Here is a 144,179-nt window from a genome sequence, read left to right on the forward strand (position 1 = left end):
TGTTAAACTTCGTTTAAAATTTTTGTGCTTTAGTTTATATTATAATTAAGCTAATGGGAAAAAAAAAACATTGTTAGTTTATTTTTAAGTTTAAAAAAAAACAGTTTTGACTTTTATTTTATGCTATAAAACAATTTTTAATGTCAAAACAATCTATTACGTATAAAAGTAGCATGAAAATGTTTATTATTACACGAAAAAACAAAATTTTTAAATAAAGCTTCCAATAACATTTCTCTTTCTTTAGTTTTATTTTGAGTAAAAACCAGTTTTCGATATAAAAAACTCAAGGGTAATAGAAAAAATCCTTAGATAGCATTTGCACTTTAAAGAAATGCTTCTAAATATTTAACGAAGCGACAACCATAAGGCAATTAAAAATTACCTTGCTAATAATTGGAAATTTTGCTTTCTTAATGTCCTATGTGTACTTTTTAAATAAATGATTTTAATTATATGCTTACTGTTTTATTTTTCTAAGTTTTTTGCAACTTTTCTTAAATTCTTTAACTTGTTAACACTTTAAAACAGTCTTTTATAAGACTCAAAATTATTTAAAGAATTTACAAAATTAAACTTTCAGTACAGTTCTTTCTTAAATCAAAAAATAAAATTTAGATGAATTTTTACTAACAATCTAAACAAACTATAAGCAATACTATTTTTTAATCAGATATTTTAAGTTTAGTTAATTTGTTATTAAACTATATTGTGGTGTGTTAATAATATTCTAACGAAATTATATCTACAGTATATTATAAAATGAATCTATTTTCTTTTAATTCCGAGCTACAAGAAATAGTATTTACACTATTGATGAAAAATCTAAATAAAATACATACAATACTATAATTTTTTATATATCATTGCTATTTTGAAAACTTCTTTGCTATCTTTAACTTTTAAATAACATTTTTTGATATCAAAATTAATTTCATAGACTTTAGAGAAAAAAATTAGATGCAAGTAATAGCTTTAATAAAGTCTAAAACAAAATATATTACGTTTCTGCCACAATTTTCTATCTAGAATTATGTTTGGTCGAAAACAATAATAACTAGGTAGATAATTTTTTATTTAATGTTAAATTTACCACAAAAGTTCTAACTATGTACAATCTACATATTTAAACTTTCTTGTTAGATGTTTTTTGTTCCAAAATTAAAGTTTAATTAATTTTAGATACCTAATACTAATATAACAGCAAACCTTGTTTTCCATATCTAAAGAATTGGAAATTATAGTTACAAATAAAAACTTTAGAACTTTGAGTTATAATTTGAGTAAATTAAATAAATTAACAGTCATAGACTGGTTTTATACAACAACCATATTATTTATGATACTTATCTGATTTGTATATCGTAAAAGAAAAATTAGGAAGTTGTTTAGGGAAAGATTCTTTTTGATAACTTATGATAATTTATTAGCTTATATTGAAGCAACATATTTCCATATAAAATGTAAAAATTTTACTAAAATAATTTTTCATTCCATTAAATCATAAATTTTCTTTACGAGAGAACAAAATAAATTTTCAATACTTCTTTTATACACTCTAATCTGATAACAGGTTTTGTAATAAATCAAAGGTCACGAGTAGTCTCATACTACTGAGTATTGTTCTAGTTGTAAACAAGTTAATTTCCATGTTTTGCTTTCAGCAACATGCAAATGTGCATATAAGTTCACAAAAAACTAAGAAAGCACATGAAAAACAACAACAATGAAAGTTTGTGTAACCAAACAAAAGATTATAGGTATAAAGCCGTGTTTGTTTACGACAAATGAATTCACAGTAGTCCATAAACCGATTACCAAATCTTTTAATACTAATCTTAGTGGAAGAAAAAATCGAAAACTCTTTAAATTTGCATCGTAAATTTTTGATTCTTGTAAAAAGCAATGCGTTAAAGATATATTTGTTAAGTGCTTTTATATAAGCTCCTAATACTTATGAGATAGAGTTTTAGCAATTAATTATGATGAATATTGACAGTTGCCGTTCAACAGCATCGTTCAATTCATTTCTAACTTGACTGACTTAAATTAAAAACGAGAGAAATGAAAACGAGAGTGAACAAAAAAGATAAAACTCGCTTCTTTCACAACTTGAATAATACCTATCTATTAGGTTTTTTCCGATATAGAATTTTTTTCAGATGCAGCAGTTAATTTTAATGAGCTTTGTTTATTTAGATACTACTAATGTTTTTTTTTATTTTTCATGATAGTATTTCTATAATCTTTAACAAATCTTTTTGAAGTATACATAATTTAAAGAATAATATAATTATAAAATGGTAATATAAGTAGCTCAGTTACCAAATTATACGCAAGAGTTGTTATGACTGTACAAGCTTATATATTTGGTAAGGCTTTATTCTTTATATCGTTTTCAAATGATTTTTAGATGAAAAATAATATTATTTTCATTAAAGTAGTGATAAATTTAAACTTATAAATTTTGTAACTGTGTTTTAAAAATAAATTTAAATCTTTTATTTTGTAAAGTCCTTTAAATTTATTTTTAATCATAAAAATAGAAAAGTATTATATAAAACATTGAACTAAGAAACATAGCTCTTTATTGTTTAAAAACAAAATTTTATTGCACCAATCAAAACTTTGAAAACATTAGTTATAGTTCGTGTTTGTGTTGATTGAAAAAAAAGTTTAAAGTTCTTAAAAGTTGAAAGATTGAAAATGTGTAAACATTAAACGTAAAGCTGTTTAGAAATTTCAAAACGCTTTTCTTTTTTCCTCTCTCAATTTTAATTTAAAACAATTTAACACAAACGACGCTTAATAATTCATTGCAGATCTAAGCTTCAACGTAAAACCGAGTCAAGATTTTTTTTCTCAAATAAAAAACACCTCGCAAACTAGAATTTTTTATTGACAAAGTGCAGATATAATGCTTCGGGTTATTTTTTGTGGCAGCGGCGTGGTTAAATGTCAGATATTTTAATTAGTGTCTAATCTAATTAAACTGCTCGTTTGTCAGCCGACCGCTGGTTCGAATAACAGAGTTTCAGCTGAAAAATAGGTGATCGTCAAACTGGTATTACCTTTGTATACAGATTTTAGAATTGTTTTTTAATTTTCGGCTCGTGCTGCGTATTCTAATCAATTTTATTGTGATGAGTTTTACATGAAAAAAAATGACTAAAAGAACACCTTTTTTAGGTCAGTGCATTAAAACAACGCGGCTTGACGAGCGTGTAATCTCTGAACAAATTGGTGATTTCCGTAATTTTTAACGTATAAAAACATAGAAGACAAGCTTCAGATCTTAAATGGTCGTATGAGATGCGCGCAATTACTTGAACGTGACCGCGTTGCGAGGCGCTTCGAGGAATTTTTTCATGTCATCGCAGCCCGATAACATCATCGTACGATGCGGTGCGCACGTGAAACGGCCACGACGTCCCAACAACAATTCCAACGTTGAAAATTCGATCAGCTCCTCGAAACTTCCCTCCAACGGATGGCTCCGGGCGCTGTTTTGTCTCCACACGATCTTAATGAGTTGCCAGTTAGGAATGAGGCTGTTTGCGCTTACGAACCTAGTTAATTGAATTTTTCGAATGCTCTGTTACCTAACTTCACATGATTTATAAGTAAAACTGTTAAACAGACATTTGCTGTTTTATTTTTCTCTAAAATACTATGAATAAGTGTTTTATTGATCAACTGTGGGTGGAATATAAGAGTAAGTGTTTGTAGTATTTTAGTTTAAAAAATCGATTCTAATCGTAAAAACGATTTTAGAAAATTTTATTCTTAATTTAATTATATGAAAGGAGAGAATTTTTTACATTAGTCTGAAAAAAGTTATAAACTTTTTGAAACGTGGAAAACTAGCTTGACTTAAAGATTACTTATTAAAGTAAAAAAAAAAATTAAGTCATATTTTAAACTAAAAGCTGTTTAAGTCATCGATCACTGAGCTAAAAGTAAACAAAACTATTTGCTTAATTTATTTATTTCTAAATTTAAATAAATTTGTTTTAATTCAAAATAGTAAATTTTGTTAAAGCTGTGTATAAACATGATATTTTTGAACCGAGTTTTATGTATGGATTAAACACAAGCGTGTAACCGAGCCTTCCATTAAGTTTGCATGCAGCCAAAAAATCAATCTTTGTGCAAAGGTTTCTATCAGATCTGCATTAAAAATTCATAAACTTTTCTGTTGTAATCTTTATTTGCTAACCTTTCATGTCTTAACAAGCGTTGAAAGTCGGAAAAAATAACAGCTTATATATAAACTTGACATTTTATTATTCTAATACTAGGAAGTAAAGTATGTTTTAACTGTTTACTGCTGTACAATTAAGAAAGTAATATAACAGTTTTATATATACATATACCTTATACTTAATATAATATAATTAAACAGAGTAAATTTAACAAAAATATCACAAAAATCTTTGTAATCTACAACTGACGTAGTTTCAAAGCTGCTAGCCGATCAAAAAATCCAAAGATCTAAAAAGCCTCGACATGTCTGAGACTTGTCAAGAAAACCAGGTCAAAGCTACAATGAAAGAAAAAGTTGCTGGTCCAAAAGAAAAGCAAGAGTGTTCGTCCTGCGCTGTGACGTCACAAATGGACGACAACATGAAACGCATGATGAGTTTCGTTGAGCCTCTCGGGCACTCGCAGGTCGTCGACCGCCAGTCACTCGCCAGTCTGCCTGTTGGATTTGTAAAGGTCAGTTTTACATGATGACCGTTTGTTTTAATACTTGTTTAAATATTTAAAGCGTTTTGTGTAGATATAAAAAGTTTGATTTCCGTCTCAAAAAACTAAAAAAATCTTTAAAACTTAACAGACCTTATATTTAACCGGTTTTAGTTGAATAAATTTCCATAATGTTTATAGTTCAACAATACTACTTTAAAAGTAGTAACAATTATTTTTCTCAACTTTGTTGTAAGTTATAACTTTTTAAAGTCTCCATTACTTTTTATTGTAAAAGTAAACTTTAGTTTTAACTGTGCTCAAGGGCTATAAAATTTTACAACGTTAACTCCCTTTCTGTATACTTGATGCAATATAGAAAATTTAAAAGTTTAAACAACTTTTCCCACCAGCTAAAACAAAAATAAGTTCAAAACTAAAGTTCTTAGTTTTATTATCAAAAGTTAAACGCTTAATTTGACAACTGTTTTATTTTTGATAGTAATTTATTTTGTGTTTATGTTGTTACGTTTAATATCTTAAAAAAGGCTGGGAGTGTTATAAATAGATGTATATTTATATATTTATTTATAGATATATTAATGGTTAGAAATGAAAATTGTTGCTATGTTTACAATGTATGCGCGTTTGTTTTCAAAATGATTAACAAGTTACAATTGATATTTTAGGGTTAATTAAATTCTAAAGGAGTTGGTTTGCTAAGTATCATAGCTAAACAAACATAAAGAGCTTTCGTAATGCAAATACGTTACTAATTGTTAAGGATAAAGTAATTAGTTACCAAAAAACTTTTTTTAGTACAGTTTGAACTGTTCCTTTTTATACAAAAATAACTGAAAAAGTGTAAAAAATTACTTATGTTAGTTTGCGAAGTACAAATAAAACGATTTTTTATAGTTTATGTGTAAAAAATTAGCAGCAGTATAGTGTTTTGTAATATAAAAACATGAAGATACGTACACAGTTAATTAAATTTTTATGTAAAACTTCATAACTCTTGTGCCATACACTTACTTTTGAGCAGCTTAACAACATGAAGCTTTATATTAAATAAGCAAAACAGTGGTTATTTTTGACTTCGGCAAGCGTGTTAAATGTTGCTTCTCTGACTATTAATCTATGGTAGCCTGTTTCTCTTTCTCTATGTTCATTGTGCCGTGTTCGCATGTATTGATTTGTTCTTTTTGTGAGAAGCATCAGAGCTTTTTTGAGACGTGCTTCACTTTTTTTTTAGTTATAATTTCAAATAAATGATGACGTGCAGTGTTTTAAGTTGAACTAGCAGCGTGTGAAAAAGCTTAATGTGTTGCAAATGCTATTTCTGTTATGTTTAATAAAGCTAAAGAAGATAAGGTTAAGTTTTGACATTTTTTACATCGTTTATTAGTATTTTTATACTAGTATTATTATTTTAATAAGATTTATTTAAGCACTGACGAGGTCTTTGACCGAAACATAGTTTTTAAATAAATTCTTTAAAGAATAAATTCAATATTTATCCTCCAGTAGTTGAGGTATCTTTATTTGTTTTCTTAAAACCAAAACATATAATAGTATTTTCATATAATAAATTAAACTAAGTTAAAACTAATTGAGAAAGTGTTACTAATTAAGTTTTGTTAAACGTGTTTATGCTTTTTTTATTGTACTTTATGCAATTACTGTATCATAAGGGTTTATAATTTAGCATACGTTCAAAAGCTGAAGTAAATTTTTGTTTTATTAAACAAAAATTTAGAACATTTAAAGTTGTAGGTTTTGTTTTTTATTATACTTTTTTATAATGAATATTATTTAGACATATAAACGACAACTTCAAACATGATAAGTAAGTTGTTTAGTAAGTTACATACCTTACAAAGTATAAATAAAAAATTACAAACAGCTTGCAATTACCGACGATTCAAAAATGTTGAAAGTTCGTCTAGTCGACTTCATGAAGACACTAACTTCAAAACCTAGTAACAATTCCACTGGCAAGATTTCAAGCAGCTCCAAGACACGTTAGTTATTAAATTGTGTCGACCTTTTCTTAACGCCTTTATGTTTAATTTTAGCACATCGCAATTTTTTTGTTTATCTTTTTAGGAGATTGAGAGTTTTTAATTGAAATAAATTTAAATAGATATTTAAACTTTCAGTAGATAACATATTTAAATAGTCCTAAATTGTGTCAGGGGTACTTATTTTTACTGTAAAGATACTTGTTTTAAACGCTTAAAACGATAAAATATTTCGACAGAGGTGTCAATAAAAGGTTACCTGGCTATGAGTAACCTGGTAACCGAAAGTAAGGTAGTAGCTACCAGTACTAGCAACCAAGATTCTACGGGCAAGAGCAATGTACTTCTGTTTGACAAGCGAGAAATAGCTGCAAAGATAGCTAAAGGCTTAGACCAAGGATGCTCAAACGCGAAGCAACTTTTCAACGCCGAGCAAATACTTCAAGTTAGTTGGGTAACTCTGAAAGTTTTGATTGGTTAAATTACTATTAACGCTGCCCCGCCTATATTGCATTTCATAAGATTCAAACACGTAACAAAATAGAAATACTTTTGGTTGCAATAAAAGCTTCATGTGTATTATTTTTAGACGGTGTCTTCACGTTACTGCTTCGAGCTATTTTGTACAATTAAACTTGCTTGTATTATGTATTCTTAATTCTTGGAAGTTTAATTAATTTCGAAAATTTTCAATGCTTAAATTTTATCTTACGTAAATAGGTTTTCGCTCAGTATGTTACTTTTAAAACCCAGACAGTGCCAAATAAAACGAACTTTTTTTTAATTTTATGACATACTAAAAAAACAAAAGAAGGTTTTTAAAAGTAACAAAGTTTTTAAGAAAAAAATATGTAGAAAGTGTCTACATCTAGTTAAAAATTGTTCAAAAAAATGCAACTAGATTATAATTAAACAATATTAGCTATTAAATTTCATTTTCAAGAAAAAACTAAAAAAACAAACAAATAAATCTTAAACCGCATCCGTCTGATGAGCAAAGGTTATCAGTGATTTCGATAGAAACTTGACCTTCAAACCGCGAAATTTTAGTGTCGTGCTTGTTTTTTTCAAAAAGTCACCAAGAATCGAATTCTAAAATCCAGTTGAAAAAAAAAACTCAGCTAGTTTTGCTTTTAATTCTCACTTTACTTTTCTCTTAAATTTAACTCGACGATGGTTTCGCACAACCCTCTCCTTTTGTATTTTGCAGCTAATTCTAAATCAATTTTAGTCTCGTGTAATGTGACGTCATAGCACGCGAGAACCTTCTGCTCAGCAAGTTTGCTTGTTTTCTGCATTTCAATTGGCCTTCGCGTTTCGCCCCCCGCCAACTTTTGATTGTTTTTTTCTGCGACTTTGTTTGATGAATTGTTCTAGCTGCTAAAAATCTTGCTCAAAACGCATCTCTCGACCCTTAAGGCTGATGTATTTACATCAGCTGCATAGTTTGTACGTAAACTGTCGCTAGTTTTATGTTTGAACTGCATCAAGATCATTAGCGTGCTGTTGAGTTCGACATAGTTACCACATTTTTTTATCACAGGTTTGCGTGTTCGTCTACCCAGCTCCCTACCGGCTAAAGACGTTTCTCGGAACGGTTCATCTGGCCATTGCCGAGATGCGAAGATCGTGCAACAGCAGCAGCGTGTCGCTGTCATCCTATTACAAGGTAAATTTGACCTTAAAATTTATATTGCGCTCATTTTAAACGCTGCTGAAATCGCTAAATGCCAACGCTTTGTTTGTTTTCGATGTTTTTCGTAGCATCATGCAGTGTTTACGTGGTGCTACGATGGTAGTGTTTTTTTTTACTTTTATATTTGTGTTTTGAGAAAATTGTTTTCGAAAATAGAGTCGAAACTTTGCAAATGTTTCAAGGTAAGTCGAGTTTGCAATTTTTAAGGCTATGATGGTTTTACCATTGTAGCAATGAACCGCGAAATGTCTTCCGTGACGCACTTTAGCTTCTGTTTGAAACAAAAACAAGTTTGTTTAGAACTGAAAATCATTTATAATTCATAGAAACAAAAACAAACTTCCAATTCTTAACCTGTTTATATCTAAAACTGATATTTTTCCAGATATTTCCTACGTCGTCGTTCGTGGCCGGATGCCCAGTGATCGGAGCGACGCACCACTGCGTCAACAGGTGTCGTCACGGCAACAGCAGGAACCCCCTCGACGAGATGTGCGAGCGGGCGAGAGCCAACCAGGTGGTCGCGTTTAAAGTCAACAACAGCGGCGGGCAGAAGAAGCTGAAAATATCAAAACTGGCCGGTGCTTCAGCTTCCATACCGGAGGAAGCGCGACCCAGGTGCAACACGAGCAGCGAGAAGCCGACCAACTTCCGCCCCAACCCGAAGCAAATCACCAAGTCGCATTCGCTTCGGGCACTCGTGTCTGCACTGACCCACCGCAAGCGTCACGCCTTGGCAAAGTCTAAAGCGTACCAAACTCCCGCGAGCTCTCCGCCCCGAACGCAGACGACCAAGCTGGAGTCGGAAGTGTCGCTGGATAACGGGTACGGCAGCAGCAGCGGCGACAGCTGTAGCAGGACGTCGGAATCGAAGTTCAGCGACCGGCAGCAGCATTCCTTCAACGAGTCGATCCGAGGGCCGCTGTGTTACCGCCAAAGCGAACCTTCCTTCACGGCTTCCGTGACGACGACCAACTCCAGTTGCTTGGTGGCGCAGACTTCGATCGACAGCACGAGGTCATACGCCGACTCCACGACTACGAACTCAGGGGAAACGAGCGAAAGGACCTCTTCGGCGAGCCAGTGCATATGCGGAACGGAGTACTGTTCCACGATCGACCGCAGCACCATGTCGGCTTCGACCGGAGCGATCAGCGCCAACGAAACCACTCCAAGGCCGCGACGAAAAGTCAACACGGAAATCACGGCAAGCGCGAAGGTGAAGTCGATGCAGAACATCGTGAGCTCGATGAAAAACATCGTGTACAGCGTGCGAGTGCGCGCCAAGATAAACAGCAGGACGAGAGAAGCGCGCATGGCGAAGAGAAAGAACATTTTTCCCACCAGACCGACCACTTCCGTGCCTCCCAACTTGCGCAGCTTCTCGCTCGGCCCTCTCATAGACGGCAGCGAGGACGGGTTCGACGTCAAAGACAACGTCTTCGAGATTCTCAACTCGGCGAGTAAAATTCGTTCCGGTGGAGTCGTCAAGAAAAATTCAGAGAGCGGAAGCAGCTTTTCTTCTCCGCTCACCTCCACGGAGAGGGACGTGTCTGAGGCGCCCGCTTCCTCCAAGACCTCTCCTCCGCAGAGCTTCGACGAGGGAAAAGGTTCCTCTGAAGACGGAATCACGTTTTCTCTTACAGAACAAAGCGACTCGAAGAAAACAGCAAGTTGGAATTGCGAGGACTGTATGCTCGCCAGCTTGGCTGATAAATCTGAGCTAAAAGCGACAACGAGTCTAAAAAAAAATGAGCAGAACTTGAGTCAGCGAAGCAAACTCGTGAGACAAAACTGCTTCCGAAGTTCGGACGACATAAGAAAAGAAAAAAGCAAAGCTGCGAGCAAAGACGCGAAAGTTTTAAAACTCCGCCAGAAGCACAAACTGACCAAGCTGAAACCGGTGGTCGACGATGACATTGCTCCGTACATCGAAGACGGAATTCCGCCGCGAAAATCGCTGGAAGTTCAAACGACGACGGAGGACGAGTCAGAGGACTTCCACAGCTGCGCCGGCGGAGACTTGTACGTTTCAGACATGATTTCTCTCTCATCTTCGTTTCACAGCCTGAACTGCTTTGTCAGCGGCGAGGATGTTTGCGTGCGATAACGCTTTGCATGAAACTTTCTGCAGTTGAAATATACTCTTTGCTGGTGATTGAAATACACTTTTTTCGCTTGTTAGCCAACTAAGCTTGTTAAACTTTTCGTTAGCTCTAATTTTTACTTAGTTTTCGCCACTATTAAAAATTTATAGGTTAAGTAAACATTTTAAATCAGCTGTCTCCGAGTGCTTAAACTCACTTAACATTAACCTAATTTTTTACACTACATTTAAGCACATCGAAACAGGATATTTTACTAGAAATTGTTTTTTGCTACAAATCATAACGCTTTGACGCTCTTTTTAGAATTATTTGTTCAGTAGGGGTATATTTTTATGTTTTTATTTTTTGCCTCAATTATTTTTTAGGTTTATGTAATTATAAAAAAAAATATGTGCTTTGACAATAAAGCTTTAAAACCTTTTTTTAATAAACTAAAAGTCACAGTTGTTTTTATAACTTTTTAAACTTTTTATTAGATTTATTTTTTCTTAAGATTTGATTTTTTAGCTTCATTCGAGTTTTCAAAATATATTTTAGATATTTTTTGTCACCTTTTAACAAGTATTGTGTAATAAAATAATTATTTAGTTGATTGTTAGTAGTTTTGAATAGTACGTAAGCTTTATTGTGAACATTCAAAAATCGCTTTAAGTTTTTAATAAACCGTGTTAACAATTTATACACTTTCTCATTGTAATACTTAAGATTAAAGAAATATTTTTCTAAGCTAAGATTAGAAAACTAAGAGTTGCATTAAGAGCGAAATTTCGGAAAGTACACGCAATTGAGAAAATATGAAAACTTTCCGATCAGCCGATGTGCAATCAATACCACCTATGATACGCTTTTAGCTTGTTTGATCATTAATAAAAAAGACTCGTGCATGTTTTCAGATCAGCTTTGACTGCCTCGTACTTGTTTAACTTCTCAATTACGAGTCTTCGTATTTGTTGTTACAAGAGCAATTTTCAATTCTTTCAGCGGTGTACTTCACATCAGCGAAAAACCAATAATATTGAGCAGTTATGCAACTTTTTTCTCGAAAAATATTCTCTATGAGCTTTTTTTACAGCAACAAAATTGTTCGCTTAATGGTGTAAGCTTATGAAAGTATGTTTTTTAAACGTACCTAAATTATCTTTATTTTTGTTTCAAGCATGAATCATTTCTAAAACTAAACCGAAAGTTTATTTGACGTTGGATCATATTTTAAAATATTTATACAAAAAACTAGTTTTAACTACAATGGAATACTAATGTTTTTTAAGACTAATAGCTATATTTAGAGGTATAACTATTATTCAACTGTTAAGTTGATTATCACTTGTTCTACTAAAGCTTTAATCAAAAATTTTTAGATTTTATTAAAGCACCAGAATTTTTTTTTATAGAAGTACGTATTATTCGTTTTAAAAATGATTTTTTTCATACTTTTGCAAACAAAAAATGTTTAAAAACTACAACATAAACCTTGAAAATAAGTTAAACTATAAGTTACTGTTTTTTATATTGTTTACATCAACTCCAGTTTTTTACTTTAAAAAAATCTTAACATTATTCAAACTCTAATTCGTGTTAAATTTGTTTTTTTAAATCAAAACAGACTTAAATTTGGTAACAGTAGTTTTTTTTCTTGTGTTGAAAGACTATATACTTCTAAAAACTTAATTATATAAACATTATTTTAGTCCTTTATTTTAGTCGGTTAATAAATTATGTAAATACTATTCAACTTTTGCTTAACTTTTGCCTAAGCTATATCAAATTATTGAAAAAACACAATAACTAAAAAACAAACATACGTTTCAAACATCGTTAAAAAGAATCTCAGCGCAACACCCGTATTAAGCATTTACTGCATGCAGCCGAATCTGCATGACATGCTAATTAATTATTTAGGAGGCATCCAAAGCGGAAAGGCCAACATAAGCAGCATAAAAGCATCAAAACACGCCACGTTCACAGGTACAAGCTGCATGTAGGGGGAAAGAAGCAGGCAGTTAAAAATTCGGTTGGCGCGCCAAGCTCGGATTGCATTTCGCCTTACCTCAGTTTGAAAATGCAAGCGATTTCGGACATCCACGCATATAATGTGCGCGTTATACAAACGATGAACAATTATTTCAATTTGCCACCGACTGGCTCTTGGCCTTTCGACTTTCCTATGTGCGGCGCTGCACTTTGTTTGGCAAAGAAACTTTTTGCCGACTTGATATTCTACCGGCGCTTTAACGTATGAAAGAGTTTGATTCAAATTGGAGAAAATGAAAGTTGTCAGATTTTTTTTATCGATGATTTATAGCTGCCTAAAGTTTAACGTCTAACTAACCAATATTTGCTAGAGTAGTGCAATTTTTTATGAAAAAAAAACAATGAAGGACTAAAGTTCAAGATTTTAAAATTAATAATGTAAACAAATTACTTTTATGAAAAACAATTAAACTACTTATAATAACAAATTTTTACTTGGTTGATAGTTTAATAATTTACCGTTTATATAATGACAAATGTTAAAAATAATCAGTTTTTAAACTACTTGTTTGTGTAAAATAATTAAGTCATGATTTTTGATATTGCCACCTAATGAAAAACTTGAAATATGTTCTTCTACTATACTCGACATTTAGTAATTATTTTTTCAATTTACTTAAACAATTGTAGAAAAATATTTCATAGTCAACATGTAGAACTAACTCATAGATTAGATCATGTTGTAACATGCGCATTACCATTATTTTATTCAAAACTTAATCATTGCTGAGGGTAAACTTATCCAGCTTAGACAAATATTATTGGTGTGTCATACACGTTCATTATTTTAAAACAGTCTGTACACATGCTGTAAAAAGTAAGCAAAGATGACCTATTTAATTTTAATTAGTAAGGAGTGGTGAATTATATAATGAAACTTCCTTTGATTTTTATGTGGTTATAGTTCTAAGCATTTATAAAAAAATTGAACACTGATTTTACGACATTAAAAAAATATTTTTTTCAATTAGTTAAATTTTAAGTCTTAAACCTCTTTTTATTTACTTTTCACTAATGTAGCAGCTTAAATAAACATTTATAAACACCTTTAAAGAAAGAAACTTTGAAGAAAAAAGTTTTTAACTTAAAAATTTTAATTAATTTATTCATGTTTTAAGGCATTTATTTGTTTTTATATATAAACAATGTGGTAAAAATAACCTAACTTATAGGAACGAAGAAAAACTGTGTGAACTGCTCTAGAACTTTGAATAGAATAAAGCAGAGGTACAAAGTCTAGCTTAAAACGAGTTAATTACAATGTTATTGAACAAAGTTAATTATGGAGAAGTATGTGTAGTGTGTGCTTATTCTTATTAAATGTGTGTTTCAATATGGTGAGATTTAGAATTTCGGAAAAGACTTAAAACCAATCAAGTCAGTAAAATCGAAACCATTGACGAAGTCAATTAAAGAAGCAAACTATCTTCTTGTGAATTACCAAATTATTTAGATTTTTAATAACTTTAAAATACGTATAAGAAAAAAAATATATAACTTACGTACTTATAATGCAGAATTTAATAATAAATTAGATTACATGGTGCCAATGCAGCATAAAGGCGTTTTATTTAGGTGCCCAAATTTTTTTAAATATGTTGCGGCTAGCTTCTAGTAAAAAATGTGCCTTGAGGGTTTTACCTTCTCTATATTTTACTGTGCTGTATCTTTTATAAATTATTTGTTTTGCTTATGTTTTTAATAAAACAAAGTTTAAATTTAATAATCTTTTTTTTTAATGTATTATAAGTATACATTATTTGTACTATGAAAATTGCTTCGTTTTTAACTAACTTAAATTAAAAATTATTAATTTTTTTGTGATCATGCAATACTTTTTTTTTTTTTGATTTCATTATTAAACTAAGTATTTAAACAAAAAAAATTAAAGAGTTTTTTTTTCTACGTGATTCTGAGCGACTAGTATTTATTTTTATGTTTGTGGACCAAATTAAGAAATTCATCAAAACGTTTTAAGTTTTTTGTTTAACTAACATAAACAAAAACTTTTTAGTGGTCAGCTGCAAGAAAATTTTTCAAAAATTTAAAATATACAATAGTTGTACCACTTTTTTTTATTGTAAAAATCTATTTAAAACATAAAGTTTAATTGTTTGTCATTTATTTCTTTTTTTTACTTATATGTGTCGCTTTTATTTTTATGTAATTAAATAATTCATTTAACCTAAACAACTAATTTAATTTATAAAAAGACTTCAACCTGTTTATTTTTTAAACTGGTAGCAACATAAGTTTTTTTTTTTATCTGATAGGATAAATTAACCTTAATTAAAAAATTAATAAAGGTTTGCATATTTAGTAAAGCTACAAAATAAAAATAAATAAGATTTTAATTTTTTTTTTTTTACGTAACTAATATTTAAGAAATCAGATCTGGTTGTTGCTTCACTTCCGATATTTTATTTATTGCAAAAATAAAAGAAATTGAGGTTCGTGTTTAAAGTAAATAAAAGGATGTTAAAAAACCTAGTGAAAGTTACATAAAATAAAATGCAGTTCAAATGTAAGATAAAAGCCTTTTAAATTTCGATTCTCAAGCTAACTTGATTTAGAATTCTTTAAGAAAGAGCAAGTAGGTGCTCGAGAAAAGAAACTTTAACACCACTAATAAAAAGCCAGCTTTACACGATTGAGCCCGTTGATCGATTTTCAGTGCTACAAAGATCTTCAAATTCTTTATTTTTATTTTTTTTTGATAAGCAGTTAAAAGTTTCTTTTAAACTTCCTACCAATTTTAATTAAAAAGCTGTCTTTCAAGTTTACAATATCTGGCCGTTACGCAATAAAAACAAGGAAGGAACACGGAAACTGTTCCTTTTTTGTTAACTAAGCTCTTGTTTTTGTGATTTGTATGTGAAATCATCTGAGAAAGTTTTTTTTTAGTTTTTATAAAGGCCAAAAATAATAGTCATATTTTGTTTTAGATGATGCTAAAAAACAATAACAGTTGTGTTGTAAAAAAGCAACGTTTCAATAATGTTTTTTTTATTTACATTTACAGTTAAATATCTTCAAAACAAACTAGATATTTTTAATACTATTTATACTACAAAAACGAATATTAATCAAATTAGGATCAAGTTAAACAGCAAATTTGAAAAAAACTAAACAAGTTACTTTTCGTCAAACTTCAATTGCTATGAGTGTTAGAAATGAAATCATCAAAAAATTTTACAAAACTGTACTTTTATTATTTTAAAACAGATGATTTTGATTTCTAACTTATAAGCTGTAACGAAACAAAACCTTTTTTTTTGACTAGCCAAATTTTTCTACGATTAATCAAGTTATATTGTTTATAAATTTATTATGTAAAATGTGTCTGGTTTTGATTAAATTTAAAAAAGTTTATACTTGAAAAGAATCAAATTACAAACTAAATTTGTGTTTTTATTTTCTTTTACATACAAGCATTCAAAGTTTATTTTCTCTTTTAACACTCGGTGGGCTTAAACTTGTCAACGGCTTTTACTTAACTTTTTATGCAGATAAGACCTATTTTTGGCATGCTATATAAAAGTGTATCTTTTTGTTCCTAAAGAACTTTTTAAACATTGTTTGCTTTAGCAAGTTAACCTAGTTTGAAGGTTTTCCTTAATTAAAAAAATCACCTGTTGTAAATATAAGACTTGTACTTTTTTATATTACTTATTTTTAATAATTAAATTTACTGCATTAAATAAGTGAGAGTTAATCTTTAATCTTTGTACTACAATCTAAAATAAAACTAGTTTACGGCATAACACTTTTTTTCTTTTAAAACTTTAGTGAATTTTTAGAATATAAAAACAATTAACTGAAGTAAACAGATTTAAAAACTTCATCTGAGTTGTACTATAAAGTTAAATGAAGTTTCATCAATGCATTTACTCCTTACAAGTACCATAGTGCAGTTTAAATCATCTGTTCCAGATTCTTGTTTTTCTAGTAATCAGTCAAAACTTGATTAAGCTGCTGTGGAAAGTTGATGCATTTTATTAGTTTCGTCGCAAAAAGAAGAAGCAAAAAGTAGTTTACAAGAGGCAAAGCAGGGCTAAATGCCTTATATTGATTTGCAGTTGTCTAATGGATTTACAAATTCGCTTGTAATCGATTAGTTTCGTCTTGTTTTGCTGTACAGCTACATTTTCAGCTCTTTTTTCCGCCTGTCAAAGAATTTTTTTAATTTAGATAGAATTTTTAAAATCAAAATGCATATCTGCTACGAGTAATACTTTTATTAATTTCAAATGTTTTCAAAATTATAAGCTTTTTAATTGTTTAGGTTGTTTGTTAAACCGTTTTAAACAAATTTATCTCCAATCTTAGCATAGCAAAATATTGAAAATGTTTCATAAGTTGAAAAACGTACCGTCCAAAATAAATTTTATTTTTTTATTTTTCTTTGTTATTGCATTATATTGTAACCGATAATAACACAATGCTTGTAAAAATAGAATTAAAAGGCATTTTGTTTATGTTTAAAAATTTGTTTAGTGTTTTTTTTTTTTGTTCTTCGAATAGTTTGTATAAAAAGTTTATCTATTTAAATATGATTTTATGTTTATTGTTTTTAAAAACACACTTACTAAATATTTCAAACTTTTTAAGCTTTATTTATTTATTTTATTTTATTTTATAATCGTAACAAATAGTGTGTATCAAAATGTTTCATTTTGATAATATAGCTTAAAGTTTTTTCGTTAATTTTATTTTAAAGTAATCTTAAGTACTCAAACTTTCATAGCATTCTTATTTGTTTATTACCTTATCAATTTACAAATTTTGAGTGATTAGTTTAAAGCATTTTATCAGAACATTAAGGTTCAAAATCATTTATTTTTATCAAAATCTGCAAAAAATAGTTTTATAGTTTTTTTAAACTGACACATAAAAATAGATTCTTTTTTAGTAAGTAATAATTTATTGTTTAAAATAGATTTAGTGATGAGAAAACTAAGTAAAGTTTTTACAATTAGAAAAACTGCAACGAGTACAAAGCAAGGGGTTTTCCACAGACACATCAATTTTTCCTGATTTTAAATAGCTGTATTTAATTAAGACGTTGGCAGTACTTCATCTTAAAATTTAAGCAGTGCAATTTCAACTTTCTATTTTAGTTTTTGCCTCCCAGTTTACTATCTTGAATTGTCTTGTAAAATTTTTTTTACACTCTACTTTACTTATCAGTTTTTGATTAACTCGGTATCACTTTAAATACAAAAACTAAAGCGTCAAAAAAAAAATCAAAAAGAACATGTTTACGTAAAAGAATTTCTAAAATTGGTACATAATTTGTGTAAGTGTCAAGTTGAGCCGCGTAATTACTTAATTAGTTCACAACTCTCTTTAAAATCCTATTGTTTTCGATTGTACAACAAGTAAATTGTATATGCAATTTTTATTGTATAATATTTAGCTGATAAACACCATTTTAGTTTAAAATTTAGATAAATTGCTTTGTTAAAGTTAAGGTTTTTTATTAATTTGTTTTATATTTTCAAAGAATCCTAATTTTGTTTATCGTATAAATTTTAGTATAAATTGCTATTGAATTAAATTTAAAAGTTTAAAAAATTCTGAGTACCTTATAGTACAAAATAGTCTATAATTTGTATTTTTTTTTGTACAAGTGTATACAAAACAAATTAAAGTTGTATTTGAGAATTTTTTTTTTGTTTATTTTGTATATGTTAAATCTAAAATAAAACAATTATGTCATTTTATAATTGTAATTTTCTATGTAATTAGTCTGAAATTTTTTTATGCAAGTTTTTAACTGTTAACATACTTGGGCAAGACTTTTACTCTGCATGAGAGCGACATGTAAATTTTTCTATTTAAATAAACAAAAGACTCAAATTTAAACAACTATAAGCTGTTTTTTCTTAATTATAACTAATACATAACAAATGCTAATTTCAAAATAATCTCTTAAAGAAGATCTTTGATTCAAACTAACTATTTTTCTCCATGCAAGTATAGGAAGTGGAAAAATAAACTTCAAAGTCATAAGGCGCGTGTAGTAAATAAATCAGGCGTTTTATTTAATTGAAATACTGACATTGAAGTCGTTGTTTATCAGTTCTCAACTGAGACTTCAACGACAGGTCACATGCACCAGTGTATCAATCAATTTTTAAGTTTTTGTAGTAAAACAGTAAAACTTGGCGAAAATCGATGCATGCTGTTGTTTTTGAAGCTTTCTTACCCGACCCAGCGATATTTTCAACAGTCAAGAAAATCAAAACAACTGATTGGAGCAAGCTCATGCAACTTTAATGAGATAATTAAATTTCAAATGTTGTTATCTTAATCTATATTTTATCTAAAACAGCTTCTTTAAAACTTTTTATACATTTTGATTGTTTTGTCTACAATATTTATCATGCTTATAAACACTAAACATGACCTGAAGAATAAAAACAACTATTTGTTTAAGCTATAGTTTTAGCTAACAACAAAAAACTAAAACAATCTAAAAAAAAACTTTTAGTTGTAATCAAAGCCTTTTCAATTTTTCTTATATAATATCAGTCGGTAAACTAAATTAGAGTGTTTACTTGATCAAAATATCAAGTGTAAAGACTATCAAAACTTTTAATCGCCTTTTATAACACTACAGTAAGAAAATATTTAATTAAGTAAACATTTTAGAAACTAGTTCAGCTTTATTTTCCTTTTAGTATCAAATTGTTTTTAAGCTTAACTAATTAAAACATGGCATTAATAACAACTTAAAAGTTTTAGACATGTTTGGATTATAACTTAGCTGTATTTTATACACGTCAGTGCTATGCTAGCAACCAAAAAAAAAACTCAAAAATCATAATAAAACATAATAAATTAAAAAAATGAAACTTAGTTCAAACATCCATAAGACTTAAAGTATTTTATTAAATAAATATTATCAAATTCTTACTTAGATGAACGCTCAAGTCGAAATGATGATAATAAAACGTACTTAGTAGTCTCAAAATTGTTAAAAAAAAATTATTATATGTTTTAAAATTTTAAAAAAGTTCAAATAGTTTTTTAGCAGATTATGATATAAATATTTAGAACTTTATGTAGTTTTAGTTGTGGTAAATAAAATGAAATTCCATAAAACTTCAAAAAAGAATAATTAAAAATTAGGAATGTAAAGTTATATTAAAGAAACTTATAAACCATGTTTTCCGTCTTCATGGTATTCGTTCTTAAGCACATTTAACTATCAAGTAGAAACATAAAACTAACCATGTTAATAGAGTTTTTTTCTTATACTTAAATCTCTTTGAGTCAGGTTTATGGGTAAGTTTGTAAAATTAAAAATTTCTTACACAAACAACACTTAGGAAAGTATTTCTTTAATAGCCATATTTATATGCTAAAACTTTTTAAATTTTAAACAATCTGTTTTTTTTGTACAAAAACTTTGTTAACCCTCAAAAACTTATAGCTGTTGGTTTTGTATACTTAAATTGTTTTCAAAAATAATCATAAACTGCAAACAAATAATTTAGCTTAAAGTGTACTAAAACGAAACCTCCTAAATACTTTCAATCTATTCTTAAAATATACTGAAAACAACTACGGGTTGGTTAAAGTGTGTTTTTTTTTTCAAATACATTTTGTTTAATTTGTTTTTTAATTTGTTATGTTTTAAGTTAGACTCGTTTGAAACGATAAATTTTTGTTAAAAAATCTTACCATTTTTGTATTAAAAAATCTTTAATATAAAATATTTGAAATATAAATTATTTTTATCAAAAAAAATAGCTGATAGTCACATTAAACTGACGTCATTAAACTCTAAATTTTAACACGAGATTCTGAAGTTTTCAATAAAATCAAAACGCGAATGTGAGAATGGAAAACAAAAAGTACATCAGCTCCAAGCAGCTCTACCTGGGCGACATCGTGGACAGCGTCAGGATGATGCACCTGCAGCAGCAGAAGCCGCACGTTCCAAACAGACCGCGCCTCGCCCTTACCTACAATCCCGGCTACGAGGGCTTCGTCGGCAAATCGGGCGAGGCGAAGAACTACCTGCGGCCCAACAGAAAGGTGTGGGACAAGAGCGGGCTGCCCGCTGCTGGCAGAGTTGAAATTAGAGCGAACGGCAGCGTGAAAAAGTGCTTCGCCAAGGACAACAAGGAAATCAATGAAAAGTTGCAGCCCGGCTACATGGTAGACCGCAGCTCGTGCCCAGAGTCAAGGAGAGGCGTCAGGCATGGGAAACTGCGCGACTGCTACCGAAACAACTGCGACGTGATTGTTCCTAATGTTAAAACTAGGTGGCAAACCGAAAGGGAAAACTTCCTTTCAAAAGTGAACGGCTGTCCCTTCAACAAGCGACCTGTTGGAAAGTCTGTAATGAAGGACGAAATAAAGGGGTGGGAAAAACCTCGCGCTGGCAAAGCGTTTGAGAGCCCGGGAGACGGGTACGGAATCGTGCAGCCGAACATCCCGGCGTTGCAAGTCGAAGAAAACGGAAGGATCAATCACGACCAGTACGTCTTCACCCACAACAGCTACGAGCCGGGTGAGAAGAAGAACCGCAACTACGAGTGGAACGGCGAGAACAAGTTCACCAAGACGATGGGCCGGGAAACTAACGCCGGGATGGACAGCCACCACGTGAAGAAAATCCTGGAGTGGGAGCACGACGCGCCCGCCAACCCCACCAACAAGGTCGTGTCGCTCGCCTACCAAAACCGTCAGGACTTGTTCAAGCACAAGCTGGGAAAAGTTCGCGACCCGAACGTCCAGTTGCGACTGCAAACGCTCAACCCGGACCACAGGTTTGGCCTGAAGGAAGCGCCGCAGGGCCACGGCGCATTCGAGTGCATGTACGGTCGCAACCCCAGCGACACTTTGCACGGGGAAGAAAAGCTGCAGGGGCTGGCCGCGAAGGCGAGGTGGCACATCAAGCGGGCCAACCATTACAACTTTGAGCGAGTTGAAGACGCGTTTGATAACTTCGATCGTGACCGAAAAGGCTACCTAACCGCCGACGACGTCCAGAAAGCGTGCTGGAGATTCGACATACCGTTGGACGGAAAAGTCTTGCGAGAATTAATGAAGATCTGCTGGCTCGAGTATGGTCAGGATCCTTCGGAATTCGACATCAACACTGCGACCTTGGACGTTGAAAAGTTCATGAGAAAGTTGACCATTCACGACTTCCACCAGGACCACTGCAATTGGGAGACTTTCGGCGCGGTCGCCAACGACTACCTGGTGAAGATGGGCGACTACAACAGGCTGATGCTCTGCCAGAAGGAGCTGGTGCGCTGCCCGAACCCGACCCAGCACCTGACGACCAGCTCCGAAGTCGGCGCCGGCTACCCGCAGTGGAAGGAAAGCTTTATGTGGCACAGCCACGGGGTGCCGTCGAAGCGCACGGACTTGGCCGAGCCGAGGTACGTGTCGGTGTCGGACGGCCTCGACTACGGCGACAGGAACATCTACGAGATAATGCGACCGTCGGTGTTCCATCGGTGCGGTGTGTACGAGCGCGACCTGATGGAGCTGAGGGGGAAGGCGGTGTGCAAGCGCCTCATGTGCCGCTTCGGCCCCAAAATCGCCGAGGCGACCTTTGAAAAGATGTGGCCGCTGGCGGTGAAAATGAGCAACCCGGAAAGGGGCGGAGCTGGGGAGAAAGCTTCCGTTCAGGCGTGTCAGATGATTCTGAGAAATTTGGCCAGAAAAGTGCCGCTTGACAACCCTGCTGATCTGAGAGTGACGAAAAATGTTGCTGAAAAACGCAGCGAGCTTGTAATATAATAAGGTGATATATAAATTTGCGGTGAAATTAAAATAAAGTTTCTATTTTATATTTTTATTTGTCTACAAAATGTGTATCACTATGTTTTTTAAGCTTTTGAATAAAGTATGCCAGTTTAGTCTTTATTAGAATAAGCCAACTGTTTTAGTCCATAAAATCAATGCGTCCTAACAGATATTCTCTATTCATTAAACTGCTCCAAAAAAAGTTCGATTTTAGAAGTAAAGAACACCAATATTGAAATAAACTTTATACATACTAAAATATTTTTGAAAATGCACAACATTTTAACTCTCAGATTAAACAAGATTAATCTACTTCATTTTATGTTGTTTGAATATCAGTATGTAACGTAAGTGAATACAAATGTCAAAACAAATTAAAACATAAATGTAATGTCCTAGAGGTGGCTTTGAAAACTCTTGGAGTTGAACGTTGCAAAATCAAAACTCAATGGTCGACACATAAACAAGAAAAATAGTAATTCAACTATTTAAAAGCAAGCTGTGAAATCGGAAAGTAGCATTTTTGACATAAAAGGAACAGTTGATCAGGGTTTGTACGCAAAATTTTGCAGTTTTAAATTTATATTCCTCGAATTAAATTCGAATCCTTGTCCTGGGCAGTCATTAATTAAACTGAAATTTTCCTTATCTATGTTGGTCGGTGACCAGTTTAGCTTAAAACATATGAAACAACGTAAATTTTTAGATTAGTAATAACTGCGTAGCATACTAACAATAGAGCTTTTAATACATTTAATATCTTTCTATTTCTAATCATTTATGTAGATATAGCCCCTGGAAAGTTTCAAAAACATATTTTTAGAACGTGAGTTAATATGTAACTGCTAAAGACAAATTTAAATGTTTCTTTAAAAATTTGTAACTCACTTTTTCTTATTTTTTTAAATAACTTAATTTACATCAACACTGATCCCCCACTTTATGCTACTTCCAAATATAAAAATCAAATGTTTATTTAGAAAGAAATTTGTAATTTGTTAATGCACTAACAAAATATTTTCGAATGTTTTTAGAAGTTTTCAAATAATTTATCCAACAAAAACTTACGTTTAGAAATTTTAAAGCACTTGAAGCGACAAGAACTGACATTTTGTCAAATTTTCAAAAAAAAAACTTAACTGATTTAACCTGATTTAACCTCACACGTATGATCCCTGGTTGTTGTAAAAATTAATTGTTGCCTTTTTTCAAATAAAATGTTGGTCAATACTTAATTTTTTTGAAAAGCAGACAATTTAAGAGCCTTTTTTGTGTTATTTAATATTTTTTACTTTTGAAATTTTTCAATTGCCTATGTTGCTCGACAAAAGGCTTTTATTCAATTTTTTTACTTTATTATATTATCAATAATTATAATAAATTTTAAGTAATACTAAAAGGTCTATTTTAAAAATTCTAATTTAAAACTTTTTTTCACCTTTATTAAAACTTCAATAACTACAAACATCAAGAATTTTTTACACTGTAATACTCTTATAAACAAATACAAAAAATACTATTCAACCTGGGAATGGGTCAAATATGCACGAGGACATTTTTGCACGAAAGAAAATTTTAACACGAATACATTTTTACACGAAGGGACATTTTTACACGGAGAAATTTTTGCACGAAGATACTTTTGTACGAGGGGTCACTTTTGCACGAAGACACTTTTGCATGGAAGGTCGCTTTTACACGAAAGGTCTTTTTTCACAAGAGTAAAAAATAACTAATAAAAGAAAAAAAGAAAAACTCTATTAATTAACAATAAATAAATAAAAGTTACCAACCGCGGGTAAAGGGTAAAGTGATAATAATATAAAAAATAAAAAGAAACAACAAAAACAAAATATTTAAAAAAAGTTGAAAAATATTCAAAATAACTAATAAAAAACAAACAAAAAAGTTACTGACCGAGGGTAAGGGTTAGGGGTAACAGTTATAGAAAAAAAATAATCAAAAAAAATAATAAATAAATAAACTAATAAAAAATAAACTATAAAAAACAATAAAGAAGAAAAAAATACCGACCGAGGGTAAAGGGTAATAGTGATAGTAAAAAAAAGTTAAAAATTAATTAAAATAAATTTTAAAAAAGTTAAAAAACATTCAATCCGTGCAAAAGTGTCCCTTCAATTTTAGACTCCTACTTATTCAACCTATACTCCCATTCTTCAAATTTGGTTTAAAATATGTTTTTCTCATTAAGTTATCTCAGTATGATAATGTTATTTACAAATTGTATCAAGACCTCAGGGTTTAACAAACATCTTCCTTTTACTTTATTTTCTGATGAATTTTCTTTTTAAAACTTAAAGGTAAACAGATAGGTGTATTCGCTGATCAATTAAAAATAACTGTTTGTTAGTTGCAGTGGTAATTGATGATTGTTCAAGCTTTTGTTGTTGACGAACGTACTAAATCAAGTTAATAAAACACATACTATATTATTTTAAGTAAATTTAAATTAACGCTTTCTTTGAAAACATAATTAAGATTTACAACTTCATTCAATAGATCAAACATTTTATTTGTGTTTATTAACGAAAATCACTTTAATATAATTTTTTAATAAATTTCTTCAATAGTCTTATTCATAGCAGCCTAAAATTTTTTTTACAAGATTTCTTATCAGTTTTCATTAGTTTTTTATTAAGAGTGGTTTGCTATGTGTTTAAATATATTTTGTAAATTTAAACTAAGACTTAATGTCTCTTTTAATGCTTGTTTTGATTTTCAGATATTTATTATAGCTGAAAATCTCAATTAACTTATTATTTAACTTAAACATTGTTTATAAAAAAATTGTTATCTGCAACACATATTACATAGCAAAAACATTAGCACTAATTTTTACGAATATATTCTACAAGTAATGTATATAAACTCTTGTCATACTCACTTTAGATATATTTTGAATGTTTTTTGTTAAATAAAAAAATTGATACAACCTAAAAAATCAAATTTTTGATCTAAGTGTGACATTTTTAAGTGTGCAAAGTTACAACTTAAAAAAAGTACTAACCCTCAAAGAAATGCTAAATCACTAATAATTAATTTTATAAAAATAGTTCAGTTGTAGTCGTTAGACACAGAACTAACTACTCCAAATAATCAAAAACTTTGATACGAATTATGATAAAAAAAACTTATTATTATTTGTCTATATCAGAGTAGATTATCAATTGTAGATGTAAATTTTAAAACTTTAGCTAATTTAATTTCTGTAACTTACATGATTTCTATTTGAAGTTAAAAGATTTTTTTTTCAACTAATATTAAAGTTTGCCCTCTTAAAGCTTGTTAGACTGACTACAATTGTTATTGATCTCATTGATATTTAGTTTATAACTGTCTTTTGGTTACATACGAAGTAGAAAGGTAAAGTTTTTTTTTGTAGAATTAAATTTAAGTTAATGGAAATTCGAATTGATATCTAAAAAATTAACCAGATTTCCGAAATGTTTTTTGGTTTTTTTTCAGGTTTTCTAAATTTATTTCATGTTTTTGAAAGTATAAGTTTTTTGTCCATTTTTGGTAAAAACTAAATTTAAAGTAAGAAAATGCCTTATTTGTATTAAAATACTGAAAAGATACTGTAAAGTTACAATTGATGTGTTATAAATATAGTAATGAAAATTCTAAATGATACAAAAAATAAAGTATATGATAGATTTTTCGTATTTTACCAAAATTTCAGGACTTTACATATAAAATTTGCTTTAAATTACAGCATTTTTAGTGATTTTTGATGAAAATTTCAGGTTTTTTTTTTAATTTCTCAAATTCAAGGTCTTTTGGTACCCCTGATTTACAAGATTTTTAGTGATTTTTGTTGAAAAATTCAGATTTTTCAAGATTTTTTTTTCTAAATCTAGGTCTTTTGGTAAAATAAATTAAGCAATAAAATTTAAGCCAAATAAATCTCACATTTACATTATTTATCACTTTATAAAGTTTATTTTGCTTTTTAACAGTTTAATTTTAATTTAAAAACAATTTTTAGAACAATATTTATTAGCGAAAGCTTTTATCTATTTACTATAGTAGCTTAAACTTTGGTCGTTAATAAGGCAAACTGGGTTACTTATTAATCTAACTTAATAGCAGCAAAAATTTTAAATAACTAAACACTTTGCACAAAACTTTAAAAGACATTAGTGGCATTATGAAATTAATCTATATTTCTCAAGTTTTATTTTTCTAACTAGAAACTTTTACGCTGGCAAATATTCTATGTGCCATTTTTATTAAAAGCAATTTCATCTTAAAAAACACCCAATTAAAAAAACTTTACTGCTTTAAACAACATTATATTAAATTAAACAACGCAACCAAAATGATCTTAATGAAAAAACGAAGAAGAAAAAACACTTATCACTCATTTATTTTTTTATCTAATTTATCGCACTTCTCCGTCCTCTTTCTCTCTGCTTTGTTCTTCATTCAGCTTTTTTCTCGCATAAGCTCTGGATAAGTTTTATTTTTAAGTTTAAATACTTTATGGTTTCAAATACATTAGTACAATAGGCTATTTAATAAATAGAATTTAAACTATTTTAGTTTAAATTTAAATACATTTTTTACTACTATATTAGTTGATTTTAAAAAAATTTTTATTTGATTTATCAAAAAAAATTTAGATGAGAAACAGATAGAAAACTTATATATAAAGTTTTATCTAAGTAAAAACACATAACATTAGTCAATAAAAAAATAATAAAACAAATTTCATTTAGTTAAAAAGGGTAGGAAACCTACTGCCCTTGAGATTGACAAGCACGAATATCTGGGAACGGGTCTAAATTGCATGAAGACAAAATTGCACGAGGTTACTAAATTGCACTAGGGGACTAAAAAGCACGAGAACAAAATTGCACGAGTGAACAAAGCCAAACTTGCACGAGGGAAAAAAATTGCATGAAGACGATTTTGCACCAAGGGTCAATTTAGCACGCGAGTAAAAAAATACAGGAAAAAAATGTATATAAAATAAAAACAGAAAAAACTAAAGACAAATCAAAAAAAAATTACTGACCGAGGGTAAGGGTAACAGTAATAGTAAAAATAAATATAAAAAATAAATAATAAAAATTATTATCAAAAAAAAAATTAATTAAAAAAAAAGCTACCGACCGAGGGTAAGGGGTAACAGTGATAGTAAAAAAATTGAGAAAAAAATATAAAAATAAAAAATAAAAATAAAAAGTAACAACTTACCGACCGATGGTAAGGGTTAGGGGTAACAGTATAAAAAAAAATTAATTAAAAAGAAAAAAAAATTAATACAGAAATTAAAAAATAAATAAATAAAAATTTAACCCGTTCAAAAATGTCTTTGTGCAATTTTGTCCCCTCGTGAAATTTTGTACGCTCGTGCAAATTAGATAGCTACCCCAAATATCTGGCCCGCGACTTACTTTGTAGGTGTATAAAAACAGGTGAACAACAAATAAAACTGTGATTTTTATTTTTTTAATTTGGTCTTTATTCAATTTTCAGTCAACAGTAGTGCTTATTATATGATCACTTCTTAACAGTTTCGTTTAAGAAATTTATTTAACTAAAATAAAATAGTTTTCAAAACTTGCGGCCTGCAAAGACTGATGTTTAGAAAGTTCTTCCAGCGAAAAAGTTTCTACTAAATTTAGGCCGCTGATTATAAAAGTTGCCTACCCTAAATTACTTTAAACATTTGTTTTTTTTTTCTTGGAAATTTAAAATAGAAATATTATTTATGCACTGCCTTAACTTTTTAAGTATTTATAAATTTAGGTTTTTAATAAAATTTGACACACTTTGTGTTTAAGTACGAAGAAAGTAATAAAGAATAAAAAAACATTTTCGAACAATTAATTAAACAACCATAGGATTTGGTTTACTTTAACAATTTTTCCAGAAATAAACCTGTAGAAGCCAGTGACAAATCCATGTCTGTACCATCTTCTCATCATCTTACTCAAAGTTTCCTTGTTGAAGGTATTGGGACATGTGAGACTTTCAGAACCGGGAAATTCAGGCGCTTGTATTTCTGATGGTTGAAATTTTAAAAATGTTAACACAAACGAGGTTTCATAAATGTTCTTCTTATACTAAATAACATCCTGATATGAAACAACAACTTATTATTAAACAAATAAAACTTAATCTAAATATAAGTAATTTCGAATTTTGTACTTTTAAGATAAAAAACATATTATAGTACTAAGATAAAAGTTAATATGACGAATAACTAAACATTAGCGTATTAAAATTTCGAATGAAAATTGTTAAACATTAATATAGGGTTGCCATTTCGGAAGCAAAGAAAAACATCAGAAATAATCTAACATAGCCAGATTGTACAAGCAAAACTTTAAATAACTAGAAACCAAAAGTTTTTTTTTTGAGCCTTCACAATAAAATATAACTGTATATAAACTAAAATAATAACGTAACTTTCTATGAGATGATTAAAATTAATTTATTTGTTAAAAATAATTTAGCCTGAGTTTTTTTTTTTAATTACAGTAACTCTACCCGATAGTTAAAAGGTGTAATTGGTTTAAAAATGTGAAAAAATAGTTAAATTAAAAGAGTAACATGCTAATCGATTTGTTTATTAAATTTAAAGCTTGATTTCACTTAAGCTTTATATATAAGTATTTTTTAAATTCATACTTCACGCTGATTTGTTTTTTTACTTAAAATGTAGGGCACAGGCTATAATAAACTTTTATTTTTAATTAAATATATAAAGTTTATAATTTTTGAACTAAAATCCAAAAAGAGTTTTAAATATTTCGTTTGAAAATAATTAAGGTAGAATTTACATTAACAATGAAAAACTTATTCGTAAACTATGAACTTTTTCTTCTTAACCTTTACTACAGATTTATCTATTCTAAAAATTAACCTAAAGTTTGATAAACTAAAACGTTCACAAATGATATAAAACTTGGTTCTAAAAACATCTACGTATAAATAATCCTTTTGTATGTTTATACGAAGAGACCATTTGTTTTGTATTTTATCATCAGCATATGGGAGTGAACGATAAATTTTTTATGCAAATTACTTTTCAATAGATTTAGTACAACGCTAAACAACTTAATCTGATGACAACAAAACCAAATACAAACTGACCAGGAAGAATATCAGGCTTTTCTGTCAATAACGTATTAACATCCCTATCAAGTTCAGGAGCTTTCGGCGTTTTATGGGAGAATTGGTTCATCATCTCCCGCTTGTTCATGGCGCATATTGCCAATGCTGACTCAACAGCACGCTTCAACTTCTCAGTTGTTTCCTGGTTTTTATAGTTATTTTCAAGCTTAATTGCTGTTTGAGAATTAAAATTCTCAAGTTAATTTTTTTTAATTATTTTCTTTAATTATTAACATAGTTACATTTTTTTAAATATACTAAACATGAAAAAGTATTTTGCTGTTTTCTTGATTATAAAATTTTCAACTATTTTCATTAAAAAACTTTTACCATTAAGAAACTAAGAAAGTAATATTAAAGTAAATTGTTGATATCAAAATTTACTTCGACCTTTGATAAATTATATTCATTTTTTTTATTGTATATAATAATTGCGAAACATAGATTAGTACAATCTTGGTAGTGAATTTATAAAAACTACATTATACTTTTAAATAAATTTTCAGCAGCTTCAATATACAACTAAATATCGCTTCAAAACAAGTTCAAAACTTTAAAAATGAGTTTTTGTCAGCTAATTTCTAAACACTTTCAAGTTTAGAACAAATTTTGAAATGTTTTTTAATAACTTATCTTTCAAACTACATTAACCCCGAAGGCCCATGTTTCAATCAATAAACGTTTTTAAATAAAATATTCAAAATGCGCAGTCTTCGTTTTTCTAAATTTACCAAGTAAAAAATTTTTTTTTCAATATAAAGTAGTTGTCAAAATTATAAAAATGACTATAAAAAATGTTGTGCAAAACTAAAAGTTAAATAATGAAACATATACGGACTCTAAAGTTACAATGGTAAGATCATGAATGGTTAATAGAATCATAAACCAATAGATTTATCTAACTACAGCATTGAATTAGTTTTTTTGATAAATCAAATATGATAACCATAGCTAAAATATTATGTTTAAAAATAAAAACAGATTTTGGATTAACAGATCATAAGAGATTTAAGGCCATGGGCGGGTAAATAACTTTATTTATTTAGTATTAATTTTACATTAGAAACTAAGCTACCAGTTGTATTTACAGTTTTTACTTTAACTCAAAGGAATTTTTGAGATATAAGCAATAAAAGTTAGAGAGTTCAATAGGATATATACAGAACGCACAAACTAAAATGCCAAAATAAAGCATTTAAAATAATCTATCTTCTCCTAGAGTTTTTGAGCAACTGATTTTAAACTGTCTCAAACTAATTTTTTATAAATTATAATAGCATTTGTAGTAAACTTTTTTTCTACAACTTGTGTTTATATAGAATTTTAAAATCTTGAAAGTTGCTTAAAAATGTAGGAGGTGTAGACTATTAGTAAACTTTTCAAATACATTAGTAAATGAGCCATAAAAAATGTCTACGTTATACATTAGTATCAGAAAGTTTTTTAAAAACTGATTATAAAATCAAAAATTGTTTTTTTTTTTTACTTATTAGTACTACCTTATAATGTATACTTTAAGTTTTAAAAAAAGAATCAATGTTAACTTCTGTAAAACAATGTGACCACCCTCTTTGAGATTTAATATATAACACAAATTTTACTGTGTAGTAAATGTAAAACTACAAAAAAAAATCATTACATAAAAATATTTAAAATAAGTAAAAGATTCATACCTGTAGCAAATTTAGCTCTACATTTTAACAAAGCATTAGAGGTTTAATATTTACAAAATAAAAAGATCAAACAACTACCACTAAAAAAAAAATAGTAAAAACTAACTTCAAAATTTTCTGTACAATGTTTAATGTAAAACTTTAATCAAATTAATTGAATATGTAATACTCGTTTCATTAATTGCAATTATGTACCTTGTTGTAGCATTGCTGATTTTGGCCGCTTTCAGATTTTTCTTCTGGCTCCTTTTTCCTTCTCTTTTGCTCTGGACTCCTCGACCTAGACGTGCGCCTATCGTATCTTGAAGGAGCAGGCCTTATTATTTTACTGCAATTTTATTACTCACTATTCAATTAACTTATTCTTTTTTCTTTTACTTTTTTACTCTACTAGCTACTTTTATGGTACTTTTCTTGTAAAGTATTTTATCCAATAGGATATTCTATAAATATGTTGCTTTCTTGTTGTACTCGTTTTACTTTGGGAGTATGTTAAAATAATATTTATTTAAAGACGCTTGTCAAAAAAAAACTAAACACTAACTTTAGTTTTCAAACATTTAACCCCAAATCAAAGGACGCACAATATCAAGAAAGAAAATTAAATTTAAGTTAAATTATTAAAAAATGAAGAAATTAAACTACAAAATAATTGCATTGTATTTCAAAAAAAAAGTGATATTTATGAGTATAATAAATATACAAACTCTTATGACTAATAAAATTTTTTTTTTAAACTTATGAATATTCTTGATGCAATCAATTAAAATTTGTTCATTACAATATTACGCAGAAAAAAACTGACAATTTCATAAAAAACAAGCAACATGTTAAACTTGATAGGAATTAAAAATCTAATCTGAAGGGTAAATAAGCAAAACTTTCAATATCAACCTGTCATCATGACTGCGATGGTGGTGCGAAGAGTCCGAATATCTTTCATGTCCGTACGGATGGTAATTTCTATCATCGTACACACGGGGCGGGTTGTATCGGTGGTGAGGATACGACATCTTAGAAATTATTACTAAAACTGTAGAAACAATTGTACTACGTGAAAAATAAATAGAGCTTCATGTGAAAGCTTGTGTAGTATTGTTAAGGTTGCTTGCGGAAGCTTTCAATAAAAGAATATATGCATAAACAATAATTTACAGCGTTAAATGTAGCAGTAGCTATAATGTCGAGTGAAAATAAAATTTAGAAATTAAAGAGTAGTTTATGCAATTAATTTTAAGCTTGAAAATACTTAGCATTTATTCAAAGTAATTATACTTTAAACAAACCAATACATCATAAAATTTATTTAGTATATACTATTATTTTATTAAGTTTTTGATTAAGACTAATCTACAAAAAAAGCTAATTAGTAAAATGGTGAAATGCAAAAAATATACTTAAATAAGAAAGAATTTAAATAAATCTAATAAAAATAGTTTAAATGTACTTGCATATGTATTTAAAAATCTTAAATTTAAAATTGCTTTCATACTAAATTGTTAACACTAAAAAAATTCATATTCTTAAAAAAATTATTTCAACAGTTTCAAACAACTAATATATATATATATATATATATATACAAACACTACATTATAATTTATAATAAACTCAAAGAGATTTTCTACTATAACATAAATTAATGTTTTTTTCTTGTCAAAAAAAAGTTTGTCATCAAATCTGCTACGTCTATCAAAAAGTACAAATATTTAAAATAAATATGAATTAAAATGTATGTTATCTTTAATTTACTTATATAAACTTATTTTGAAACTAATGTAGTATATCTCAAAAATTTAAAGATCTACTTTTCTTTTAGAATCTAGTTTACAGTTAGTTTCAAAAAGCACTAAATTTTTCTTAATCAGTGGTGGTTTTACAAAACAAAAAAAATTAGAAATTGAAATATAAGTAAATTTTAAATACAAAATGTACTACTATTAAAACTTAAAAAAAATTGCACTTGATTCAAATTGCAGAATATTACTATTTATTTCAACTTTATAGCAAACTTAAATAGAAGTTTAAATTTCTTAAGAGGTGTATCAAAATATTTTTTTTTTTAAGTACATCAAGGATCAATATTTATAGATTTTAAAACTAAAAATCGAGTACAAGGCACAAAAGAAATATCTTTTATACTGTAAGATGTTACAAGTTAAATAAATTAAATAATACAAAATAAATTACTAAGTCCAAAAATATAAACTGTCAACGCTTTATATATTTAGTCTTTATCAATTTCCACTTTATTAAGAGAAAATAATTCACTTTCATTCAAAACAGTTTTACTAGAAGTTTTAGCATCCACTTTAGAAACGTTTTCTTCAACTGAAACTTCTTGTTGTGTCTGCATTGTTGGTAAGTTTGCTGGGTTAGAAGTATCTTCTTCAGATAGTTGATTAACTTTTTCGTTTATGATTAGGTTGTTTTCAGATACATACATAACATCTTTTTCAAGTAATGCATTCAGCTGAAATAAAGATTGGTCTTCTTTTGTTTGATCAGTAGTTTTTAATTCTTTACTATTATTTTCAAAGTTTTTTTCAATACTGCTTTCTTGGATAATATTTTCTTTCTTATTAGTATCAGAATCAATCTTAACATCATTTTTATCAACTTTATTTGTCTGAATTTCTGTGGTTAAAGGCTCAAGATTAGATGGATGATCATTAGTTTGACTTATAATTTTTAAAGATACAGCATCAACATTTTTATTAATAGAATCAACTATATTATTTCTTATTTCTTTAGATTCATTTTCATCAGGCATAGTTGTGTTTTTACTATCACTTTGGTTTATTTTGTTTTTATTGGTGCTCATTGAATCACATTTTGACTGATCACTGCTGGCCTCATTTAAAACAGTAGAAGAAAGATTATCTGTTTTCTGTTCTTCACCATTTAAACTTTTTGATTCATTTAAACACTGGTCACTTTCTTTATCAGAATTATTACCATTTGTACTTGTTTCTAATAGATTGTCAAGTAATTTTTGAGATTCTTTATTTAAATTATCGGAAACAAGCTCAAAGTTGTTTTCTTGTTTGCAGTCTTCATTAGTTAAAGATTTTGTTATATCATCTGTAAGTAAGCTGTTTAAATAAGAATCAGGTATGTCACCTTTTGATGAGGCATCATTTAAAATTTCAAGATCTTCACTAAAAACCAACTGCTGTTGGACAATAGAAGAAGGTGAAATAGATTTAATTCTATCAATAAGGCATTCAACACTAATTACTGGAAATTTTTCCACATTTGATGAGAAAGCTGATGGACCAAAAGCAACATTTAAATTATCATTTGAAAACATAACTTGTAAACAATCATTTATGTGAGGTATAGCTGTATAAATAAAAGACTTACATAAGCTGTCAAAGTTTTTCTTTTCAGTTTTACTAAAAGCAGCACTTTCAGCTGAATGGAATGTGACTAAAATATCAGCTGCTTTACTGAAAGCAGCAGATAAATTGATAAAAAGCCATTGAGCAATTGAAACAGGGCAACAAGATCTCACTTGGTTTAGCATAGATAATATTCCATTAACAAGCACACATAAAGGCTGGTGCTGGAGTAAATTTACTGGTGGAAGAGGAGTTTTAGTTGTACTACTTGGAGTTACAGATGTTGATTGGTTGTGTGATACAGATGCCATTAGAGAATGTGACATCATCAAGGATTCAAAACTATTTACTGTTGATTTGAGCTCCTCCGCAAGTATTTTTTCAGTAGTTTCAATAAAAACATTAGCTATTAGGCTCCTAAAGTCTGCTCCAACTTTGCTAAAAGACTGGCCAAAATACATGACTGGTCGTAGAATTGAGTCCAATCTGCTTGGAATAAGAGGTAAATACTTTTTAAGTTCCTTAATAAACACAGAAACCCTGTATGTTATCCAACTTGAAAATATTGCAGAACTTTTTGGTTTTCCATCTGCTGATTCTTCCAAATGGTATGAGTAATCAAACGGACTACTAAAAGTTGTGTCATCCATGAAGATAGCTCTATATTGAGTAACTATACTGAACAAATTGACTCTATATACTTCTAGCAACTGGCTAAGGTAATCATGGACCTGATTTTCATCATGTGATTTTCCTTCTTTGAGAAAAGGCAACTTACTTTCAAACCAAGAATTTCTGACCTGTAAAAATTTGAATCTTAACTCAATCTCACTGAAGCATTCAAGTCTCCGTACATATCCAATAATTTTTAGACAAACTGGAAGCTGCAAAGAAGTTTTAAGCTGAGCTAAAAGCTGCTCAAGCATCAAAACAGTTGAGTTTTTAACATCATCTATAATACCAGCTATTACTGGTATTTCAGCTATATGTTGTTTTTTGCTCAAACGTTTTACATAAAAAACAAGCTCAAGGGCATCTTCATAGTACTGGTTTCTAACACATGTATTCATTAATTGTGGAATTTCTAATATTTCAAGAAGCTCTGTGTTTTTCTGGAGAGTCAAAGATGTGCACCTTCTTACATTACCAATTTTACTGACCTGTTTAAGAAAGCTTTGTCCATGATCTGAAAGCTGTGGTAAGGTGCTGATCATGTTGTCAAGTTTCTCCTCAATCACACTAAAATCTTTAACTATTCCTTTAGAACAGTCTGCAGTACTAATAAAAGTTTTATAGTTGTGAAAAGCTAAATCTCTAGTCTGCTGTAACAATGAAACTTTCTTTTCTTCAAGCCTTTCTGGCTCTTTGTTTAATGTATCAAGGTCAGAACCACAAAGGTGAGAAATATAAGGTAAGAAATAAGGGCTTTTCATTTTATCATCTGCAAGATCATCAGTAAATATTGATGCAAATATGGCTTCATCTTCAACATTAAAACTTTTGCAACTGTCCATTGTTTATCAGTAATATCTGTAAAAAATATATGCATATACTAATTATGTCTTTGCAGGCTGAGCAATGAAAAATTAAACAAAAAAGTTTCAAAATACTTATAAGCAATCTTGTAAGAAAATTAGGATTTAATAATCTCTATTGTGTATTGAAACTCAGAACAAGCTTATTTTGAAATGATTGTTATTAAAAAACTCAATTTAGTTTGTTTCACACAAGCTGTTTGCAAACTGAATATATTTTGCAGGATAAAGGTTTATCCTTTATGGGCCACATTAAATCCCTAGGTTTTATCTTGCCTACCTCTATCAAATATATGATACTCAGTGGAATATAAAGTATCAACAAAAAAAAACAGATAAAGAAACCTGTAAGCATTGTTATAAAGCTAAGTTATGTTGAATATTGGATTTAAAGAATAAGCAAATTTATGGGATGATATCAACACCAAATAAAGTACTTATATAAAAATTTAAAAATCTTAAAACTGTTAGTTTTACTAGTTTTGGTAATAAGTCAATTTTAAACTTGATTGAAAAAGTTTATTTATTTACCCATTTTTTATGGATTCCAAAGGAACTATTTTGTTACCATGATTTACAAACCTATAAAAAACGAATATGCTAACTCATAAAGTTTAATTTCATAAGAAGGTATCAATCCATTTTGTCTTTAGTTCATAGTTTTAATAATATATTTAAACTATTTGTTAAGGGCATAGGGGGGTAAACACTCTTTTTTGGTTTTTGATCTTATTTTATATAGCTTTTGCTAAGCTACAAAATGCTTTTTACAGATTCAAAATATTCAAAATTAATTTCTAGATATAACCAGTCAAAGTTGGAGGCAACAATAGGTTCCTTATGGAAGGCGCAAACTAAAACGGCAAAAATAGACTATTTCACTAAAAATCTATCTTCTCCTATGTTTTTTGAGATAACTACCTCAAATTTTTAGGAAATGTTCCTTGATATATTTAGAAAGTTCTGTTGGATGAAATTTTTAAAAAATTCAAAAATAAAAATTTTATATAAAAAATAAACAAAAAAAACAGTTTTTTTTAGTTTTTTTGTTATAAAATTTTTATTTTTTAATTTTTTTTAATTCTATTCCAACAGAATTTTCTAAATACTGCAAGGAACATTTCCTGAAAATTTGAGGTAGTTATCTCAAAAAACGTAGGAGAAGATAGATTTTTAGTGATTTCTAGTTATTTGCCGTTTTAGTTTGCGCCTCCCATAAGGTTCCTATTGTTGCCTCTGACTTTGACCGGTTATATCTCAAAAATTATTTTGAACTTTTTAAATCTGTAAATAGCATCCTGTAGCTTAGTAAAAACTATATAAAATAAGATAAAAAACCAAAAAAGGGTGTTTACCCCCCTATGCCCTTAATTGTTTTGTCAATTGTTACAAATTTAAAAACTTTAATTTTTTTCAAAAATGTATTTGAGGCTTAAAGACCAACAAGTCAAAACTTCATATAGTTTATATCACTGAAATGTTTCAAACTATTCGGTATTCAGGCTATAATAGGATGTAGGATTTTTTTTACTAAAAAAAGTTAAAAGCTTAAAGTGTATTCTGTAAGATAAACTTGAATAAACAAACAAAATACTTTTTTATTCAAATATAAATAGTTTTGTAAAAGATTTTCAATAAAAAAATATGAAGATAAAATTTCTATGGTCAACTTTCTTGAAGTTTTGAAAAATTTACTAGTAATCTATCTCCTGCTACATTTTTAAATCAACTTACTTTAATTATTTAGGTAACATTCTTTAAAAATAATTGATAAAACATTTAGCTTTAAAAAATTATTTGCCTTTTTAGTTGTTCCCTTTCATAAGGAATCAATTGAACTATTTAACATTAAGCTGAAGTTTGAACGATATATACAATATCAGGGTTGCCACAGATTAAGCTGAGAAAAGTTTCCTGACTTTTTACTAAAAATTTTTTTGACTTTTCTAAATCAAATACTTAATTTAAACTTATTTTAAAATACATAATTTAACATGTAAAACTATATAAAGCTTTCAATCTAATTTTAATACAGGTTAATACAACAGTTTTTTGCTGAATTCAATCATCAAACTTCCATTACATCATTTGAACCATATGTGTATGATTGATGTATTTGCAATAAACAGCTCTATCAGCAAAATACTTGTATTATTACCTTATAAACACAACTTGTCTGAAAAAAGACAAATTTTTAGCATTTCCTAACACAAATGTATCTAAATAAACTAAACAACATATAAGAAACTTTTACAATTAAAACCTTAAATTAATAAAGAACTCGATCAAACACTGTTTTTTTTAATTATATGTACTAAAACTTATTTTCTTTGTTTCTTTATTAGCACTTCAACCTCTTCATCTAATGAAGATAGTTTCTTTCATCTGGTCTGCATCCCGCTTCATTTTATCGGCAGTTAAAACCTTAAGCCTCATTTAATTTAAATGGTTCTCATCTGCTGCCCCTACACTTATCGAAGAGAAACTTTTCTCTAAATCTAACCACAACTTGTGAGCTTCATTTCTTTTCTTTTTGCACTCATTTATTTTTACCTCAAATTCTGCTGTCTCAATTATTTACTGAAACAAAAAACATTTTGATTCTAAAATTATGCTAGATAAACTTTTGTGTATATATCAGTTTCACTATGGAAGTGTCCTTGCCTTGCTATAGATCATCAATACTAAAAAGATTACAAAATCTGCTTGTTTAAGTAGAGTAGTTGTTCAATATGATAATAGAAAATTTTACAGTTTTATAAAGGAAATTTTATTAATTTATACAAGATGAAGGCATTGAGAATTAATTAACTTTGAAAATTTCTAGGAAAATTTTGCAATTTTAGTCTGACTTTAAAGGATTTTGAACTATTTTTTTAATAATTTGAAGGCTTTGGAAAATAAGGAAATTTGTAAATTTAAACTAAAAAAATCTGACTTTTTTTTTATTTTGTCAAATTTCCTGACTTTTGTCTTTTTTTTAGTTTTTCCTGACTTTTCCTAACCTTATGGCAACCCTGCAATATATATCTGTCTTCTTTATCTTGGACGCCAAATCTTTATTTTACGTTATATCTTTTTAATTCTTTGCAATTAGTTTTGATAAGTCGTCTTAGAACGGCCGTTAAGTTGCAAATTAAATAAACCAATATTGGATCATAATCAACATATAAAGACAAAAAGCCTGTATAAATTGTAAATCTACATCTTATCTTAAACGCCATAACTGTAGTTAAATGATTAAATCAGGGTTCGTGCGCGAAATTTTTTTCATTTAGCCTGACTGAGACCAATTTAGCCTGACATTTTTTCAAAGTAAAGAAAATCCCCTTTAGAAGTCATTTTAGGTATTGGGGGTCTTAATTAGTACTATTGTAGTCTCCGACTTCAACCAGTTTTAACCCGAAAATATTTTGAGCTTTAAACATATGCAAAAAGCAACTTATAGCTTAGTTACAACTCAATAAAATAAGACTAAATTGTGAAAAAGGTGATTGACCTCCCCCCTATGCCCTTATTATATCAAATTCAGTGATAAGTTTTAAAATAACTGTTATATCTAATCTAAAACTAAGGTAAAATTTTAATAATAACACTAGTCTAAACACAATTGTTCAATTTAACTAAGCACTATAAAAACATTATAACCAGAAGATTTATAACAAAACGATGTGCATTGTCGTGTATTATTCAAATAAGTATTACAATTCAAACAAACAGCTAAGTTGTTGAACTAAACTGTAATGTTTAAACTGTATTTTTTTATGAATTTTCATAATAATGACGTATACAATGTACTCAAAACAAAATAACGAAGATTCTTAAAAATTTTTTAGAGATTTAACAAAAGGTTTTAAGCATTTATTTTTACAAATACTGACTGATTTTGTCTTAAAAACCTAAATCTTTATTTAGAAATAAATTCACATCTCAATTTGATCTTAAAGAGATTTCTCTATTTTTTTTTATCAAAAATTTTGAAGCATTTGAACTGAGAAAAACTGAGACTCTCAAATTTTCAAGTAAAAAACTGATTTAGCCTGACATCTTTCAACTTTTTTCAAAAAAACTGATTTAGACTGACTTAGCCTGATTTAGCCTGACGCGCACGAACCCTGTTAAATACCATATAAAATGATTAAATAATCAATAAAGAATTATATACCATACAAATAAAAGAATTAACTTAGATAAGTAAAGAGCCTCTAAAAACACATGTTTCTGCACTGTTCTTTTGACCTTATCAAAAACACCTAAGATACTACAGCATTTTTTGACTATGTTTTTTATATAAATTTTATGAAACTTAGTGTTGTTATTCTAATAACCTTCATGGAAGCATAGCGATAAGTTTAAACTATTTACATCAAGTACTTAAGTAGAGAGCAGTAAGTAAAAAGCGTATTGATTAAATTTTGTGTAGATACAACAAACTATCAAATTGATTTATTTGTATCATAAATTTTTTTTATCACAAAAAAAGCATTTAAAATAGCTTAAGCATCTTTTCAAAATCTATCAAAAACATTCTTTTTTACTTGAGATTAATTTACTACTATAAAGAGATAAAAAACTATGTACTTTCAAAAACATTGAAAAATTCTGAAAAATCTGGAAGAAACTTGAAAAATCTAGAAGAAATTTGGAAAGCATGTAAAAAATTCGCAAAAATTATTTGGCAACCCTGTATATCTATACTTTTATACATAGTTTGAATTTAGGTTTTAATACAATTAAATATGATTGATTATGTCTAAAAAGTGACAAAATTATAAAAATGATAAAAAACAACTGGTAGTTTAGTAAATTATGTAAGAATTAAGACTAACTTTAAAAAAATGTATTTAGTCTATTATTCCCTTATGTTTGGTATTTTTTTAAAGTCTAATCATTAACTATTTAAGGGCATAGGGGGTAAATAAACTTTTTCACAATTTAGTCTTATTATATTTAGTTTTAACTAAGCTACAAGTTGCTTTTTAAAGATTTTTTAAGCTCAAAATAATTTTTGAGATATAGCCAGTCAAAGTCAGAGACTACAACAGGTTCTTTATAGGAGGTGCAAACTAAATTGGCAAAAAACTAGAACTCACTGAAAATATATCTCTGCCTACAGTTTTTTGATATAGCTACCTCAAACTTTGAGAAAATTTTCCTTGCAGTATTTAGAAAATTATGTGAAAACATAATTTTAAGAATTTAAAAAATAAAAATTTATGACAAAAAAACAAAAAAAAACTGTTTTTTGATAAAGTTGAAAATTTTCCTAGGTGGGTAATATTGTCCTTGGGAGGCAAATTTTCTATTGCTACTAGTGGGCTTAAAAAAGGGACGGGTTCTTACTATTTTTAATATATTATTTATTAAATCTTCATAAAAAAATATAGGTTTTATCATACCTATACTAAAAGTATTAATGCTGCATGATGGTGTAAAGGTCCTAATGAAGGCTCTGAGTTGAGTGTTGCAGGATCAAAACCCAGTGGTTGACACATACACAAAAGAAGTATTTAATTTGTTATAGCTATAAAAATAGATAAAAACTAATTTTTAAAACAAATTTTGTGTATCTAGTTGACTCAAAGCTCTTTCTCTTTCCTATCCATTCGCTAAAGTTGTTTGAAAGTGTAACATTTTTCAAAACAATTGCAAGCTTGGGTGACAATTTACTAAGATGTATACTTATATTCCCAAATAAATTTACCAAATACTATAATTCAGATGTGTATACAAATAATTTTAAACATTCAAAATTAAAAAGCAGTACAACTATTAATAATTACAGGGAAAACTAGACTAGGCTATAAGTTATTTGAAAAAGCACATCTTTATAAAAAAACTAATAATTTAACTGTAAAATCCAAAATTCTAATACTTTTTTGACTTCTAGGTAACATTAGCTTTTATAATTAATTATTTCTAGTCACTTTTTGAGGATTTTTTTTCTGAGAAATAGTATTGAACGCGCGAGACTTCTTTATAAAAGCAGTATTAATGGCAAGTAAACCTAAAGCTCAGTCTAACTTATAAATTTCAGAGTCAGCTAAAATTTTAATAGTTTTTTTTTTTTTATACCCTTATCCTTAACCCACCTTACGCAAACACATGTGAAAGTTAACAAAAAAAAAAGTTTTGTTAGTTGAAATTTAAAATATAAACAAAAAAAGATTTTATTTTTGCTAACTCAGCAAATATGAGTGACTTTCAAGGTCACGACTGAGCTTGAAATTTGATAGTCATATTAATAGTGTAATATTAAAGTTCCTCAAATATTTTTAATATGCCAAGTTGCGTAGCATTGCGTTCTTAGTGATCTTTTTTTTGTCTTTAATGTTTGATGAATATAAATACAAATTATAGCTAGTTTTTAAAATTTGTTGAATTTTTTTACGTAAAATTTCTTTATTTTTAGTTTTTGATAAAATATAATTTTAATGTTTTAAGTTGTTGTTTTTTTTTTTTTACTTTCAATTTTGGTCGAATATCTGTAGCATTGCTTATTTGGGTTTTCTACTAAAACCTAACAACTTGTTATTTATTATATTTTTTAAAACTATAATTGCTTTAAGTCGTTTCAGTACTTTGTAGTTTAACCCGCTTGGTTTGATCTTAAAAGCGGTTTTTTGCGACTATGCCTGCCTTATGAGTCCTAATAAGGATGAAACCGGTCGTAGGTAATCTCGGTACAGTTGTTGTTGGTACTACCAACTTGGTAGTGTAGTGAAGTTAATTAGTTATTAATGATGGCGCGAAACATCTCAACTTTGGTGATGACGGCAAAAATAAATACTGTTTAAATCTTATCAAACTAACACAGACTATATTCTCACAAATGCTGACAATGTCTAAAACGTTTAGCTGTGAATAACTTAGCTGTGTCAATTTTTTTTACCCACAAACGGTAGCTTTTGTACTATGCACCTAAGCCTGCTTAGTTTGATCTCAACAGCGGTTTCTGGCAAAAACTAATTTATCTATGCCTTCCTGATTAGGACGAAACTGGTCGTAGGTTGTCTCGGATGCTTTTTTTGTTGGTCGATGCTTGAACTTTATTATATGTTGTTGATGGCGCGAAACATCTCAACTTTGTTGATGTCTGAAAAAAATACTGGTCAAAACTATTAGATAAGGTACTTTTATGAGTGTATAATATTATAACAAAACGTACATTTTCTACAAGTTTCTTTTGATTCGTAAAGTAATTTTTGCGTTTGTGTAAGTTTTTCAAACTTTTTGGTTAAATTTTTGGTTAAATAGTATTCAATACAAAATTAACATTAAGTGACTTAATTAAGTCAAACTTTGTTAAGTTGTAGCAAATATTATATTATAAATTAATTTAAAACAGTGAGCTTAACATTTTTGGCCTTTTAAAGATAAACTTACAATTTGTATCACGACATTTTATAACTAACTTTTGAGTTTTTAAACAGTAGACTGTTTATCAGAACAGAGTAACTGGATTCCAGAAATAAAGAATTTAGAATAATAAACAAAGTCTGTTTCAATTTAAAATGTAATACTGAGTGTATGAGTGACAACTGTGCTGTAAAAGTTTCTATACTACATAGTTCCTAAAACACATCATTATTACTTGCAGTTGACTATTTTATTTTACTTGAAAAGGTCGCAATTTTTTCACCAAATCCTGGTTGTAAAATAAATATTTAATCTGCACATATTTATCTAAAACACATCGATAAAAACATTTAAATAGAAATAACTACTTTTCATAATTTTAAATTCACTGTTGTGTTTCATAAATGGTCAGATAAGTTTTTTTTTCATTAAATATTATTTAACAGGAGACAGTTTTAAACTAGTTTAAATAAATACAATCTATTTTTATAAAAAGTTTGACAACATAAACTGTAACTAAAACGTTAAGATATAAGTGTGCGAAAAACTTTTGTAATAATGGTACTTGTACCATATATTCACTCTTGCACAATTAACAACTGAATTTCCGTGCATTTATGGCGTGCTATCTTACTAATATGATAACTGTTTTGTGACTATTTTTAAGAAGAAGCTGTACAGAAATTAGTTTTGGTGATACATTTTTTTTGCTAATGCAAAAATGTTTTCCTAGTTTAATTAGAAACATAAATATTTTGTTTCTTATTGTATTTAAAATTGAAAACAATTTATATCCAAGCTTAGCTTCAGTCTAAAACTTTAAGAATATTTCTAAAAGTTTATAGAAAAATACTTAATTTAACAAAACAGCTACATAACTTTTTTTGATTTTCACAAGCTAGAACTATTTCCATATTAATGCCTAGAAATCATATATTTCTTATCAAGAACTTTTGGGAAAAATCCTTTCTTCTTACTTTTTAATTAATTTTAATCACGATTACCAGTTTTCCCAGTCTTTACTAAATTATAAAACTAAGATACCACTTCTTAAATTTAAAAAATTGTTCTAACAATTCATGATTTATAAGCGCATATAAGGACAAAAAGAAGCTTTTTAAACATACTTAAGGCGGAATTTATAAATATTTCACTCCTACATTATTGTCCCTACTTCGATTTTCAAAGTTAGTTCTTTCTTCTTAAACTTTTATTTCTAGGCTAGTAATTCTTGTATACAAGGTCATAACGGCTCAAATAAGTGGTAATACACTTCTATTATAAATAATAACAACCAGGTTGGCCACTGGTTTTTGGCAAATATTCTTGCAGATTTTCCAAATTACATGTTTTTTGGTGTATTTTTAAATTAAGGTAAAAAAATAACTGTGTTTAACAGTATAACAAAATTGAACAAATTCTGTTAAGCTACTTTAAATGTGTTTTCTAATTAAAAAAATCATGATAAATTTTCCGTGTCATATCAAAATTTCACTATTTACATGTAAAAGTTGTTTAAAATTGTACGTTTTTCAGTGATTTATGTTCAAAGTTCCAGGTTTTTTAGCCTAAATTTTTCCAGGCCAAGTGGCCACTCTGTAACAACGCTAAAAGTGAAAGCACGTAATCAGACTAAGTTCAATAAAAATGAGACAAATTCAAATCAGTCTTTTGAGAATGACTAGAAAAACAATAATTCTCCTTAAATGTTTTTAAGCGAAAGTAAAACTTTTTATATATTAAAACTTATAGTTATTTTTACAAAAATACTACCCAATACACTAAGTTTAAAGAAACTTTAAGCAGAGACTGTGCTTATTTAATACTTAAATAACTATTTAAGATTACTTAGATCTTAAAAAACTATGGAGGCAGTTCAGACAAATTTAGAATACCTAAAATAAGTTGGAAAGCAATATTGATGGCGGTTAAATGCATATTCGTAGAAAATGACTAAATACTACTTGAAATATTACTAGGGAGATAATGGTTTGTCAGCCACTAATTAGCAGAATGTAAACCTACCTAATTTCAGTGTTTGAATGGAAATTTTAAAGTGCCGCGGTCGCAGAAATATCCTCAAGCTTGTTTAATAGTAAGCCTAAATAAGGAAGTTATTAAGAATAATAAAATATTATATTCTTTCTTAATTTCTATCTTCTGTCACACACATGCTAGGATTTTAACTATTCTAAGGTAAAAAAGCCATCTTCAGTGACCTTAAACTAACCTGTGTTAGTAGGAGTTTGTAAATTAAATATCAAATAAAAAGTGTAATTTGAGCAACAAAAAAAAAATATTGTTAATCAACCTTAATATAATAACAATAACAAACGGACTTAATAGATATGCAATAAAGCTAGGTTTGAAGTTATAAAAACTAGCTTGAGATTTAGGAAAAAAATCTAAACTAGCCGGAGCATAGACGGAGTCACCATGAGTGTATCGAAAGTCGGTAGATACAAAATACGCAAGCGGATCTGAGTTAACTAAAAGAGTGTTTTCTATTGATACAAAAATTAGTGTAAAAAAGTCTAATACTGTAAACATGTACAAGTTAACTTGTAAGAAATAGTATTACCATAAGTATAAAAATGAAGTATTGGTGAATTCCATAACCTAAGAAAAGGACTCTTTAGTCATGTTAACCTGGATCATTGAATAAAATTATCAAAACTTTTAAACATAACAGTAAACCAATACAAAACATAATAGTTAAAAACAGAACTTTACAAAAAACATAACAAAAACAGAAAATTTAAAACAAATTTGACTATAAGTTTATTTACCTAAAATATATCATTAGGACTAAAAGTGTTATTGTTCTAAATTTACGTAAAAAATATAAATGCACAAAACAAAACTATAACTTATATCATGATAGATAAATTAAATTATATTGTTTATTCGGCAAATTTCTTTTTGTAGATAGGAGCCAATTCTTTTTCAATATCGTTCAAGGGTTTTTCTATTGCAAGCATTTCATCTCCATTAACATTGACATGCAACAAAGGCTGTAAAAGTATAAATTTTTGTGTTGAAATTTATGTTAGTAGTTTAACATTTAAACAAGCAGTTAACTTAAAAACGTTGTTAATACGTTATTATAAAATGTTGGCTGCTACTATAAACAATAAATTAAAATATTTTATTATATAAAAATACTTAAGTAATTGTTCTAAAAATTTTGTTCTATACTAAACTAATGTTTCTAAAATTTCACAAACGCAAAAAAAAAATATTATTTAATAAAATTTAAGGAGTTTTTTGAATATCAAAATGTTTTTATTTTCTTACTTTATTTAGACGCTCTTAATTGTTATCCTATATAAATCCTAAAAATAATAACATATCGAAAAGTATAGCCTTTAAAATATCAGTCAATAGTCATGTTATTTAATAAAAGATCAATTCAAAATAAAGTTGTTATATTATATTAACAACTATTTCAAGCATTTAATTTATAAAAGCTCTTGGTATTTTTCTACGCTAATATAATCGAACATATCTATGAAGCTTTAATATGTAAACTCAATTTATTATGTATTACATATGGAATTGATTACAGAAACGTCAAATTTCAAAATACATACTAACTACTTATAATTAGTGCTTAGTTTTTGAATAAGAATTATTTTAACAACTGATGACCTCTTATACTTTTCAATAAGAGTGAAACATTGTATTGTTTATTATAGTCTGTAGAAGTAAACGTAATTCGTCTCTTTATAGCTACATAAGTTGAGAATTTTCTATTGTTTAAATAAAAGCAAACTTCAATATAGTATTCTGTATTTAAAGTATTAATAACTAAAAAAACATAAGAACTACTGAGATAGATTATGATTATCATGGATTTATGATATTAAATAATATTAAAGATATAAATAATGTAATATAAAATAAAGTTTTTTTCAATTTTAAAAATTTTCAATTAATCATGGTTTTAACAACTTATAATTTTTAAAGGTAAAATAGAAGTATAACTATTGAAAATATAAATTTAAGTGTTTGTTAACAAAAGTGTTTGTTAATCCGTTAATACAGAAACATATGTTGGTACAATAAAGGAAGATTACTGTACAATTTGTTTTTAAAATAGAAATATTGATCTATTAAAATCCTTATTTTACTTGAAGTATACAAGTTTTACTAATTTAATAAAAAAAGAAAATGAAATTAATAATGAAAGCATTTCTAACACTTTTATAATCTTATTGTAAAATATTTTTAGTAAGTCTATTGGAAAAATAAGATTGTAAATACTTTAGGCCTACATGAAAATCAAACTGATATGTCTAATGTTAAATGTTTTATTTAAGAAATATAAAATTTTGTTAGTATTAATTTTTTGTTTGTTTTTACAAAAAGTCTACAACAACTAGTTCAATACATTTACTACTTTATACAATTAAGTACAAAAACACAAAATTACTTGAAAGCCTTTCCAGAATCTGTCAGGGGCAGTCTGTTTTGAATTTTTCTTTTCATTTCGACCCTGAAAATAATCGTCATTTTTGTTGATGTTAAAACTGAACATAATAATTTTTTAAACAAAACAAATAAAGCGGCTTGAAAATGTTTAATTTTTATGTTTATCACTGATAATGGTATGTATATCCTAGATATTTATTATAAGGAATGAAAACAACTAAGATCTTTTGGACTAAATTTTTTTGTAAAAATTTAATAGGAAAATTAAACATATTGTTAAAAGTTTAAAGCAATCAAACAGCTTAAATCTTAATACTGATACTACTAAAGGAACGGATTTTACATTCATGGTTTAAGTTAACAAATAAATAAAATATTTTTTTAAATAAAATATTCATCCAGGGTAAGTAATACTGTACTAAGTTTAATGCAATGTGTTGCAGATAAATACATAAAAATTACAATGTTTTACTATTCCATTAAATTTAGAGTACAAAGATTATTACATGTTTACAAATGTTATTAGTTCATCACAACTTAATATGCGAAGCTTTTTTGACATATTTACATATTTCTTTGTTGAAAATAATTTTCTCTTAATTTATTTCTATGCCCATTAAGACAAATAACACACAATAATAGTACAACTTTTTAGACTAAAAAATATTTTACTTGGATAAATAAACTAGAACATTTTTTTATAAAATACAAAAAGCAGCATTCAAAAAAATAAATTGCATAGAATAAAAATAAAACTCACTTTTTCTACAATGTACAAGCCGTTGTGAGAGGTGAAGATAAAAGTGAATCGGTCCTTTCCGACTTTTTTCACGTGAATAGACGATACGACACCGGCCATGGCGGGGTACTTGCTCTTCTGTTTCTTCTTCTTCTTCAAAGGCGCCAACGATCCCGCATCGGATTTCTGGTTGGTCGTGTTGAAGTCACGTGACCATTGCGTGAAAGATTGTGTGTTGATGCAAAATTCTCGAACCTGACAGTTATTACGATTAAATTTCAACTATGAACAGTAAATTACAGGCTTGCCACTTGTTTTTCCAAATTTTTTACAGGTTTTCCAAATTTCTTCCAGGTTTTAAAAAGTACACATTTTTGGGTCTATTTATAGTTTAGAGTTAAGTTAAAGGTAAGAAACTGTGTTAAATAGTAAATAAACACTGAAAAGATACTTTAAATATGTTTCCTAATACAAAAATTTTTAATGATGACAGAATTTTTATGACTATTTTTATTTTGAGTCAAATCGAAATTTTACTACTAAACATGTGAAAGTTGTTAAATTTCCAGGTTTTTAAGTGATTTTTGTTCGAAATACCATGTTTTTCCAGGTTATTTTTGTCTGAATTGTCAAATTTCAGGTTTCCAGGTAAAGTGGCAACCCTGAAATTACCAATACAAGCTGGTTTCAAATGAAAAAGTAATAAAAACTTACTCGTTGTGTCCATAATTCATTTAATACATTTAAGATTTTACCAACCTGAAAATCGCTGTATGCCACGACCAGCATCGTGTTTTTCTGTGAATCTTGATAAAAGCGTAGTGCAGTTACAACATTGTCTTTGTAGGCAGGAAGTGAAAAGTCAAACTGTTTACGAAATATTATTTTAAAACGAAAAATATAAGTTTTGTAAAGTTTATAAAGCTTCAGTAAAAATATACTAATTCGTATTTTATGCTTAAAATTATATAAAACTTGAGACTTTAACTTTTTAGTTGCTATTTAAGAAGTTGTAAAATATGTACTAAGCCATTAGTATGTCACAATCTTCGATAGGTAAAGTTTTATAAGTTTTTAACAGTTTAAGATACTTTTTTATAAACATTTATAAAATACTAACTGAGGATCTCATCATTACTATACATTAGTTGAGTAAAAATATGTCTTTTAAATAATTTGTGGGTCAATAAAATTCAAAAAACTAAATTAAGTTTGCATCTAAAGTTAAAAAAAAAATTTAACTTATAATTTTATTTATAGCACGGCAGCTGTTTAAATTATACAGCATGACAACTTTAACAAATCATTTAAACATTCATAATACATAATCATATAATATAATCAAAATAATCATATAAACATTTGTCAAATGTTTATAATATTAACTTAATTTTGACACCATTAAAAAATTAGCAAATAATGTTTGAAACACTCAGCAAAACAAAATTACCACTAACATCAAGTATCCACTGATCATTTTCGTTTTGTTGCATTTTATAGATGAAAATATCTCCTGATAAATCAGCAACTGCCACGTACTTGCTATCGAGTGACACTTGCATCACGTTCACACAAGTCTTTAAATCTGTTTTAATTCTGCGTTGAAAAACAAAAGAAAAAGAACATTTAGCTTAAATTCTTACTAAAAATAATTACAATAAAACGACATTGTTAACTCATGGAGCTGTTTCAGTAATTAAGATGTGTAGTTAAATTAAGATAAAAAATAACTAATTAATACAACGAACCAATTTTTTCTAGGTGACATATGAGCGTTGCGTAGTTGATTTCAGGGTCGATGGAAAACACATTGAAGCTGCGATCGTAAGTGACTTGCCAAAACAGCTTGCCGTCATCTGAAAAGTTCATGTGGTTGCAACCCTGCAATTCATCACCGTGGATCTGTTCCAATTAATAAAAAATCGAGTTATAAACAGCGAAACAATAAAGACAGGTTTTCATTATGAGGGCAATATTGATCATTGGTAGAAAAAATAATTTTTAATTTGAAATGAATGTTTTCCCAACAGGAGGAAAACATAACTAGAGTTCAAACTTTAATAAATACAATAAAATGAAACATATAATTTGTTTTAATCATATTCCATAAAATTAAAGTTTATGTAACTAATGAGCCCTTTGGATAAAATCTGGCGTCTTAATAAATTATAAAAGTATACTTTGTATTTAATTTTATTGATTAAAATTAGTGTTTGGAATTGTTTAGGTTAAAAATTAAAAAATACATTTCGAACAGGTAAAATAATTAAAAGCAGCGTTTTTCTAATTGTGAATAGTAAATTGTTAATAAAATGTTTCTATCCTACTTTTTTACAACTATTTAAGTCTGTTTGTATACTTTTATTAAACTTTTGTTTTAATTACTTATTACAAAAAGTTAGTTTAACTAACTTTTATTTCTTTTGTACAATACTACATTAACTGTTTTAGAGAAATAATTTTCAAAAACTGAACAATTTATTGTTCAGCGTTGTCAACTTTCAAATAGAAAACGGTAAACAGTGATATATAAGTTATATAAACATATGTTGGAAAATTTTAATTATAATTGTAAAACCAAGTTATGAAAAAAATTCAGCTATACACATTTTCAACAAAAAAAAACCACAAACACAAAATTAATAAAGTGTTAGACATGTTTAAAATTTAAAAAAAAGTAATTTTGTTAAGAAATAAACAAACATAGTTAGCCTTTTTTCGTATAAACTAAATGAATTATTTAAAGTAGTTTTAAATTTTTTAACAGTACATTGTAGCGTTGTTTTTACAACTTTTTTAATAACATAAATGACAACTAGACAAACATAAAAATTTAATTACTGTAAACCCATATCTAAACTTTAAGTAAAAAGAAAAAGCGTTGAAAAAAAACTACTCTATTCGATAAAACCAAGTAAACATTAAACAACAAAAACCTGTTTTTTTGTAAAACTAATTGGCGTATGTTCATAGTCGATACTAAATATTCTACACTTTTCAGTGGTTGAGTATGCTATGAGGTTACCACACTCTGATATTTGACTGCATGTAATTTGTTCTTCTTCCTAATTAAATCATTATTTTTTAATATATAGGATATTTTTACATAATACAAAAAATGTACAAGTTTGTTAGGTTCTTAATAAAAAACATACTAACATCTTCTGGTACTTTTGTTTTATTGATAAGCCTTTCTTCTTCTTGAATAAAGACTTTTCTGACCTCTTCTGTTTAATTGATTTTAAATTATTTAAAAAACAAAGAAATTTTAGAATTATCTTTTTTGGCAAAAAAAAAAAACTTCATGTTATATTACTTGAAATGTGTTAAAAAATTAAACATTATAAAGTTTAAGAGTAACTATTTAAAAATGTACTAGTACAAAAAAAAATCGAAATTATAAACCTGAACTGAGTTTTTTAATCGGTTCGTTTATAGCCATGCTCCACAATTCCAAATGATAATCATACTGCATCAACATCAATCCTTTGCTAATTGAAGATGACGCCATTTGTTTCTACATAATTCAAGTTTTTTTATAAGTTTGTAAGTAAATAAAATGAATTTTCTAAATAAAATTAGTATAAAGTTTAAGAAAAATAAATGAACTTACAGAACTGAAAGGAAGCATTCTCTGCTTGAAATTTGATTTTGTGTCGCTGATAATTAAGTTGGAGTCTACACCTAAGAAGTAGTTAAACACTTTAATGCTACAGTATTTAAATACACAATTGTAACATTATTGTAATTACTTTTTGCAAAAAAAAAACACTTTAAAAACATTAAAAGGTTTTAGTGACAGCTTAAAATTCTCAGAACGTATATGTTGATTGAAACTTAATAAATTACTTTTAGTTTTGGTTTACACATACTTTCCAGTTCCTATCGTTTAAAAATAATAACAAACCTCCAGATACAACGTAGTCGTTCATGAAGGCCACCGATCTGACATCGTGAGTGTGCTTCTTGTGTAACATTCGCGTTCTGGTCCATTCTTTGTCATCATTGCTCTTCTTAAACTGCTGAATACACGGATCCATGCCGGAAGCAAATATTCTCGTGTGGTCCTTACTGCAAGTCAACGTCAAAACAGATCCTTTGGTGTTTTTTGTTATCGGTGAAAAGCACTGTGACAGTTACATATGGTTGCTTAATTTTTTGTTTTGGTAATACTCAAAATAGCAGTTTTTTAATAATATGACTCATTACAATAAAATTATATTATGATCTTACATTTCAAATTATTTGTTTTTCTTATTTTCTTAGTGCTTTAATAACTTATGTTTAGTTTTATTACAAGTAAAAATTTACTTAAAATTATGTTTAGATCTATTTTAACTAACTTTTATCAAAGTAGTGTATTTGCCATCGAAAAACTGAACTTGACCATATGAATCTCCACACACTATGGTAAAATCACTAGAAAATAGTTTTTAAATGTATTTGAGAAAAAAGTAAGCAATAACCACGTTAAAACTTTTAGATTTTAATAAGTAATTAATTATTTCAAAAACATTAATCTAAGATTACCTTTTTTTAAATATTTATGTTCGACATGCATACATTAAGAAACTCATTATAAACTTTGGTTACTAATTTATAGACATTTTAAATTAAAGAACTGACAGTTAAAGTATTAAAAAAGAACATACAATACTACTTCAAGATTAATCTTAACTCATTAACATTTAAATAAAATACTTTTCTAAGAGCTGTTTACTTAAGGTACTTACCGTAATATGCAGAGAGCAAATACGCGAGCAGGATCTTTTCTGTGCAGTCTTGACAAGCTTATTGTCATGGTTACATCTAAATTTATTAAATTCGTATTTATTTGAGTACTAAAACTTGTCTTTCTAAATTTAAAATAAGCAGTATAGTAAAATTATTTTGAAACTATTTTGATGAGAAACTCTATCACTGTTATTTATAGTTAAGTACATATTTTTATAACCATTTCAAAAAACTACTCACTTAACTTAAAATATTATTTTTAACAACTAAATATTTCTACTGGAACAAACTTGAGTCTTTGATGCTCCAAATTCTAATTTTTCCAGTAGCTTCTCCAGTTACAAGTACATTTCCATTGCAATGCCACGCTAAAGACATAACATCACCTAAAAAATTTTTATTAGTAAAATTATAAATTGTTAAACTTAATATTTTGAAATTTATAGAAGTATTTTACTTTTATTAATTTTAAAGAACGTTTTACTAAACAGTGAATAAAAGAGTCAAATTAAATTTCATAATATGAAAACGGTTAACTTTTTGTTTTAAATAGATTTTTTTTTTAATTTGCTCTTTTATTATGTTTTCATCAAAAAAATCAAAGTAATATATAAGTAAATAACTTAAATACTTATATAGTAAAGTTTAACTTAAATTAAATTTTTAAGTCTTTTTAGATGTTTTAAAATACTTTACTTACAAAAATATGAAGACATAATACAGAACTGTTACCTCATATAAATTTTCATAAACACATAACTAGCTTCTCTATATCAAATTAAACATAAATTTAGATTGTTATGATTTAAAAACTATGCATAACCAATGATATCTATTACATTTCATTTTGTTTTTTATTCTTTTTAGCAAAATAAAAATTGTACTACATACGACAAAAAAACATAAAATATAAATGTAATGTAATATGTGAAGAAATTTTAAAACATTAAGACAACTATTAAAACAATCAATTTAGCACAAAAATGTATAGACTTTGTCTAGTCAGAGATACAATTAAGACAAAATTTACTGGTGTTATCAATCTATATTCAACTCAGTTGATTAAGTTCATTAGAAAATATACAGCATAAATAAAACCTAACCTGGTTCATCACCTGCTACTTTGAGTTCTTTTTCAATTCTCAAACGACCTTCTACTGATAATAATCTAACTTGACCTTTGACACTACCAACCTAATTTTTTAAGTAGAACTTAATAAATTATTTAATAATTTTTTTTGACAAGTACTATACGTTTTGTTTTGTATTTTCCTAAAGCAAAACTTAATAAAGTATGTAAGGAATTTATGTAAAATAAGTAAACTTTCTATTTTCAAACCTAATAGTAAATTAAAAACATTACATTTATAAAATCAAGGTAACAATAAATCTTTCAAATTTTAAAACCTCTATTTCTATTATTTGTTAAATATATTTTAAAATTTGACAAAATATATTCAAAATTAATAAAACCTAGTCTATTTTTCTTTTAAATCAACAAAAAATATTTGTTATTACAACTTTTTTTTTGGTTTTTGAAAATGTTTAGAACAAATCTTATTATGCTTTACAATTCTAACTTGAGGTGCATTTTATCATAAAATATGAACAGTTTTTTAAATGGTAAAGACATATGTTGTAAGTCCCGTAAGTCAAAAGTTATTCTTTTATTTAATTTGTAACTAAACTACTAGTTGTTTTTACTGTTATCTAAATTTGATGCCAGTTGTTTGGGCATCAATTTTTTTTTTTTCTAAACTAAAATTTGCACCAAGTAAAAAGAAACATATGTATTGATAATTCAACTAACTGCAAGGAGGTTTGCTTGTTTACTGTAAGACATGCAAAATATTCCAAAACCTGTATCCACTGTGTACTGAAAAAACAATTTGAAATAAAATTTTAATTATATATTTATCACACGAAATAGTAAAAATATTTATTTTTTTAGGTATATCAATGTGTCTCTTTTACACTCAAGTCCATAATTTTTAATAATATCAAATTTCAAATTATTATCTGAGCAACTTGTAGATCATTTTTACAACAAAATAATAAATTATTGCATTTGAATCGACCTGCTAAGGGTTTACAATAGGTAAGAACTTAGGTTTTTGAAATTAAAAGCCTATGCAAATTTTGAAACAGTTTTTAAAAATTAAACAATAGTAAAAACATATTTTATTATTCTATTATTTTTAATTAAACATTAACTTTAAGACATTTATTGTTATGGAGACAGTAACAAAATTAGTAAAAAGGTATACTTACTTTAGGCTTGCCATTAAGAAGGTTATACTCAATGACTTCACCATTTAGTGTTCCACAAAATAGTCTATCATCTACCCAAGCCAATGTTTCGGCTAATGTATTCTTTCCAGTAGGAATTTCCTACAAAAATTTTATTAACTTTCATTGAAAAAATATTATCTTAGTATTTAATAACAGTACTACGAGTTTCGAAAAACAAAATTTATAAGTACAAAGAAAAAAGACTATTTTGTTAAAAACTTTTTGGTTCAAATTATAAAAAAATTAAGGCTTTAGGGAAGTAAATCATTTTTTTAATGCTTGTTATTTTATACATCAAAAGCTAAGCTACCAGTTGTTTTTTAAAGTATAGTGCAACTTTTGAGATAAATGTACAAGAATAGGGAGTTTATTAGGTTATTAACAGAAGGAGCAAACAAAAATACCAAAAAAAAGTTTACACTAAAAATTTATCTCCTCATTCAGTTTTTTTTTTTTAATTTTCTTATCTTTATTAAGTTAGAATCTGTAGCAGACAGATTTTTTAATTTCTATCTATATGTTTTATTAACTCTATGTTTTTATTGCTTTTAATCATTTATTTTCTTCAATTTCATTCCAACAAGTTGTAAGTAATATTGCAAACAACATTTCAATAAAATTTTAATTTAATTAATTGCTTTGAAAACTTTCAAATTATATATAGATTATAACTATCCAATAAAACAATTCATATAAGTTTTTCTATTCAATATATTTGTATAGAAACTATTTACAAAACTAGTTTTATCTCAAAATTTAATGGAAATTTTTTGCTCTATACTATAAGAAATAAAATGTATCTTATAGTATATAATTTAAACTTTAACATAAGCCTCAAAAATAATTTTAGTAAAAAAAAAGCTTTCCTACATGGCCTCAAAAAGTATATATGTTATCATTTTAAATATTAGCTAAAATTGTAAAGAAAGTCTTAAATTTACATAATAAAATTGTATTTGTATAGTAACTACAAATAGATAGGTCACTATTGATCTATAATAACTTACTGGAAGTTTGTTTTATTATTACTACTATATGAATTTTTAACAGTGAATAGAGTACATCCAAATATTAATTAGCAGAAAAAAAACTAAATAAAAGTCTTTTTTTATCTAGTTAACTCAATAACATCATTTAATAAACCACATGATACTGAAGTTACACATTTACAAAGCTTTTTTTTTTATGACTTGGCTCATATTTAAAGAACTTATTTGACTCTTTATATTTATGTATATAAATATAGTAATTTTCTAACAACATAGCTGATTTTTATTATAGAATTTAAACTTAAAAAAACTATAAATTATGTAAAAAAATCACCATAAAATAAACTAGAACAACTTTAAACATTTTTTTGACTTAAAAATTGCACTCTTCATTTTAAAACTGTTAAAATATATAAAAAATATTAAACAAAATGTTTTAAGCTAAATCTTAGCAAAGACAAACTTTTACAATACAAAGTGGTTAAAATATATTATACCCTTAACTATATGAACAAAATAACATTCAACATAGAGTTCTAACATCATATTGTATAAATAGTTTTTATAAGTTATTATATTTTAAGGACAACACTTAAAACTTTGAAACACTTTGTTGTATAGTACTTTATGAACTGCATTTTTTATTTAAACTACTTTTTATAAAATGTGAAAATCTTTTAAAAGTACTTTAATGCAATTTAATGAAAACCTTTAGTATTTTTGTTATAAGTTTTTCTTTAACAAATAACTTGAAGAGATTATGCTATAAAAAAAAATCACAAACCTGATATGGAAAAACTACATCTCCAGTTCTTTTCCATATTTGAACAGAAGATTTTGGAGTTTTAAACTTGGATGAATTTTTTATACAAGCAATAACTAATTTATTTTCTTCTGCCCTCAATTCTATTGACTGTATAGATCCAGGATTAAACTTAAATCTTCTACATCTGTGAACTATAGTTTTAGTCATAATACTTTAATTTACCTGTAAAAAAGGTTTTAGAAGCTAAATATCATAATTAAATAAAATACTTCAAAATTAGTCTGATCATACTAGCAAACAGTAATTTGTGGTATTCAGGGTTGCCACTCTTTGAGCCAAAAAATCTTCCCTGAGTGACCAAAAATTTCCCTGAGTAACCTTAAATTTCCCTGAGTTTTCCTGAGTATTTTTCAAATCTTAAAAAAAAATTTTCCTCTTCTAACACAAATTATTAATACCTCATTCTCATTTTTCTTCTTTAATAATAAAAGGAAGGTTGTACAACACTAATCTGTATTCATTTTATTTTTTTTTACTGAAAACAAGTAGTTGTAAACAGATAACAAATAACTTTATTATTTAAAAATAAGAACTAATAGTACAACAGTGTTTTTTAAACTACATAAGTAACTAAAAATAAAAAGTTTATTAGAACTTTTCAATGAATAGTTAACAACAACTTTCATTTCTCTAAACTGTTTGATTTTACTTAAGTAAATATAAATTTAAAACTTAAAAAAAACTACAATGTTAATACTAAGAATATTGAAGAACTAGCCGCAAGGCTAAAAAAATTCTAAATAACCACTTAAATAATAAAAATTACTACTTTTGAACAAAATATTGAAACTGGATTAACTAAACCTCATTTTAGATCTAGAAAAAAATTTCCCTGAGATTTTCAAAAACTTCCCTGAAATTTAGAGAAAAAATCAAAACTTCCCTGAGTTTCCCTGAGTTAAAAGAAAAATGCCAAAATTCCCTGAGTTTCCCTGAGATTCCCTGAGATTTTCTACAGTTTGAAAATTGCCTGAGATTCCCTGAGTTCCCTGAGTGTGTGGCAACCCTAGGTATTCTCTTAAAAACAACTGAACATACACTAAAAAGTTAAAACAAATACAAAATAACACTACACATAACTTTTAGTAATTTTATATTTTTCATTTAATCAAATTAGCTTTAAAAAATGTGAGTATACAAACTTATAGAAATATTTATAACTTTTTACAATAACTTTTAAATACTTGTTAGGATAAGGAAATACAGGGTTTAATATTTATTAATTGACCTTCTTTAGTAAAGTTTTATTTTAGTTATCAAGCATTTTAAACAATTTCACAGAACTCAACATCTATGATATACAAACTTTTGTGATCAAAGTGGGGATGTTGAATGGGTTTTTAAAGGAATGTAAAAACTACAGACAAAAAATTATATCTTACTAAAATCTACCTTCTCATTCATTTGTAAATACATTTTTTACAGTAAACTTATTATTAATACTTTAAAATTCTAAGGGTAGGAAGAATTTTAGTGTAGAACTTTTTTTAGTCACTTTTCTATTAAAAATGTTAACTTTTTAACATTTTTGAGAATTAAAAAAATTTAACTGTTTATAGAGTGTTTCCTGAAAATAAAAAGCTTCTAGCCAAAAATATACAAGTATATATTTTAGTAAAATTTTAGATTTCAAAGAAAAATGATGATGAAAAAGTGGGGATCCATATGTTTGTATTGGAAACTTTCTACAAAATAACTATACCTTTTAAATAATTAAAATTTTTGTAGAAAAAAAAATTTAAAGTTTTTATATATAAAAAAAAGGTTAACTTTAGTGAAAATGTGCATTAAATATATTGAGATCTTAATTGGCTAAGATTTTTTTCTGGCTAAGATTCAAAAAAAGTCTGAAAACGTTCTGCTTGAATAAAGTTTTCAGAATATTTTTGAATCTTAGCCTGAAAAAAATCTTAGCCAATTAAGATCTCAATGTAAATAAAAACTGTTTTATATTTGGAGAACAAGTCAAGATATATTTATTAGTTTTATTTGAAGATATTGTTGCTTATGTTCTAAATTTATGTGAAAAGTAAAATAGTTCTTATAGATACTACTGTACATGCACAGAATTTAAGGAACACAGCTTCATTGTACTGAACACTTGATTTCTTATAAAACTAACACTTGATTTTAACAGTAATAGTAAAATAATGTCAAGTTCCTCAAACCATCCATTTGGTATGTAAACTTAATTTTGTGCAATAATATATGAGTTTTAAACAAAAGCTTCATTAATTTTTTTTCATATTAATATCTTAATTTTATAACATAAGCACTTGTTTTTAAAATATATAATATTATAGTTTTATGTTCGTCATTCAAAAACCTCCTTAAAAAGTATTGTATTAAGGAAAATTTATTTCAATAGCTTTTAATAAATGAAATGGAACTAATACATTAAAACTGTAGAAGATGAAAACTTCTTTTAATAACATTAGAAACTATTAATCTTACTAAACTTTTCAATAAATGTAATTTTTGTAGAATCTGAATTAAAAATTAAGCTAAACTTTTAAACTAATCTGGACCATTTTAATATCACCGCTCAATTGAGTATTAAATAGATTACTTTCTGAAAGTCCAGAAATCAAATAATAAATGCTACGTTTAGTTGTTTGTTCGGAAACTATAAACTTATAAATCTAAGTATACAATTCAAAAATCTAAGTTTATTTCAAAACTAGAGTTTCGCAGTGGTATTACTACCAGTGCTCTTTAATTAAACTTTCGAAATCACTACATGTGGTTTTACTTATATTGAAAGTTAAAAACTAATTGGGCGTGTTAATTGTTCTTATGTAAAGTTAATTAGTTTACCTTTGGTTAGCTAGGTATAAGTAAAAGAAATTAGTAGATTACGTAAACAAAATTTCATGGTAAAAAAAGTGTATAAAAACTTTAATGGAAAGATATTATAAAATAACAAAACCAAATTTTTGCTTCAAAAACATAAAATAATAACAACAGACATTACAAATCGTATAGAGCTTTTTGTTAATCTTTTTCCAGTGAAAAAGTTGGTACTTTGCTGATGTCTACAGGTATTCATGACTTCGTTTCTTCTGTTGATACAGTTCCTTTTCTCCTTTAAAATTGTTAGGGTTACTGTTATATAAAAGTTTGCAAGTGTCTTTTCTTTGTCTAATTTTTCAAATTTGTCTGATTATTTTCCAAAAGATGTCATATTCTTGGTTTTTTTTAATTTGTGAACCTTTTTAGATAGTTTGATTGAGTTCATATATTTTAGATGGTTCTTCTGATTTGGGTTAGTCTTAAATGTTGTTTTATGCACTGCGATTCTTTTTTTGACTTCGTTTTCTCTTAGACCTATAAATACTTTATTGTCGTTGTTAGACTATATTTTGGCTTCATGTATGACATTTTCTTTTCTACATTTATTGTTTTTTAATGAAAATTCGTGTTTTTTTTCTGCAGCTGCACTTTTTTGAACTATTTTTATCTTTATTGGCTGAAGGATCTTTGAGTTATGACGTTTTATAATGTTTTCAATGTTAATCATGAAAACATTAAAAATTTCTTTATTTTACTGTTTTCACCAAAATGTTTGTTTTTTATGTTGATGAAATTTCTGCCTATGTTTGTTTTTGCCTTGTCATATGGGGGACTAAACCACAATATTTTTGTTTTCTATTTTTACCTTTTTTGGTTGTGATATTATTCTTATCGATGTATTTAGACTTTTTGCTGTATCTACATCTTTGTTGTATTCGTTATTTGTTTGGTTTTCTGTATAAATGGATTGTTCTATTTCTTGAACTTAGGTTTAGATAAAGGTAATTTATTTAATATGCTTGGTTTTCCAATTCAATTTTAATCCCTTTTTGTTTGCATATTCGTGCATTTTCTTCTTGATTTTTGTGATATCTGGTCCACTTGTAATTTTTTCAAACGCTATAAGCCCATCATCTCAATAATTACCGACTTTTATTACATTTAGTTTATTTTTTATACCATTTAGTATGTATAAGCATACTATCTCGTAAATTTCAGCAATGTGCTTTCCTCCCATGGTTACGTCAAATAGTTTATTGGTGTTGTTATTGTTTGTTTTCATCCAAATTTTCTGTTGATGGTAAAGTACGGATTTTGTTGCACTCATTACTACTTTGATTCTATGATCTTCTATTTTTTCATATAGTTGTCCGGAGGTTAATGCTTTTCTTAGAAGGCTTTCACTGATGCTGGGATAAAAATTGATGATGTCGAATTTAAGCAGTTTATATGTATATTTTTCTAAGTTTTTGAACCAGGTTAGGACCTCGTCAGAGCTTATCTATTGATTAAATTCTTTTTTGCTTCGTAATTGTTTGTTTATATTGTCGATTATTCTCTTACTAATAATTCACAAACTAAAAAAAAGCCAATAATATAAATAATCAAGCAAATCCAAAAAAACAGACAAGGTAAAGACACCTGCAAACTTTGTATAACAGAGGCCCTAACAATTTTAGAGGAGAAAAGGAACGGTATCAACAGAAGAAACGAACTCATGAACACCTGTAGACATCAAGCAAAATACCTACTTAAAAACTGGAATAACAAAAATAAAATGCTCTATACAGTTTGTAATGTCTGTTGTACTTATTTTTATGTTTTTGTAGCAAAAACTTGTTTTTGTTATTTTTTTATGTATTTTCGTGTAAATTTTTAAAAACTTTTTTTTTTCCAAGAAATTTTGTTTACGTTATCTACTAATTTCTTTTACTTATACCTAATTAACTTTACTTAAAACAATAAACACGTCTAATTAGTTTTTTAATTTTCAATATAAATACAGCCATATGTAGTGATTTTGCAAGATTATTTTGACTGAAGAGCACAGGTAGTAATACCACTGAAAACCTCTAGTTTTAGAATAAACTTAAATCTTTGAATTGTTAATCTAATGCTCTTTAAAGTTTTTTAAGTTGAGCAGAGTTCTATTTGATTATTTTAAAGTGTTTGAATATAAATCTAAATATAAAAAGGAAAAAAAAACTGTTAAACTTAAAAAAATATTATAACTAATTGTTCTAATAGAACTGTTCAAAATTCAGATTATATGCTAAAAGTTTAATTCGGTTTAAAAAACTTAAACTTAAAAAAAAATTTAAGTTACCTAAATTACTATTTGTTATAAGTTTCTAAAACTTTGGTTAAGGTTAAGAGTAAAGGTTAAAAAATGTATGTAAAATCAGTTGAATATGTAATAATTAGTTTTATTACTGTAATAGTACTATTACTCATAGTCATAATCATAAACTTAAAAAAATATTCTGAGAAAGAACGATAAGTTTTAGTGCACTAAAACTTACTAGAAAAGTTTAGCCCTGAAACTTATTAAATACACTATGATGTTTTTATATTAAACTAGGTCTTTAATTAAATTATTTTTTGAAACAATCACTTTTTAACATACTTTAATACAAAATATTATTTAATTATAGATTTTTCAATAAGCTAAAAAATAATGAAGTCTTTTTTGTTTAAGTCTAGTTTAGTGAAAAATTTTCTTTCATATCAAAATTTGTCAAGATTAGATAATTGACGGTCTAAGTTTAAGAACTATTATTATTGTTTTAGTTAAAGTTTATTAAATGACAAAAAAATGCTTAAAATATTTGGTCTTAGGACCTGGTGCACGAAGAACCTTTCGGTTATCGAGTATAATAAACATAATATTTACAATTTTTAAATTTAAACGAAATTCAAGTTCAGGTAACTATAATAAAAATGTTTTGTTATCCTATTTGAGCCTCGTTCTTTTTACTTCGTTTTTAAAATCACAATGTTTTAATTGTTAGTTATATTGTTTGTTACAGTATTAAAAGTTTTTGATAAAAAAATGTTAATTTTTCTTTTGGTAAACAAATGGCTACTTTTCAAAACTGAAGACTAGTTCACAACCCTGTGAAAATTTGACATTAAGTTAACAAAGCTAATTGTTATAATCCTATCTTTAAAATTTATAAAATGTTTTAATTGCTTTATTTTTAGAATTAAACTCTCAATAAGAAACTTAACTTTCAAATCTTATACTAAAAAGCAACACGAAAACTTTCAACAAAAAAAAATGTTTTCAAACGTTTCAGTTAATAGCAAGTTTTTACTAAAGAAGCGCTAAACTAACACGTTTTAAATAAACTTTATATACTGTTTATCACGGGGTCTTCAACCTTTTTTAAAGCTGTGAACAGTAAATTACAGGAAAATAAGAATGAGCACTAGAGTGCTTATAAAGTATAATATTTTGTAACTTTAAGATCTTACTATTCTAAATTCATGAAAAATCCTACAAATTCCTCGTCAAAGTTTAATGTGAGTTCATGAAATTTTAAGGAAGGCTTGGCTCGGTTTCCTAAAAAAAAACAATGTTTACTGTATGAAACCTTAAAATTTGTATTTTCACGTTTTTGCTTAAGATAGTTTCACATTTTTAATTTGCGATTGTTTGAAAAAAAAACATTGAGCAGAATTAAAGACAGTTTGCCGAAAGTTTCACGGAGGTTTTTAATTTTTTATACTATTTCATTAATTTGATAAGTTAATAGATTTTTTTAATCAAGAACTGTTTTTCCGTAAAACTATCTTCAAATCGTCTTAAATTTCGCACAGTTTTTCTTTGTGATAGTTGCGACATGTAAAACTATTTTTAGCTAAAAACTTGAAGGTAAAAATTATAATGCTCTATACAGTAAAACTTGGAGTTGTTTTTAGAAAGCCGAACTAAGCCTTCATACAAATTTCTTCAATACTTATTAAACTCTGCATAAAATTATTTATGATATTTTATAAGCTTGAAAAATTGAAGAGCTGTAAGCTAAAAAATACCATATTTTATAATCATTCTTATATGCACACTAGACTATATAAACTCTAAACATATAAAGTATTATATAACAGCGCCATTTTGTTATGTTTTTAGTGTCTTAATATATAAACAAAATATTATAAACTATTAATTTTTGTTTTAATTAGCCTTTTTCTGAAAAAAAAGGTCAAAATGAAAATGCATTTTTTTTTCACCTTACATAATTTTCTTTGAACAGTAAAATTTTATATACACACCGTAAAAATCACTACTCTTAAGTATAACTACATTTATTTAAGTATCAAATACTAACTTTGTAACTAAGCTATTGAGTGACAAAACTTATATTTTTTTAACATAAACTAAAAAACTCAAGTGTTTAAGGGTCTTAATAAAAAAAAAACAAGCACATATGGATAAATGTATTACAGTTATGCTCATATGAAGTTTATTATACAGAAAATGGCAAGAAAAGTGACTTGTACAGAAATGATGAAAATGATCAGAAAATAACAGAAATGTAAAAAAGTTTAATAGTACGTTATATGATACAATGTGAAAAGCGTTCTTAAAAGGATATTGTACTCATTTCAACAATTAAATTTATAATATTAGTAATAATTTATACATTTTGTTCTCAGTCGTACACTGTAGGATACTTATATTTACTTAATTATTCAATGTTTCTGTTTAATCTAATTTCTCTTGCTTTCCTAGCTCTTTCAAATGTTTCTTTTTGAAACTTTCTTCCTCTTTCGATCAACATTTTTGCCCGTTGACTCGCTTGTTTAGCATAGAAGTCGTATGCTTTCATATGAGTGTATGACTAAAAAAGTTAAATCGTAATTTTATCAAAAATATATATTATATATATTTAGATACACTAAATTTCATTTCAGTAATTATCTTAGTAGTAAATCTAGTAATAGATTTTTTGTATACCTAAATAATATAAAGTAAAATAAATGTTTTTTGTTGATTATTGTTTTAAATTATTTATTATTTACTCTTAAAAACTTAGTAGTATAATTTATTTAAACTATCATTGAAAGTTTTACAAAAAAATTTATTAGAAGAACTACATTGCATTCTTCTCAGAAAAAACACTTACTGTATCTTCGACTTGACAACCGAAATCTGAAGTAGACGGAGTTTTCTCGTCATAAGTTTTACTCTGAAATTTTTTGTTTTATACAAGACTATACGGTAAACTAAAAATTATATAACAACGTTATATTGTCAAAACCACTTAATTAAGAAAGTATATCTACAATCTTTACTTTATACAAATATCGCAAGTCAAATAGAAAACTAAAAAAATATATGACTAGCAATTAATAAAATTACCTCTGTAACATCTGCTTGACACGTGAACTCTTTCATTTTTATCTTTTTAGTCTGAGTCTAAACAACGGTTAAATATATTTTTGATAGTTTTCAGTGAGCTTTATAAATTTATATATTATCATAACTATCATTCATAATTACTTTATCATCTATAATTATCACATTTATATTCAAACGATAATAATAACTATTAGTTGATGTTAAAAATACTAAGCTAAAACCGTAAAAATAACATTAATTTACTTTTTTGGTAACAAGGTCACTTTTTAGACTTTCTTTTTTGTTTTTTTCAACTGACTGTAACATTTCCTGAAGCTAGAATTAAGTTACTTTTCTTAAAACAATGTTTGAATAAATTATGTCTCTCAAATAATTAATTTTATTTTATATACTGATAAGTAAAACTAAGTTATACTCTAAAATATTACAAAATTACTGAATAAATTGAATTTGATAGTAAATTAGGCATTAGTAAAAACTAAAATATTAAAAAAAAAACAATTTGTATCAAATATTAAATAAAAAGTAAGTTTTTTAAAGTTAGAATTTTGAGAAAACGTACAATTTTTTCTGCTTTTTCTTTTTCTTGTTTGATAACATTGTTTTTAAGATGTAATTCTTCATTTTTTACATTTAAATCTGCAACCTAAAGAATAATAAAAACTTATTAAAACAAGACCCATTATTAATAATTTATAGTTTGTTGAACATAAAAAAGACGCTCAAAATATTTGGTCCTAGAACCTGGTGCACGAAGAATATTTTAGTTATCGAATCGCACACCACGGATACCTTTTAACGTCTTGTCCAGGACAATATATACATCTTTATACTACTAAAATAACTAATAAAAATGTTTTTAATGTGCAGTATTTTGAACTTTTAACTTTTAGTAGTTTTACTTATCAGTTTTTGTTTTATTATTTTCAAAAACTTAATTATATTAGATACAACTTTAAATGATAGCAAATTTTGAAAACATCAATTTTTTAATAACATTGTGTAAAACACTTTATAAGTTTTATACCTAGACTTATTTATAGCAAAAAGATCTTACTCATTTAGATAAGTTTTTAGAGAAAAAATTCAGTTACCTCATTTTTTAGTTCTTTAATCTTATTCTTTTCGTTTTTGCGTTTGTTTTTAAGCTCATCAACTTTTTTTTCTAGCTTTTGTACTTGTGAATCTTTATCACTATATATCAAAAAATTCTACTATTACCACATACACTAAAGAAGTAAAAAAACTTCATTACTATGGCTTTACTTAGTTTATCTTTTTATCATCTAATAAAGCTACATCTTTTATAAGGTTTTAAAATGTTTTTGATATTTGTTTTTCTACAAAATATTTGAAATTTGTGTTTAGTAGTTTTTTAACTAATACTCAATGGTCTTAAACAAAATAAATTTTGATTAAAGTGTTTTATTCATTATATAAACCTGTATCAAACTAAAACAAGGCTATGTAAAAAAGTTATATTTTTTATAATTTAATAAATTAAGCATTTTTTATAAAGAAGATCTTAAATTGAAAGTATTTTAGATTAAACTATTTTAATCATTTATAAACTTTTATAAAAGTTTAATATGGCTGTATAGAAAAAAGATTAAACTCATAATTTAATTATTAAAGCATTTGTATTTAAAGGAGTTCATTATCGTGACTAAAACTTATTTTTGACCTTTTTTCATTTATAGCGTTTTCTTGAAGTGTAAATATTTCATCTTCTAAAGAAAGTTTTTCATTGTTTGCCTTCTCAATTTCTAGTTGCATCTTCTTAATTCGATGTTGCAAAGCAATTATATGCCTGTTTTTATCCTTGCCTTTAATTTTTGCTCGTATCAAGTTACGTCTAAGTCTTCTTAGGTTTGCCTGTAATTGTAAAATTTCATTTCATTTAAATTACATACCGTAACGTAATTACTAAAATTAAAGTTACTATAGTAAGGATATAACCAAATATTTTTAGTCGATCAACTGTTGTAAGTTTTTAGTATTATTTGCTTTGACTAATAAATACTTAAACTTATCAATATAATTAAAATTGCCAGATAAAATCTATTTCATAAAATATAGGACACATCTAAAAAAAAATTTTTTTTTAAGTTTAGTTGTGCCTATTTCACAATAAGTAAGTAATATCAATTAGTATGAAATGAATAAGAAGTTAAGTGAAAAGATAAAACTTTTTTTTTATTAAACTTGTCTTTTTATTTACAAACATTGATAATTACGGTCGTCCCTTTTTACATTTATTTTTTCAAATGCTTACAAACCTTAAGTTTAATGATTCTATCTTCGCACACTCTGAACATTTCCGGGCTGAGCAGATCGCACTGAGTTGCCATGGTTTCAAATGAAACTTCATCGACTAAACTCGTTGATTGCGCGTCATCCCACGTCAGATACGATTGCGCGTCGCAGTTCTGAATGACGTCATAGTTCCTGTCGCTCTCGTCATAACCATTCATCGATTCTTCTACTTCACTCTTTGCGAAGTCATAGTCCGTGACACTGATGGTAACAAGCTTGTTTCCGTCGCGCATCGAAAGCTGGAAGTCGGAGTCGCACGAACCGGAAATTAAGCTTCCATCCGTTGTTATGACGTCATTGCCTCGAAAGTTTATTACTTCATCCTTGTACTGACCTTGGAGCAACCTAGAATAATGTTAAGTATTATTTTTAAAGTGTATATCTTGGATTAATTTAAAAGCTTGTTTTTTTATGTTCTAAAAATTAGAGAAACTGTTAATAAAAACTTAAAATTTTGCGTTTTATTACAAAAAAATGTAAAGTCAGAGTTTTAAATTTATCTATCTATTTGCAAACCTATTTGCAAGACTTAATCGATTGAAACTGTTGATTGATTCCAAATCAGACTCGTTAGTTTTATTGATCAATTGGTCTTTCAAGTTATTTAAACACTGGTCGAGTGTTTTCAAGAGAATTTTAATTCTTGTATCTCCCTATAAATAAACAGTTTAAACTTTACAAATCTACTTTACACTTGAAAATAAAAACTTATAAAACTTTTTTTTTATTTGAACTAAAGTTACATTACATAAATTGATCTGTATGAGTACTATATCGTATATTACAAGCTAAAAACAAACTTAATTTCGTACTTAATAACTTGATTTAAAAAAACTGTTTTCCAGTTATCAAAAAATATTCTTAATATTAGTATAATTTTAAAAACTTAAATAAACTTAGATTGCATCTTATTTTACATAAGTTATCATGGAATTTCGAAAATGTAATTTTTACGTTAAAATTTTCCCTTACGTAACCAAAAAAAATCTTCACTTATCTTAAGTAATTCAAAACAAATTTAATGTACAATTTAAATTCCAGAAGAAATTAAAAACGCTGTTCTGTAAAGTTTTTTTTAGCTAACTTTTTATTTCCATTTACTTATTTTAAAAAACATGTGCAGTATGTATTTAAAATCTTAAAATAGAATAGATTTAGAGATGCATTTTTGTTTGCAAAACTATAACAAATAGTTTAAAAACCGTAATTTAGAGGTTTTAAAAATTAGCAGTTTTTAAAAAAATAAAATATATATTTTAAAATTATTTTTTACAGTGATATTTTATTAAACTATAAACTTGTTAAACTATTTAATCTATAAAAACTAGTTTTTAGTACGGATATGTTAAATAAGTTACGTTAAAAAAAGTTAAAAAGTAAGTTAAACAATCACTTACGTTATTGTTTTTGGTAACTGCATCGTCAACTTCTAAGCTTTCACCTTTATGTAAATAATATTTATAATTATTCACAAAAAAATAGTGTATACAAAATTGAAATGAAAGTTTAATATATTCAGTACAAAAAATCTGGCATTATAAAAGTTATAGTTTTAAACTGTAGATTTCTGCCATAAAGTTAACAACTGCTTGAAATTGAAGTTTTTATTTATTTATACTTTAAGTATATTTAGTCATTAAATTAGAATAAAATAGTTTAGCTAAATAAAATAACGATTTTATTATTGTTAATAAGAAACATTTAGCTTTTCCAAGTGTATTTTCTATAGTTAATTTTTAGTGTTTTTTACCAGTAAAAACTTATAAGCTAAAACTAAAACTGTTTTTATACGTTTTAAAACAGAGAAAGGAGTAATTGAAATTAGTCTAAGCAGATGTTTGAATTTTTTGTAAACCTATAAAAATGAAGATAAGTTTGATGCGACAAAACGAATTGCTTAAACTCAAATTAATATAAGTCAAAATATGATCACATGACTAAATAAACTGTGACCTAAAGTACAGTTTAAGTTTGATTGTGGTTGTTGTTTTGATTTGTCTAAGCGAAAATGGCCGTATTTATAATATACAAAACTGGAAGTATTAATTTAATTTAATTGCATTAAAATAATGTTATATTAAGTTTTATTTTTCTTATGCCTGCTTTTTTAATAGTATGTAACAATGAAAATAACTTTGTTAATTATGTATTAAAAGAGTAAATAAATCAACCGTTGTTATTTTCATCTGCATACTGTCTTCTTTTCTCCAAATAAGTAATCAGGTCTTCGCAAACTTGCAGTAAAATTTTCTTTTGTTTGATGGCTGACCTACCTCTTTTCTGTTCAAGTAAGTTTGCAGTTGAATTAAATAAAGTGAGTTTTATTGTTTCATGTGAACTGATAAAACTACGTAGACTTAAAATTAAAAACTTATCATAAAACATGAATTCAAAAAAAAAAACAACCTTGAAACCACGTTTACAAAGATCGCTGAGATGAACTTGCAATTCTTCAACAAAGTCCATCAACCATACTTCATCATCTACATCGTCTATAATTCGCGTTTCAATAACTAAACTCTTCAGCTGTTAAATTTTTACGTAAAACATTAAACGAAAAATAATTATGTTTGGTGTAAAATAAACTTGTAAAATTGTAATATAGTTTGTTTCTGTTAAACACAATTTTCAATGACATTGGATTTACAAGACAAAACTAAAGTACGTTGAACATAAGTAGGTTTTTAAACTATTTTTCTTAAAAAAATAAAAACAGATCATTTTTTTCTTTATCTAAAACATCAATTAAATGAATTATAAATACCTTTGTCATTGTTTCGATCAAAACTGTGTTAATTTCTTTTTCGTCGTCTTTAACATCAGTAACATTCAAAGTTGCTTTTTGTAAAGTAAAATTTCCAATATCTAATTAAATTATCATAATTATTAAAACATTTCGGTTTGAAATTAATCTCTCAAAAACAAACTTGTATTATCTTTTTGTTGTTCTTCACTCAATTTGCTTATTGTTGACAAGTTTTCAGAGTTCTGAAACTCAAGTTTACTATTGTTTCTAGCATTCCGTTTAATCATATCTCTGAACTGATCAGGAGTGCTAGTTCTTGCATATCTTGCGTTTAAGCTTGAAAAAACAATAATTTTAGTGCTTTATATTACTGTATATAACAAAGATAACTACTGATATATTTTTACAGCTAATTATAATTAAAAAACCTTTGTAAAATATTAAATTTATATCAAAAAATAAAGTAGTTTATTTGTTTCTGAATAATTTAGTTGAATCTGTTAGCATCATAAAATCTAATTCAAGAATTTTATTAATTAAGCTAGTTTTACTTTTAAATAATTAAAAAAATTACAACCAAAATCTATATCTGAATAAAAGTTCAAAACCTGTAATACTCGTCAAGTGTTGAGCTTCTAGATAATGTAGAGGCAGGGCTTGAAACTTTTACTGGTAGCATTTTGGTCGGATAACTTTCAATTGTTGGTGCCAGACTCATTACTGGCGAAAACATAACATTTTCTGAAAAATGATTAAAAAATAGTAACAAAACAATTATATATATACATTACAATGAAAATTCAATCAAAATTATTTTAGTATAAACGTATAATGAAAGCTAAATGTTTGAATAGGCTAATAAAACAAACATTATTTCATAGTTTCCTGTTTTTTTTCAAAATCAATACTAAAAAACATTTCTGGAAAGAAACAAAAAGTAAAAAAATCCATATTAAATATAACATCCATTTTTAATACAGCTCTGTGTTGTTAAACAAGACAAAAAACACAACATTTACATGGAAATGTTCCTTTGGTCTTAAACTTATATTATCACGTGAGCTACATTGTTCTGTCTATAAAAGTTAATACGAAATGTATGAAAAAGTAGCCCGAAGCAGTCTTTTACTGATTTAAAAGTATGCGATTAATGAAGCGTACTAAATTATTGATGGCTGCTATTAACCTGCATAATATGAAACATTTATACGAATGAACTATTTTTCAAAATATATGCTTCAATTGTTTAAATATAGTAAGCAGCATACAAAAGTGTAACAAAAAACTGTGAAACTTTTGTTAAAATATCTTTGTTCATATAATGCAAAAACATCTTATGCCTTATTAAAATACAACTTATTTTAAAAATGTACTTTTCATAAAAGACTTGAATAATTTATAAAGACTGTAATGCCTTTGCAATCCTTTTTTCTAATTTCATTAACTACTTAGCAAACTATTTGTTTCGAAATTTTTAAAAGTTTTGTTTGCGTTAAATTTGCAAATACCTTTTATCACCGCCTATTTACATAAAAAATTATGTTCAGAAACTTAGGTAACGACAGGCAAAATATTTGTGTTTTAGTATTAAAGTATATATACTCTTTAAAGTAATTGAACAAATTGTGAACACTTTCTTTTACTTATTAAATCATTCTTGTTTTTGTTATTCATTGATCATTACTTTTTGATAATTATTAGCATCTAGTAAGATCATTTATTATTAGAAATTATCAACAACAAAACAAAGCGCTCAATTTTTTTTTTCTAAAGACCTATAAATCTTTCGGTTATCAAATCATATCGCACTATGGATACCAAACATATAACTCAGTTTAAAAACAACTTACAAAACAATGTTTTGTTGGTTATTATGCATTATTGGTCATTAGGGTTTTTAACTCCTTAGTAAAGCATAAACTTGTAGAAACGATTAAATCAAGCTTGTATTTAACCGTTGTAAAATTAATTAAATATTAAATTTTTTTTTATGACTTTAAATAAATATACATAAAACTAAGTGCTTTTTTTAATCATAACGTTTTTAAACTTTTTATTACTTCAGCACAGTATGTAGCAGTTTACGAGATTTATGTATAAAAGTAACAAGTTTCGTTAAGTGAATAACTTTTTTAAACAAAAGATAAAAAACAACTAAATAGTTAATACGTTTAATTATTTCCTAATTTTATTGAAAAATACCTTCTTTTTTTTTTAATTATACTTTAAAAATTAGGTTTTAAACATACCACTGTATGAACTAATATACTTTAGTTATCATGTTTGTGAACTTAGTATTATTTCTAAACATCTAAAAAGTTTTGCAGATATATTGTTTACTATTTTAGAATAATATTACAAGTATGCTTTATAACTAAAAAAATAGACATAGTAAATTTCATCAAAAATTGTTTTTTTGCTGCTTTAAATAAATTTTGTAACATTTTAGAACAATTTTTTTAAATCATTTCGAACAGATAATAAAATTTGTTTAAAAATTTAAATTAAAAAGCTAATAAGTATTTTTTCCATTTTAACAAACAGAGAAACTTAAATTCTTTTTATAACTTATAGTTTTTTTAAAAATGGGTCGGCAAACTATTTAATTTGTCAAGTATATGTGAATGAATTAAAACAAATACATAAAGACTTTGTTGCTATTTTTTAATAATTTTAAAAGTTTTAACGATCCGCAAACATTTTTTTTCTTAAATCAGGCCCTTAGCTTACCGAAACTTGATTAAAGTTTTCAACTTATTTACTCATAACAAGTTTCAAAAAACCAAGTCAACACAATCAAATTAGTTTTGTTATGTAATTATTAGAAACTTAAAACTTATTAGTTTATCACTTACGCATAATTGTTAAATACTTGTCTATTAAATTTAAGTTTTTATTTGTTAAAATTGACTTAGATTATTTTCTTTTATGTAGTGGAAAAATTCTAACAAAAAAGCAACAACAAAGAAAGTTGAAAAACATTTCGACATTTGATTAAATTATTGTTAGAAAGAACATTTTACACTTTAGATAGTACTATAAAATTATATAAATCTTAGCTAGTAACTTTGTATTAATATTTTTCTAAAGTATATCTGATATAAAAAATTAAAATAAGAAAAAAACAAAAAAAACTAATGAAGTAAATAAACTAAATAAATTAACTGAAAAATAATAAATTATAAATAAAAAGTACTAATAATCTATAAATAACAAAGTTTGATAACCGAAAAGTTTTTTATGCACCACGTCCTAGGGCCAAATTTTTTTTTTGTTGTTCAATAAACTAAATAAACGAGTAGTTCTAATAAATTGAAACAAAACTAAGCCAACAAAAAAAAGTTTTAGTAACTTTTTTTTTCTAGGCTTACTGAAAGTTTACTGAAGAGGAGTTTTAAACCTGAAAGCAAATTAAAATTATAGTTTGTACAATAAAAATTTGTAGATTTTTCTAAACAATCATTTGATTTTTTTTAATTATTGATGCCGTAGAAAAATCACAAACTAAAAATAGATTGTGTCTTTAACCGATTTAAACATAATATTCAGTAAATAAATATTGTTATTCTGCTTCTAGAATCTAGACTATAAATATTTTATAGATCCGGCTGGTTTGAGTGTCAAAAAAATAAGCCATGTGTAGCTACACTGATCAATTGAACGCCTACTATAAGTTTTATGTTATTTAGTTTGCTTTTTGAAAGCACAATCGTAAAAAGTCTCTACAGATAAACTGAAGTGCCAACAATAATTCACAAGTCAAAGTGAACGCACGGCAGTTTTTTGTCCTATACGAAATCAACTGATATATTTGCATAAATAGAGATAAATTTTCAGTTAAGACTTTATAAATAGATTTTAAACGAAGAAAGTTATAATGACACATTAGAAACTACATGTATTAAAAAAAGGTGAAGAAAAAAATATATTAAAACATAAAACAAATACGTACAGTATAATTACATAAAATTGTATCATAATTTAAACTGAAAAAAATTATAAACCCTACACTATTTTGTCTTGATAGTTACATATGTTAGAAAGCTGTATAAATTAGAGGGCTCAACACTATGTGTCTAGTTAGTTATGTAAAGAAGACTGTAATAAATATGTCAATGGTAAGTTTTATCAACTGTTAAAAGTTTTGTTAAAATATAACAAGCTAAGGAATATGTAAAGAATAACGATAAGGTATACATACTACGGGTGCACGACTATTCGAATTCGGACAATTCAAATTCCGACAACTCAAATTCTTAATAAAAAATTAAAAACGGCTAAGAATAATAACGTAATGTATATTTGTCTAAAATTAAAAATGCATATATAAACCATATTAATATCTACAGGCCATTTTTTTTGCAAAAAATTAAATATTTTTTGAGATATAGCTTTATTAAAGTAAAAAAAAATAGTTATTTTTAATAATTTTAAAATAATTTGAAAAATATTTTAGATTTTTCAAAAAAGATAAAAGTGGCTTGTAGATATTAATAAGATCTACATATGTATTGTTTTTTTCAAATTTATATTACTTTTGAGATATAGTCTTTTTAATATTTTTTTAAGAATTTGAATTGTCGGAATTTGAGTTGTCCGAATTTGAATTGTTATGTAACCACATACTACCCATTCCTAACGGTTATATCGTTTTTCACAACTATCCTAAAGAGCTGTAGAACTACAGTAAAACTTAACTGATAAGTGAATAAATTGTAGACATAGATTTGTCTTCTTTTATTAAAGTAGTATCAAACACATTATTTCGTTAGAATCTATGATGTAAAAGATATAAAGGCTCAAACAAAAATCTACAAAGTAATTTATTAAAATTAATAATTTCAGTTGTCTTTAAAAGTTACATTGAAAATGCGTTATAACTTTTTCAAAATGAGCTTTATTTAAAGCACAATAAAGTAAGGTAGGAGATATGTAAGGTCAAAATTATGTAATTAAAGGAATAAATTAAAACAAACAAAATAAATAAAAATAAACACCTACGACATAAAACACAATTCCATTATATTGTGGAAAAAGTTGTAAAATTGTATTTTTTTTATTAATCTTTTTTTTCTAATGCTTTTCAAACTTTTTTCAAGTTATACGTAATTCATGTGCTTTTTACTTTTCCAAATTTCGTGTATATTTTTTTCTCTTAAGCTTGTAAAGGTTACTTTTAACACTTACAATTTAATTTGTATCAATTATCACAAGTACACAAAACTGTTATTATTAACATACATTTTTTAAAACTAACTAATTACTAATTTAATCTAAACACCATTTAGCAACAAAGTTTTTATAAAAATATTTTCGCACCTATTTAAAATAAGGAACATTCTATAACAAAGCTTATTTAAACTTCAGGTTCAAAAAATTATTTTGTTTAAGTAAAAAAGGTACTATCTCATTAATTAATAAATCTGCTTTATTTTTTAACCAATAAAAAGCTCTTTTTAAATTATTATTCTTTTAATCACATAAGAATTCTTTGTCAACTATTTTATTTTCAAAATATTATTAATTTATAAATTTCTAAAAAAAGTTCACTTTTATAGCTTCTAATACTTATCAGACAAAAAAATCACAAACTTTTAAAATTTACATAATGATATTCTAAGATATTAATAAATTTTTGTTTTCTTGTATACTTTAAAATTAAAATTAAAAAAAAAACAAGTTAATTCTGAAGAAAACTCCTACAATATGTATTAGATTTTTAAACTTTACGGTTGATTAAAAAAAAAATTCAACAAACTACTTATAACTTTTTTTTTACTACTTTTTTTATAAGTTTTAGTAGAGCCAAAACCAGCTTTGTAGTACTAAAATCTTATAATAAATTTTATTTCTTTTTAACTAGTCTATAAGACTAGTGAGTGGTGATATACAAATAATTACTTAAATAAAACATTTATCGCTTATTATGAAATAAAAATCAATGTGTTCTGATTAAAAAGTTTTTGTTTACATTAAAAAAATCTAAAAAAAATTCATAAGTATTTTATTAATGTCATCCAAAAAAAAAATTGTTACGTTTCTAATATAGTATAAGTCTTAAAACTTACTTAATGTAATCTAATCTTAGTTGTATACAACCCTTCCAGGACATAATACAAGTAATTAGTTTAGTGTTTTCTTATTAACTAATCTTAATAAATTGAGTCAACTAAAATATTTTGTGGTTGGTAGTTATCTTTTATTTCAGTTAAAACTTACAAGGTTCGTACGCAAAGTTTTTAAAATTTAGACTGACATTTTACCTATCCTTTGTTGGTTGGCTTCCAGTTAGGCTTGCAACCAGATGAAACGACATAACCTATTAGATTAGTTATAACTGCATAAACTTTTTAGCACAATTTTTATACTTTTCATTTTAAAATATTTACATAATTTGATATGCAAATTAGATCATAATTAGTTTTCGGAACTTAAACTGTTATTTGAGTGCTACAGACATATTTAATGCTTCATTTTCAGAAAGCTCCCTTTCCTTAAACTTTTTAAACTTTAACTAAAGCGTAACTCACTATATGATATCGCCCTTATATAACTAATGAATTCAAGAATTTCTTGCAAAGAAGTCAGTATATTTATCTGAAAAGTACACATCTGGCAAGGAAGTTAGAATATCTACTCAAAACAAAATAAAACTAAAATTTCATTTAGAAATTCAGAAACTTTCAAACATTTGTACTGAAAAGTGCTAACATTTTGCCAACATTGCATTAATTTTAGTAAAATTAATATTAACATTTACAAATTATTATTCAAAAAAAAAATTCACAAGTTATAATTAATTTATTATAATTTTTTTTAATTTGTTAAAAAAATATTCGCAAATTTTAAAGTATTTGAACTGCCAAATACTAAACTGACCTTTTGTCTTTAAAAATAGCTGATTTAGCCTGACGGGTACGAACCCTGTCTTGATAATAAAAATATTAAATCAAAAAGTTTTACTAAATTTAAACTATTACTACTTGTGTACTTTAAAATAACTTAGATTTTTTAGTAAGAGCAATTTTAAAAACTGTAGCACAGTAAAAAAATGGAGACTACAAATAATAAATATAGTTCAGTTATGTTCAAAACTAATTTATTAGTAAGATTTGGTTTTGACAAATAAACAAATAATCTTTATTGTAAACTTGATTTTGAGAAACTTTCAACTTGATATCATACCTATGATCAATAAATATCAAACAGGAGTAGTGAGTGACCCAAGCACAAAGATAAGTTTGCATTTTGCTTCAAAAATTGTGTTCAGAATGATTTTTTTTTGAAGTAAAAAAATTAATAACTATTCAATAAAAAAAAACGGTTTCACTGCTACAATGTGCAATTAAGACTTTTATATATAATTATACTTTTTTTTTTGATAGTTTTGTTTCAAGTACTATGTGAGCTTTTAGTATCAGTAGCAGTGATCTATTATATCCAGCCGGATCTCAATTTAAGAAAACAACTTTTTAAATTTTGTAAAAGCTTAAGATATGATAGTAAACTAGTTTTTAAATTTTAATGAAAATTTGTTGACGAAAAAACCTATAATAAAACAATTTTACATTTATTTTGAAATTTTTATATATAACAACAAATATTTTCAATATGTTTAACGAGTTTATTGACAGGACACATAAATTACTATGATTTACCTCTTTAAACTATCTTTAATAAGAACAAAACTAGTTTACAGATTTTTTAGTTTTATTTGTTGAGTTAACTAATAATATTAGAAGTTTATATTGGCTAAACGGCTAATGACATTAAGTTTAGCAGTAATGCGTTTTTAATTCTAACATTGTTTCTATTAAGCTTTTTGTTGGAAAGAATAGTTTTTTAGAAATTTTATCGACTTGTTAAAAGATTTTTTTAATAAAAACTGTTTTTAGTTTAGCCACGTAAAAATAGAATTGTTACAACTTTTGTAACATTTGTTTAATACAAGTTTTCATCTTTAAATATATAGTCGCAAGCCGGATTTCACCTGCATATCGTATGATGTGTACCCTTAATTTATTACAAGTTGATTGAAGTGAAAATTAATAAACCATAACTTGTTTATCTTACTTCACTTAAGTATAAAACGGAACATAATCACAGGTTAGTAACGGGCATCATACGGCTAATTGGCTGGAACTAGACCGCCAAGCGAAAGCTTTGCGATATACGTAATTTTCATCTTGAGAACAAACTTATGCAAAGCAACTAACATCGAGCTTTCAATAAAGAAATGTGCTGCTAATGAGATCTTACGTACGTGATAGTATTTAAAAATTGATTATATCAATACAGTACAACTTTGCTTTGAAAATTTTATTAATATTTCCGACCCGCAAGAGGCTTTTCTGGTAAATTATACTGGTAAGTATCCTAAAATTTATTATAGGACTTATTATGATTAAATTAAACTAAAACTTAGCTTTTAAGTTTTTCAAAATCTAAATTTACTGGATTTTATTTTGAAAAAATATCTAGATCCAGATCCGGCCGAATCTTAACTTGAAAAAAAATCCGGATTCGGTAGGAGACGGATCAAATATGTACGAAGAATTTTTTGCACGAGGGGTCATTTTGCACGAAGACAATTGTGCACGAAGGGTTATTTTTGCGCGAGAATAAAAAAAAAGTATAAAAAGAAAAGTATTTACCAACCATGGGTAAGGGGTAACATTGATAGTAAAAAAAAAAAATTAATATATAATATGTATATTAATCAAAAAAATTATAAAAATATAATAAATGAAACATAAAGAAAACTAAGTTTCCGACCATGGGTTAAGGGTAACAGTAATAGTTAAAAAAAGGAAAAAAATTAAAAAAAAGAGAATTTAAACTCCTATAAAAAAAGGAAAAAAAAAGTTACCGACCAAAGGTAAGGAAGGGGTAATTATGGTGATAGAAAAATTAATGAAAAAAAAAATCTATTTAAAATTCAAAGTTAATCGTTTGCTGATAGAAATCCTAGTGAATTAAATTCACTGGAATATATAATAGCAAACTTAAACAGTACTCTTTCTTTATTAAACTAGCGCATTTTTCTGTAAACGGAGCTCTGTAAAAAAATAAACACTTTAAGGAAAAAATAGAATTTAAAGTAGGTTATGTGTTATTAAAAATATGAATAATTACTATAGATTAATAATAGCTACAATAGTTAAACTCGACTATTATAAAACTATATAGTATTTGTAATTATTAAACCTTACTTATGATAAAGTATTTTTTTAATTAAAGTGCCTGACTGTTTTTTCTAGACATAAAGAATAAATTATTTATCTTACAATGCAAGGTAAATAAACTTCTTTAATGTTAATGTATTAGAACATAACATTGTAACGAAACTTATAAATATTTTTAATTGAACTCTTAATTACCATTTAATCTTATGAATTAGTATTTCTTTAATTTTCATTGAGTGGTTATTATTTTGACTTGTTATTTTATTTTGCATTTTACTTTACCTTATAATAACTTAGACTTAATAGTTACAAATAATATAGTTTTATAACAGTCGGATTTAACATTATATATTGTATCTATTATTAACTATTAACCTGTAGTAACTATTCTCATTTTTAATAATACATATATGCACCTACTTTATCTTCTATCCTTTCCTTACAGTATTTTTTTATTACAGAGCTTCGTATTACAGAAACATGTGTCAGTTTAGTAAAGAAGGAATACCGTTTAAGTTTGTTATCAAAAAATAATAATAATTTTTTCAACCCGTGCAAATTGTCTTCCTGGATATTTGACACCTATTCCACTAACTAGAAGTAAAGATAATATGATAAAAAAAATAAAACGAAAATAAGTAATTGAAAAATGAGTAAAAAAAACTGACGCGAGTTTAAAAAACACTATAAACCGAAGAGATTGTGGTTTATTACATTTAATAACAGGGTTCTGTCGAATTTCCACTTTTGGACTGCGTTTAGACTACTGAAATTAAAATCAAAATTTCAGTATACATATTATATCAAAAAGTTAAATCTAAAGTCAAACCATTTTATTTCAAATTGTAACAAAACTGATAAAAGCTAAATATATTAAACTACTTAAAAAATAGTTCTTGCACCTTAGTCTATTTAGTAAATTATTTTTAAATATTATAACTCATTATTTTGTGTTTTAATTTTCAACATTTTACTAAAACTAAGAAATATACAAGAAAAAAAACTTTGAAAACATTAAAAGATAAACAACAATTTTTTTTTTGGAAATATTGAACTTAAAATTAATTTGTTTTTCTGTGTACTGTAAACTAGTTCATATAAGTATTACCGTAATTCTTAAAATCTGGTTTAGATATAGCTTTGTGTACATATTGAATATCTTATTCAAAATTTTTAATTACTACTTATTAGCAAATTTATAATTTCCAACTCAAGAAACAAACTTGTTTAAGTTTAATTTAAAAGAAATATCTAGTAAATAAGTAACATTTATTTAAGATTGCGGTATTTTAAACATAAGCACTTTTAAACAAACATAAATGGACATAATATAAACAAAAATTTTATTCAAAGTTGTTTAACAATAGAGCAGCTTTATTTTGAAAGACTACAGAAAAATTGTTATTTTCTGAACTTTATTAAATTTTATAAAAATAAGAAAAACATTAAAAAATTTTTCTTACCTTTTTGAAAAAATAATGTAATGGTAATTCAAAAAATCAACAGTTATCTTTAGATAAAAATATTAAAGTAAAATTGATATACATAGTAAACTAATCACTTATACTAACAAAATAATTATTCAAACATTTTCATAGTTACATCATTTAAAAACTAACACGATTGTTTTAAAGTTTTTGCAATGGACAAGTTCCTTCAAAACAAAACAGATTATGTTTTTCACATTTTATCTGTCTTAAATTATTTTAAAAGCATATACAGACAATAAATGCAAAATATTTAACAAAAACACATCAACAAACTAAACTTTTCTTTTCAATTAAAGGCTTCAACATCAACAAATGTCAACTTTCCAATTCCTTATTTTTATAGAAGAAACCATTAACATTCAGTGTAGTGTTAGCTCTCATCATCAACTGGGTTTCTGTGCTTGTTGAATTCGTTCACCCACTGGTTCATGGCCTTCTGAAATTCTCTGACGTGCATTGGTTTATCAGTCATGCCCACTAACGACAGTATTTCGAGGAACTCGTCGTCTGACGCTTCAAAGAAGAGCTGCAGCTTGTTTGCTCCCGCCTGTCAGTTTCGTTCGTTAAAACTTAGAACTTTGAAATTTTTTTACTAATCGTTATGCTATTTAATAACAAATTGTTAAATTTAAAGTGTAATAATATAATCATTACCCCTTAAACAACTTATTTTTTTAGTACTTCCGAAAATAAAAAACTACTACTGTATTATTGGGACTTGTAGTGGGCTGGGCACAATAACTTCAGTTAAATAAATATTAGCTTTTTATTTTCTATTTTATTAAAAGTTATTTTTCTGGAACTTAAAGTTAAAACAAAATATATGTTTCTAAATTTTTAAACGACATTGTTTTTATTCCTATTCATTAAATACTTTAGAGTACTTGTGGGTCTAGTCATATTTTTAAGAGAAAAAAGTATCAGGTTAAAGGTTAGTGTACAATACAAAATGCTTATTAATAGTTATAAATATCTATTTAAAACTTTTATTTGATAATAGAATTATAGTTAATTTAGTTTATAATGTTTGTACGTTATGACCACTATTGGGTTGTATTTTTTGTATACACTTATGAAAAAAAAAATTTAAATACACTGTTCCTAAAATTTTTATTTTCAAAAGAAAAGTTTAGACAGACTTTGCTACATATTATAAGAAAAGTTTCCTAAAAAATTGTGGTCTCTATGTAAATGAAAAAGTTTAAAAAAAATTAACATATTTTTAACTATTCAACATTTAAAGTTAATTGTTTGCTAATAAAGATCCTAGCAAAACAAGTTTACTGGAATATAGAATGACAACAAACTTCAACAGTACTTTTTCTTTATTATTCTAAAATATGTTTCATATATTAATAACATATGATATATGTGTTAGTTTAACAAAGAAGAAGTACTGTTTAAATTTGTTATTATTAAATATAGTTTTAGTGATTTTTCAAAGACTAGTCAAACAAAAAAATGTGTTTGTAGGTTTATCTCGTTAGTTAATTAAAATAAGTATATTTTATAAAAAATTGACTCATAGGTAATACTTCAAGCTTTTATAAATAAGCCAGTGTTAATTTTCAAAACAAAATTTTTAGACCTCCTATGCTCTTAGCTATAAGTAAGCTAAGCTGTAATTTTTATATCTATATTAACTTATTACAAAATTGTTTATAAAGTTTTTTAATGACTTTTTATAATTTTGGATGACTGAAATAAATTCTAAAACATATTCTAAAATAAGCATTGTTAACCAGTAGTTATTATGGCCATCATCAACATAGTTGAGATGTTTTGCACCATCAATAATAATTCATGAACTTTACCACAAGATCAACTACAACAGCATCCGAGAAAACCTATGACCGGTTTTGTCATAACTAGGACTCATCAGGCAGGCATAGTTGCAAGAAACCGCTGTTGTGATCTACCCAAGCTGGCATAAGTAGGAAGTACTGAAGCGACCGTTTGTGGGTAAAGTTGATAAAGTTGAGTCAGTTTTGAATAGTCAAAATAGATTAATATAATTTTTGTGCACAGTTAGGTCATTTTAAATATTAATAAATATAATTTGTGTATTGAAAACTATACTAAAACAGTTAAGTATTAAAGACCATTTTTTTACTATAACTAGTACAAAGTAAGGCTATATTTGTATTGTACAACTGATAATGATAAAAATAATAGTCATATAAATATACTATTTTAACCCTTAAACTTTAATTTAATGAACTTCTATTTAATGAACTGAACAAAATATAATTCAACTAAATGTGCTTGAGGAAAAAACTTGATCTCAGTTTTTATATAATTTATATGTTATCTGTATTTTCTTACAGTTGCTGCATAAAAATTTAACTAGAAAAGAAAGATACAATGCATAAGTATGGAAAATTGGTATAAAGTAATTACATATAGGTAGCTTCTTTTCACAAGAAACTACTTATCTTTTAAATAATAACAACTAAGCTATGCTTCATAACAAGTTCTCCCAAACTCATTTTTATAATTGCCCTTATTTTTTAATTAAAAAATGATCACTTCCATTTATTACAACCCCAAATTATATAGATTAAGTATCAAATCTTTAGTAAATTGTATCTTAGGCCTTTATTTTTTACTTTCCATTACCAACCCTAGAATTTCTAGTGTAAGTTAGTTGTTTCTGCTTTACAAGCTATTGCCCTTTACTAGATGTTGCTGAATTACTGAAATTGTTCAAAAAGGAGCAATATTGTCCCATTTGAGAAACCCTGCTTCAAAAGACTTAAAATAAATTTTATACCAAAAAAACCTCTTTGAATTTCTGAAAGTACTCAATTAATCCAGCATTTTTCAAGATCACTTGCAAGTGGGATTCTTGAATAATAGTGTCCTGGACTCCACTTTCACTCATATCTTTTTTATAAAATTTTCTAGTAGTTATGTAAATATGTTATTTTTTAATATTACACAACATAGATAAAAACTACAAAACACAAACATAATAACTTAAATGTTTTTGAAAAAATAATTCTATAACACTTAAATAAAGATATTTGTGAAAATTAAAACGAAAAACTGCAGTAAAATTTTAATGAAAAAACTGTCAACATTAAAGAGTAAGTCCTACTTGTGCTAACCAATGTGAAACTTTGAGTTTTTTGTATAAAAGCTGTGTTTTAAAACAGTTGATAGCAACAGCCATTATTTGTTGCAAACAAGCGAGCTTAAGTGACAGGGTTGCCACTTTTTGAACAAAAAAAGCTGTACTGAGTCATCCTGAGATATTTTCAAAAAAAAATCATATTATTAACAAAAATATCTAATATCTAAAATAAAAAAGCATAGTTTTGAATGAAACAAACTGATTTAAAAGATTAAAAAATAGCAAGAGATTTCAAAAAGTATCAACTAGCCAGTGTTTTTCAAACTACTTGACTTGAAAAAAGTTCAAAATAGCCTGAGTTAGCCATGTAATATTGTCTGCTAGACAGAAATACCAAGCCTAACAAGCTTAGAGTTGCCACTTTTTGAATAAAAAAAAATTGTCCGGAGTCATCCTGACTTTTATCAAATCCTGTTATGGTTAACTTTAGGTGAGCACAAATATCAAGCTGAAAATATTGTACATTCAATGTCTTTTTAACCATAATTTAGGTTTAAAAATAAACGATACTTTGTTTTAAACAGGCTATATAAATACATAGAGAACTAAATTAATATATTATAAACTAAAATATTTAATCAATTTCATTTTACAACATCATATCCAATATAAGTTATTGTATTGATATAATCACTTTTATATTGTAAATTAAAATCAATTAAGTATATAAGTTAATTAGTTATGATATACAATTTTAATTTTATTCATGTATTTATGAAAGATAAATTTTTAGCCTAAAATTATGATTAAATAAGACATCAAATGTATAATATTTTCAGCTTGATATTGGTGCTCACCTATAGTTTACCATAACCTCAAATTCTTTTACAAGGTTTTTTAACTTCTTAATATTTATAAAAATTGAATCCTCAAAAAGTTGGTTATATAAAACAAAATTTTTCTACTAAGTTTGATTTAAAATCTATAAAAAAAAACATCCAGAGATTGAAAATAAAAAACCTGAATTAATTATAAAATAACAAAACTATGCTGATTTAGTCTGAGTTATAAAAAAAATTATCTGAGTTATTCTGAGTGTGTTACAACCCTGCAAACTGTTCTGTATAGAGGGTTGCCATTGACTTTTGGGAAATTTTCTCAATGTTTTTAAAATTTCCACCAGGTCTTTAAAAGTACTTGTTTTTGGGTCTATTTTTAGTTTAAGGTCATTTGTTCTTTTGTTATAAAGTTCATATATTTAAATTTTTTTAGTTTTTGTTCCGACAGAATTTTCTAAATATTGCAAGGAACATTTCCTGATAATTTGAGGTAGTTATCTCAAAAAACGTAGGAGATAGATTTTTAGTGAAATAGTCTATTTTTGCCATTTTAGTTTGCGCCTCCCATAAGGAACCTATAGTCGCCTCTTACCAGCTATATCTCAAGTAATAACACATATCTCTAAGTAATAAATATTTTTTTTGAAATTAAGGTACAAAGTTAGAGTTGATATGCTTATAAACAGTAATTTTAAATATATATAGTTTTTAAATGATTTATTAGCAAACAGCAATTTTTTTCCTATGTCAAAATGTAATAGTTTTATTTAACTTTGTTTAATAAATAAAGTCCTTGATATTACTGTAGTGTTGTACATATAACTAAATACTAGCTTATTAATTTTAAGTAAGTTATTGTATTTACTAAGTTAATAAGTTAAACTGAATTAATTTTTATAATTTATTCACATCAATATGTAACCTACATAAAACATAATACAAAAATAGTTTAAAAGTCGCATTGTTGAAATGACACTGTTGTATACAGTTGAAGAGTCACCTAAAATTACATTCAGTACTCAGTAGTATAAGTACATAAGCAGGGCTTTGCTTATGTACTTATTTTCAAATAAAACAGAAAATTATTTAAAATAAAGCTGAAAAATTCCTGTATATTGAATTACACTTCATATTAGTGCCCACCTAAAGTTAATCATAACCAAAATTTATTTTGAATTTTTTTAAACTGTATCTATAAAGTATCTTGTAGCTCAGTAAAAACTATACAAAATAAGATCAAATTGTGAAAAAGTGTTTCACCTCCCTATGCCACTAAACTTAAGTTTAAGGTAAAAAACTGTGTTAAATAGTGTAAAAAAATTGAAAAGATACTGTAAAGCTAATTCAAATGTGTTTAAAAATAAAAAGATTTTGATGATAATAAAATATTTTTATCTATTAAATTTGATAGATTTTTTATGTCAAATCTAAAATTTTCTACATTTAATATTTATATGCACGATTTGGGGCACACAATATTCAACACTATTTTTAGGAAATTTTTCCAATTTTTTATTGATATTCAATATATATTTACTACCAGGTCCAAATTTCTTCAATATTGTTTTTAAAAGTAATGAGTAATGACATCGGTAAGGTACGCACCCGCGTTAAAAACGCACTAAAAAAAATTTTTTTTCTAAAATTAAATATTTATAAACTTTTTACAGGTGTTATAAGAGACGAAGACAAGCTTTTTAAAGCAAAGATAGAAAACGGTAACTACCAGTGACATTTCAACTACGTTTGACATTTTTGCTGTATCTAAACTTTGTCGTCATATAAATAGAAATTAGTATTTTTATGAAAAATGTACTTGACTAAAACCAAAAAAATAATTAGTTTTAAATTAAGTTTAGTTAAACCAAAATTAAAATAAACTTGTACAAGAACTGTTTTAAATACGAAATTAATTATACTTACCAGTAGATAAAAGTAATATGCAACTATGTCAAAAATTTCAACTCTAACATTTATCAAATTTAAATAAAATATAATAACACTTAACGTCATGCCCATGTATTTTTTTAATATTCATCGTTTGCTACTTTTAATCTGATTTTTCAAATAAAAACATACAAAACAGATTGTGAAGTATAGTTTGTAAGCTTGTTAGATTTATTCAAATATAAGTTAAGAAAATATTGGTTTTAGAACTTCGTTTCACGCCAGGTCCGTTGACTATAGTTTACGGTTTCAACTTCTTTTTAAATATTCTGTAAATATAAGTTTTTACTATTAAGTGTATTTTGTTTGTGTCTATAGTTTTATAGCTGTTTAAGTCGAACCCCCAAATAATTTATTTCTCACGACAAATAACAGTAAGCTCTTTTTAACAATTTTCAAGGAATATAAAATTTTTATTAATGAAAGTTCCTTAAAGATTGTCAAGCAGACATATAAAAACGACATAAATTTACTTATTTACAACATCAAACTACTTTATAATAACATTCTACAACAAAAAGAGCAGTGAGCAGAGTACTATAAAACGAGACGTATTATAACTCCACTCCACCCTTCTTTAGTATAACTGTTTTGATAAGTGTAGGCAAGTAGTTCTTAAAGGTGGTAATTACATTTCTAAAACAATGCGCAGACAAAACAAACATCACATAGCTGTATTGTAAGTTAATAATTATAAATTTTAATTGGTTTGAAAAGTTAATACTGTCTGTAGTTAGTCAGGTGTGGTACAAACTCCGAAGATTAAAAAATATTTGATATATCAACTTTTTTGTGAGCTATTGTTATACGATGCACCATAAATATAAGATGTTCTTAATAAAATCACTATAACTAATTGAAAATAATTAAAATTTCGATAAATTTACTAGACTACTAAGTAGCAATCCACTTGAAAATTAGACTCAATTTTGGGTAATCACCTAATAAAAAACGTTTTGGTTTAACTTTATATATCTTTTGCAATCTAAGGCACTTAAAAAATGACTGCTATGTTTAATTTTAATTATAAATTGAATGCAGTTAAAAAGCCTAAGCTTTAAAATTGGACCTGGTAAAACCAAAGAGCTTTCAATCATCGACCTACACACCATTTTTACTTTACCAATTTTGAGTTATATAATAAAAAAAAACTTTTCTTCTTTTAACAAAAAAATCTTTATATATTTTATGTTTTTAGTTTTTGATATTTATTTTAGTTATGGACCTGGTAAAACCAAAGAGCTTTCAATCATCGACCTACACACCATTTTTACTTTACCAATTTTGAGTTATATAATAAAAAAAACTTTGTTCTTTTAACAAAAAAAATTTTCTTCTTTTAACAAAAAAACCTTTATATATTTTATGTTTTTAGTTTTTGATATTTATTTTGGTTATGGTTATGGAATAGGTGAAAATATGTTACATTTGATGTATCATTAAATCATTATTTCAAGCTAAAAAATTATCTTTTATGAAATACATAAACAAAATTGAACTTATAAATCAAAAACTAATAAACTTCTGTATTTAATTGCTTTTATTTTACAATATTAAGTGATTACTTATTTATCTTATACAATAATTTATAGTGATTATGATATTGTAAAATAAATTTGATTAGATGTTTTAGTTTATAATATATTAATTTAGTTCTTTTTTGTACTTATATAGCTTGTTTAAAACAAAGTATTATTTTTTTAGCTTAAAACTAAGGTTAAATAAGACATTGAATATATTATATTTTCAGTTTGATATTGGTGCTCACCTAAAGTTAACCATAACCTTTATTTTTTATAAGTAGAAAAACATCTGACTCACTTTTCCCTATACAGCAATAAAAATATTTTAAAGGTCAAGCAAGCAATTTGTCATCACCTGTAATTCTACCTCCTCTCTAAAATTAACACAAAACAATAAAAAAATATCTATTTAACTGAAAAAAATTCCCTTGGTGACACGTTTTTTGGCAAAGGCTCACAAGGTTAAAATCTCAACACTAAAAACCACTAAATGTGGGAAAATTATGAAGCTCAAATCCCTAAGCAAGTATCTGATGATGCTACAACAAAAAACACATTAACAATCCAATCATGTGATCACTGCCACCAGTTTGAACTCACAATCAGCTGTTGCTAACTCAAATAAGCTAATATCTAATTGAAAGTATAAAGTTCTATAAAACAATTTAAGTGTATATAAGGAAATACTACAAGTAGGAAAAAAGTAATACTGTTTGTATTAAAAAAATATAAAAAAATTATGAAACCAATAAAACAACAATTATTAAACAAATTTGTTAGTGTTAACTTGACATAAAACTCTAAACATAATTAAGTATAAATAATGTTAAAAATATAATTATTAATAATAAAATTCAATCGAGGTTTTTATTTTTACCACTAATTTTAATAAAAATAATAAAATATAATAAAATGAACTATCTTTAATGTAAAACAGTAACAAAAAGATAACTAATAAAATGAATAAACAATAGTTTATTTAAATAATTTATAACAATCACTCTTTAATTAGCAAGAAAATCATAAAATAAAAGACCCACCACAATCTGCTGCCCATATAACAAGAATCAAATTTCCACACAAATAATACATATATACAAAAGAACTCTAGATCTACTCCTGGTAGTTATTTAACAAAAATTTTTTTGTCAATATATTTAAAACAATCTTTTTTTAAATTTTTTGTAAGTTTCAGGGACACTAGACCACAACTTTGGACCAAAATACTTAAAGCAGACCTTGTTCTATGTCTTCTGGTAATAAATTTAATTTTCTTTGAAAACCTTGTATTGTGTGATTGAACAGGACTAGCAACTGTATATCTATTGTGCTCTACATCAAACCCTATTAAAGTTTTAGGCATCAACTTACAAATTTTTCAATTTACACACATCATTAAATTTCAGCACACTAGTTTTTTTTTTAATCAAGGGTTTGTTGTGGTCAGGGCAGGCACACAAAAGACGTAAGGGCATAGGGGGTAAAATACTTTTTTTTTGAAATTTGATATTATTTTATATAGTTTTTACTAATCTACAAAATGCTTTTTACAGATTATAAAAAATCAAATTAATTTTTGAGATATAGCTGGTCAAGGTCAGAGGTAGCAATAGGATCCTTATGGGAGGCGCAAACTAAAGCATCGAAAATAGACTATTTCTCTAAAAATCTATCTTCTAATACGTTTTTTGAGATAACTACCTCAAAATTTTAGGATGTGTTCATTGATATATTTAGAAACAACTTTTTTTTTTGTTTTTTTGATATTAAACTTTTTAATTTTTTAGATTTTGTTCTGACAGAATTTTCTAAATATCGCAAGGAACATATCCTAAAAATTTGAGGTAGTTATCTCAAAAAACGTAGGAGAAGATAGATTTTTAGTGATTTCTAGTTATTTGCTGTTTTAGTTTGCGCCTCCCGTAAGGATCCTATTGCTGCCTCCAACTTTGACTGGCTATATATCAAAAATTGTTTTGATATTTTATAATCTGTAAAAAGAATCTTGTAGCTTAGTAAAAAGTATATAAAATAAGATCAAATATCAAAAAAAGTCTTTTACCCCACCCCCCATGCCCAGAACTGATTACTATTTTTTGCATACAAACAATTGGTTTTGAGTAACATTCAGCACTACCCCAAGCAGGTATGCGATATTGGATGTGCAGATAAAACAAAGTGTAATTTATATTTTTAAGTGTAATTGTGTCTAAATAATACCTCAATTTTGAAAAAATATAACAACTCCCAGACAAATTTTAATTTGAGAAAACTCAAATGTTTCTTCCAGTTTAGCTTACCATCCAAAACCACACTTGTTTTATACTATCACTCTGCTCAATAAGAAAACCTTCTGAATAAATTCACAATTATTAAAGTTTTATTGAAAAGCAAAACTTTTGTTTATGAGTAGTTATTTAAAAATCTTAGTTAGTCATATATGTACAATAATAGAAAAACAAAACTAAAATAACTTTTAGTTCAGAATAACTTACATGAAAAATTAACAGAAGAATAAATTTTTGCTTAAAATTTTAAGGTCATCTCATGCTATTTTATTCTTATAATTTTTAGAAATATTAAATTTCAAAAGGTTAGGTTCTATGTATATGTTTTAAAATATTAAAATTTGCATCCCCAAATATATTTATACATATAAGAAGATAAACAGTGTAAATAAACATAAACTTATTAACATACTTATTAACACAAAAAACTATTTTTTTAAACTAAAATTTACTAATAGTTTAAATGTAACAAAATTATATTTATAATTGCTTAAGTCTAGACTTGGTCAAAGTCATTTTAATTTATTAACACACTCAAAAATGTCTACCCTTAAGTATAAAGAAAATATCAGTCTAAAACATAGCAAATATGTTGCAACCTACTTTATTTATTTCTTTATTCAGTAAGAAATCCTTCAGATATACCTGACACCTTTTAATGTGTCTAAGTTTTTGCTTTATTTATGTTGATGAGAACATCTAGTAAAAAAAAAATTATAAAATAATATTTAAAAAAATTATATATTAAAAAAAAAAACAGTTATATATAAATATATAACGCATTTAAAGAAAAACTATAAACTTTCATTATAGTACAATAATGGTTTTTATAAAAAACCACATGAAAATACTGCTTCATACTAGTTTATTGCTCCATACTAGGGTTAATATGCATCAGGCTAAATAAGTCTATTTGGTTATACTGGCTAAATGGGAGGTTTTAGTTGTTCAAAAGCTTGTACTTTTGTTAAATTCTAAAATAAATTTCATAAGCATTTTTAAAATCAAGTATTAAACTGTGGTTTTCTTTTTAATAAAAAGTTTTTTATATTTTTTTATTTTAATAAATTTATTGCTATAATGTCAAGATATGTCAGTACAAAAGCTTGGAAGTTTCTGAATGCTTGAAGAAAGCTGAGAAATTGTTTTTTATAAACAGATTATTTTTTTTACATGTTTTCTACTTTTTGCTTCTTTTGGCTACATTTTAGTGACTGCAATTATTTAGCTTCTGTTTTTGCATTTCCATCATAACTTTTCTTAATACTTATTTTAACAATTCTAATAAAACTTGTTTATGACAAATCTACAATTATAGTTAAAAAATACTTATACAACCAAGATAGACCAAGTGAAAAGTTTCAAAACATTAATTAGAACCAACATAAAACAGCATGCCTGCAAATTGTTAAGCTTTTATATTAAGAATTATTTTTACTAGAATTCATATGAGCTTGTATATTAAAAAAGCTACTATACCTGTAACTTTATGATATAGTTTGAATAAGTAAACATTTTAAAATGAAAAAAATAAAAACTAAAATAAAGTAGCTTTGTTATGATATAACAATAAACAATAGTTCTGCAAAGTTTTAGTTGTTTTTTTAATGTTTCTATATGAAGTCAAATAGTACTAGCTCATAAAAAAAAATACTATATGACTTTTTAAGGTTAAGCTCATATGGTTGTAAATTTTGAAATACAGAAGTTTTAACTTCAATAAAAAAAGTTTCATTAAAATTAAGTATTAAAAAGTGCCTTCAAAGTTTTAGTTACAGTTACCACTCAATTAAGCTAATTAGGATAACTCAGGCTTTTTTAAACTTTTAAAAGACTCTGGCTTCTCAAACAATTTTTTTTAATGATTTAGATATTTCTTACTTGAATATTTTTTTTTGCAAAATATTTTTTTTGTTATTGATATTTAAAGTATTAAAGCTTGATTAAGAGTAAATTTTTATATATTTGCTCATGTTATTTTTTGATTTTAATTTTCTTATAAATTCAGGCAAACTCAGACTAGTTTTTGCTCCCTCAAGCTTGCTATTTTGCCTCAAATATTGTAAATCTTGTATGAAGTAAAAATTAAAAAAAAATAAAAAAAATAAATAGTTTTCAAGTTGAGGAGTCAGCAAAATGCTGATCAATACTAACACTAGAGCAGAAGTCTCTGACTTGCACTGTAACTTTATGATATTTTTTTAATCAATCAAAGTTAGTTTTTTATGATATAGTTTTACAGTTTTAGTTCATAACAAAATTTTGAGTAAATATCATTGTTAATTTTGTTATTATATTTCTATTAGTATAATTGTCTAAGTTATAGTGGCCTACAAAAAAAATAAATTTAGCAAATTATATTGTTTTTAAATAGTAGCTAGTAAACCCTGCTCTATTTATATAATATATTTATTTTAAATAAAAAATTTTTTTTCATTAAATTGCAAATTAAACTGTTTTACTTTATGGGTTTATTTTAATCAAAGACATATAAAAATTATGTTTTAACTTTTACATGTCATTGCTGAGTCACATTTTTTAAAGATCAGTAAAATCATTAAAAAAATTTTTATATTGTTTTAGCTTAAAATGTTGCGGTCATTTGGAGCTTTCCTCATCAAAAACCCAAATACTTTTCTTGTTTGTCAAAATCGATGCAAGGTAAATGTAGTTAGCACAATTACTGCTGAAAAATTGTGGGACTCAGCTTCTCCTACAAAACTGAGAATTGGCAGAGGAAAGCGTGCCAAAAAAAAGAAGCGTGTTGATCTGGGAAAGGAGAAAGTTTTAGGGGAAGGTGAAGCAGGAATGGTATGGCCTGGACTAAATATCAACATTAAAGATACCCAGTAAGTTTTTGTGTTGTCTAGTTTGAGTGGTAGTAAGTTTGCAGTTATACTAGCCACTTTTAATGTTTATATTTTGTATTGTAAAAGTTTTATTTTTTTGTTTGAAGTTTATGATTAGTTAATGTAACGCTTACTGCTAGTTTTAAAACAACTTTACTTGAAGTATATAATGTGCTAAAATGTTAAAATTTTTATTGTAACATATCTAGTTTTTTCCAATGTTTTTTATGAGTGTCATTAAAATTGAAAATAATTTACTGACATAACAACAGAAAAAAACAGTTATTAAAATATTTAAACTACTTTAAACATTTTTTAAAATTAAAAAAAATCTTAGTTGTTTTGCATAAAATTGTTCAACAAATAGTCATTATTTTCATCTTAAAATATTTGATTAAGTATTAAGGGCATGGGGGGGGGGGTGCACCTTGGTTTTTACAAGTTGATCTTATTTTATAGAGTTATATCTGAGCTATCAGTCATTTTTAACCGCTTGAAAAAATTCAAAGTATTTTTTGAGTTATTAGCATCAAAGTCGGTGACCTCAATAGGTTCCTAATGGAAGGCGCAAACTAAAAATGCAAAAAAAGACTATTTCACCAAAAGTCTATCTCCTTCTTTACTTTTTGAGCAATCTTCTTCAAAATTCACAGAAAATGTATTATTAAATTTTAAAAAGATTGAATGCAGGAATTTTTTTAATTTTGAAAATAAAAGAAATTTATTAAAAAAAACCACATATTTTTTTGATTTTATTATCTAAAATTTTTTATTTTTATATTTCAAAATTCAAACATTCAAAGTCTTCAAATTACAAAAGGAACGTTTCCTGAAAATTTGAGGTCTCTAGCTCAAAAATTGAAGGAGAAGATAAGAGTATTTTTATTGATTTTTTAAATTTCCGAGAAATTTGACCACAAAAAACTTGCGGAATATACATTTGTATTGGAAACTTTTTATAGAAATTATAATATCTGAAAAGTTAAATATATTTTTTTAACTCTATAAAAACTGTCTTGTAGTTTGTACTTTAAACTTTAATATAAGATACAATGTTATTTTTAGTAAAAAAAATCTTGCACCCCCTATGCCCTTAAGTGTAATAAAATTGTAATATGAAACAATACTTCTTACAATTAAAAAATTATTAATTTAAGTAATCAGAGTTGCCATAAAACCTGGAATACTGAAAACCTGGAAAAACCTGGAATTTGAGAAATTTTGAAAAAAAATCTGGAAAAACCTGGAATTTTAAACAACTTTTACATGTAAAGTATCGAAATTTCGATCTGTCACAAAAAATTTATTAAATAAATAATTTTTCTGTCATCATCAAAAATTTTTTTTCATTAAAGTACACATTTAAAGTAGCTTTACAGTATTTTTCAATGTTGTTATACTCTTTGATACAGTTTTTTACCTTAAACTTGATTTAAACTAAAAATAGACTCACAAACGTGTACTTTCAAAAACCTTTAAGAAATTTAAAAAACATGGAGAAAATTTGCCAGAAACCAATAGCAACCCTGAGTAGTGCAAAATTTTACGATTTATATTATTCATAAAAAATTCTTAATATAGTCAATACTTTTTGTTGATTATAAAAACCGTTATGCTTCTTTGTTGAGTTTGTTTTTTAATTTATAAGTCAGTTGATTAAATATCGTTTTCAATTGTTAAGGCTTTATAAATAAAGAAAATATATTTATTTTAACTTGTATTATGATATAGAAAACAACAGTTAGCAATGAACATGTTTAATTAAAGGTTTTTAAATTATTAAACTTAACTTAAATTGAATACTACTATTTAACCTATTACTTTTGCATTAATAAGTTTTAGTACATTTCTAGAACAGAGAAGCCAAGCTATAATTAAGTTTAAATGAATAGTTTTTAGATAAAAATTTTTCAATAGTCTTTTACCTAGGGTTCCCATTACAAAATTTTGTTCAAGTTTTAAGGTTAAATATTTTTTATAACAAATTGTTAATTATAACCTGTATAAACATGTACTCTTCAAAAGAAATTCCAATTTGAATAAGGTGCAAAGTTTTGTTTAAATATTTTTATCATTATTTAAAAATAAAACCAAAGCGAATTAGAACTACTATAACCAATTGCCAACTGTGATAAAAATATAATATTAACAGGGTAAACAGAAAGTTTTTGGACTATAAAAAAACAGAAATATATATTAATATAAATAAAAGTTATAAGTTAGCTAACTAATAATTGTTTTAATTATTGTTAATATATAATATTCCTTTTTTAATTAGGCATTTAATTCTCTGTTTTAAATTATCAACTGAGGCGCACAGTGTTTACTGAGTGGGTTTAGCCCTATTACTCAAAACCAATGTCTTCAAAGGAACAACGCTTGAATAAGCAACATAACCTACTTTTCTTTGAAAGCTTCCTTGAAAAATCCAATAAATTCAAATCAGGCAATCAATTAGTTCACATTTCAATATTCTTTAATCTTGGAAAATAAGTTTGCACAAGCCACAAGCCTTGACTTTTTTTGGGAGTTGGTTGGTGCTCCATCTTGTAGGAAGGTAAAAAGCTAATCTGTGATTTTTTTTTATGAAACACTGAAACCAAAGTAAAGAAGAGAACTTAATCCCATGTTGAGCTTAGACACATGATCAACAAAAATCAGAGAAGACTTTCAAAATTTGCAGCAGCACTACAAAAAAACATTTTTTGTAGATAGTAAACTTTTATTATGGAGTATCAGTGACTGTTGAAAACTTTAAGGTACACTGTCATTCTGATCAATTTGTTGCAACTGATTTTTTTGGGAACGGGTCAAAATGGCACAAAGACAAAATTGCACAAGGGCACAAAATTGCACGAAGAAAATTTTGTACCAAGAGTCAATTTTGCACAAGTTACACAATTTTGAGTAAAAAGTATAAAAAAAAAAAAAAAAACTAGAAGATAAATTAAAAAAAAAAAAAAAAATTACTGACTGATGGTAAGGGTTAGGGGTACAGTTATAAACAATAACTAATAAAAGTTATTATAAAATAATAAAAAAACAAGAAAAATGGTTAAATAAAAATAAATTAATTAAAAAGAATAAAAAAAGCTACCGACCAAGGGTAAGGGTTAGGGGTAACAGTGATAGTAAAAAAGGAAACAAAAAAATTAAGTAGTAAAAAAAAAGATCAATAAAAGAAATATAAATAAAGAAATAGTTTACTCACCAAGGGTAAGGCTTAGGAGTAACAGTGATAGTAAAAAAAAACAAGTTAATAATAAAAAAAAAAGTTAAAATAAATAAAAAAATTATATAATAAAAACAAATAAAAAATTCAATTAGTAAAAAAAAAGTCTCCATGCAAAATTGTCTGCTTGTGCAAAGAGTCTTTCTGCAAAAGTATCTTTGTGGAATTTTATGCCCTTGTGCAATTTTGTGCGTTTGTGTAAATTTGACAGCTACCAGCTTTTTTTAGCTACTTATGCTTTTCAACAGGTACTATTTTTTTCTCATCATGTAGTGTATCAAGTGAATTATTTTTGATGATAGTTTTATTTAAATCACACACTAACGTTCATACCTTTAGTTATTTTACTAAAAATAACATTGTATCTTATATGAAAGCCAGAAATACAAACTACAAGCCAGTTTTTATAGAATTAAAAAATCTTATTTAACTTTTGAGATATTCTAATTCTTTTAAACATTTTCCAATACAAACATATGGACAGCAAATTTTTCAGGGTCAATTTTTTGGAAATTTAAAGAATCACTAAAAATCTACCTTCTCCTTCATCTTTTGAGCTAAAGAGCTCAAATTTTTAGGAAACGTTCCTTTTACAGTTAAAAAGACTTTAAATGTTCGAATTTTAAATATATTAAAAAAAAATTTTAAATATAAAAACAAAAAAAGGTGGATTTTTTTTAATAAAATTTTTATTTTTCAAAATTAAAAAAAATCCTGTATTCAATCTTTTTAAAATCTAATAATACACTTTCTGTGAAATTTTGAAGAAGATTGCTCAAAAAAAGAAGGAGAAGATAGATTTATAGTGATTTTTTAGGAACCTGTTTAGGTCACCAACTTTGATCTCTCATATCTCAAAAAATACTTTGAATTTTTTCTAGTGGTTAAAAGTGTCTGATAGCACAGATGAAACTCTATAAAACAAGATCAACTTGTAAAAATCAAGGTGGACCCCCTATGCCCTTAAACTATTATTTCTATTTGTCTTTTCATATTTTCATGTTAAAAAGTTATTTTGCAGTTTTTATGTTTTAAAATTTATTAAGTTAGTGCCTGCCAAACTTTAAATATTTTTTTTTTCAACTATTTCATTTTTAGGAGTAGCATAAACTCATAAAGTTGGGCTATTTTTACATATCAGTCAGCTAATAAAAATTTCAATGTATATGATAACGCACTAAAGCATAAAATTATTTTCTTAAAATGTTTAAAGTACTTTTACTCTCTTAATTTTTCAGTTCAAAATTTAGTCTATAAAGATAAACATGATTAAATAAACACTTTAAGGTTGGGAGGAGGGGGTTCAACACTTTATTTTACAAAATTTAACTTTGGCTTTTATATGAAAGTTTTTTAATTTATAAGCCAGTTTTAATAGAATTCAAAAATATCATTAAACTTAAGAGATATTTTATATTTTGTAAAATGTTTTTGATACAAACGTATGGACCACAAATTTTTGGGGTCAACTTTCTTGGAAATTTTAAAATTCACTAAAAATCTATCTCCTCCTTCATTTTTTAAGCAATCTTCTTTAAATTTTCGGGAAATGTTCCTTATATTATAAGAAAAAAACGTTACTTATGAATTTTAATAATTTAGATAGTTAAAGTTTAATGACAAAAATTAAAAATAGAAAAAGAATTAATTCTTGCTTAAAATTTTTAAAGTCCAAAGTAACGTTTTTTTTTTTATTATATAGAGATTAGACTGTTAAAGTTTGAAGAAGATTGCTTGAAAAATGTAGGAGGAGATAGATTTTAAATAAAATAGTCTTTTTTGCTGTTTTAGTTTTCCCTACCCGTAAGGAGCCTATAATGCAACCGACTTTGACCGGTCATATCTAAAACAAAATTAGATTTTTTTATAAACGGTAAAAAGGAACTTGAAGCCTATTAAAACAAGATAAATTGTAAAAAACAAGGCTAACTTCCCTATGGCCTTGATAAAATATAGAATCCCTAAAACCATTGAATAAATTATTTCATATTTTGCCAATGTTTTTTTTTAAATGGATTTTGTAAAGAAAAACATTATCATGAAACTTAAAATTGTAAAAGCATATATTTTTGTATAGTCATATTCATTTAAAAAAGGTTTTTAAAGATATAGTTAAGTATATTTTCTTTTATATTTAAGGTGTTTTTGATAGTACTAGTTATGCATCTACACTTTTATTTTATATAGATAAGTTTAGTTTATAGATTTTAAATATGAAAGATTTTTTGCAAAGTAGTTATAAATCTTTAAATTAAAATTTAGTTAAAGGGAAGCTTTTGATTAGTATTTATTAAAAACAGTTTTTTTTTATAGCTTAACCACAATTGTAATACAAAGTTTTTCACTTAAGATAAAGATAATAATAGTCACATCTCGCGAATCTACGCACACTGTGTCCACAGCAAAAGTGCGTCACTAAACAAGAGGATGTAACTAAATGAAAGGTAGCAAATATATCTACATTATTGACTGCTTTTCTATGCTTTGTTTACAAATACTTCTTTTTTGTACTATCACGTATTGCTTTTGACTTAACTTTTTCTGTTTTGCAGTGTGAGGTAACAATTTGCTTTAGTTTTAAATACTTAAAACTAATTGTGTACCTTATTTCGAAAAAGGTAAATTTAAAATTTGTTAAAAAATTTTTTTTTTTTTTGCTAAGCTTATATGCTTACTATAAAATTATAACGCAATGTAACATAATATTTACGAACTTAAATTAAGATTAGAGCTTTTATTTTATATTAACTAATACATAGTAAATAATTATGCACTTAAAAGATAGAATATAAATTTATATTTAACTCTAACAAAAGGTCAGTTTTATTATTAAATGCGTTGATTAAAAATCATTTTTACAGATACTTGAACTATACAGCTGTAAGCTGAAATTTCCTCAAATATGTGCATACCTTTTATAAAATTCATATATTGTAGTTTTTAGATAAATTTTACTGATTTGAACCAAATTTACAATATTAAAGAATTTCAAATTACTTTTTGTATACTTTGAGAATTTTAAAATACGTAACTAAACGAGACTGCGTAACCAAACGAGTGCGAAGAATTGCGAGAGGTGACTGTAATTACGTTATTACGTATTGAATTTTTGATATTTCCTTTTCAATGTAATAATTAGTTGTAGAGTTTAGATTATATTTTTAATGAAACAATGAGTTGCATCAAAAATATGTTTTACTAAAACAAAGGATGCCAATTACTTGTAAATATAATTTCTAAAACCGTTTTTTTCTTAAATTGTACAGAAGTTATTAACTAATAAAGTATGTTTGTTTTAGGAGATATCAACGCTCCGAAGAAGAACAAGCAGAATTTCTGAAACTTAGAGAAGAAAAAGAGAAGGCAAGGATTCGTCCTCCAAGAGAAAAAGTCATGGGTTGGACAGGAGCTCACTGGGGTGGTGTTTTTCTAGACCCAACTCCGAATGACCCTTTTGAAGGATTTAGAACGTCGGTTGTATTTTTGTTAACACAGTGTCAAGGTTGCCAAAGAATATGGAATCCTGGAAAAACCTAGGTTTTGACAATCTAGTCAAAAAAAAAACTGAAACCTTGAATTTTAAAATTTTTGAAAATAACTTTGAATTTCGAACAAGAATCACTAAAAAACCTGGAAAAACCTGCACTTTTAAATAATTTCTACATGTAAAGTAACAATTAGGTTCAAAAATCCAATCATGAAGACAAACAAATTTTTGTATCAATAGTTTTTTTTTCATAAAAAAATTTTACTAAGCTTTACAGTATCTTTTGAATGATTTTATACTATTTACAACATTTTTTTTAACTTAAAATTAATTTAATACTTAAAATTGGCCAAAAAACTTGTTTTTTTTTTAAACCTTAAAAGATTTGCACAAAATCTTAGGCAACCTTGTCAGTGTTTATTTTTAAACAAAAATTTTATGTGTTTGAAACTAATGTAGTGTTATAAGATTTGGATATATCAAAAAAATATGTAGAAATTAATTTTTAAAACCAAGTATATTTAAATACTTTATTTGATGTAATATTTTTTATCGTTTTTAATGTAAAAGTGTATTATTTAAATAAATTATTTAATAAAAACTATTTGAACAAGAATTCATTAAAATTAATAGCCCTAGAAGGTGAACATTATTTTATAAAATAATTTTTTAAATAAAAATTATGTATTAATCTCCTTGAACTTAACTTTAGAAGTGTAATTAATACTTTTAAAATAAACCTAAAGTATACAATTAATTAATTAGGGTTGACAAAAAACCTGGAGTTTGAAAATTTGTGCAAAAAAAAACCTTGAAAAGGTTAGAAAATTAAACAATTTTTACATATAAAATAACGAAGTTTGGATTAGTTACGAAAATCTATCATAATTTTTTTTTAGACATTTTAGAATTTATTAATTATAAAACACATTTAAGTAGCATTACAGTATTTTTAAACCTACGGTGACCTGCCAACTAGGTACACACTTTGAACACAGCAAAATGTGCGTACCCGACCGGCAGTTCGTACCCAGAAAATTTTGGTCTTTAACTACTAAATTAAGTCTAATACAAACATGTAAAAAACCACTAAAGTTTACAAATTAAAGCAAAATCCCCAAAAACAAAAACTTTTATCATATAAATAAATAGCTTATTGAAAGATTGTTAGAAGTCTTTAGTTTATATTTGTTTAATAAATTTATTTATATATAAGTTTTTATTTATGTTTGTAGTTTCTATTCAACCCATACTTTTTTAAAATCCATCTTGTATCTCCTTGTACCTTTAAAATTTAAATAGAACACATATTTATGTGACTGTTAATTTTAATAAATAAGTATTTATAAAAACATTAATCATGCTTATATTTAAATGTGTTTATTCAAAAACGCTAGTTTAAGGCTCCAAAATTAAAAAAAGAATGTCTGCTAAACCAAAACGACAAACTACACTAATAGAAATGTTTTCAAAAGCATCTAGTTCTAAATAAATCTCAATTGCAATCTTCTTTATTTTCATTAACATCGCTTTTTTATACAAATTTTACATTTATGTTTCAATGTATGTAAGTGTCAATTGCATTGTTATTTAATTTCGTTAATATCGCTTTTTATACGCTTTTTGCATTTATGATACAATCGTTGGGTATGTAAACGTTAATTTCACTGTTCATTATTTTCGTTTATCTAAATTTTGTATGACTTTTCAAGTATTTTTATTCATATGTTATAATCATTGGGTATAAAAATTTAAATTGCACTATTAGTTATTTTTTTGAAATAGATTAACTGTAACATGTATATTTAAATATTGGATTTTATATACAGTTTGTAAGTTTATAACTTTTTTTCTGGTTCCTTTAATTTTAAATTATTTTTACTTAATACAGTACAACTTATTAAGATTTTTTTTTTACATTAGTAGCTTGATTTGTTTTTAATTAAAAAGTTTGTTTTAAACCAAATAAAAATTGCAATTTGTACACAGCGTTTTTCGGCTAAAAAGTGCGTATTATACCGGCAGTTCGTACCTAGCAAGTGCGTACCTAGTTGGTAGCTTACTGTATTTAGTAGTTTACTATTTAAAACTGTTTTTACCCTAAATTTAGTTTTATACTAAACATGGACAAAAAAACTTGTAAATAAAAAAACAAAGTTTACAATATAATTTTGAAATCTAATTTATAGAGAGAAATAGCTTTGAATTAATTATTGTTGAAATACAGAATGATTTAAGTTCTAACAAATATAATTTAAACATCCAGACTCATTCTGTCGCAGCAGCGTGTTTCTCATATGACTGGTCGTCAGGGCAGGGTTTACTCAAAAAAAGCTCAAGTTGCAGTTGGCAATGGCAACGGAGTAATCGGGTTTGGAGCTGCTTCTTCGCCGGATTTCGTATCTGCTGTCAGAAAAGCAAAGACGAAAGCAGAAAAACGCTTGCAACTGATAGAGAGGTTGTTTTTTATGTTGTTTTTATGCTATTCCTATTTTTGAGTATTTTGTTTGTCATTTGTCAGTGTAAATTTTCATTTCTAAATCCATAAGGTACACTGACCTTTTGTTTGACATTTCGCTTTCACGCATTTATTTCGGTAGGTTTGAAGAGAGAACAGTGTTTGAGGATTTGTATGTGAACCATCACCACACTTATATGTACATCAGGCAACAGCCAAAAGGATATGGACTCAGATGTCACCGAGCTGTGGCAGATATTTGTAAAATTGTAGGTTAGATTGTTGAAATGATAAGTAAAGTGTTTAATAATTCTTTAATATATAACTGTTTAACTTAGAGAGTTTAATGTGTACATTGTACAAGTTTGAAAAAAGTACAAAAGATTTAAATTTATTTAAGTATACAAATGTTTAAAACGAAAACATTATAGTTTTTTTTTAAGAATAAACTATATTAATTCTCCTCTAGAAGTAGAGATATCTATATAGTGCTTTCAAAAAATCGAAACATATAATATAAAGAAAATAAGTTAATTTAAATTAAAGTTGTGTTTTAAAATATATTACTGTATGTTTTATAATATAAACTAGTTTATTAATCATTTTAATCACCGATTGCGTTTTTTAAAGGTTCTAATTAAAATCAATACCAAAAGTTTTGAAAAATATTTATAGCAAAAAAAGTGTTGAAAGATTTTAAGCATTCTTAAAAGATACGGCATCGTTGCATTGTAATAAAAAAAATGTTTTAAGCAGTATTTATTTCAACCATCATCAACAAAAATGGGATGTTTCGCGCCATCAATAAAATACCGAAACCGGTCGTAGGTTATCTCGCATGCTGTTGTTGTTGGTCGTATGGTGAAGTTCATTATTTGTTATTTAAAAAAGTAAACATATAAATTGAAGTAATCAGTATAATTTATATTAATACTAGACTACACTGCATGACTATCAACACTAGTTTTTGAGATAAATTACGAGCAGTTTTGTTCTATTCTTTATATGATAGCCTTTTTTTAATCAAAAACAAGCCTCTCAGCTGTCTTGCTGTGGGCAATGTATTTACGTTGAACAGCTCCTAGACAACCTGACTTCACTGATTATATCACAAATCAATAGCTTTGTGGTAAAACATCATAACTTTTTGTACATAGATAACTTTAGATTTCTTCGGTTAATGCTGACTGCCGAGTTTCAATAAGAATATGACCTGGGCATTAGTCTACCAAGAGCTTTGGTTTTATGATTGAAGTAATAAGATCAAAGTTTCTTGTCAACAAGTTTTGATTTTAGTCTACGAACTAGTCTCAATATTCGACCTGTCATAGATTGCCTCCAAAACTTTTGTTGGTGGTTTAGCGTGTCTAGTGTTGTCTGGTCCTTATTGAATGATGACGAAAACATCTAAGCTTTTATGAAGATAACATAAATATTGCTACTAATTTTATTTGACAAAACATTTCTGAATGAAAGTTATAAGTTTAATTAGTTTTGTTTACAAGATGTAACGTTAAAAGGCATTAAATCCTCGAGATCCTGATAAGCTAAGCTTATCGGAATAAATACCACAGATGTTCTTGTGCTAAAACTTTATTTCAACTAACGGCGTTTCACTGCTCTCAAATAAGTTTAAGAACAGATCTACGGAGTCTATAAAATATTAACACACATTAGAAAAAAAGCAGAAAAAGCATGTATAATTATGTATAGTGTTTATGTAGGTAGTAACTATAAATGAAAATTATGGTTTAAAAACAAAGTTTGGGATAAAAACATAAAATTATAAAATTGTCTACAAAAAATACAAATTTAATAAAAGTAGGCACTAACCTCAAAAAGCTCTAAGAATAGGCAAGTTTTTAAAATGAAAATTAAATTGAGTTGTGCAGAAATGTTACGTCATAATAAATTTAACAAATTGGTCAATAATTTATATAGCTTAAAAACATGAAGTATTAAGCTTGCAAGTGTATGTAATTGTAATGTGAGTGTTGTGAAATAAATTAGTACATAAGTAGACAGAGTTATTTAAAGTAGAATCGTCGGTTGTTGGGACAAATATTCGATAAATCTTGCCGCTTATTCAGAAGTAGGTCTTTATCTTCTGCTGCAATTACTGCTCTTTCTGTATTGCAAGTTGGGCAAATTCTACTTACTCCGTTGGATGTATGTTTGATCTTTAAAACAATACTCCACTCCATGTTTGGCCTTTTACCGTATCTGTGAAAACAGCTCCAGACATAATTCGATAAACGCGTGCTTTGTTTTTTATTTATATTTTTAAAAGTATGTTTATGGCTAGCATATCTATCCTTGAAACTACCTGCTGTACTTCCGATATAAATTTTATCTGGGCCTTTACTTTTATTACTTACTTAACTGCCCATTAAAAGGTAATTGTTTAATTAAAAATGTAATTTATAAAGTTAAAGTTGAAAGTAAGGGCCCAGGTAAAATTTATATCGGAAGATATATACATATTTAAGTCTCGAAAGAATAAATTTATTTATATATTTGAAGTAGTTTAAAAAAGTCTGTAGTAATCAACTAATATTTTGACCTTTTGAATGAACTTTTTTATATAAATAGTAAAAAAAAACAATATCCCAATACTTACCAGGAATCAAAGACTTATATGTGAAGACATTCGGTTCAACTACAATGTTGAATCTTACTAAATGCTTTTTGAAGGGACTGACTATGCAGGAAACGCACCAACAGAAAGCTGACAGGCTCGGATATCATGTTGTTGAATACGACGAACTGCAAAATGGGTTTGAAACTGTTTAATATATATAAGGGAGGTTTATGTTACAATATTATCTGTATAAATTTAAAATATAAGTCTTACACTTTTTTATCTAAATAAAACTTTATCAGAATAGTTATTGGCCTTAAAGTTAAATTTGAGGTATTATAGTTAGGATAGGTGTCAATATGATAATGTTAATTTTAACCTGATACTCCATCATTTTTCTATTGTGCTAACAAAAAAAATCTGTTAACATTTTTGATTTAAAACTAGCATATGGCTATTTAGTTTTAAGCTGTATCAAATTTGAAAAATTAAAAAAAAAGCTGGAATTTTGAACAAAAATTACTAAAAACCCTAGAAAAAACTCCAATTTAAAACAATTTTTAATGTAAATTCATATATTTTTGATTAAGAACTGAACTACTTACTGCTCAAGGGTAAGGATTAGGGGTAAGAGTGATAGTAAACCAGCGCTACAATTATTTCCAGTCGCTCTCTAAGTCGACAGAAGAAACCGCTTACCAATTAGCTAAACTGTGCAAAAGTGTTAACCCTTTGCAAAAGTGACTGCTCGTGCAAAAGTGACACCCGTGCAAAACTGTCAATCCGTGCAAAAATGATGCCGTTTAAAATTGTGTTTGTGCAGAAGCGACTCTGATCTTTTTTTCTTTATTGTTTTAAAATAGAATAAAATGTTTTTATTTAAAATCTATTAAAATTTGTTGATTTTTTTCAATATTATATTATAGGTTTAGACAGTTTATCCAGTTGGTTAGTGTGCATATTTTTTTAACATTGATTATAGTTTGCTGTCTTAACGTTAAAAATTTAACTAAAAATGTTTCAAAAATACTTAAGCACCAAATTACAACATTATAAATTAAATTGTATTTGCACTACAGTTTTCTCTAAAATTTATTTATATCATACTTGTAAATTTTGATTCATACATTTATTTCAAGTTCTTTGTTTTGAATTTAAGAATTTAAAATGCTTTTGTATTAAAAAAACTAAAGAAAGTATAATCGTGACCGCTAAATAAAAAAATCTTCTTATATCTTTTATAGATATAAAATCATATATTAGTCATGTTAAAAGTGTATTTTACAATAATTTTGAAAGTTTCAAATGATATGGGTCCAAATCTGTAGGTTCTTAATTTTATAACAAATCAAGACCCAGTTCTGGCAAAATCAGGGTTGCAACAAAACCTGGAAAGCTGTAAAAGCTAGATTTTGACAGTTTATAAAACAAAACTTGAAAAACCTTGAGTTTTGTACAAAAATCATGGAAATACAAGGATTTTGAAAACTTTGATTTTTAAATTTTTTGATAATAGTAAATTTTAGAATTTTAAGATTAAAAAAAAATTTTTAGAAGTTTTCTTGTTGTGATGAAAAAAATTATATTTAGCATTATTTTGTTGTTGATTTTGTGTGTGTGTTGAAAAGTACAAGAAAAGTCCTCATTTTTAGACATTTTTAGTTTTGTAGTATTTTAACACTTCAACATGAACGAAAAAAGATAATATTTTTGACCAATCAGAGAAAGAAACATATAATGTCTTATACTTATTTTATCTAAATTATATACTTTCAAGCAAAATGTGCAATGAACACAGTGCTCAACACTCAATTATCTATTGTAATGCAGTTGTTACACTACTTTTTTAAGTTTATAAGAATTGTTAGATATTAAACTGTGTTTTCAACTTGCACAACTAATCACCACTAGGCTGTGGAAAAACCAGCTTGTGTAGTTGGTTACTTTTCCAAGTAGAAACTTTACTTATGTGCTACGCATAAGGTCCTTAAGGTAAAACCCACTAGTACATAGTCAACACACAAAATCTGTAAAGTAAAGAAATAGTTGTTAGCTTATTTATTTAACTTGAATAAAATTTTAATTATACAATCACAACAAGTTTTAACTATATTTTGTTGTTATTTATTTTATATCAACTTACTGGTTTTTGAAACATCATTTGAAAAAAATATTTTAAGAATTTAATTCAAAATTTTAATACAGGTTGTTACAGTAGAAAAAAGTTTTAACTAGCCTTACAATATCTTTCAAAAAATTTAAAGGTATCGAAAAACACCAATATTAATTTAATATAATTTACTACTAATAATCCTCAAAAAATGTGTACTTTTAAAAGCCCGTAAGAAACGCTAAAAATCCTGAAATAAAATTTAAAAACCAAGAAAACTTTTGAGAACTAAGAAAAACTATAGCAACCCTGCCAAATTTTGATTTGAGAAAAAGGTTTTGGTCTGGCCCGATCTTAGTTTTATGGACCGGTTTGGACACTGAAAAAATAAAACATTTATATTATAAATAAGAACAGAATTAGTTATACTATTACCAGTTTTATTTCATAAGAGTCTATAAGTTGCAGACGTCTAAATTTAAAGTTATAATAATTTTTAAACTTGCCAACAAGACTTAAATTTTCTTTAACCATAGGTAAAACAATAGCTAGAATTTTTAACAGAGTTAAGAGTATTTTTATTTTGTTGTAGTATTAGAAAATAAAATTCCAAGCTTGTTTCCCGCTAACAATATTTGTTTTGTATCATTTATATTTCCTAACGTTTTGTACAACACCACAACATTAATTGTTTTGTTTAAAGAATTTCATTAATTAATAAAACATTAGAACTATACTTGAATGGGGTTTGTTAAGGATTATATGACGGATATTATGGTCTGGACTGATTCTGCGTACGCTAACTTGCCAATAACTTATATTTTTAAATCATGTACACTTAGTATTGAGTATTAATAATTATATTTAACAACAGATATTATAGATACAAACTACTTGAAGAGTAAAATAGAAGGAATTGTTTTCAAACACAACACAAATAAAGTTAAATAACCACAATACTTACAATAACAATAAATAAAAATGACTAGATCACTTACAAACTTTAGCGCTTCACAACGAATCTTAACAACTAAACGATTCCGAATGTTGATAACCGTTTTTATAGAAAACAAAAAAAGTTTCTCCTCTTTTAATAACAGTATTGTTTTTTTACTATAACTTGCTTACAAAGTTTTAAAGTGATATTTTCTAAATTAACTTTGATAAAAATTAGTATATATTGTTACATAATAGCCATCATCAGTCAAAGTCACTCTTATTTGCTTTATATTATTAAAATTATTGTTCAATAGTTATTAAAATAATAACAACATAAGATAATTTTTACAATATAGTTGTTTATTTAATTAACCAAACAATATTTTATTGTACCCATATTTTCTATTAGCTAAAACTACTGCTGTTACTATTTTATTTACTTGATTGATTAATTTTGTATTAATAAATTAAAAAAAAAATTAGTGCACTTTATTTATATAAACTGTTATCATTTATAGTTACTATTTAGTTATTGAATAAATCGTTACATAAACCAGATATCCAAGAGTGTTGGCATCGCCATCAAATGGAACGAAGTCGGAGGAATTCAATGAAATGGAATCTTATCTGAACCAGGACTTGCTCATCAGGGAGTTCAAAAACATCGAGGGTCTTCGCAACGACGTTTGGTCGAGAGCACAGATTACTAACAACAGGTCAGTATGCATCTAACATTGTTATAAAGTTTTTAAAATAACGTATTTAATGTTTATTGTACTCCTTCCTAAATTTTAAAGATATTTTAGTATTAAAAAAAATTACTAATGTTTCTTATTTTTTCACAATTTTCAGCATATGGTTTTTGAAACAGTTTTTTATTTTGTTAATACTATAAAAATGGTGTCTAAATTTGTTTTTGCTTTTTTTTGAGTGCTTTAAAACTATCTGAATAATTTATAAAGAACTTCACAAAAAACTAGCATTTTTGTACTAGCTAGACAAGTTAGATAACAGATTTAGGATATAATTCATATTAGTGATAAATTATGATAGCATATTAGTTGCGTTAAACTAAACCTTCTTGATCAGTGATAATAATTTTGTTATTAGAAATATAATATTTAACTAACTCGAAGTTTAGGTTTAACTTTGTAAAACAATTTTTCTAAAAGCTTTGAAGTTTTGTTAGATAATATTTTTGATTAACCTTTTCGAAAAATATTTTTAGTGTTGCAAGATAAACTTAAGTTAACAGTCTTTTAATCTAATACAATAAAATATTCTTAAACTTTGAGTTGTTAAAAATAAGTTTTATTATAATCTACTTCAATTTTTTAATATTCTTTTCTCAAAAAAAGATAATTTTGTTGTACCTAATAAAGCTAATCAACATTTACCTACTTATTATCAAACAGTGATAACTAAAACATTTACTTTTAATTTCCTAAGTTTTATGTTTTATAATGTATAGCTTAATCTCTTTTGACTACTTGTTATGATTTATCTAAGGGTTATTTTAACATTTAAAAGTAAAATAAAATATTTTGAACAGGGTTGCCAAAAAAACCTGGAAACCTTAAATAAACTAAAAAACTTGGAATTTGAGAAATTTTGAAGAAAAATCCTGGAATTTTTTACAATCTTAACATGTTCAGCATATAAAATTTCGATTTGACACAAAATATCTATCACATAGATAAAAATTTTTTTGTCATCATCAAAAAAATATTTTATTAAAAAATACATTTAAAGTAGGTTTATAGTATCTTTTCAATGTTTTTATACTATTTAGCACAGTTTCTTACCTTAAACTTATCTTTAAACTACTCTTTAAACTAAAAATAGACCCAAAAATGTTTACTTTTAAAAACCTGGAGAAAATTTGTCAAAAACATTTGGCAACCCTGTTTAAAGTAAAATGTATTAAAATGTAAACATTTTGTAATTTACCAACATTTGTATTTTATTTTTCTTATTAAAGTGAATTTAGCAGTTGTCTTATAAGTTATAAGTTTACTTTTGACAATTTTTTGTTTTACTGTTGTTCAATGTAATATATTTATTTATCAAATAATTACTAATTTGTATTAGTGATCTTTGTTTAATTATAATTTTTAGTTTCAAAATTACAGTATTATCTCATGTTTCATTTTAGTTTACCTTTAGAAGTTATAGTTGATTCACATTTAAAAGTAATTGTTTTGAGTTGAAACAAAGTAAATGTATATGGTTGTTAGAATACCAGCTTAATTATAGCTTATTTGAATAACAACAGGGGTATGCCAGTACCGCCTTGCCAAGTGATTCCTGAGGATATTACAAGCATTAAGAATCACAGACTTTATGAAGAATCTGCAGTTTAATAGTGATTTAGTTAACATTAGAAAAAATGGTTCAAATATTTTGTGCACCCTATGTTTTAGTTTAATAAAAGTTAGAAAATACTCATTTTTGTTAAAGTTTAATGATAGCGAAAAATTAGAAAACTTTATTTTATTTTTGAAACAATTTTATTTATTGTAAATAAAGAAAAATTTAATGTTGTATTGTAATTCTAAAGACGAATAAAAAAGAAATAAAAAACTTGAAATATTTGAATTATCTTAAACAAGTTTTAAAGCTAAAGCTCATTGGTCAGAGAAAAACTACAATTATAAATATGATCAAATTAACCTTTTGTTTTTAGATCTTTAAAAAATTAGTATAAATTTAACTGTATTTTTACTATTTATTTCAATTTAGGTTCAAGTTGGTACTTTAAGTTAAGACAACAATATTTCTCTAAAAATATGACTCACTGTGTAATTATAAAAATATTAGCATTTAATAATGCTTAGTTTATTTTATTATTCTAAGCAAAACTGCTATTTAGAGTATTCAAAACTCACGTTAGGTTGTACCATCTAAAGCTTGTATTGATAATATAAGGTTTGGTGCCTACTACATTACCATCTGGTTATAAAAACTCAAAAATTAACTTCGAAACATTAATTATAGAAAAATTTGATCCTAACTAACTGAAATCTATTAAAGATGTCTAAAATTTTCGTATAGATTTTATTAAGTTGGTAACTTATGGATTTTATAACTTTTCATGTGATAAATAGTTAAATTCAATTCGCATTTTTGTTAATATTTTAGTTGAAAAAGTTAATACTTTAGTGACAATTTTTTTTTAATGTTTTGATTGGTCTTCAAAACAAGACATTAATTTTCATATTTTAGATAATTTAGGTTATTTATTTATACATGCTAAAGTATTTTAAATATTTTTTTAAATATTTTGTATTTTTAATTAAATTTGAAAAAAGTAATTATTTTCACTAAAATTTCAGCCTTTTGAATCATACAAATATTACCGTTATTATTTTTGAAATTTCAAACATTTTTCATGCTAGTCTTACTGGCATATAAATTTTAAATGTCTTGTGAATCTTTAAATCTACAGACTTAATTTTTGATCAAAATATCATAGAATGTGTGGTTTGTAAAAAAAGTCAAACAGTGCAATAATATAACAAAAATAACATTTTTAATGTTCTAGTATCCTAGACAATGACGTTAAACTGTATCCAAGTTTTGTACGACCCGATAACCGAAAGGATTTTTTCGTAGATCAGGTCCTAGGACCAGCTATTTAGAGCGCTGTTTTTGTCGTTCAATAACCTTTAAATTTAAAAATTTTCAAATCGCTTCACCAAAATTTTCTGAATTTTATCACAAAAAACATAATTTGAGTGTATTTAATGTTTTTGTTTAATGTCTTACTGAACAAAACAGAATTTATGTTTCATTAAAGACCTACAGTAACGAGAAAAAAAGCTTTTATATTTATTGTATACAAATAAAATTTAAACCACCTGATATTTTATACTTTTGGAAACACTTAGATTATAAACTTATAATGCTAAAAAATAAGTTGAAAGCTATAGTGTCATTATACGATATCTAAAAATATCCGCTAAAACTGAATTTTAGTCAAAGTTATATCATCTATTTCGTATACTAATTTAACTTCTTGATTATATATGTACACATTAAATATAGATAAACGCATGGAGTTGAGTTAAGATTTGATTTAAAAAACCTTTTTAGCTACCAAGACCTATTCAAAAATATTACTGATACCTTTTTACCATACTTATCAGAAAAAGAAATTCACCAATTTTAGTTGTTTGCTAAAGCGTATTCTACATAGTTTTTTATATAATCAAAAGCTTGAAGCTCGGTATTCTCCAAAAAACGTTAAGTGATAAAGTCAAAACGAATGCTGTCTTCTTTCAACCTTAGAGTAGAACTTTTCAACTCTAAAACAAAAAAATTTGCAAAACAACAAAAAAAATAAGTTTCTTTTTTTTAGTTAGAAAAGAATTGTCAAACCAGACAAAAGAGAGTTGAAAAAATACCTCTTAAGTTATTTTTTGTATAGTTCCATGTTGTTTACATAATTTCTACTATTTTTTGCTGATATAACAGATTATTTGTTCAAGCTCTAAAATGGTTTACTGGTTATTAAACACTTTTTTTAAACGTTTACATAGTCAAGTTAAAATAATAAGAGTCGTTTTACATAAAGTTATATAATTACATAATGGTTTTAAATTTAAATTTTCAAAGTATAGTGTACTGTGTTGCTTTTCTACAAAAGGCACCAAATTAATTCAAAATGACGGAGAAACAATTAAGTGGATAAATACTTTCAAAAGAAACTGTAATGTGTTTAAGCAAGCAATAAGTTGAGCGTAGAATTAAGTTTGACTGTTTCTTATAAAAAAACATACGTGTTTTACCCAATTACTTTTACTCATTAGATAAAAAAATTCAAGTAAAAACGGCTTTAACTTACTGCCTACCAAATATTATTTTTTTATGAACAAGTAGTGCACAATAATTCTTGACACCTAAAATAAAAAAACGCCAATAAAGTGTTTTGTATATAATTTTAACACTATTATTATTCAAACTAATCGTGATTTTAAGTCAAGGTAGTTAAGAGTTGTAGAATATTTTTAAAATCTTTAAATGTATTTATATTAACTGCAAGGAAACACTTATCTTTATATTTATCTTAAAAAAAGTTATTTACAGTATATATTAGTATTACTATTTATCTTATGTTTTCAAGATTGCAAATCTATAAGTTATTTTTCATTTTATTTTTTTTTGCAACTTCTTTTTTTTCTAGAGATCTAACCGTTTTAGATTACTTATTAGCTTTATTTCATTTAATTCGAATAGAAGGTACTAAGCTGATTGGAATATAATTTGATATTTCATACTTAAAGACGCTTTTAATTTTAAGTTTTATAGGACCTGAAAAAGTCTGCTACGTAAAGTTTACTAAAAGTTTGAAAGAACTAAACATTTTTTGTTTGTAACTGTAAATATCGTTATTGTCCTTAATAAACAAAGAACTTTAACAAACTACCAACAACAACAGAACCAGAGACCAAGTCCGGTTTAGTCGTTGCACTAATAATTAGGCAGGCATAGTCACAAGGGGTAGGTGTCAAACATGTACGAAGCGACACTTTTGCACGAAAACATTTTAGAACGAAGGATCACTTTTGCACGAAGGGAAATGTTTGCACGACGTCAATTTTGTATGAGAAGTCACTTTTGCAGGAAGGGTCACTTTTGTACGAGAAGACTTTTGCACGGAATGAAAAATTTTTGTTCAATTTATTTTCTTATATTTTTAGTTTTTTTAAAATTTTATTTTTACTACCACTGTTATCCCTAACCCTTACGCTCGGTCGTTAGCTTTCTTTTCTTCCTTTTTTACTAATTAAAATTTATTTTTTTCTTTTTATTGTTTTAGAAATTTTCATTAGTTAATTTTTATTTATACTGTAACTATTACTCCTACCCTTTGTCGGTAATTTTTTTTCTTCTTTTTTGTTTGTACTCTTGTGCAGAAATTACCCTTTGTGCAAAAATGACCCCTAGTTCAAAAGTGATCCCTCGTGTAAAAGTTTCTTTGTGCAAAAGCGTCCCTTCGTGCATATTTGACCCGTTCCCAGTCGCGAGAGACCACTGTTGAGATCTATCCTCTTCTGGACTATGACCTTAAACTGTATCCATATGGTGGACGACTCGATAACTGAAAGGTTTTTTCGTACACAAGTTCCGAGAACCAAATATTTTGAATGTTTTTTTTTTGTCGTTTGATAAACAATAATAACCAAGCAGGTCAAAAACATAAGAACTAAGGCGACCGTTTGTGGACAAAGTCAAATAAATTGACACAACTTTATTCTTCACAGCCCAACGTCTAAGAAATTGTTAGCTTATTTCTAGATTATAGTTTACGCTCGTTTAATCAGTTTTAACCGGTATTTGTTTTGGTAATTATCAACAAAGTTGAGATGTTGCACGCCATCATTGAAAAAACAATGAAATTTATCATACGACCAACAATAACAGTACCCGAGACAATTACAAACCCACGACCGGTTTTGTCCTTACAAGGACTCACAAGGCATGTATAGTGTGAGAAACTTGTTTTTATAAAACTTTTTTTCTAAGTTTAAACGTGTTGATCTTATGTAAGATTTAAAAGACAATATTATCACGAAAAATACTTAATACAGTTTAAATAATCTTTTTATTGTTAATTAAATTCTTATCGTTAACATAAGCTTCAGACATTGTGATCTTATGGATTACATACAATTAAAGTGTAATACTTTATTTCTGAAACAATTTCAATGAACTTTAATTATTGATTTTTAGTTTAAACCAACAAAAATAAAAACAAAATTAAACTATGAAAGACTGTTAATACAATTAGAAATAAACTTACTAACATAAGTAGTGATAATTTTAAAAGATAATATGCCTATTTCTAGTACAAGTAGGATATGAAATAGACGATAAAAAAACAAGTGTTACGGAGAATATAAGCCATTAGAAATTTAGATGAAACCAAACAAAGTAATTCAAATAATTTTACTACGAATAAATGCTGTTATAAAATACAAAGCAATTAAAGGATGGGTTTTATCTATTGAGTTTTTAGTACTTTAGTTAAAGATCATGTTCTGAAGGTTTTAGTAATAAACTAATTGTGTTGCTGGACTTAATACTAGGTCAGCTATATCTAATAACTTAAACATAATTAGCTGTAAAATTATTAAACTAGGTTTTCCCAAAGCAGGACGACATCGCTTTTGTCGTACGAAAAGCAAAATTAAAAAGTGGTTAAGGTGGAAATCCAAACGTTACATGTTTAAGAATTGATCAGGATTTAAAAGTAGATGCAACATTGATAAGCATAAATGTAAAAACTGATTTAATGCTTACTTCCATGAAGCTATAGTAGCGCTAGTATTTTACTGACCTTCTATCACGATAGAGAGCTGGTCTTCTTTGCAATTTGCTGAAGTCTGGCTCGAAGAACGGTGAAATAGTATCCTTAAACGAAAAAATGCTCATTTTTGAGGCAAAGTTTAATTCAAAGAATCAAAGCGATTGCCCAACACTCCCGGATTCTCTCAAAGTATTAACCATTTATCCCAAGCAGAAACAGGCATCTTTTATGATTCGGACTGCATTATCAAAAAATTGTAACTCTACTCTTAGTATTGTGAAAATGGTGCCAAAGTCAGCATAAATGTGTATTTTACAAATATTGACCCCTTCCTTGCTTAATATGAAGCAGCAATTAAAAAGTGATGACTTCACTTTTCAACAAGATGTTGCTGCCTCTCGTTACTCCAACATACCAAGTTTTGGTGCAGAGATAGTTTCCTGCGATTTTGGAGCAAGGAATTGTAGCCCTTTTCATCAACCGATCTCAACCAAACAAATTCGGCCTTTGTTACAGTCTTGGTTCAAATATTGCAGACGAAGTTGCGTGCAGCAGTTGTAAGTTTCAAAGGACGAGTTGAGCGAGTAATTGCTACTGAAAAGGCAAATTAGATATAATTTTAGTTTTTTCTTTGTTAAAGTTAAAAAAAAGGAAGCTTGTAACTTTTGTTACCATAAATGAGTATAAGTATGATGAAATTTATATTTTATGAAATTTTTTTTCAAATTTGTATGTGTGTTATACATCATCATTAGACAAACAGCTTTAAAACGTTCCATAAAAATATAGTTAAATACAAAATTAAACTTTTAATAGCATAACAAAAACTAATAATGTTATTATTAAAGACCAGATGATAAAATAGTAAACAATTTGTGCTATTTAGATCAAAATAATTTTTTTTTTTTAAAGTTTAAAAGTTTTTTCATCTTTTACATCGTATGCTAATACTAATTTAATTCTCGTTTTTTTCTTTATAAACTAAATTTAAAGATATATATTTAATAACCTTGTGATTGTTTGAAAACAACTAGTTTCTTTTTATAGCTTATATTTAGTTTTGAATATGAATTAAGCTTCAATTTGTTTTAATTTGTAAATGACATAAATCTTATCTTTCTAATTAGAAAAGTTTTATTTATAACTTTTAATCAACTTAATTAATCATTTGTATAAAATTGAGTTTAAAAACTCTATAAGCAGTGCAATATACTTAAGTCATACGTTTTTTTTTAGTATAATAATTTTTAGTAAACAAATAATCAACAATGTAGATTAAGTTCTAAGAAAGTTTTATTATAATTAGCGAAAATGTTTATCTTTTTTATTGTATGCTTATCTGAAAAACTGGATCATTTTATCTTATTTATGATTTGTTTACTACTTTAAAATTATGAAAATTCGATAAACTATCAAGCATGTTTCATTTAGTAACTTAAGTTGGTGGAGTAAAAAATAGTTAGTATGTGGAATTAATATAATTTTTTATTAAAAGTAGTCTTTAGTTTTAAAATAAATACCTAATTAAAAGTTTATAGAATTTAAAAAAAATATAGTTAAATTTACGAAAAATTGTTTAATTTATGATAAGCATGGTTTTTAGTCAAATAATTGACTGTTGGTTTTTAAAATTTACTAATTAATAGTCATAAGTAGTAGTAGCGAAATGTTGTTTTACTAAATTATCTTATCAAACAGTAAAAAAATAAAAACTATAATTTAAGCTGTTAAAATGTTCTTGCTATTGATAAAAAAATGCATTTTTTGTTTATAATAATACTAATTTCAGGCTTCTCTTAAATTACTTATTAATTAGTTTAAATCCTTATAAAACTAGTATTTCCGTTTTAAAATCTTGTTGCGTGAAATTAAAAGCAAAAACTTCTTAAACTTCCCGACAAAAACATCATTACACAATATAATTATATAAATATTAGTTTTAGTTTTAAGAACATATCTAATAATGATTTTTCCTACTCACAAAAGTGTTCAATTTATTTTTTGTGAAAACCACTTAAATGTCGCTCTAATACTGTATACAATAACAAAGTTATATAATGTGGTTCTATTATCACAATAAAAGATTGCGAACTTATTTTTAATTAAAAATCAAAAAAATAAAGTTTTTGATCTATTTATTTTTCTAAAGGATGTATGCTCTTATTTAGAACTATTTTGACATCTCAAAACTTATAAACTACATATAGGAATAAGCAGTACATTAAAACAAACACACTGAACAAAAACTTTTTTAGCTGTCAAAAGAAGTGTTAATTAATTTTCCTGAACCTGTTTTCAAACTTACACCAGCATTAAGCTACAATAAACTGTGAAATTAGTTTTTTAAATTTAGATGCTATCAAGAAAGTTTAAAAAGAAGGTTGTGAACTGCAAAGTGTTGAAGGAGACTGAAGAAGTTGAGCTTGTTGTTTCGAGGACCAAAGTTGCTGCGGAGGGGGTTTCGACCACTTTCGTGTTTTTGTCTGCAAATCGATCTTTGATCAACATTTGCATTGATGATTGGTGGATTTTTAAGCAGGTACCTTTTGTTAATAAAATAAAATATAAAATAAAATATCTTTAATATTTCTACGCTCCTAAATATAAACACGTAAGAATTTTGAAAATTTTGATTAGGTGAATTTACTTTATTTACTCCTTTGGCTTCTACTTACTGTTTTATTCATTGCTGTATGTTTAGATAACTTAGATTTTAGTAGTAAAAATTAATTCTTTAAATATATTCTTATTTTAAAAACAAAAAGTTATAAAATTTGCTACCGTAAAAAAATTATTAATAAAAAAGCTACTTGATTAAATTTATAAATTAAATCAAAGTCCTTTAAAGAAACCTAATACGTAGTTTGTTTTCACATTCTGAGAATGTAACTTGTGTAAACTTTGATCTAAATTTTTATAATCGTTTTATTACCACATTAAAAAGGTTTGTATAGAGTAAAGTATTTTTCAAAAAATAGTTTTTAATTTAAACTTAAATTTTATAAAATTTTAAGAAAAAAAACTTTAAAAGGTTAATATTTTAGCGTAAACTGTTTGTTACATGACTATAGTTTTTATAAACTGATAATTTAGAATATAAAATACAAAATTAAAATACAAATTATAAACTGGTAATGACAGGAAAAGTTTAAGTGGCCTTGTAGTCAACTGAGAACATTATGCATTGGAAAAGTTCTAAGTTTTTTTGTCCAAGAACAAAATCCAAAACAAATTTTTAGTTTTCATAACAGTAGACCTTACAATGTGAAAAAAAGTGAAGTGGTGTAAGTTTTGTAAAAATTATAACTGTTTAATTATGAATGTTTTTTTATACTGGTACATTTTTTTCTAGTAAAATCATTAATTTTTTTTGTTTTCAAATAAAAGACAGGCATAAAAATTAAAGTTTTAGTCAAAGTTGCAATTTACGTATATTCCTATTATATTTTTGTTTAAAGTTTCTAATCCGATAAAGTTTTATGTACATTACTGGATTGAGTTTGGTGTAATGTAACAACTATACAGTTTTGTTTTAATGCATTTAGTTTTAAGTTTTACTTTTTACTTTTTTACTTTTTTATAGGTAGTTAAAACAAACTTTATATTCCTTATAGAAATACTGAGGCAATTACAGGAATAAAAGAAGTTACCAACAGTAAGTGCGGAAATAATCTTATTGTTATCATGCACACCGCAGTTGTCGTATACCGAGTTCGTTCGTGCTGTCAAAAGAACAAGCTCTGCCATTGGCCACTGGTGATACAATACACACTGAACGGATACAGCATTGTCAGTCCGAGACTCGTGTCACTCGGTAAAGTGGTCACAAGAAGTCGCTGTTTGACGATAATGGCCACTCCTGACGTTGAGGGTCGTTGCAACGGAGTCAGACTTCACAGTGTTGAAGACAACAAACTTTGTCACAGTTTTCAAGCGTCCAAGTTTCCTTACCTTGCCTGCATTGCGCTCAGTAGAGACGCAACGCTTGTTGCAACAACGGCAACTAACGGAAAAATAGTAAAACTTTTTAACAGTCAAGGTGTTTATTTAAAATGTAAATTTAAACTTAGTTTTTACTCATGATTTTTTAAAACCAGTTTTAAGTGTTTGTTATTTGAAAGTATTTTTATATCAAAGTAGAACTGTAAGCTACTAAATGTTATTTTTTTATAATAATTATTATTAAGAGGATAGTTAAATTAATCACGATATAACTTTAACAGGCACGTTGTTGCACGAGTTTAGAAGGAGCCTGCTGACCAAAGCAAGACAGATGACCTCCTTGGTGTTCAGCGCCGACTCCAAGTACATCGCGTGCGCTCGACTTAACCAAAAAATATACGTATTCAGAGTGCTGCAAAAGCACCTCGTCGAAAAGCATAAAAGTAGGCTGTCAAAAGTGTTCCGAACACCGCTTCCTTTGAAAACAAGCTTCGATTGTGCAGTGGTTGCAGCGAGAGATGTCGGCAGCCGGCTGAAACTCGTGAGTTTTATCAACAGGAACGACGGTCAGGTTGGAGTTGTGGTGGCAGACGAGCTGTCCAACGTGCGCATTTTTGTCATTGAAAAATTCGGAATGCACGCTCCGTGCCGTAACAGCTTGAAAGTGAGAAGCGTGATGGAAGATGAAAATTACGTTTTGTAGAATAAGTTGAGTTAGTGTTCTATAAAGTATCGAAGCACATTTTTTGTTTTTTACATGCACTAAAAATTTCAAGTTAGATTTAACCTCGATTGAATTTTTATTGAAAGCAGTTTTTAGGAATACACTCTGTAAAAAATTGAAAAGTCACAAGTCAAAGTTACTTGTTAAAAAATGTATTTCGTCCTGTTGCAAACTTAGAGAGGTCTCTACGAGACTATTTAATATCATTCAGTCATTTTTTATTATTGTAACTGTATATTTTGCTTTGTGTTTTGCAGACTTAAAAAGAAAAGTTTTAAAAGTTATTATCAAATTAGAAGTAATAATACGCAAGTTAAAATTTTGTTTACTTAAAAAAATAAAGCAAAAATAACAAATATAAAAAATTGTAATAAGTAATTACTTCTTTTTGTTATACAAGTAAAAATAGATAGGTTCTTCTTAAAGTTGTTTTATTATCAATACATCAAAATACGGCCATAATTTGACATAGACATAATAAGTACCAAATGTTTTAAAATATACAGAGTAATACAAAACGATAAAATTTCAGCTGAGTCAAGTGGTTCTAATAATAATTATTTCTATTTTTTACGAACAAAAACATCAAATATAGAAGGAATCCTAAAAAGAAGAATTAGTCCTTCACAAAGCGGAATGTATGGACCTGGAGTGTATCTAATTTATAGTATTAATTATTCATATAGATACGATATAAGTATTAAAACAAAAAAAATATACTTTTTTGTAAACAGTGTAGAAAACCCTGAAAAACTACTACCAGATAATCAGTTTGAACTAAACATAACTTTCCAAGAACATCAAGAAAATTAAAAAAAATCTATGAAAGTATATAGCAGTTTTTTAGAGAAATCTCTTAGAAAAAAGTAAAAGGGTTCATTTCAAAACGTTGACCAGCTAAATAGCTTTGATAGTTTTGGCTCACCATAGTCTGGTAGTGCCTGCTTGTTTAATTGAAGTTAATGAAAAAGGTAATGTGTTAGATATTGTTTTAAGAAATACTTTATAGTTGTTTAAAAATAGGAATGTATCCAGAAAATTGAGCTACTTATATAGTGAGTCAGAAAACAAACAAAGAAAACAAGAATTAATTTTAGAATATTCGTAAATATTGGTAAGAGAAAGAAATTAGTATAATTTATCTTACAAAAATTTATTATTTCACTTTAAAATTAAAAACTGACACTAATTTATTTAATAAACAACTTTCTTTTCAATTAAGCATCATATTTAAATTAAATGGCGAAAAAAGAAAACTTAGTACAGAGCTTTTGCAAAAAGAGAATGGTGATTACAAGTTTATTTTGCATTTACTCAGTAAACGAAAAGCTGAAGATTGGCCAAAAGTTAGAAAGTTTTTTAAAATTTAATGGACAACACATTAAAAGGTATTCGTGGTGTGCGACTCAATAACCGAATGGTTTTTTTCTGCACCAGGTCTTAGGACAAAAATTTGAGCGATTTTTTGTCGTTCAATAAACAATATATATTGTACTAAAAAAAGAAGTTAAAAACTAAAACTTAAGTTCCTTTATTTAATTCGAATTAAAGTGGATAACGAAAAATATCTTTACAAACGCTTATACTACAGATCAAAACAATAATCTTAATTCTTGGTTATATAAAGATATTTACTCAAATGTTAACTACTGTGAAGTTAGTAACACAGTAAAAATAATTTCATTTGTATTAGTTGCATGTTCAGTTATAAATACCATTATACAGATAAAAAAAAACTTAGAGGGCTATTAGAGACAGCAGGAGAAGTTTAACAAGAGACGGAATGTTTGATAATGGTGATTATGCAAAAAAAAAAGTTCATCATGACGTGATTCCGGCATATTCAGTTATTTTGGATTTTTAGTTAATGTTGTTGTGATAGATATTGATCGAACATTTTACAGTTTTGTTAAAATTTATCGAGGGTTTTTACTAAAAGTGCAAAAAAAAAAAAGTTACACGTTAAACTTAGTAACTTGTACGAAAAACTAAGAAATTAAACGACATTTTTTATCTACCTAATTTGTATTTGTGCATTTATATAGACTTTTTTTTTTGAATTTTTTTCTAACTTTGAAGTTAATCATTTTTATTGTTAAAAGTTTTTTAACTAAAAAACAAAACTATACGTTGATAATTTTTAACTGTATAAAGGTCAAAAACTTTATTTTTTTTTAAAGATCATAGTTTCTTAGTATATCAGAAAATATAAAATTATTTTATGTCTTATAAAGTCCTTTAAACATAAAATAGATACTGTTGTCTTGCTATTTGTAGTTTTTAAATAGATTTTTTATTTATTTTTTAAGTTTAATGTATGTATAGAGTTGATTTTGACCAACAGTGTATTAGTTTTTGGTTACAGTGTAATGATGTTAACATTTAATTTTCTTATTTTAAAGCGTGTGAATCAATATGGAATTTTATGTAACAATAAAATCAACGGTAAGGTTTCTCAAAACAATTTTACCGATTCCCAAAACAACATTATTATTATTCAGGGAGTTAATTTCATTTCGACGCGTATATATCAGCGTTTGTCTTTTAAATACGCGTTAGTTGCTTAGTTGGTGAATTAGTTATTCCGCGTTACGATCAAGTTCCGATTAAATTCAACGTTTTATTTCTAGTTTCAAGAATCAAGAAAACGTCTACATCGCGGAGTTGATGTTAGTATTTTATAAATATTGATCTAACATTTTATAGTTTTGTTAAAATTTATCGAGGGTTTTTACTAAAATTGTAAATTCAAAAAGTTACACGTTAAACTTAGTAACTTGTACGAAAAACTAAGAAACTAAACGACACTTTTTATCTATCTAATTTGTATTTGTGCATTTATATAGACTTTTTATTTTGAACTAGACACCACTAATTTTACTTTAAGAAATAGTTGTCTAAAATCATACATATTTATAAATATTTCTATTTCAAATACTGGTAAAAGTAATTCTAAATGCAAGAAACATTTTCGCACTTAATAACCTGTGGTTTTCAAATCTCATTATCACAAGTTATTCTGGTAAAGTAATAATACACTAATGTACTTATAATATGTATAATGAAGATGATTTAGGGTGTTTAGCTTTGTAGTTTAGTATAACTATGAATAGCATAATTACTTAGAAATAGGTTCAAACTTTTAGATAACATAATAATGTGCATTGTATATCAGTTTAGTACAAACAGTTTTTGAGACTTATTAGGCTTTATTTTAATGTCAGGTTTAAATGTGGCTGTTGTGAATTTTTAAGTAGTAAATATCTACTATCATTTACAGTTAAGATAAGTAGAGTATCTAAGTATATATTTTTATAGGTACTTCCATGAAGATCTCACCAAAAGGACTTTGCTAATTCCTATTAAACTTTGTGAATTTTATATGAAGCTGCCAACAATGTACTTAAAACTATAAAAGCATACTTGTTTGTTATAATAATTATCTTTTCTTTTGTTGTGTTTTAGAAACCTTGAAGCTTATATTTGAGAGTTGTGGGTTGAAATTATATATAACTTTTGTACACATAGTAATCTGATTAATAATAGTTATGTTGCAGTAACAATCAATAGGTTAATTTATTAGATTATAATAAATATTATTGACGAAAAACACAACTAATAATATTACTATTATATGTTTTGGTTTTAAGAAAACGAATAGAGAGATCTCAACTCCTGGAGGAGAACTAATATATTTATTCTTTCTATTCTAATAATATTAGTTTGAAATGAGAATTGAAAATGTATTGACAAGTTATTACTCAGTTTTATAAATTTTTTCAATGATCATCAAAATTGAATATAGATTTTTTTTCACAGAAAAATTACTGTAAGTAGTAAAATGGAAGTTGAATCCAAAGTCTATGCCGCACCGGCAGATAAAGCTCTAAGTGAAGAAACTTACAAGAAAGTTTTTGGAAGCCTTCCAGACTATTTTTCACCCAAGTATTGCTTTTACCACACAAAAAAGGTTTGCAGTAAGCTATCAGTCAACGCTAAAGAGTTCGTTCCTTTAAAAGAACATCAGTTAGTTTGTGATGTGACCAAAAAAGTGTTTGACAAAAGCAACATTAATGGTGGCTTATGGACGGTGAGCGACATTTCGCATTTAGTTGATGAAGATAAAGCAAATTTAAATCTGAACTTAAATAGTTCCAATAGTGATGCTTCAAGAAACGTCACACCCTGTGTTTTTTGTGAAGAGTTCAAAGTCGAAAGTTGTAACGATGCTGACCGCGAGAGCTATTTTAACCATTTGGAAGAAAAGCACGGGGTGAAAGTTGACAACAAGAACGAGCTCAAGTATATTTTTAGAAACTATTTCCTCAACTGCTCGAAATATTTTGATATCACAAAGAAGCCAGCGACTCTCGGTTTAGTTCAGTGGTTCAGAGATTTCCATCCCAATGACGCGAAACTGAGAGAAGAAGTGAAAATTTTTCACCTGAAGCAACTTCTCTTACAACGTGAGCACGAGCGTAAGCAAACTGATTTCAAACGGAAATGCTTCATATGTGACAGATTCAATATCAAAAAAATTACCGGTAACAGTAAGTACTTTCTGACTCACTTAATGAAGAACCATTCGATTTGTTTAGGCAAGCCGGAGAATATTGTCAACGTGGATGAATTTCTTGATCTGCTGGAAAACTACGTCAAAGCAGGTAAATGCTTCCATTGCAAGAAAACAAATGTAGATGTGTGTCGACATTTGAGGCAGGAAAAACTTCGTTTCAGACCAAAGTACATAAACACGAACCGAAGCTTTTACCTGCAACCTTTCAAGGAGTTTGAAGATTTCGACAGGTTTTATTTGATCAACCACATTGAGCTTAGCAAAAGCTGGAAAGATTTAAAGCGAGCCGAAAAGAAAGTAGCGGTCTTTGAAGAGAGCGAAGAGAGCAAGTTCTCAGGTTGGGAAGAAGACAAACCTCTGGCGTTGTGCTTGTTTTGCCATTTCAAATGCAACGGAGCGGAGAGAGTTTTCGGACACATGAAGGACAAGCACAAGTTCGACTTCGAGTGGGTGACGAGCCAAATTGACTTCTACGAGAAGGTGAAAGTGGTCAGCTACATCAGGCGCGTCGTGGCCTACTTCGAAAAGCAAGATGATTGCCAGCACTTGTGGAATAGAAATCAGAAAATTGTCAGCACGGTTAAAAAGCTTATATACGAGAAGTCCAACTGGAAAGGGGAGAAGTTATTGCAGCCTCTCCTAGAAAACGACGCGCTTGTTCGATGCCAGAACAACAACAAATGCAGGGCATCGACTAAAGTTAGCAAGGAAAATATTGACGCCCACGGACTAATTTCCAGCAGCTGCTTACTTCCCAGAAAGGGTAAGAATTTTAAATCTCATCAAGGTGCGTGCGTCATGACTTCTGTTTTTGATTCAGAGGACAAGTTCTACCGCCGAGCGTGCCAATAATTTTGATAACTTTGTTCCAATAGTTTTGCAGCTTCAGTTTTATATAAAATGGATGTGTTTTTTGACTTGTAACTACGTATAATTTCTTTGTTCTGAAAGGATTTATGTTTTGGCGTGTTTAATAAATACAGTAAATGTTTGAGAAGTTGTTATTCTTTAAACTTAAACGCATTATAATAATAACCAAATCCTAAAGAGCGTAGTATTTCAACACAATTTTTACAAGTTTGAAATTAAACTAGTAAATGATTCAATTTTTTTTCGTCAGTCGTTTTAAGTAAAAAAATAATTGTAAGACTAAACTTCAAACTGCTTTATACAAAGTACTTTAGTTAAACTACAATACTTATGATTGAAGCTGGTTGTCCAATACAAAAAGTTAAATAATAAAATGATATGCTGTACCGGTATATAATTCTGGTACAAAAGTAAACTAAAATTTTTAAGCAAGATTAATAATCCTAAATCGAAGATTAGTTAAACAATTTATTGTTACGTGGTGTTCGTATGTTTACATAAAAAAAAAAACAGTAAAAAAAATACAGACCAACGTTAATATTAAACAAACAAAAATGTGATATTATGGTGTTTGAATTTCTAATAGAGGTATACTTTTTGTTTCTATATGTAAAGAGTTCAATTTATAAGTCATTTGTTACTTAAATTTTTACAAACACCTTACATTGCATTTGTAAATACGCTTTCAAATTAATACCTTTATTTCTAGTATAAAGTACGAATATTATGTATTAATGTACTACAACTTATTTACTGCCAACTAAGACCATCAAACATATTATTAAAGCTAAAGATTGTAGTCATTAAAAGCTACGCACTTATCGTATAACTATGTACTTTTGCTTTGTAACTAATGTTGATCCAAATTTTGAGAATTTTTTTAAAGCAAAATCTTTATAACCAAAACTTCCTTAAATCTAGCTGTACTAAACCACATTAATTTGCATTTAACTAACTAGTACTAGATGCAGGATTGTTAAAAATAATAATTTATAGCGTTTACGATTAAAAAAAATCTTAATTTTGAACAACACTGCTCTAAAGTAGTAGATTTTTTTATTAAACACTTTACACCAAAGTTTCCCAAACTGTTTTCATAAGGCCAATTTAGAAGAAATAAATAAAGCTATGACTCCCTTTTCAAAAAGTTAGTGTTAATATGTCCAGGACCTTTTTTTCGCTCTTCATCATCAACTTCAGAATATCCAGTATAAGTTTCTAAGTATGCTCTACCCCTTTTAAAGTTTAAGACCCCCTAATTTCTGAGATGGTTTGTTTTGGGAAACTATAAATTTTAAAACCAACCTTAAATACACCTAAGACCACTTTTTGTTTTTCACCGTAAACTTCAGAATATCAAGTATAATTTTGATTTATGGCCTAACGCCCCCCCTTTGCAGCTTATTTCCCCCTCAGTTTCTTAATTAGCTCACTTTGGGATACCCTGATACCTGATTTAGACTGTTTACTGCTCTATGTCATAATAGCAAATTAAGGATACCAAAAAATTTAAGTAGATTAGTTCATGTAAAGTGTAATTCATGACTAAATTAAAACTTAACTCTTGGGACATACTAATTAATGTTTACAAAGTTAAATTGTCAAAAAATGGCTTCAATGATTAGTAGAACGTACTTATATGAGCAACTTATTTCAACGATAAAATTAAACAGAAGCAAGCTGAAGACTTAAATAACTGATGAACAATCAAAAGAAGATTTGCTTATTGAATGTTCTGGTTTATACCCAAATAAAAAAAAAAACTTGCTCAAGAAAAGTATAGAAATTTACTCATTTTTATCACAAACATTTACTGTTTGTTCAACTAGGTTAAATTGATTGTATGTTTTGTAAACAAATCTATTTAAAAAATTTATCAAAAAATAGTTAGCTTGAAAAATAGATCTTGAAAATTTGTATATTATGTTTAATTGTGAACTAAATGGTTTAAAGTCTTTTAATTTGCTTATTGTTAGCAGGTAATACTTCAAAAACGTAGAGTTCTAAGCTTTTTTGAACAATAGTCTCATTTAAAACTCTAACAAACGATTAATTTTGTGATGAGAGTAAAAATTAAAACAATACAAAAAAATAATATTTCTCACTAAAGTAAGTACAATTATTTGATTTATATAAACTGAAAGTTAACTTAGAATTTCTTTCTTGATACATTCTAATTGCTTAGTAGTTTTTTCAAGTACAACAAATATTAAAAAAAGTTAAAGCTTTTTTTTAACAGACTATTTAAACAGTTACATATTGTTATTTAGAACTTAGCTATAGTAACTCTTATGTTCTCAGAGCTTTTTTATGTAGTTAGAAACGTTTAAAGATATATAATATACGGTTACATATGCAGAATCACTGAATAAGCTCATGATATCGTCTCTTGTTCAGCTTCTCATCTTGCCTATAGTTTACTTTCATTTTACTATGTTAAAATAAATACTTTGCTCTTTTTTTTGCGTTGCTTAATGATAGTTATTCTCTGACAACAGTAACATAGCTAAAGTTAGGTAAATATTACACTAATATTAATTGGATTTTGCATTTTATTTTAATTGTCTGGATTTTAGTTGAAAAACTTCTGAAACCATTAACATCAAATAAATACTAAAGAATTAGTTTATATTGATCAAAGATTAAAAATTTGTGTAAAAAATGGCTAATGAGTTTTTAGTTTCGACTAAAATTTTAAACTTGTTTGTATTTATGAGTTTGAATTACGTATGATTGTCTGTTTAATCTGAAATTTAAGAAGTCGTTTTTTTTAGAAAAACAAAAGATGATTTTAATTTTAATGAAAAAGTTGAATGTTCCTGTTGTCGGTTCAATTTATAAAGGTTCGATGTGATATATGTTTGGAATACTAAACTTGACAACCATTGTGCATCTTTTTTTTTATTATTATTAAAGATTTTTGCAAATTAAATTTGTAGTTATAAGGGAGTGCTAGCATAAAACAACGACATAATTAATGAAAAAAAAAAAAAACCCATATTATTGGCTTTCTTCTTGTAGTAGTATTTTTCAAAATTGCTTTTGATACAGATTGTTGAACAAAACCGTGTTTTTACTTTTTAAAATTATTTTCATTACTCTCTGTAAGTTTGATATCCACACTTACAATGCATCCTTGTGTAGTACACAGAGTGTTTAGTAAAGTTGATTTTACATCAAAGACTCACAATATAGTTTTTAAGAAAAGTCACAACTTCTTACTTTTTCATATCACCACAAGAGCTCCATCAACTACTACAAGACCTAGTTGTCACCGTCGAAGTTACATATAAAAAACAAGCATGGAATCGTTAGTTTGGCAGTATAAAGTTAGAAGACTTGTGTGAGCTGTAGCTTATCATCGTGTAAAACGTAAGAATTAAAGATGATAATAAATTATTAGTGCAAAACTAGATTTAGAAGTCTTCTGTTACAAGCTGCGAAATGTTTGCTCTACTTAATACAAGAATAAGTTGCATAATATAAAACTCATATGTCTATACATAAGTGTTACATACTTTTTAAATGTAGTCTTTTGATGTATGGTATAAAACAAAAAAACCAAAACAAAAGTTTTGTGGAAACCGCTATCAAGGTTGCTAAAGTTGTTATTTGTATATATTTTTTGGTAGATTGAGAAGTCTGATAGGTAAGACATTTGGACATAACTCAGCTTATATGTTGGTACAGTTTACAATTTTAGAACTTAACACTACAAGATGTATGAAAACGGTAGATTTTCAAAAGAAACGACAATTATTTTTACACTTTTTGATTTTGATAAAAATCTATTTACACCTTTTAAAGAAATCTGGAAATATAAAGTAATGTAATTAAAAAACTTCTAAGAAAAAAAATTACCAAAATCAAATATATAAAACTAGTCAGACTTATATTAAACAGTTGAAAACTTTTTTTAGTCAGAAAGCATTAATTTGTTTAAAAAATGTCTTATAAACAAAAATTGGCTTAGTCTATATTGGAAAACGGTTTAATTAAACTAAAAGAGTTTTCGAATGAAATAAATGTGACACCAAAAAACATTAGTTTACTTTTTTATTCAATTATAAAAATTAAAACTACAAGTTATAAATTAAAAAATGTTTTATACGAAAGGTTATAGTAGTTAAATTTAAATATATAGTAAAAAAAAACACGTTTAAAACTAAACAGCTAAATTTTTATTATTTTACGCCTGCAAATTAAGTAAATCTAACAAAATCTACTTTTGTTTATGCTTGATTTTAATTTAATTACTATAAACTTTCAGAATTCATAACTTTAGTAGAATTATTCTTAGCGTTACATTCAAAACAATATACTTAAAATAAAAAAAAGAACAATAAAAAGTTATAAATTCGCTATCAAACAAACTTGTATCAAAGAAATAAAATACCAGAAGAATACGTACTCGAGATACACTCATTTTAATTAAATATCCTATAAAAAAGTATGCTCAATAAGCAATAATTGGTCGGTTCAATGCGTAGTTCACAAAAACGTGAAAATTATGAAAACATTTTTATACTACAATGTAAATACGAGCGCTCGAGTAAAATTTTCAACCAAGAAGTTACCGGCCGGAGGGCTTTTAATCAAGTAGCAATTTCTCATTGCCGGTAAAAAAAGCGATACCAGATTTGAAAACCGAAATAACCGCCACAACTCGACATTAAAAGTTTTTAGAGCGAAGAAAGATTAAAGAAAGTACTAAAGTCCAGCGTTTCGTTATATGAGCTCTACTTTAATGTGGTCGAAATCTTTTAATTATTGATTTAGATCAATATATTTAGCTGCCCGTTCATTAGAAGCGAATGACAGTTGAGTTTAATTGATTGTGCGATTTCAATGTGAGCTAGCGTCGTGCGAGATGGCTCTATCCTTGCTTAAAAGAGCAACAGTAAATTTTTGTTTACATTTTTTTAGTCACGCATTTTTACAAATTTAACAAAAGCAATTAAACACTTCCAAGCATAACCAAAAAACTTAGATAAAAATGAATATGTTGTCAAAAAAAAAAACATTTAAACCGGTGCTAAAAACAGAAAGTCAAAATAGAAAACACACTTGAACATTGAACTAGAGATTGAATAAATAACAGAATCAAATGACAGTTGAATGAGGGAAGCTACTCAAATGGAAATTGTTCAAATGCTTTCAACGTAGTTGGCTGGGTAGAGACCGACTTTTCCTCCCTTCAGTCTGCCCTTACACCAACCCTGCTCGTCCTCATCCTCCAATTTGTACAACTCTTCACCTAACGTTAAATTGTTATTGGAAACTAGTTTATTTTTAGCAACCTTTTTAGGTGCGGTTATTTTTGTTTTTTTTCTAAAAAATTGTAAATGGCGTTAAAATGTTTTTATACCTAAAAATAACTCTGAATGCGTCTTTTTACTAATGGTTACGTAGTTGAAAGCTAAACGTTAAAAACAAAATAGTATTGAATTTGATTTTAAATTAGAATTAAAAACAAGACTAAAAGTGTAAATTAAATTAAACTATTTATAGAATAACAATTAAGGTCTTTAACATGAAAATAAACATGATGACTACTAGTTATTAGTAAAAACTTTTGTAAATTTAGATTAAATATAACTGTTTTTTGAGTATTTTTAGAACACAATAACTATTAAAATTTTAATGAGCTCAAATCTATATTAAGTTATTAAAACCAGGATGTGCTGCACTTCTTAGATAACTTACACCGAAAATTTATGAGTTAATACTAGATATTATGATCAAGAAATTTGCAGTAAACCTAAAATATGTAAAAAAAACTCAATACTAAATAAATATATATATTTAATATCTTACCACTTTTGAAGGACAGTTCATCCTCTTCCTGACCACTGTAATCGTACAATGCCCTGACAAGCACCCCACCACTATCACCAGAAGCTTCCTCTGCAAACGGGTTGTTGTCGTCCCAAGTCTCCTGAGCTGGTCCGTTGCTGCTCCTGCGACAATTGTTGCTATGACAACAAGGTTTCGTTTGTTTTATTAGTATTTATGTAATTAGGTTTTTGACTGTACTTCTTAAAACACTTAACATTAAATATTTTTACAAAACTTGTTTTATTTTTTCGACTTAGACAAAAATGGAGGTTAATTTTTTGATAGTAAGCGTTTCTGCTTATTTTCAATTAAGATAACTGTAAATAGTAAGTAACCATTAAACACGTTTTAGTACAGGAAAAATATAGTTACTTACTAACTAATGCTGTTCAGTATTACAAAATGTTGTTAATAATTTTATTAGATTAGCTAAAAAGTAACCCAAAAACCTAGCTATTTCATAATTTGAAGAACTAAGGAAAATTAAGAAAAAAAAGATATACTATTTATTAAAAATTCAACAAATATACACTTATAACATAATACTTTATCGAGTTGTTATTTAATGTTAAAAGAGAATAAACAACTTGTAAAAAACGCAAAAAGTAACAAAAAACACGTCTACATCTTTTAACGAGATCGACCTTTAACTATGAAAACAGAGTCTTGTAGCTTAATCGCCTTATGCTTTTACACGAAATAGAAAGAAATCAATAAGTTCGCTTTTGACTGAAAGCAGCGCTGCTTTTCACCAAAACGATGGAAAACAACGCGAATCACGATAGAGCTTCAGTGAAATTTTGACGCAAAAACAAACAGAAGCATGTGAAAAGTTGGCGTCATGAGAAATTGCGCAAGAGGCGAACTCGGAGAGGTTTTTGGCGTTGTTTAATAATAGATGAGGTGGGAATTATCAATATCGGCACAACTATCACCGTGGCTAAGTACCTTCATTATTTGCTTGTTTCCTTTCCCGTTGTTTACTTGTTTTTCTCTCGACTTTAAACTTTTTAGTTATGTCTTTGAGTTTATTTTTAATATGCGTTGTTAGACAAGTTTCGTAAAGAACAAATAAAACAAGTTATGGGGAGTAAAAAATTAAAGTTAAAAATAAAACTTTATTTTAAACTACTTTTCAATGAAAAATAAGTTAGATATTTTTATTTTCAAATGAATGTGAATAAATTAGTATAGCAGGTATAAAAATGTTGATCATAAAACTTTTACTATGTTTGCTTTATATACGAACAATGAGTAAAAATATGGAATTTCGCTTTGAATGGGAACTTAAATAAGGCGCTGTACATAACAACAATATAAAGTTAGGTAAATATTAACTTACTACACACAACAAAACTCGCTTCAAAACAACTGTGTTGGGTGGGGTTTGAAAATTAACTCGAGTTTGCTGAAGGCAAATGACAAATTTGCTTGGCACACTTCATGACAGCAAAACGTTCAATATAACTCATGTCACCAGCACAAATAAAAAGGTTGACATTTGACAAAAACACATTCTCCTTGTGGCATGTAATGCAACTTGTTTATTGAACTTACACACGTTTATTGACCTTGCACTTGTGAAAGTTTCAAGTAGTTGAAAATAGCATGTTTCAACGCACGCAGTACATTGTAAGAAAGTTTTACTAATTTATTTTTCTAAGTTATGTAAAGTAATTTGTGACCAAACGAACTATCAAGCTCAGCACTTAAAATAACCTTTTTTTTTACTTATTGTCTTCATAAAAGCTACTAAATCACTTCAATAATTTTAGATAGTGAATAGAATAATGAAAAAACATAAATAACAACATTATCAAAATACTGGTTTCATAGTTTTGAATCTTAAGCGTTTTTAAAAAGTCAGTTATAAAAGTTAATCATATGTTTAAGGTAAAGATGCTAATAGGTTACACTTAATAAATAGACAAAATTTGGTATAAAAAAAAAATTTCATTATACTCACTTAGAATTGAAAACAAATAGTATAAATGTTTTAGTAACTTTTCCATACATAGTTATACTAATAATTATAAAAAGATTAAAAAAGAAATACTTAAAAAAAGTAATTAATCCGATAAAAGTTATTTGACTTAAGTTGTTATTTCCTACAACCTATTTCATAATCAATAGTAAATAGTTAAACATTTATTTTTAAAATAAAAACATCCAATAAGTTTATATATCACCAAAAGTTAAAATAATATTTTTACAGAAGAAAACTTTTGCCTTATTTATTCAGAACGATTCCATATAAAGTCATTAAAGAAAAAATCTAATATAGTTTTGTTAACATACTTTTATAATTTGAAAACAAATCTTCTTAATTTTTTTTCAACATTCATCACATTTCATTACAATACGTTTAATCTATACCTTCAAACTTTCCAACAAAAGCTAAAGCGCACGTCTGAAACCAATCAAACTTAAATAATCCCACGACAAGTACTAACGTGGTGAGTTCGCTGGATTGGGTGTAAGTTGGGGTGAACTGGGAGTTGTGCGAATCCACGCCAGCCACGTGCTTGCTCACCTTCGCCCCCGTCTTCCTCGACATCGACTTCTGCATCAACAACCGCTCGGGATCGTAGTCCTGTGACGTCACAACACATTGGTGATATTTTAGATTTTTGAGTAAATAGAGTTTAGCAAAACAAGTATAAAGGTTGTGCTTTATGTACTTTTAGCTTATTTGAAGAAAACTGTTGATTTATATTGCATATGTTGTAGAAATAGCTCAGGATAAATTAATATTTAAGATATACAATAAAATAATTTAAGTAAAGAATCATAACTTTATAGCTTTATAATCAATTCAAATTTTCTTAATCTAATTATAAACTTTTCTTATAAACTCAGCTTTAAAAAAATTGTTTATAAAGAAGTTGGTCTCAATTACAACACCAACAAACTATACAAACCTTTTTTAATCATTTTGATTTAAGTTTTAGGAAACTAAAAATTTAGAAAATAAAATTACAAACTTAATTATGACGAGAGTTAGACATCTTTTCTGAGACATATAAACAAAAAGCTATTATCTGTATAATTTAGATGGGCTAAAGAACCTGAAACAGCTACTTTTCTAAAGTAGCAAAAATACAACTACCTGCCTCCTTGGTGTAGTAAATTTGGTGGTTGTAACTTTTAGTGTAACCGAATTTCTCCTTCACTTTTCTAACTGCTGAAATCAGACTGGTACTAGAATACTCAACTGTATCTAACTTGAAAAATAAACTGCTTTAAAACATTGCTAACCTTGAGCTATCACTAATACTAAAAGTTTCAAATAGCTAAGATTTTAGGTAAAACTTTCATAACAGACTAATTTTTTATATATAATTAAAACAAACGTTTTAGTAGCTAAACGGCAAAATAAAAAAACTTAAGTATATCTGTTATTTTTGTAGATAAATCTTCAAATGAAACTTTAATAGTATTACTTTGATAGTATACTTTGATAGTATTAGCTACCTAAATATTAGTATAACCTTTCAATTAGGTCTAAATTAATTTAGAGCTTGGTGATAAAACTTGCTCTGAAAATAACTGAACAACAAATAAAATAAACTTTACAAAGAAAAAGGAAATATTTTAAAATGAACAAAATAATAGAGACTAGGGGTTGAAAACTTATCTAGTCAGTAGTCCAGACTTACCAGAAAAAGTTTTTGCGGGCCGAACTATTAAAAAAGTCTCATTAGACGGGTCGCATATAAAAAAAATTAAACAAAACTTTAATATTGTGACCATTCAATAAGCATTATAGTGTATTGAAAAAAAGTTAAACGCACATTTCAATGTATTTGTTTGAAAAACACTCAGTATTTAAAAAAAATCAAGATACAAATAAGTTTCGGGCCGAATGTTACCAACCCTTATTAATATTGAGCAAAAAAGTCTACTTTTAAATTTTACAGCTACTTCTAGTCAACAATTTCAGTTATAAAACAAACTTAGTTTCCTATAAAATATAGATAAACTGTCTATTTTTAAACCCTACTTCAAATTTTTTGTAATTAAAATTTATACTAAATAAAAATAAATTATTTTAAATTGTTTTAAATAATTTAATATATTCACTTTTTTGTTTACAAAACAAATTGAAAAAAACTTTAACGCAAGCTTAATAAAACTAGTATTGAACTATTCCTTTTTAAGCTATACAAAGAGTCAGTAAAAGTAGAACTTAAAAAAAAAATTACTATTTAATAATACATAAGTTATATAACAGTATGAAATAGAGTGCTCAATAAATAAAAGCTTAATTATTAAAACAAAATATAGTTATTTAATAATAAGAAAAAATAAAGCTGCTTACACTAATACTAAGGCTACATACCTTGCCAACTGGTATAAAAACAAAAAGAGTTAGTAAGTATATGCATTATCAGTTTGAGTTGTGTCTAATAGGCATATACATTTCTATTAATTTGTAATCAGAATTTACAAAGTTTTACAACGACCAGAAATAGAAGTAGTCGTAAAATTCTAAATACTTTAAACTCCTACAAAAACTACAAACCACATTTAACTTAATCGCACAACTTAAAATATATTCTATAGTTTTATTGGAACACCGCATTTAATTACTCGGTTTAGAATAATAATATGTGACTTGACTAAAAGTAGACAGCGATTATACAAGAATTATAAAGTTTTATTATAGCTGTTATCTAACTTTCTTTTGAAACTATGGATGCCTTTCTGGTCATTAAAACTTTTTTATAATATACACATAACTATTAGCTTCAAATAAAGATGAATATGACAAAAGCTGTATCAGAAACAGAACAAAAAAACTATTAACTTCGAAACATACTAAAACATATAGTCGTAAGAGCAAAAATGAAACAAACTAACTTCGAACTGAGGCCAGTTCATGGGCATATCAGGACCATTATTTTGTCTCCACCACATCAGGTCAGCTTCACTGTTGACCTTCGATATACAAGCTGCCATGTCCGTGTATATCGACTTGTATCTGTTGTTTGCAATTTTATATGTTTTCAAATTTGTGAAACTAAGTTTTTTTTAACTCTTTTAAGCATAGTTTATACTTTTAAAGTACTTATTTTTGTTTCAACATATTTCAAGAAATACTTGTTAAATTTTTTTTAATTAAAATTTGAAACGTTTACAATAGAAGAACTAGTTTCACCTTACTTTGTAATCAGTTTTTAGCTAACACTTTAAGTCAGTGTAAAATCAAAGTTTATAAATCGAAGCGGTATAAGCGCTATGTAAACTAAATAAAGCAAATAGCTTTGAAATGTGTTGCGTATATTACATTTTTTCCAGCGGTATGCATGTGCTACACTAAAAACTAAAATTTTTAACATACTTTGGCTCCGTTGCGAAACTTAATACGTGTAAAGCTTACACAATTAAATGTGCGAGTTTTATAGCTTAAACTTCATGATAGCAAAGTAAAGTTTATTTAAGACTGACACAGTAAATAATCATTAAAAAGCCAACGTCAGCAAATTTTAAAGTTCAATGTATATGTTCAATGATAAAATGCATGATTGATAAAAAAGTTATTTATAGATTATTAAAAATTTTTAACATATCTATTTAAGATGATTGAAATATCATCAAAATATCTCAAGCCGATTACTAAAATACGTAACATTACAAAACTTTTTAGTTTAAAGGTGAATTTCATTAATATCGTAAATATACATATTTTTTGAATACTAATTTAATTTAAACTTCCAGAGCAATTGATTCAATTGAAGTTTTTCTACAACCATAAATTTAAAACCTACTTTAGTCTATGTTTAAAAGACAATTTAAAGAAATTATATTAAAATTTTGTTGTTACTTTAATTTAAATCAGTAAATATAATTAATGCCTTAGGTTATTTGTTTAGATAGAATTCATTTAATCTTTTTATCAGGAAAACTTAATTGAAATACGTAAGAATACTATAACTAAATCAAATTAAAAGTCTTAACATCAAAAATTTATAAAAACTAACTGTTAATAGTTTTTTTTTATTTACTCAAAAAATAACTATAATAGATACATTTTAAACAGAGTTGATAGAATAAGAAGTTGTGCATATTTCACAGCCACACAATTTAACTTTAGTAAGAAAAATAGTTCTAAAACTGTTGTGTTAAATTTTTAGAACAATTTTTATAATTTTTGGCAAGTTAAACCCGAAGACATCAACATAATTTAACATTATTTAAAAATAATCTTATTTCACTCATATTTGTTATAACTACACCTTTTTGAAGTTTGTTAAATTGAAACATTTTCTATAAAACTTAAATTAAACAAAAAATGTTTATATTTAATTAAATGCACAAAAGTACCTACAAACACTTGATTAAAGGTTAAAACAAACTCTGGGTTGTTGGAAAGGTCTAGATGCTTGTGGATGATTTCAAACATTTGTTTGAAGAAGACCAGCCTCTTCTTTTCGTTGTCCTGACATCTTTCGAACGCCCGTTCCATGTCTTCCATGTATCTCGGCTGGTCCCTGTCCAGATCAACCAGGGCTGACTCGTACTTGTCCATCAACTTTTGACATAATAGAAAAAATTAAATAGAAATAATTATTTAAGTTTTTTTTGTAATAATTTAGCTTGCTTTTTTTTAAACTGAAGAATACTAAATAGGAGTAAATATTTACTTTTCGTTCCTTTAAAATGTACAATTGTAATAAATAGTATGCAATAAACTTTTAGTTGTTGTTAAACATTTAAAAAAACTTTATTATCTACATATAATAAAGTTTTATAAAATATTTAAATATAAAACTTTAAAATTCATTAACACCTACCATACTTATTTTAAAATAAATATGGTTCATTCTAGAAACAAAATTAAGTTAAGTTTCCTTCTACTTTTAATCAAAAATAATGTTTACTTTGTTTTTATATTTCAAGAACAAATTCCAATTTCCTATGAATTTATTTCTAATATCTAAAATAACTTTTTGTTTGCTCATTACTTTAGATAGGTAATTAAAATTTTAGTAACTTTACGAATTCATATGACACAGAGAACTTGATGTTTTTTTTTTTTAACATTGATAAGTTAACTTAAATTTTTTTTTTGTTTTTATTGTAAGTTACTATGGAATTATAAAAAAGTTGCACAGTTTTAATCACAATGATTAAAAAAATATATATACAAGATAATCATACTCCATATTTTATGATAACTCTTGAAGTTTTTTTTTCAAACCTTGCAATAATAAATAAGTAAATATAACGTGAAAACTTTATTTTAAAGATTAAACATTACATTTAGATGAGTTTAGATTTAATTCAACTAAGTGTATTTAAAATATGTAGTCATTTTTTTAAAGAAACTATAAAAAAATCTTACTGACTTTGTTTTGATTTTTTTTTTGTAAAAACAGTTTTTACTAAAAGTTATTCTTATTGATAGCTAAAATTAAATTTTGAATAATATTCCATTTACTAATTTGATGTCTTAAGTTCAATGTCAAACCAAAAAGTAAAACTAATTTTGTATTTTTTTTTAATACTTGAAAAAGTGTGTATATAGATATATTTAGCTTTAAAATTTAGTATCAAATCAAGCAATGCTTTTTAAAGTATTTTTACAGTTTTCCATATAGGTTAGTGGAAACAGAAAATTAAAATATACTGTTATCATACATTATAAAACCATATAATATTAAAAATATCAATTCAAACAATTTTTTAATGACTAGTTTTTAAATTTTAAAACCATCATTCTAAAAATACATTGACTCTAGTTTAAAATAAAATAATGAAGTAAAAAAAAAACAACCAACTTATAATAAACTTAAAAAAAAAACAAAACATTCACTAAAAAACATTTAAAACGACGTAAGTAAGTTCTATTTATTTTTTATTTAATATCAAATAATTGAAAAAAAGAACAACATTATTTAATGCTTTATTTTACACTTATTTTTACATAATAATAACCTATTGTTATTGAATTAAAATATATTTGTTTTAATAATTTAATAAAATCAAATAAAAAACAATGTGGAACAACTCAAACTAAAAATTACAAAGTTAAATTTAAGCTGATACTCCAGTTTTTATATTGCTAAATCATAAGTTCATGGGAAAAACTTAAAAAACCAAAACAATAACGTGAGAAAAACATTTATAATAGTTTGTTAACTTTTGCTACCATCTAAAAAATCGTACGGGTTCTTAGTTATTATACTACAGTTGTTTAAATTTTAAAAATAAACAAGCTATACCAAATTAGTTTTAAGTATACATAATATGTCTGTAGAATATTTGCACTTAAATATTTTAGAAGTAACAAAATAGTTTATAAAAAAATGATTAATAAATTATTTTTTTTTGCTACTAAGTTAAAAAAAAATATATTCTTATTGCTCTATTATATTTGAATAGCTGAAAAATAATATAAAAAATGGTTTTCTTTAAAACAATTAAAACAAAAACAACAGAAACAGTTTATACAAGTTAAATTAAAACAAATTACTAGTGTGGAACAAGTTTAACCATAGCTGTAGGACATTACGTTAGCAACACGTTTAAAATACAGCTATTTGTGTGTTACATCACATTGAGCTATTAACTTGTATTAAGCGCAGATTTGAACATAACTCGTTTATTTTTTGTTGACTTTGCGCGTAATAGAGCATACTCGTGCGATACAAAACAGCTAAAAATGGAACAAAACTCAAATACTCGATGCAATAATTGTTGTTAAACTAGTAGTTTTAAACTCACTCTTGCTTTGTCCTTTTCTTTCTTTTCTACTGTTTCCTGAAGCTTCTTAAGTTTTTCTGGGGCAAAATTAGGATCGCTTTTAGCAGTGCTTTCCTAAAAGACAAAAAAAATACATTGTTCAAGTGTACTCTGTATTGGTTGGCAAAAAGTAATTTGTTCATTATTTGTCGTTAATTTTTATTATTAATTATAATATCTACATATCAACATTACATAAAATATATGGTTCAGTAAAGGAAGAAATATATAGTTTGTAAAAAATTCACGGTAACATCTTTCACAACAAAAATATTAAAACTACTTGAATTTGAGCAGTTTTTTCTTCTTTGCAAATGTTAAAATACTGCTTTTTAGAATCTTGAACTTTCTTGTACAATTTCGCCCATTGCTTTTGAGCCCGGGAAAATTCATCAGTAGATTGCTTTGATTCCTTTAAGCCGCCTAAAGCAAAGCTGTGGAAGTTTTCTTTTTTCCATGCTTTTACCTTAAAATTATTAAATGTTCACTGTAAAAAAAAGACAAAAAAATTAAAAACAATTTAATATGTGAAATCTATGATAAAAAAACTATTTTAAGGTATAAAATATCATTAAACTGATATAATTTTTATCTATGAAAATTTAAGCAAAAGCTTTGTTTATGTTTATATAAAGTATATGTTTATAAAATCATCAAGTATCTTCATATAAAAAAAAGTAACAATTTTTCGTATATTTTACAGAAGTTTCTAACAGGTTGTCTGATTTTTTTCCTTAACTTTTGATTTTATTCAAGGATTTTTTAAGTACAAGTTTTCTTGTCTCTCTTTAAAAAAGAATTAAGCTCGGTATAAGTAAGGTGTTTCATATAATTACTGAAAATATACTGCATTGATATTTTAATTTTTTTTTGCTCCATTGAATTCGGTATTAACTTTTTGAATTAAGTTCCTTAAAATTCTAGTCATACATTGTTTTAAAGCCATAGTATACATATATTTAAGAGTTAGTTACAATTAAAAGTAAGTTTTAAAGTATTTGTTTGTTTTTTAACAGGTATGGACTCACTTTTCAAGTAGTTTGTGTAAATTAATTCTTATTTTAACATAGATAGTAATTGAAATAAAATAAATAAAAAAATTTATAATAAAATAAAAGTACTAGATTTGGAAAGAATAATTTGATACAAATAGATCAATATAATAAGAGGATCAATGTCTAATGTTTTCAATGATTTATGTTTTATGGCTAACTTGTTTAAGAATTTAGTAAAATTTAAGAGTTATTTTGTTTTGAAAAGTTTTTTTCTATTTAACAATGTGTAGAAAGGTTTTTATTCATTAAATTATTGAAGTAATTAACTTCAAAGTTCGCAAATAAAAACAAGAGTTTTTATAACATTAATAGCTATAGAAAACATTAGTTAACTTTCTGGGATTTTCAATGATAAAAAAAAAGGTTCAAAATTGAAGATTTCTTAGGAATCTTTTGTCTAAACTTTGAATTTTTTTGATTTTAAAGGGGTAATGGCTATCCTGTAATAAATAACTGTTTATTTAATAATATATAAACTGTTTGAAAGTTACTTAGAATGATTTTTTTCTTGAGTTTATATATTTATACTCCAAATACATAGCAAAAAAATTGCTATAGTTTATTGAAAAATTCGAAAAAATAAATTCTACAAATACAATTATTGACTCTTCTAGGATAACATTTAGTATAAATCAGTGATTTTCAAGTTTTTACTTATGCACAGTAGTGGAACGAAAAAAACTGTGCACATAAATTTTGATATGCTGTGAAGTTTTCTAAAGGAGTTGTTTTATCCTTAGACATGTTTTTAATATTTTTAACAAGCTTTATTGTGTTTAGTATTTAGTTGTAGCAGAAAAAGCTTTTCGTAAAAAAGTGTCTACTAAAATATCTAGCATGGAAAAAATTTGTTGTAGTGATTTAATGAGATTAATTATTGAAAAAAACTGTAAGGTTTTAATGTATATATTTCTTTTACCTTAAAATAATATTTCAACTAGCATAACAAAGCTAGATTTTTTGAAAATTTTGTAAAATAGATAAATTTAAAATACATTTTATTAAAAAAAACATTTGCCAACCTTCTTCACATTATTATAAACTCTTTTTATGATTTAATGTATGTCTGTTGATAGATAATTTATTTGTAACTTTATGTTACATTTATACAACAACTTGAATTTGTTAAATGTTCAAATTATTTTTTCTTTAACTAAAATTTTCTTTATATTTTAAAACCATAAGTTATAATTTCAAAATAGTTGATGTAACTTCCATTGCTGTTTTAAGAATTCATTAAAAAATCGATTATTCAACTTGCGATACCTTTTCATAAGGATCTGTCATAAGACTTTCTTTTATTCCTGTGTGAAGGTCAGCAGTTCTTTCAGCTTCATTGAGCATTTGTAACCATGAAGCTTGTTGGGTGTTGTATGAAGCATTTTTCTCTATAACCTGTTAAAAAAATATATGATAAGTTTTACATTATTTTAATCAGTTTAAGCTTTTCTCTATTAGAAACACAAAAGTAAAAAAAATAATAATAATCAGATATAAAAGACAGAGTGAATGAATTAAGGGTGCAAAAGTATAAAATAAACAATGCTTTTTTATAACATTTGTAAAGGTATACACTACTTAATTAGTTAAAAGTAACACTGTTACTAGTTTATACAAATATAATTATATTTTTTCAAGGTTGCCACTTTTTGAGTAAAAAACTGCTCTGGTTTTTTTAAATCCTACATTTTTTTGGTTCTGGCACAAACTATTTATCACTCATATTCATTTTTCTTCTTAATAATTAAAAGAAAATTGTATGTGTTGTGTACGCTTCTGCAATAGATGTTCACTAAACGTATGAGAAATATTGTTTTTGAAGATTCAATGTTAACGGCATAGGGGGTCCACCTTGATTTTAACAAGTTGATCTTATTTTATAGAGTTTTATCTGAGTTATCAGAGATTTTTAACCACTTAAAAAATTCAAGGTAATTTTTGAAACATGTGCGATCAAAGTCGGTGACCTAAATAGGTTTCCTAATGGAAGGCACAAACTAAAAACGTAAAAAAAGACCATTTCACTAAAAATCTATCTCCTTGTTCATTTTTTAAGCAATCTTCTTCAAATTTTCAAAGAAAATTTAAAAAGATCAAATGCAGGATTTTTTCTATTTTGAAAAATAAAATTTTTATTAAAAAAAAACTATGTATCTATTTTTTTTGTTTTTTAATATAAAATTTTTATTTCAATATATTTTTTAAATTCCAATATTCAAGTCTTTTAAACTACAAAAGGAACATTTTCTGAAAGTTTGAGGTCTTTAGCTCAAAAAATGAAGGAGAAGATAGATTTTTAGCGATTTTTAAAATTTCCAAGAAAATTGACCCAAAAAATTTGCAGTTTATATTTTTGTATTTGAAACTTTTTATAAAAATTACAATATCTCAAAAATTAAATAAGATTTTTTATTCTGTAAAAACTGGCTTGTAATTTGTACTTCAAGCTTTCATAAAAGATTCAATGTTATTTTTAGTAAAAAAAATGTCG

At 26.5% G+C, this 144,179-nt stretch overlaps 9 protein-coding genes across 11 annotated transcripts in view; 3 read left to right on the forward strand and 6 right to left on the reverse strand.

Annotated features, from left to right (window-relative positions):
- Positions 1-4,433: 4,433 nt before the first annotated feature.
- LOC145838322 (uncharacterized) lies at positions 4,434-14,251 on the forward strand. Of its 2 annotated transcripts, XM_082945891.1 has the most exons (6): positions 4,434-4,719; positions 6,596-6,713; positions 6,953-7,158; positions 8,257-8,382; positions 8,795-10,434; positions 13,721-14,251. In XM_082945891.1, exons 1-6 carry the CDS (start codon positions 4,510-4,512, stop codon positions 13,749-13,751), a joined length of 2,331 nt encoding a protein of 776 aa, XP_082802017.1. In that variant the 5' UTR covers positions 4,434-4,509; the 3' UTR covers positions 13,752-14,251. The 2 variants fall into 2 exon arrangements, with proteins under 2 accessions (XP_082802017.1, XP_082802016.1); XM_082945890.1 differs by lacking the exon at positions 13,721-14,251 and having other exon boundaries at positions 8,795-10,590.
- A 6,148-nt stretch (positions 14,252-20,399) lies between these two features.
- Positions 20,400-22,319, forward strand: LOC145838868 (EF-hand domain-containing family member B-like). Its single transcript, XM_082946489.1, has one exon. It carries the CDS (start codon positions 20,400-20,402, stop codon positions 22,317-22,319), a length of 1,920 nt encoding a protein of 639 aa, XP_082802615.1.
- Positions 22,320-26,347: 4,028 nt separating this feature from the next.
- On the reverse strand, positions 26,348-32,176 carry LOC145838601 (uncharacterized). 2 transcript variants are annotated; one of them, XM_082946219.1, is made up of 5 exons: positions 32,042-32,176; positions 31,343-31,463; positions 29,454-29,616; positions 28,236-28,359; positions 26,348-26,797 (listed from the first exon to the last, which is right to left on the reverse strand). In XM_082946219.1, exons 1-5 carry the CDS (start codon positions 32,158-32,160, stop codon positions 26,731-26,733), a joined length of 594 nt encoding a protein of 197 aa, XP_082802345.1. In that variant the 5' UTR covers positions 32,161-32,176; the 3' UTR covers positions 26,348-26,730. The 2 variants fall into 2 exon arrangements, with proteins under 2 accessions (XP_082802345.1, XP_082802344.1); XM_082946218.1 differs by having other exon boundaries at positions 31,343-31,475.
- Positions 32,177-33,023: 847 nt separating this feature from the next.
- Positions 33,024-41,468, reverse strand: LOC145837837 (conserved oligomeric Golgi complex subunit 8-like). The gene is made up of 2 exons (XM_082945290.1): positions 41,426-41,468; positions 33,024-36,021 (listed from the first exon to the last, which is right to left on the reverse strand). The coding sequence occupies exon 2, from the start codon at positions 36,003-36,005 to the stop codon at positions 33,375-33,377; it is 2,631 nt and encodes an 876-aa protein (XP_082801416.1). The 5' UTR covers positions 36,006-36,021; positions 41,426-41,468; the 3' UTR covers positions 33,024-33,374.
- Positions 41,469-46,159: 4,691 nt separating this feature from the next.
- LOC145838385 (U3 small nucleolar RNA-associated protein 4 homolog) lies at positions 46,160-57,551 on the reverse strand. Its single transcript, XM_082945966.1, has 18 exons — positions 57,358-57,551; positions 55,564-55,683; positions 55,103-55,168; positions 54,396-54,486; positions 53,583-53,678; positions 53,292-53,367; positions 52,902-52,977; positions 52,466-52,685; positions 52,172-52,242; positions 51,964-52,075; positions 51,718-51,785; positions 51,495-51,623; positions 50,307-50,460; positions 50,016-50,143; positions 49,318-49,425; positions 48,580-48,813; positions 47,821-47,883; positions 46,160-46,399 (listed from the first exon to the last, which is right to left on the reverse strand). Exons 1-18 carry the CDS (start codon positions 57,544-57,546, stop codon positions 46,289-46,291), a joined length of 2,112 nt encoding a protein of 703 aa, XP_082802092.1. The 5' UTR covers positions 57,547-57,551; the 3' UTR covers positions 46,160-46,288.
- A 7,096-nt stretch (positions 57,552-64,647) lies between these two features.
- On the reverse strand, positions 64,648-71,356 carry LOC145838028 (uncharacterized). The gene is made up of 15 exons (XM_082945550.1): positions 71,228-71,356; positions 70,801-70,955; positions 70,638-70,738; positions 70,280-70,399; positions 70,045-70,153; positions 69,271-69,314; positions 68,390-68,526; positions 67,837-68,218; positions 67,242-67,432; positions 66,652-66,751; positions 66,120-66,203; positions 65,801-65,872; positions 65,558-65,614; positions 65,322-65,384; positions 64,648-65,036 (listed from the first exon to the last, which is right to left on the reverse strand). Exons 1-15 carry the CDS (start codon positions 71,350-71,352, stop codon positions 64,884-64,886), a joined length of 1,893 nt encoding a protein of 630 aa, XP_082801676.1. The 5' UTR covers positions 71,353-71,356; the 3' UTR covers positions 64,648-64,883.
- A 9,706-nt stretch (positions 71,357-81,062) lies between these two features.
- LOC145838607 (NGFI-A-binding protein 1-like) lies at positions 81,063-84,193 on the reverse strand. The gene is made up of 2 exons (XM_082946226.1): positions 84,077-84,193; positions 81,063-81,841 (listed from the first exon to the last, which is right to left on the reverse strand). Exons 1-2 carry the CDS (start codon positions 84,176-84,178, stop codon positions 81,665-81,667), a joined length of 279 nt encoding a protein of 92 aa, XP_082802352.1. The 5' UTR covers positions 84,179-84,193; the 3' UTR covers positions 81,063-81,664.
- A 9,361-nt stretch (positions 84,194-93,554) lies between these two features.
- Positions 93,555-111,162, forward strand: LOC145837939 (small ribosomal subunit protein uS5m-like). The gene is made up of 7 exons (XM_082945434.1): positions 93,555-93,816; positions 100,348-100,518; positions 102,802-102,993; positions 103,136-103,266; positions 105,617-105,770; positions 109,181-109,339; positions 110,899-111,162. The coding sequence occupies exons 1-7, from the start codon at positions 93,557-93,559 to the stop codon at positions 110,984-110,986; spliced, it is 1,155 nt and encodes a 384-aa protein (XP_082801560.1). The 5' UTR covers positions 93,555-93,556; the 3' UTR covers positions 110,987-111,162.
- Positions 111,163-130,244: 19,082 nt separating this feature from the next.
- The window catches only part of LOC145839522 (protein kinase C and casein kinase substrate in neurons protein 2-like), a 21,710-nt gene continuing 7,775 nt past the window's right edge, over positions 130,245-144,179 (reverse strand). The window contains exons 3-10 of the mRNA XM_082947120.1: positions 142,955-143,083; positions 140,917-141,099; positions 140,616-140,708; positions 138,245-138,420; positions 136,749-136,869; positions 134,339-134,478; positions 131,865-132,007; positions 130,245-131,304 (exon numbers count right to left, since the gene is read on the reverse strand). Coding sequence (XP_082803246.1) covers positions 131,195-131,304; positions 131,865-132,007; positions 134,339-134,478; positions 136,749-136,869; positions 138,245-138,420; positions 140,616-140,708; positions 140,917-141,099; positions 142,955-143,083 — 1,095 coding nt within the window. The 3' untranslated portion in view covers positions 130,245-131,194. The remainder of the gene's footprint in view (positions 131,305-131,864; positions 132,008-134,338; positions 134,479-136,748; positions 136,870-138,244; positions 138,421-140,615; positions 140,709-140,916; positions 141,100-142,954; positions 143,084-144,179) is intronic.

The sequence above is a fragment of the Thalia democratica genome, chromosome 6, assembly GCF_965202585.1.
Source record: "Thalia democratica chromosome 6, ktThaDemo2.hap1.1, whole genome shotgun sequence".
Classification (NCBI taxonomy): Eukaryota; Metazoa; Chordata; class Thaliacea; order Salpida; family Salpidae; genus Thalia; species Thalia democratica.

What these genes read in the sequence shown, in the direction of transcription:
- LOC145838322 (XM_082945890.1), top strand. Translation starts at nt 4,510, where the DNA reads ATGTCTGAGACTTGTCAAGAAAACCAGGTCAAAGCTACAATGAAAGAA. An exon ending in TGCCTGTTGGATTTGTAAAG is followed by an intron (nt 4,720 to 6,595) that starts GTCAGTTTTACA and finishes AATTACAAACAG; the next exon opens with CTTGCAATTACCGACGATTC. An exon ending in ACGCCGAGCAAATACTTCAA is followed by an intron (nt 7,159 to 8,256) that starts GTTAGTTGGGTA and finishes TTTTTATCACAG; the next exon opens with GTTTGCGTGTTCGTCTACCC.
- LOC145838868 (XM_082946489.1), top strand. Translation starts at nt 20,400, where the DNA reads ATGGAAAACAAAAAGTACATCAGCTCCAAGCAGCTCTACCTGGGCGAC.
- LOC145838601 (XM_082946218.1), bottom strand. Translation starts at nt 32,160, where the DNA reads ATGTCGTATCCTCACCACCGATACAACCCGCCCCGTGTGTACGATGAT. An exon ending in AAAGCCTGATATTCTTCCTG is followed by an intron (nt 28,360 to 29,453) that starts GTCAGTTTGTAT and finishes TTCAACCATCAG; the next exon opens with AAATACAAGCGCCTGAATTT. An exon ending in TTTGTCACTGGCTTCTACAG is followed by an intron (nt 26,798 to 28,235) that starts GTTTATTTCTGG and finishes AAACTTATCCAG; the next exon opens with AGCTTATGCGAGAAAAAAGC.
- LOC145837837 (XM_082945290.1), bottom strand. Translation starts at nt 36,005, where the DNA reads ATGGACAGTTGCAAAAGTTTTAATGTTGAAGATGAAGCCATATTTGCA.
- LOC145838385 (XM_082945966.1), bottom strand. Translation starts at nt 57,546, where the DNA reads ATGACTAAAACTATAGTTCACAGATGTAGAAGATTTAAGTTTAATCCT. An exon ending in TTAGTTTTACAAAAAAACAG is followed by an intron (nt 50,461 to 51,494) that starts GTTTTTGTTGTT and finishes TAATTGGAACAG; the next exon opens with ATCCACGGTGATGAATTGCA. An exon ending in TGGCATACAGCGATTTTCAG is followed by an intron (nt 48,814 to 49,317) that starts GTTGGTAAAATC and finishes AATAACTGTCAG; the next exon opens with GTTCGAGAATTTTGCATCAA.
- LOC145838028 (XM_082945550.1), bottom strand. Translation starts at nt 71,352, where the DNA reads ATGTTTTCGCCAGTAATGAGTCTGGCACCAACAATTGAAAGTTATCCG. An exon ending in ACACTTGACGAGTATTACAG is followed by an intron (nt 70,956 to 71,227) that starts GTTTTGAACTTT and finishes TGTTTTTTCAAG; the next exon opens with CTTAAACGCAAGATATGCAA. An exon ending in ATAGAATCATTAAACTTAAG is followed by an intron (nt 67,433 to 67,836) that starts GTTTGTAAGCAT and finishes TTACAATTACAG; the next exon opens with GCAAACCTAAGAAGACTTAG.
- LOC145838607 (XM_082946226.1), bottom strand. Translation starts at nt 84,178, where the DNA reads ATGAGTGAAAGTGGAGTCCAGGACACTATTATTCAAGAATCCCACTTG. An exon ending in ACTTTCAGAAATTCAAAGAG is followed by an intron (nt 81,842 to 84,076) that starts GTTTTTTTGGTA and finishes CGAAACTGACAG; the next exon opens with GCGGGAGCAAACAAGCTGCA.
- LOC145837939 (XM_082945434.1), top strand. Translation starts at nt 93,557, where the DNA reads ATGTTGCGGTCATTTGGAGCTTTCCTCATCAAAAACCCAAATACTTTT. An exon ending in CCTTTTGAAGGATTTAGAAC is followed by an intron (nt 100,519 to 102,801) that starts GTCGGTTGTATT and finishes TTAAACATCCAG; the next exon opens with ACTCATTCTGTCGCAGCAGC. An exon ending in TACGACGAACTGCAAAATGG is followed by an intron (nt 105,771 to 109,180) that starts GTTTGAAACTGT and finishes TACATAAACCAG; the next exon opens with ATATCCAAGAGTGTTGGCAT.